The sequence below is a fragment of the Ovis aries genome, chromosome 1, assembly GCF_016772045.2.
Source record: "Ovis aries strain OAR_USU_Benz2616 breed Rambouillet chromosome 1, ARS-UI_Ramb_v3.0, whole genome shotgun sequence".
NCBI lineage: Eukaryota > Metazoa > Chordata > Mammalia > Artiodactyla > Bovidae > Ovis > Ovis aries.
Genome location: NC_056054.1, coordinates 66,135,163 through 66,271,297, shown reverse-complemented (window position 1 = coordinate 66,271,297; position 136,135 = coordinate 66,135,163). Strand labels below are relative to the sequence as shown.

General features: G+C 39.6%; 2 protein-coding genes and 1 long non-coding RNA gene across 14 annotated transcripts; 2 read left to right on the top strand and 1 right to left on the bottom strand.

Moving 5' to 3' along the window:
* Window positions 1-18,866: 18,866 nt before the first annotated feature.
* On the top strand, window positions 18,867-33,377 carry LOC101119517 (guanylate-binding protein 1-like). Of its 3 annotated transcripts, none has more exons than XM_060411528.1 (12): window positions 18,867-19,027; window positions 22,261-22,392; window positions 22,762-22,961; window positions 25,551-25,678; window positions 26,596-26,705; window positions 26,976-27,172; window positions 27,795-28,037; window positions 28,888-29,168; window positions 29,816-30,028; window positions 30,587-30,689; window positions 30,928-31,121; window positions 32,212-33,377. In XM_060411528.1, exons 3-12 carry the CDS (start codon window positions 22,772-22,774, stop codon window positions 32,326-32,328), a joined length of 1,776 nt encoding a protein of 591 aa, XP_060267511.1. In that variant the 5' UTR covers window positions 18,867-19,027; window positions 22,261-22,392; window positions 22,762-22,771; the 3' UTR covers window positions 32,329-33,377. The 3 variants fall into 3 exon arrangements, with proteins under 3 accessions (XP_060267511.1, XP_060267506.1, XP_027827576.1); XM_060411523.1 differs by having other exon boundaries at window positions 22,258-22,392; XM_027971775.2 differs by lacking the exon at window positions 22,261-22,392.
* LOC121817854 (uncharacterized) lies at window positions 27,701-51,471 on the bottom strand. Its single transcript, XR_006057924.2, has 2 exons — window positions 51,334-51,471; window positions 27,701-28,787 (listed from the first exon to the last, which is right to left on the bottom strand). It is a non-coding gene; the product is annotated as an uncharacterized LOC121817854 (long non-coding RNA).
* Window positions 51,472-51,607: 136 nt separating this feature from the next.
* KYAT3 (kynurenine aminotransferase 3) lies at window positions 51,608-130,050 on the top strand. 10 transcript variants are annotated; one of them, XM_060411539.1, is made up of 15 exons: window positions 51,608-51,641; window positions 55,920-56,019; window positions 64,107-64,141; window positions 80,861-80,919; window positions 81,586-81,730; window positions 83,711-83,860; window positions 91,145-91,231; window positions 92,270-92,395; window positions 92,491-92,611; window positions 98,167-98,243; window positions 102,110-102,199; window positions 104,735-104,921; window positions 109,943-110,019; window positions 110,423-110,509; window positions 115,751-117,376. In XM_060411539.1, exons 3-15 carry the CDS (start codon window positions 64,139-64,141, stop codon window positions 115,886-115,888), a joined length of 1,347 nt encoding a protein of 448 aa, XP_060267522.1. In that variant the 5' UTR covers window positions 51,608-51,641; window positions 55,920-56,019; window positions 64,107-64,138; the 3' UTR covers window positions 115,889-117,376. The 10 variants fall into 10 exon arrangements, 7 of the variants coding, with proteins under 7 accessions (XP_060267522.1, XP_060267528.1, XP_042096146.1 ...); XM_060411545.1 differs by lacking the exons at window positions 64,107-64,141; window positions 115,751-117,376 and adding an exon at window positions 128,850-130,050; XM_042240212.1 differs by lacking the exons at window positions 64,107-64,141; window positions 115,751-117,376 and adding an exon at window positions 117,412-117,712.
* Window positions 130,051-136,135: the final 6,085 nt, after the last annotated feature.

Here is a 136,135-nt window from a genome sequence, read left to right as displayed (position 1 = left end):
TTCAAATGGACACCAGCACTTTATAGTCACAAAAAAAGGTGGGGTGGATGTTAGGCCTCATCATGTACCAAACCTTAACCACAGGTCTTGTAGGTCAAGTGAATAAATAGCAGGTTTCTCAGAAGCAGTCTTATTTCAAGTAACCCTGCCTTATTTTCATTTTCCATCTCACTTTTATAACCACAAATGAGATTTCAAACTTTGTCACCAGCAGTTTAGAATTTTGTTATCAGTACTTTCAAATTGACACCAGCACTTTATATTCACAAAGAAAGGTGTCAGATGGACTTTAGACCTTATCATGTACAAATCATTAACCAGACAAAACAAAAAAGGAAAGGCAAGGGGAAAGACAGGCAGAATTTGTGCATCGTTGCCCAGTTTTTCTCAGATGAGAGTCAAATATAGTCTTAAACACATCAACACAGTGATTTTGTCATTTGAGGATCTGACACTATTTTCTTGACAGCTTTGGTAAGAAATTAACTTTAGGTCAAGGTGATACTGTCTAGTGATTCTGCAAAAGAGTCTACATTCTTGACCTGACTGTGACATAGAAAAACAAGCAGTTCAGGGATGTTTTAATTGTCCTCTGTTTTTGATAAAAAAACACTGATAATTGGAGGCCTCAACTGACCTTTTTCTTAGTGTTAAAAACTTCTTTCAAAAGATTAAACATTGTAAATTAACATGTGACAAAAGAACACAAAAATGCTCAGTTCAAAAGTGTATAATAGGTGAAATATTACAAAATGAACACATGCCAGTAATTATTTCTGAGGTCAAAAATAAGAACACTCCCAAACCCAGATGTTTTCTTGTACCTCTTTTAAACATTAACCTGACCCCCACCACTCCAATGCATAGCTACTAGGTTGGTGCAAAAGTAATGGTGGTTTGGCATTGTAGAAATTTGCCATTTAATATTGGAATACATCCTCAAATAAATGTACTTATATTATACATAATTTTAATGTGCATTCTTGCTTTATGTGTTTTTACTAATGACCTATTACTTGCTGCTTATTTTATATTTATTTTAGACTATGACATATTGTTAGATGAAAAGAAAATTTGAGCAATTTTCTTATTTGAGTTCAAAATGGGTTGTAAATCAGCAGAGATAACTTGCAATATCAACAACACATTTGGCTGAGGAACTGCTAGTGAAAGTACAGTAACAGTGGTGGTTCAAGAAGTTTTGCAAAGGAGACTAGAGCCTGAAGATGAGGAGTGTTTCAGCTGGTCATTGAAAGTTGACAATGACCAACTGAAAGCAATCATTGAAGTCGATCCTCTTACAACTACATAAGAAGTTGTTGAACTCAATGTTGACCATTCAATGGTTGTTCAGCCTTTGAAGCAAATTGGAAAGGTGAAAAAGCTTGATAAGTGGGTGCCTGGTAAGCTGATCGCAAATCAAAAAAAGTCATCATCTTGAAATGTCTTATCTTATTGCATGCAACAACAACCAACCAGTTCTCAACTGGATTGTGACATGTGATGAAAAGTGGCTTTTATACAACAGCCAGTGGTTGGACCGAGAAGAAGCTCCAGAGCACTTTGCAAAGCAAAACTTGCATCAAAAAAAGGTCATGACCTTTTGGTGGTCTGCTGCTGGTCTGATCCACTACAGCTTTCTGAATCCTGGCAAAACCGTTACATCTGAGAAGTATGCTCAGCAAATTGATGAGGTGCGCTGAAAACTGCAGTGCCTGCAGTCACCATTGGTCAGTAGAAAAGGTCCAGTTCTGCTCCATGACAGTGCCTGACCTGCCTGACCACACAAGGTTGCATAACGAGTGCTTTGAAAATTGAGCAAATTGGGCTATGAACTTTTGCCTCATCTGCCATATTGCCAACTGACCACTTCTTCAAGTATCTTGACACCTTTTTGCAGTGAAACTGCTTCCACAACCAGCAGGGGGCAGAAAATGCTTTCCAACAGTTCATTGAATCCTACAGCACAGATTTTTATGCTATAGGAATAAGCAAACTTATTTCTTGTTGGTAAAAATGTGTTGATTGTTATGGTTCCTATATTGATTAATAAAGATGTGTTTGAGCCTAGTTATAATGATTTAAAATTCACAGTCCAAAACCACAATTACATTTGTACCAATCTAAAACTAAGATCATGGCATCAAGTCTCATCTCTTCATGGGAAATAGATGGGGAAACAGTGGAAACAGTGTCAGACTTTATTTTGGGGGGGCACCAAAATCACTGCAGATGGTGATTGCAGCCATGAAATTAAAAGACACTTACTCCTTGGAAGGAAAGTTATGACCAACCTAGATAGCATATTCAAAAGCAGACATTACTTTGCCAACAAAGGTCCGTCTAGTCAAGGCTATTGTTTTTCCAGTAGTCATGTATGGATGTGAGAGTTGGACTGTGAAGAAAGCTAAGCACTGAAGAATTGATGCTTTTGAACTGTGGTGTTGGAGAAGACTCTTGAGAGTCCCTTGGACTGCAAGGAGATCCAACCAGTCCATTCTAAAGGAGATCAGTCCTGGGTGTTCTTTGGAAGGAATGATGCTAAAGCTGAAACTCCAGTACTTTGGCCACCTCATGCGAAGAGTTGACTCATTGGAAAAGACTCTGATGCTGGGAGGGATTGGGGGCAGGAGAAGAAGGGGACGACAGAGGATAAGATGGCAGGATGGCATCACCGACTCAATGGATGTGAGTTTGAGTGAACTCCAGGAGCTGGTGATGGACAGGGAGGCCTGGCGTGCTGCAATTCATGGGGTTGCAAAGAGTCGGACACAACTGAGCAACTGAACTGAACTGAACTGAATAGCTACTACCTGACTTTTAACACTGAGATTAGATCTGCTTGCATGCCAACTTTACATAGATGGAATCAAACAATATGGATTCTACTGTGTCTGGCTCCTTTCATTCAACATTACCACTAAGAGATTCATCCATGTTGTTAGATTTAACTGTAATTTTGTCATTCTCAAGCTTTAAGTCTTTTCATAGTAATTATTAGAAGTTATGTTATACAGTGCAAATATACTACAAGGTACTTATCTATTTACTGTTTGTGAACAATTTGGCTATTTTCACTGCTGAAGTATTACAGATATTGCTGCTATGATCGTTATATGTATTTCCTTGGTGTGCATGTGCATACATTTCTGATAGCAATATATTTAAGAGTGAAATGCCCAAGTCCTTGGGTGTTTATGTTAAACTTTAGTATATAACGCCAAAGAGCTTTACCAACTGGTGAACTCTATTGTCTGTTGCTACATAAGAAACACCACAAACCTATTGAATAAAAGCAAAAATTATTTTATCTCTCACAATATGAGAAATATTATGAGAGTTGAGTGGGTAGTTCTTTTCCTGGACTCACCTGGTCTCAGTTACATGGCTGTATTCTATGTGTGAAACTTTAGGAGGTGGACGACTTTGCACTGCCTCATCCACAAGTCTGGCCTGAGTAGGATGGCCAGAAGACTTGGACCTCTCTCTTCACGTGGACTTTCATCATCAAGTTGTCTACCCTTCACTGAGTCAGCCACTGATTGATTTCCATTTTATCATGTTATGCTTATGCTATAAAGTTGAACAGGCTATCACCATATCCAACAAATCTTGTAGGCCTGTTGTAAGAGAAAATGGGTCCTGATCATAGAAAAAAATGTGTGTGTGTGTGTGTGTGTGTGTGTGTGTTTTAACCATTTTCCTCTGCACAGGTGGCAAACTAAATAGGGCACAGGATTCACCTCCTATTAGAAATAAGCCCTCAGTGTGAGCAGGTCAGAAACAATCAACTCTACAGTGGAAGCAAATCATTCTTCATTGCAGGATAAGACTGAAAACGAGGGGGTTATACTCTATATTTATTTGTATCTCAAAGAACTAACAAATGTTAGGTCAAGATCACCTCAAGTTGTCAAGATTGAGACATTGAAATTAAAAAGACACAGAAAAGACTACTAACAGAAGGCTTTCACTGCTTTTAACTCAACAAAATTATCAAATCATCCAGGCCTAGTTAAAGAGGCCATGCCTACAATTGTATAAATAAATACTCTATGTAGAGTAGAATTCAGAGGAAAAAACAAGCCATGATTCATCAAAGACTGCTTCATAATGGTAGCTTCATTACCTGAATGAATTTTAAGCAATATGCAAGCTAATACCTATGGAAGTGATAAAGAATAAATTAAAAATAAAATTTGAAAAAACAGAGTTCAAAATCTGAAAACTGAATTGAGTAAACAACCGACAGAGTAAGAGTCACATTGAGGTATCAGGCCTGGTGAGAAACATGTGAATGCAGACGCGAAGATTAAGAACCAGTGAATGGAAGACAAGACGGGCCCTGGCAGCTCCAGGGGCCATGCTGCACAGTAAGAGGAGGAAGCCACTGGGGAGTCTGAATCACTCCATCTGACCCAGGCTCTGCTCAGAGACAGACTTAAGAGAAATCAGGACCAAGGCTAGATGAGGACAGTGTCTGTGTTTCAAAGTACAGAGGTATATTTGACACATTTCTCTAGATGTAAGCTATGTACTATAGATATTATACACCTGACCTGAGAAAGCTCAGCTTTCTTCAACCCAGTGACCTAAATTTAAGAAGTGGAGCTTCCAAAGCAAATTTTGTGATGAAGTCAAGAGATGAGATACCAAGGGAAAAGTTCATTTCTTGGAGAATAAAATGAAAAAAAAAAAAGAAGAAGAAGAAGAGGAAGAAAAGGAGGGGGTGAGAATATAATGTAGCATACCCTTCTGGAGAGGACTTTGTCCACATTTAACAAAACCATATGCTCTTACCTTTGACTCCACAATCTCACGTCTAATAATCTATCCTGAAGAAATAGCAAAAATATATATATACATATATATATATATATATATATATATATGAAAAGAAAAAATATTAACAAGTGGTGCTGGGAAAACTGGTCAACTACTTGTAAAACAATGAAACTAGAACTCTTTCTAACACCGTACACAAAAATAAACTCAAAATGGATTAAAGATCTAAATGTAAGAGCAGAAATTATAAAACTTTCAGAGGAGAACATAGGCAAAACACTCTCAGACATAAACCACAGCAGGATTCTCTATGACCCACCTCCCAGAATATTGGAAATAAAAGCAAAAATAAACAAATGAGACCTAATTAAACTTAAAAGCTTCTGCACAACAAAGGAAACTACAAGCAAGGTGAAAAGACAGCCTTCAGAATGGGAGAAAATAATAGCAAATGAAGCAACTGACAAACAACTAATCTCAAAAATATACAAGCAACTTATGCAGCTCAATTCCAGAAAAATAAATAACCCAATCAAAGAATGGGCCCAAGAACTAAACAGACATTTCTGCAAAGAAGACACACAGATGGATAAGAAACACATGAAAAAATGCTCAACATCACTCATTATCAGAGAAATGCAAATGAAAGCCACAATGAGGTACCATTTCACACCAGTCAGAATGGCTGCTATCCAAAAGTCTACAAGCAATAAATGCTGGAGACGGTGTGGAGAAAAGGGAACCCTCTTACACTGTTGGTGGGAATGCAAACTAGTACAGCCACTATGGAGAACAGTGTGGAGATTCCTTAAAGAACTGGAAATAGAGCTGCCTTATGACCCAGCAATCCCACTGCTGGGCATACACACCGAGGAAACCAGAATTGAAAGAGACACGTGTACCCCAGTGTTCATCGCAGCACTGTTTATAATAGCCAGGACATGGAAACAACCTAGATGTCCATCAGCAGATGAATGGATGAGAAAGCTGTGGTACATATACACAATGGAGTATTACTCAGCCATTAAAAAGAATACATTTGAATCAATTCTAATGAGGTGGATGAAACTGGAGCCGATTATACAGAGAGAAGTAAGCCAGAAAGAAAAACACCAATACAGTATACTAACGCATACATATGGTATTTAGAAAGAAGGTAACAATAACCCTGTATGCGAGACAGCAAAAGAGATACAGATGTAGTAAACAGTCTTTTGGACTCTCTGGGAGAGGGAGAAGGTGGGATGATTTGGGAGAATGGCATTGAAACATGTCTAATAGCATATATGAAATGAATTGCCAGTCCAGGTTCAATGCATGATACAGGTGCTTGAGGCTGGTGCACTGGGATGACCCAGAGGGATGGTACAGGGAGGGAGGAGGGAGGGGGGTTCAAGATGGGCAACACGTGTATACCTGTGGTGGATTCATGTTGATGTTTGGCAAAACCAATACAATATTTTAAAGTAATTAGCCTCCAATTAAAATAAATAAATTTATATTAAAAAAGAAAAAATATGAGAAGGTTTGTAGATCTGTTCATTTCAGCATTGTTTGTAATTGCAAAATATCAAAAGCAATCTAAATGGCCATACATATAAAAGTGGTTAAACTCTGGCATATTGCACCATTACACAAGAACCAGTTTGAAGAAGCTCTAAATGAGCAAATATAGTACATATTCAGCAAAAAAAAAAAAAAATAGTGATAATATGGCATCACCAACTCAATGGACATGAGTTTGAGAAAAACTCCAGGAGATGGTGAAGAACAGGAAGCAGGAAGCATGGTGAAGTGTTGCAGTCCACAAGGTCACAAAGAATAGGACACAATTTAGCCACTGAACAATTTAACCTCATTATCCAACATATGAGTTTACAATTCGCAAGAATATGTCACAAAAGTTGAATTAAGACAACAAATTAAAAGACCAGGGAAAAATTTTTCCTATGCTCCTCATTGTCCAAGCTCTGTGCACAGAGGAACCAGTGTTTGTAGAAGACAGGACATAACACATTTAGATGACCTTGGATTCAGATCACAGTGTGGATCTCAGGTGGAAACCAGCAAGGGAAGAGAAGTTCACAAAATACAGTGAGTGACAGCAGGTTGTCCAGGTTGCCCAGAACCTAAAGTGGTTAAACCTGCAAGAAATTAAGGGCCCAACAGGAAGAGATATTATTTTCATTTCAACAGACAATCCAAACTTTATACATATAAAATACTGTCTCAAGAAACATTCTCTGTCCGTTATTTACCAAATATCTTTATAAGCTAAATTCCATATGTTATAGAATTGATGCAACTTCTATTAATCTATATATTTTTATCAGACTCCCAAGAGAAAAAGTATGCATTCATACATAGAATTTGTGAGAAGGCTGAGATGAGAGCTCTACATTCCTATTCACGAACATGTAGCACTTCCTTTTCTTACTTCTGTCCATGTGAAGAGGAGGAAAATGAAACGGAGAAGACATCACCATAGGGATCATACCATCATTGAGCTGTCACCTGAGTTAAATTCTGAAAAAGATTCCCAGTACCAGAGTAGAGAGGACTGAGTCTTGAAACATAGTTTCTGAATCCATAATGAGACCTTGAATGCCCAGAGAAGTAGGCAGGGTTTGTTAGACAAGAAAGTTATTTATGTTTTAATGATGCCCATATGAGGCATGAGAGGAGCTCCCCCATGTTCTAGGAAGACCTACAAGACCTTTTAGAACCAACACCCAAAAAAGATGTCCTTTTCATTAGAGGGGACCGGAATGCAAAAGTAGGAAGTCAAGAAATGCCTGGGGTAACAGGCAAATTTGGCCTTGGAGTACAGAATGAAGCAGGGCAAAGGCTAATAGAGTTTTGCCAAGAGAACACACTGGTCATAGCAACACCCTCTTCCAACAACACAAGAGAAGACTCTACACGTGAACATCACCAGATAGTCAACACCTAAATCAGACGGATTATATTCTTTGCAGCCAAAGATGGAGAAGCTCTATACAGTCAGGAAAAACAAGACTGGGAGGTGACTGTGGCTCAGATCATGAACTCTTTGTTGCCAAATTCAGACTTAAATTGAAGAAAGTAGGAAAAACCACTACACCATTCAGGTATGACCAAAAGAAAATCCCTGTGAAAAGAAGAGAAGTGAAAAGCAAAGAAGAAAAGGAAAGATATTCCCATTTGAATGCAGAGTTCCAAAGAATAGCAAGGAGACATAAGAAAGCCTTCTTCAGCGATCAATGCAAAGAAATAGAGGAAAACAGTAGAATTCTCTTCAAGAATATTGGAGATACCAAGGGAAAATTTCATGCAAAGATGGGCTCAATAAAGAACAGAAATGGTATGGACCTAACAGAAGCAGAAGATATTAAGAAGAGGTGGCAAGAATGCACAGAAGAGGTGTACAAAAAAGATCTTCATGACCCAGATAATCATGATGGTGTGATCACTCGCCTAGAGCCAGAATCCTGGAATGTGAAGTCAAGCGGGCCTTAGAAAGCATCACTACGAACAAAGATTGTGGAGGTGATGGGATTCCAGTTGAGCTGTTTCAAATCCTGAAAGATGATGCTGTGAAAGTGCTGCACTCAATATGCCAGCACATTTGGAACACTCAGCAGCGGCCACAGGACTGGAAACGGTCAGTTTTCATTCCAATCCCAAAGAAAGTCAATGCCAAAGAATGCTCAAACTCCTGCACAATTGCACTCATCTCACATGCTAGTAAAGTAATGCTCAAAATTCTCCAAGCCAGGCTTCAGCAATACGTGAACCATGAACTTCCAGATATTCAAGCTGGTTTTTGAAAAGGCAGAGGAACCAGAGATCAAATTGCCAACATCTGCTGGATCATGGAAAAAGCAAGAGAATTCTAGAAAAACATCTATTTCTGCTTTATTGACTATGCCAAAGCCTTTGACTGTGTGGATCACAATAAACTGTGGGGAATTCTGAAAGAGATGGGAATACCAGAACACCTGACCTGCTTCTTCAGAAACCTGTAAGCAGGTCAGGAAGCAATGGTTAGAACTGGACATGGAACAACAGGCTGGTTCCAAATAGGAAAAGGAGTACATCAAGGCTGTATATTGTCACCCTGCTTATTTCACTTATATGCAGAGTACATCATGAGAAACGCTGGACGGGAAGAAACACAAGCTGGAATCAAGATTGGCGGGAGAAATATCAATAATGTCAGATATGCAGATGACACGACCCTTATGGCAGAAAGTGAAGAGGAGCTAAAAAGCCTCTTGATGAAAGTGAAAGAGGAGAGCAAAAAAGTTGGCTTAAAGCTCAACATTCAGAAAACGAAGATCATGGCATCCAGTCCCATCACTTCATGGGAAATAGATGGGGAAACAGTGGAGACAGTGTCAGACTTTATATTTTGGGGCTCCAGAATCACTCCAGATGGTGACTGCAGCCATGAAATTTAAAGACGCTTACTCCTTGGAAGAACTCTTATGACCAACCTAGGTAGCATATTCAAAAGCAGAGACATTACTTTGCCGACTAAGGTCCCTCTAGTCAAGGCTATGGTTTTTCCAGTGGTCATGTATGGATGTGAGAGTTAGCCTATAAAGAAAGCTGAGCACTGAAGAATTGATGCCTTTGCACTCTGTGTTGGAGAAGACTCTTGAGAGTCCTTTGGACTGCAAAGACATCCAAACAGTCCATCCTAAATGAAATCAGTCCTGAGTGTTCATTGGAAGGACTGATCCTGAAGCTGAAACTCCAATACTTTGGTCACCTGATGTGAAGAACTGACTCATTGGAAGAGACCGTGATGCTGGAAAGATTGAAGGTGGGAGGAGAAGGGGACAAGAGAGGATGAGATAGTTGGATGGCATCACTGACTCAATGGACATGAGTTGAGTAAACTCCGGGAGTTCATGATGGACAGGGAGGTCTGGCATGCTACGATTTATGGGGTGTAAGGCTCGGAGAACCACACTCTGAAAAGGACACTCAGGGACAACCTCTAGTGGACTGACAAAGTTTATTATCCAATTGTGTAGTTTTATGATTTTTAGGGAATAGAGCATAAGGCTGACTTGCACGTAGTCATTCCAGATAAACATTAAAGCATTCAAGCATAAAATACAGTTCCTATCGCCCAAGCCATAACATAGCTTTGGCGAAACTCTAAAGGGATTCTTATCATGAAACAACAGTCCTTGCTCTCAGATACAGGTGGTCAGAAGGAAACCTTCGAACGCCTCAAGGCCGGGCGTATTGACCCTTCATCATCTGTTCCCAGCCTTGGGCACTCAGTGAACGCTTATAACCCTTTGCTACGCTGGTCCTAGCTTCCAACCTTCATCATGAGTGGAGCAAATACATTTTCAGTATTTGCTTAAAGCCTTCCAGCTCCTCCACAATGGGGTAACAGTCGGACATGACTGAGTGACTGAACTGAACTGAACTGATTTTCATCTCAATGAGTGGGACATTTCATGACATCAGGAGACAGAAAGCAAAGAGTTTGATGCTCTTTTATTTTAAGACAGTGCTATGCAGCATTCATATATTCCCACATCTCTTCCAGTCTTTTGCCTAAGGTGGGGTAACTTTTATTGTTTTTCAGTTGCTCAGTCATGTCTGACTCTTTACAACCCCATGGACTGCCGCTCACCTGGCTTCCCTTTCCATCACCAACTGCTGGAGCCTACTCAAACTCATGTCCATCATGTCAGTGATTCCATTCAACCATCTCATCCTCTGCCTTCCCCTTGTCATCCTGACTTCAATCTTCCCCAGTATCAGTGTCTTTTCAAATGAGTCAACTCTTTGCATCAGGTGGCCAAGGTTTGGAGCTTCAGCCTCAGCATCTGTCCTTCCAATGAATATTCAGAATTGATTTCCATTAGTATTGACTGGTTTGATGTCCTTGCAGTCGTTGGACTCTCGAGAGTCTTCTCCAACATTACAGTTCAAAAGCATCAATTATTCAGTGCTCAGGCTCCTTTTTGGTCCAACTCTCACATCCATACAAGAATACTGGATTAACCATAGCTTTGACTATATGGACCTTTGTTGGCTTTCAGTTCAGTTCAGTTCGTCACTCAGTCGTGTCCGACTCTTTGCGACCCCATGAATTGCAGAACGCCAGGCCTCCCTGTCCATCACCAACTCCCAGAGTTCACTCAGACTCACATCCATCAAGTCAGTGATGCCATCCAGCCATCTCATCCTCTGTCGTCCCCTTCTCCTCCTTCCCCAATCCCTCCCAGCATCAGAGTCTTTTCCAATGAGTCAACTCTTCGCATGAGGTGGCCAAAGTACTGGAGTTTCAACTTTAGCATCATTCCCGCCAAGGAAATCCCAGGGCTGATCTCCTTTAGAATGGACCGGTTGGATCTCCTTGCCGTCCAAGGGACTCTCAAGAGTCTTCTCCAACACCACAGTTCAAAAGCATCAATTCTTCGGCGCTCAGCCTTCTTCACAGTCCAACTCTCACATCCATACATGACCACTGGTAAAACCATAGCCTTGACTAGACGGACCTTAGTCGGCAAAGTAACGTCTCTGCTTTTGAATATGCTATCTAGGTTGGTCATAACTTTTCTTCCAAGGAGTAAGCGTCTTTTAATTTCATGGCTGCAGTCACCATAGTAATGTAAAAAGTAATGTCTCTGTTTTTAATATGCTGTCTAGGTTTGTCATGGCTTTAGACAGTAATTCAGGCCATCCTGGAGCCCATGTCAGAGGAGCTCTCTTGTCCAAAGGTGCCCCATGGGAAGATCTATTTATATTTATAAAACTATGATTTTATAGTTCAAAATAGTCACTGTCACTTAGAGACTTATTTTCCATTTTTTTTCCCTGGGATGAATGCAGATTTGGGGGACCAGGATTTGTGTATTTGGGGAGTTCACTTTCGGTGAAGCATAAATAAAGACTCAAACTGAATCATGTCACTGTACAGTAGAAATTAACACACTGTAAATCAACCCTACTTTAATATCTTATTTTTTAAAAATAAAATAACTTAAAAGTGAATAGTCAAGTTTTTGAAATCTGTCAAATCTTCTAACATTTTTCCTCTCAGCTTTCAGTTTTTCTTCTTCTGATAATCATTGAATGTTAGCGTGAGCAATAATTTTGGCGTAACTAAAACTATAGTAACGTAAGACACTCCTCTGTGTTGAACTAGTGAACTAGAATTGCACAATCCAGTTACTCTTTTATGACATCTGTTGTCTTCTGGATGGATACAGATAGGAACTGTGTCATGGAATCTCTGTGCACTTTGGATCATCAACCACTTTGCCCAGAATATTCTGAGTGAATGACAAGACATTAAAAGTGTTAATTCCATTTTCAGCAGTATCTTGGTATAAAGTTGACTCTTTGACAATGCCATAATATAAACTAACACTTAAATATTTGAGATTCATTTTTTATAAAACTGTCAAAAATAGAGTCTTAAAATGACAGATGAATCAAGAAAGATTTTGACCTATGGCCAATTCATATTGATGTTTGGCAGAAACCTACAACATTTCTGTAAAGCAATTATCCTTCAATTAAAAAATAAAGGAATAAAAAAATCTTGACATGGAGAAAATTCCGGAAATAAATTTCTAATTTAAAAAATTAAATATACCCATTTCCTTTGGCATGTGATGACAGGCAACCAACTACATTTTTTATGGAAAATCTGTGTCTTAATATGAGTTCATATCTTCTCCTTCCTAATTTGAAGTATTAAAAAATATTCTTTTAAGATATCATGGTGAGATTAGAGGATCCGTTTTTTAAGCAGTCCATATTTGAGGGCATTCAAGGTGGGACATGCCATGGCTTTCCTGAAACATTGGGGTATGTTTTACTGGGATCTGTAAACCAAGGGAGTAGGAGAGGAATAAGCAAACAGACAGAGGTGGGATTCTAGGGATCAGCCCAAATCCGCTATAGTAGCAGCTTGTGGAGAAAGAGTTTGAAAGATGTGTTGGGACATGAGTCATGGATTTCAAGACAGGTAGAGTCTTGAAGGTTATTATTAGGCTTGCCCAGAGCTGTGTTAGAGGACCATCTCTCTGATGGCAAGAGGAGAGAATAAAGTGGATATTGGAGATAGAGATCAAAGGCTGTTGCTATGGGTTAGCAAGCATGATTGATACAGTTCTAACACTGAAGGCTTATGTGAAAGGGTCATTCAGGAATTCAATTTTCTTTCAGTTTGATGTTCTATACCCACTAAGATATTTTGCTTACCTACAAGGTCAGAACTTGACTACTGTGAAATCTGTAATTCAGACAATAAGAAGGGAAACACAGGTTGGCCAAGTATAGGCCCAGCATTCTACAGCTCCATTCCACAGAGACACACAGGTGCTTCTGCTCATATTTCACTTTCAAACTTAATCATGTGTCCAGACTTAGCTGTGAAGTGCTGGAAAAATATAATCTCTGCCATTTTTCCATTAGCTCACTTGTAGAACAGAATCACACAATATTTAGAGCTGAAAGGTATACAACAATGCATGTGTGTGCTCAGTTGCTCAGTTGTGTCCAGCTCTTGGCCACCCCATGGACTGTAGCTCACCAGGTTCCTCCATCCTTGGAATTTTCCAGGCAAGAATTCTGGAGTAGGGTGCTGTTTCCTCCTCCAGGGGATCTTGTCAACCCAGGCATCAAACCTGCGTCTCTTGCATCTCCTCTGTTGGCAGTCAGATTCCTTACTACTAGCACCACCTGGGAAGCCCCATTTATGAGCATGGCCACTATTAAAAAATAGGAAATAACAAATATTGATGATCATATGAAGAAATTGGAGCTCTTGTGAATTGTGAGTGGAAATGAAAAATTATACAACTCCTATGGAAAACTGTACAGTGAGTCCTCAAACAAAGTAGAGTTATCATAAGAGCCAGAAATTGCTCTACTGGGTACATGTCCAGAAGAATTAAAAGCAGTATCTCAAAGAGAAGTATTCACACTGAGCATTTTTCACAATAGTCAAGAGATAAAAATAAACCATATGCCTGTATCAACAGATGAATGTATAAAAAAATGCTGTAGATACACACAAGGAAAATATTAGCTTTAAGAAAGAAAAATCTTGCCACATGCTATAACATGGGTTAACCATGAAACCATTATTTTAATTAAAATAGCCTGGCTACAAAAGTGAGCAATACTTTCTGATTCTACTTACATAAAATATGTAAGGTAGTTCAAACTCATATAAACAGAAGGTGGGATGGTGGTTGTGAAGGGCTAGGGTAAGAGGGTAATGAGAAATTGTTCAGTAGGTATAGAGTTTTGGTTTTGCAGGATAAATAAGCTCTGGAGATCTGTTCCACAATGATGTGAATATAATTAACACTTAAATATATTTAATTTGTACACTTAAAATAGTGTCGAATTTGTTATTTGTTTTTTAATTACAAATAAACAGGAAAAATAATAAGGCAAATTCAAATATGACTTTGAAAAGAATTATAGAAAACTACACAATACTGAAAGACTAAAAAATGGTTTTAAATAAAGTAGCAATCCATACTCAAATATAAAAACAATTAACTAAAAATAGTATCTATAAGTCATTTGTATTTTCCTGTTATATGTGACATAATCCCAATTATGGAGGAATTTCACAAAATGATCCTAATTGTCACTAAGAATTTGTGGGTAAGAAGAACCAAAACATATATTCCAAAGAATTCACTAAATTATTGAAACAACATATAAATGATAGTTATTTGAAGTGTTTTACTGAGTTTACTAGGATGAACAGACAGGACAGAATACATGGTCGAGAAATAAAGTTAAATATTAATTAGAACAGTCAGGCTATTTTAAAAAATACTTAAAATTCAATCTATTTCCTATAACTAACATAAATTCCTCATGGGGTAAAGCTTTAAATGTTCTAATCTGAGATCTTGAGACTACTATGTGGATAACAGTGCTCCTCCCTCCTATCCTTTCCATTCCTTTCTTTTTATTACTTGAGTACAAATCAATCTCACCCACTAGATTAAGCTGTATTTAGGGCTACGACTATGTCCAATTGATCTTTACACACCCTTCTGCACCTAGCACAGGTGCACACAAGTACATATGTTTCCTATACATACACATATATTGCAGATTATTTTCTCATGTGCTGTCTTGATTCCTGTCTATATGAGACTTAGTGCCTCCAGCTGAATAACGTCCCTGGTATTGAGTACACTAGAACAGGCTGCATGAAGTTTTTCACATGTCAAGCCATTTAATATAAAAACATTCCAAACCTAAAATTCAGAGTCTGTTCTATGGAAACTAAAATTTGGACAGCATTTGAAAACATTAAGCATTTATACACATACAAAGGTTTAATGCAATAATACTAACCTGCAAACTAACTTGATCTGTGGCTATTTTTAGAATAATGTAAATGTTCTAGAGACTGCAACTCCACATATACAGGAAAGTGAGGAATTACAGCTTCCTCCTAGCCAGGATTTAGAAAAGAATGTCCCTAGGAAATATTTCAAGCAGCTTGAGAGACACACATGCGCACACACACACAAACAAACAAAAAAAACCCACAAAACTGCACATAACCCATTGTACTAATCAGGAAGGAGCTGGTTTCCTAACAGCTAGTCCATTTCTGAGAAACTAAGCTTGCTTTCGCTTTTGACTGGCATGTGTTCAATAGAACAGTTGCAAGCTGTCCTTAATTGACAGAACAAAGTGCTGTCTCATAAGAAAAAGTAGAGGAGAGTCAGAGACTATTTACTTTGCAACATGACTAATTGGAATGTCAGTTAGTATAGTAAGGCCACAGCACCACAGTGTTTCAGTACACTTTTGCAAATACAGAGCCATGGCAGGCAAAAGGGTGAAGGGGATTGAGTTACAAACCTCCGTTTATATAATGCATAAACCACAGTAATGTAATATACTGAATAAGCTATATGGTCAATGATACTTTAATAACTTTGCAAGGGCACTGATGGTTACAGATTTATTGTGATGATAGTTCCATAATGTAGCATATAAGTCATTATGTAGTACACTTGAAACTAATGTAATATTGTAAATCAACTATATTTCAATAAAGAAGTTATTGTATAAAATGTAAGAACAATATATCAGCATTCAGTTCAGCTGAGTCACTTAGTTGTGTCCGACTCTTTGCGACCCCATTGACTACAGCTTTCCTGGTCTCCCTGTTCATCACCAACTCCCGGAGTTTACTCAAACTCATGTCCGCTGAGTTGGTGATGTCATCTAACTGTCTCATCCTCTCTCGTCCCCTTTTCCTCCTGCCTTCAATCTTTCCCAGCGTCAGGGTCTTTTCCAGTGAGTCAGTTCTTTGCATCAGGTGGCTAAAGTATTGGAGTTTCAGCTTCAGAATCAGTCCTTCCAATGAATATTCAGAATTGATTTCCTTTAGGATGGACTGGTTGGATCTCCTTGCAGTCCAAGGGACTCTCAAGAGTCTTCTCCAACACCCCAGTTCAAAAGCATCAATTCTTCAGCGCTGAGCTTTCTTTAGAGTCCAACTCTCACATCCATACATGACTACTGGAAAGACCATAGCCTTGGCTAGACGGACCTTTGTCAGCAAAGTAATGTCTCTGTTTTTTAATATGCTGTCTAGGTTGGTCATAACTTTTCTTCCAAGGAGCAAGCGTCTTTTAATTTCATGGCTGCAGTCACCACCTGCAGTGATTTTGGAGCCCCAAAAAGTAGTCTGTCACTGTTTCCACTGTTTTCCCATCTATTTGCCATGAAGTGATGGGACCAGATGCCATGATCTTAGTTTTCTGAATGTTGAGCTTTAAACCAACTTTTTCACTCTCCTCTTTCACTTTCATCAAGAGGCTCTTTACTTCTTTGCTTCTGCCATAATGTTGGTGACATCTGCATATCTGAGGTTATTGATATTTCTCCTGGCAATCTTGATTCCAGCTTGTGCTTCATCCAGCCCAGCATTTCTCATGATGTACTCTGCATAGAAGTTAAATAAGCAGGGTGACAATATACAACCTTGATGTACTCCTTTCCCTATTTGGAACCAATTCATTGTTCCATGTTCAATTCTAACTGTTGCTTCCTGACCAGCATATGGATTTCTCAGGAGGCAGGTCAGGTGGTCTGGTATTCCCATCTCTTGAAGAATTTCCCATAGTTTGTTGTGATCTACACAAAGGCTTTGGCATAGTCAATGAAGCAGAAGTAGATTTACATATATATAAAACATAAAATATATAATTTTAAAATGTAAGTAAATTAACAAATAAATTAAATGCTTTACATAAGCATTTTAATATTTCTTCTATACTTCAAGTTAGCAAATCGTGTTGTTACTCTCATATTTGAAGTTGTTTTATATTTAGTCACATATAATACCCATTGAGCTTATACTCTCAGTCAAACTGTGTTTTAAGCGCTGGAGATACGTTAGTTTGACACAAGGAATCAATGCTTTTATGAACTTGAATTTCAGGTAGTCATAGGGAAAAGTAAACAAAACAAAACAAAATAGGATGATAGGATGGAGATTACCAATCATGGAAGACCTCAATGAGAAGATACTATTTAGCTGAGACCAACAGAACAAGAAGGAACCAGTCTTGCCAAGACCTGGCATAAGACAGGTTCACATGAAGCAAATTGTTATACACAGATTGCTAAGACAAGAGGAACCTGAGTGTGTTCCAACAAGTGAAAGTGCAAGTGTTAGTCACTCAGTTGTGTCTGACTCTTTGTGACTCCATGAACTGTAGCCCACCAGGCTCCTCTGTCCATGGGATTCTCCAGGCAAGAATACTGGAGTGGGTAGCCATTCTCTTCTCCAGGGGATCTTCCAGACTCAGGGATCAAACCAAGATCTCCCACATTGCAGGCAGTTTCTTTACCATCTGAACCACCAGGGAAGCCCTTCCAGCAAATGGAAGACCCAGATAAATCATATTTTTCAAAGCAAGTTGAAGTACTTCTTACCCAGAGACACTTTAAAAGATAATAACAAAGAAGAAAAGAAAATAATTTAACAAATGGAATTATTTGTTAAATAATAACAAAACAAAATAAAATAATTAAAACAATTCCATTTGTTAAACTTCAGACACTGGCTTCCAGGTGGGGAGAAATTTACCATGAGATCAGAAGAACTTCTTATAAATATTTCCCTTCCTCCTTGAATACCTCCCTTCCTCCTCACTTTCCTATTCCCTCCTTCAGAAGCCCTGTTGAAGAGGAGAAAAAGAAGAGTTTAATGGCAAATATAGTTTCAAACTCACATCCCACCTTTATGACATGCTTAGTGAATTTGACCAGGCATATTATTTACCCTCCCTCAAGGCTTCTTGTTTTTTCACTGTAAGATGGAGACAAGACCACTTATTTTGCATGATTTTACTCAGGATTGAATTAGACTTGTAAAATGTGTGCTCCTTAGAACAATCAAGAAAAATAAAGCTGTTACTTCTACTGCTATTCACTGAACAGACAAGGAAAGGCAGTATATTGGAGAGGTTAAACAGGAAGGTTTGGAAACAAGAATGATTTCGTTCAGATTATTTACAGTGCTGTAATATGAGACAAGATATTAAGTCTTCCTGTGTCTCAGTTTCTATAAAATGGTGGGAAAATGTCTGTTATGAGATATCAATATTTAACCCACATAGAACCATCAGCACAATGCGTGGAACATGTGTGCAACACACAGAACTCCTTTCTGCCTGGGCAGTTGGTGTTAAGTTCCAGGGGCTGTGTGTTCATAAATGTGTAAGATGTGTCTTTTTCCTCACTTATGGCATGCATAAATGAGGAGCCAGGTCCACTGTGTGTCCATTATTTAAGGAAATTAAACCTAAAAATTAATATGCTTCCTCTTCTAGGCTTCCTAAACTGATCCCCAATTCTGAGACACATTCTATTACACTTAAGTACCTAGTAGACACTTTTCAAAATATTAAATGATCTCTAAGATATCTTTCAAAAAAATTAATGTGAAGGTTCTAGTTGAGAAATTGTGTGAAACCCATCTTCCCTCATACTAGGACAGCTTCCAAAAATTCCTTTTATGGTTGAGTCATTGCTTTGCTCTCAGTGCTTTCAGTTTCATATTACTCTAAAGCTGTTAAAGAGGTTGCTTTACTTCCATCTGGTTGCTGAAGGAAAGCAAGCAAGACCTAGGATACGAGTGGGTGAAACAGAAGTCTAAACATCTAGTGAGAGACAGAGAAGTTGCAGAACCACTCCACCTAAGCTGGGAAGAAAACAGGTAAGAACTCCATTTTCTCCTCAGAGCATTTTTCCCTCCAGTGCTAAAGGAGCCCTGCTCTGGGAGAAGGAGACCATGATAAGATTAGTGCAGGGGTGGGAAGGGGTCTGCAAGTGTTCATTAGTTTTCTAAAAAATGATCAGCATTGTATGATGGAGGGAACCCAAAACTGGTGCTCTATGAGGACCTAGAGGGTTTGGATGGGGAGGTAGGTGGGAGGACAACTTGGCAGCAGGGGATATGTATACTTACGGCTGATTCATGCTTATGTATGGCAGAACCCATCACAATATTGTAGAGTAATTTTCCTCTAATTAAAAATAAAATAAAAAAAATTTTTTAAATGACCAGCATCAGGACAGGCTGCTGCTCATCCTGACATGAGACACAGGTTGGATGACATCCTGGTGTTATCAAGTGGCAGCATGTCCTGGGTCATGACTGTGCTTGTGTGGAATTATTGGGCTAATATGCAGTGGGAACAAAACCAAGAATCTACACTGGTCTGCTTGCTGATGGACCTGGCCACGTGCTCAGGCCAGCTCTGTGTGTGAAACCAGGTGAAAAGCCCGGTGCCCCAGGGCCCCACAGAAGACGTGGGCTGCCTCGCTTTTCTGAGTCTAAAACTGGGATGACGACCTAGGGCTTTTGGTGACAGAGTGTGCGGCTCTAAAGCACATGTTCCAGCTTTCTTACGTGTTTAGCTTATGCTTTGTGAGTGCATTGCTATTTACCCCATGAAATCATGTGCACAACACTCTGCTTTGTAACTGGACTTGTATTATCTCTTTTTTCTGTCACCACCCGTTTCATGTTAGCTGCATGGTTAGTCAGCTTATCATTAAATTAACTCTGAATCACTTTAGTGGCCTGTGAAGCGGCCTGTGAGGTAACTAGTCCATTTTGTGGTCTTTTGACACACTGTTTTTATAATTTGCATCATTGGCTAATTAGTTGATATTTAAAATTCTTTGACGATTTCTCTGTGGTTTCATGCTTGATTTCTTTCTGAATATTTGTAAAAGAACAGTTCTGTATGTTTTCCTTGCTGTTGGAGTTCTCAGACGGTGGGTCTGCTTTCATCATTGGTTTTGATTTCCTGTCTCATCCTGTTGTCTGCTTAGTCGTCATCAATCCAGACCCACCCCGCCACCCCTCATCCTCGAGGCTGTAGTTTACCCATCCATCTCCCCTCCCCCATCCCCTCACTTGCTCTGGTCATAGCTGTGCTTTGGTCCAGAGCGTGTGTCCCCTTAGTTGGGTTTGTGCTTTGTCTTCATGTCTCATTAAATGGTGTTTTTCCCCCATAGCAGTAAGTTGAATTGGTGTATCACTAAGCAGTTACAGGAGAAGGCAATGGCACCCCACTCCAGTACTCTTGCCTGGAAAATCCCATGGACGGAGGAGCCTGGTAGGCTGCAGTCCACGGGGTCGCACAGAGTCGGACACGACTGAAGCGACTTAGCAGTAGCAGCTGATAGCTTGAAATGAATGAGTATTGCCCTTCTCTTTGCTGATGTTGTCTGTGTTGACTGGGGCACAGTTATATTACCAATGTCTTTATTATATTTGTTCAATACTGATTTGACTGCAGCTAAGAAACTGACAGGGTGACAAATATGTTATTTTCATGAGAAGGAAATCATACTAAATGAGATGTAGTGGTAACAGCCACCTGACTCTCTGAAGACAGAGAAAAACCTGAAAACCAAAGTGAAAGATACAGATTCATGAAGACACCTAAAGGGTTAATGCGGCCACAATAGGGAAAGTGGAGATGTGCTGCTTGCAAACAAGATGTTCTGTCAAGGAAACGGACACAGCCTTGAGATTGATGGTCCCTTGCAAATAAGGGAACATTCCCTTCTTGTGATAAGGGCTCTGGACAGACTCTGCAGAAGGCCGGAATTTCACTCCCCTTTGCTGTACGATAACATGTATGCACCTGCACTGTACTGAAAAGGCTTATTCATACAGTCTGGAATTCTGCCGAGGGGGCTTTATAATAATAAACGGCAATTAGTTTGCCCAGTTGTTCCTCTGGCCAGAGTGGTGTCCTGTCTGTCTCTTGTGTGTCTCGTATGTCTCATGTATTTTGTGTCATTTCACTCATAATCACCAGTAATCTACAACACCATACTCTTCAGCCCTACTTGTGAACTTTGTTTCAAAGTGGACTTCTTACTTTGGAAATACCACAGGTTTCACTACATTCAATTTCTTGGTGCCAACTCGAGGATGTCTTACGCCTTAGGAGTGGAATTCAACCCCACTACTTTACTAAACACCTTCCTCTTTAAAGACTCTACCATGGTGCAATGCTAAAGGCACCATCATTGTTTACTTTGCCCTTTGCCTTCTAGCAATTCTTCCGCTGACTTCCTTGGCTTGGCACTAGCTCCCTTTATCACCTACCCTCTGACAGCTCTCTCTCCTTTTCAGCTTCTCCCCTCCCTTTTTGCCTCCCCATCCCTCTCTCCTTATTTCTACCCCTCTTCCTTCTCTTCCTGTTTCACTTCTCTTCTACAACATGGGGAAAAAGAACAAAACAGAAAACTTAGAATTGTATGGCTGGAAATATAGCTATTTCCTTTCAACCACTTTCTTCTCTAGCTCTCCTGATATGCTTCCTGATCTTTTAATCTTTATTTCATTGTCCTTTTTTCCCTTACAAACACACACATATATGTATATACAAACAATTTTCAGCGACATGCATATTTTCAGTTGTGAGGTTTATCCCCACCTTGTTGTAGGCTATTTATTCTGAAGGTAATAAATTTTAACTTTTAGATCCCTTGCTTCCACAAGCCAAGGTTTTGGAAGAGTCTTGAGCCATGTGTTTCACAAGGTTACATATTTTTTATAAAATTTGCTAAAGTAAGTTCTGCTTCTAGCATAGCAGTGTGAGAAGTTCTGGTGGACACTTATTACAGTAGAAATAAGGATAACTAATGAGAAAAACATGCATTTCAAATCATTAGAAATTGTTCAGAGATATATATATCAAGCAATGAACATTTATTCATGAAATTCCTTATTCATGGTAAGAATTAGTGAATAAATAAATAGCAAATCTCTCAAGAGGAGGCAATGGCAACCCACTCCAGTGCTCTAGCCTGGAAAATCCCATGGACGGAGGAGCCTGGTAGGCTGCAGTCCATGGGGTCGCTAAGAGTCGGACATGACTGAGCGACTTCACTTTCACTTTTCACTTTCATGCATTGGAGAAGGAAATGGCAACCCGCTCCAGTGTTCTTGCCTGGAGAATCCCTGGGACGGGGGAGCCTGGTGGGCTGCCCTCTATGGGGTCGCACAGAGTCAGACATGACTGAAGCGACTTAGCAGCAGCAGCAGCATACATAGTAAGTACAACAAATCTCTCTGAATCCTATTCTATTTTACACTTAATGTCTAGTATAAATTTTTAAATGAGAATCCAAAAGGAAAGATTTACATGTAAACTAAAAGGAAGATTTTGTGCATGAGGGTGGCTGAATGTTGGCTGATAAGTCACTGTCAAATCAATATTTTTAATGAACTACTCTGATTGTACTTCTGTAACTTTCTAAAAGGAGGCAGATCTTTCCCTCATCTCTCTCACTGTTGACAAACAACTTTTGGCCATGTTGGGGGATTCTATGATTCCTCCTTCTGAATGCAAAATAACCTCATGAAAGTTCTTGATCTGTTTAGACTGGAAATTCTAATTTATCCCGTATCTTCCCTTGCAGACAAAGGGACATGGCCTCAGAGATCCACATGACAGGCCCAGAGTGCCTCATTGAGAACACTAATAGGAGACTGCTGGTTAATCCAAAAGCCCTGAAGATCCTGTCTGCCGTCAGGCAGCCTGTTGTGGTGGTGGCTATTGTGGGGCTCTACCGCACAGGCAAATCCTACCTGATGAACAAGCTGGCTGGGAAGAACAAGGGTGAGTGGCCCCAGCAGAGCCCAGCCAAGTCTCTCTGTCCATCCACACCCCCAGCATGTAGTGATGTGAAGAGAGGATGTGAGAGACCTGGGAGGGATACTGAAAGCTAACTTTCAGTCCACAGTTATGTTATTATCGTCACTACGACCTGAAAGAATCAGCTCACACTCTTTGCACTTTGCCTTAGTTTCTTTTTTAAAAGCATAAGTTGTTCCTTTCCCAGAAAGACTAATGTGGTAATAAAAAATAGGTAATGTATATATCAGTAAACTACAAGACTCTTACAAAGATATTCATGTAGTAAGAACATTTTCCACTGATCTTTAAGATTTAAAAAAATGTTTAAATTTGTATTGGCTATTCTTTTCTTCAACTGTTGTAAGATATACATAAAACTTACCACAAAATTTATCACTGTAACTGTTTTTAAAAATTCTGTGGTATTAAGTTAATTCACACTGTTGTGTAAACTTCACCAACATGCATCTCCATAAACTTCCTCCAACAGGAACTCTGTACCCCTATAAACAATAATGCCCCAGCCACCTTGACAACCACCCTTCTATATTGTATATAAATTTGACTGGTCTCTTACAAGAGGAATTAGACATGAGTGTCCTTTAACGATTGGCTTATTTCACTGAGGATAATATCTTCAAGGTCCAACAATGTTGTAGCATGTATCAAATTCTCTTCCTTTTAAAGGCTGAATAATTGTATGTGATACTAATTTGTTTATCCAGTCATCTAGGTGATGGACATTTGGACTGTTTCCTTGTTTTGGCTACTATGAATAATGTTACTAAGAACATGGGTTCATAAACATCTGTTCACGTCCTCACTTTCACTTCCATTATACACCAAGAAGTGGAACTGCTGGATCATATGACAATACTGTGCTCATTTTTTAAAGAAATGGCCATACTGCTTTCCACAGAAAAGTGAAAGTGTAAGTCATTTAGCCACGTCCAACTCTTTGGGACCCCATGGACTGTAGCCTGCCAGGCTCCTCTGTCCATGGAATTCTCCAGGCAAGAATATTGGAGTGGGTAGCTGTTCCCTTCTCCAGCAAATCTTCCCAACCCAAAAATCAAACCCAGGTCTCCAGCATTGCAGGCAGATTCTCTAACAGCTGAGCTACAAGGGAAGTCCCATTCTGGTGCTTACATTCAGATGGAAATGTAAAACTATACCATTATAATTTCTCACCAGAAACACACAATGGTTTGAATTTCTCCATGTTCTCATCAACACTTGTTATATTCTGGATTTTTCATAGTGGCCATCCTAAAGGGCATAAAATAGTATTTCATTGTGGGTTTTTTTTTTAATAAAAATTATTTAATATTGTCAAATTCATTCAATGTTAAATTTTCCAACTTTCTTATAAATATTAGTCAACTTTCAGGATTCACTAAGATCTACACTAGTGCTTTAAGTACAGTTGATTTACAATATTGTGTTAATGTCAGGTGTATAGTAAAGTGACTCAGTTATATCTATACATGTTTCCAATTACTTTCCAATATTGGTTGTTACAAGACAGTGTGGTTTTGTTTTGTACATCTCTAACAACTAGGAATGTTGAGCATGTTTTCATATGTTTATTGATCACTTGAATAATTTCTTTGGAGAAATGTATATTCAATTCCTCTGCTCATTCTTTTATTTGGGATGATCTTTAGTTTGCTTATTTGTGTTGCATTGTAGGACTTCTTTATATATTCTGGATATCAATCCCTTATCAGATTCATAACTAGCAAATATTTTCTTCCATTCTGAGTTACATACCTAAATCTGTAAAAAATGTCCTTTGATACACAAAAATTTTAATTTTGATCAAATCCAACTTATGTATTTTTATTTTGCTATTTGTGTTTTGGGTATCATATCCAAGAAATCATTGCCAAATCCAACATCGTGAAGTTCTTCTGTATGTTTTAGCTCTAACATCTAGGTCTTTAAGGGCTTCCCTGGTGTCTCAGAGGGTAAAGCACCTGCCTGTAGTGCGGGAGACCTGGGTTCAGTCCCTGGGTCAGGAATGTGGGAGACGTGGGTTCAATCCCTGGGTTGGGAAGATCCCCTGCAGAAGGAAATGGCAACCCACTCCAGTACTCTTGCCTGGAAAATCCCATGGTTGGAGGAGCCTGGTGGGCTACAGTTCATGGGGTCGCAAAGAATTGGACACTACTGAGCAACTTCACTTTCACTTTCATTTTCTTGTAGGTCTTTGGTTCATTTTGGTTAATTTTTGTGGAAGGAATGATTTCTGTCTTTCACCATTCAGTATAATGTTGGCTGTATCTTTTTTTAATACAATCATTATTATTATTTACTATGTTGAGATCATTACCTATTATTTCTAGCTTGTTGATTGCTTTTATCATGAAAGGTATTTAATCTTTTCATGTATTCAATATTCTAATTGCCCTGTTTCTCTGATTGTAAGTAAGATTAATACTTCTTGTGGTTTCAGTTCTCCTAAACTTGATTTAAGAGATGTTTTAGGACTTGTTAACTGTCATCTCAACTTCCAGAACCACCTAATATTAAAACTCTACCCTCTCTTTTCCCCATGCCCCCTTGCAGGCTTCTCTCTGGGCTCCACAGTGCAGTCTCACACGAAGGGCATCTGGATGTGGTGTGTGCCTCATCCCGAGAAGCCAAACCGTACTCTAGTTCTGCTTGATACTGAGGGTCTGGGGGATGTGGAGAAGGTAAGGAATGAGGATTCCAATTTGGACTAAGCCCCTCATGTCTGTGTATTCTCTACACTATTTAATTTTCCTTTAAATAAGACCTTTACTTAACCATGTTTTTTTCATTTCTGTTTACATGCCATGAAACCAAGTTTAGCAACCAGGGGTCAGGAGAACATTCATAAGGCAGAATCCTAGAAGAAGAGCATAGTGGTCTGTAGACAGTGTTCTAATTAATAAAAAGCTATAACCTAAGCCATATAACCCAGATGCATAATGGTAGAACAAACAAATTCAACGTAATGAATAAAAATCCAATGCAGTGAAAAAATAAATTCAACCTAATCTTATCCTGCAAAGAACTTTAGTTAAGGATTTAGCTTCTGAAGTGCCATACTCATGGATTTAAAGTCTATCAGTACCTCAATGACCTTAGCAAGTTATTCTGATCTATAAAACAGATGTAATAGATCTACACTTGCCTCTGATATTGTTTGAATATTTAGAAGATAAGAAGTGGAAACTGTTAGGTGAACAACAATTGTGTAATGGGATAAATACAACTATTATTGCCCCCATATGAAGACAATTGTTCTGTAAAAATAAAGAGAAAAAATTAAATTTGAATTATATTTAAGCCCTTAGAATGTCCACCTGCAATGACTATTTGTTTTGCAACTACCTTCCAATGATCATAAGAGTCCAGTGAGAATCAGGGTAAACCAAAAACACTAATTACAAAACTATTCAAATTTCAAGTCCTATTAACAGTCATTTTTGCTGGGATTTAGTTTCATCTTATAGGTCATTTGTCTCAAAGAAAAAAAAAACCAAACAAACCACTCTAGTTACATGAGCATCCTTGTACTACTGCTGATCAGGAAAGTGCCATAAGAATGAAACACAGTCCTGGTAAAATATGTTCTGATTTCCAGGGTGACAACCAGAATGACTCCTGGATCTTTGCCCTAGCAATACTCTTGAGCAGCACTTTTGTGTACAATAGTATGGGAACTATCAACCAGCAGGCCATGGACCAACTGCAGTATCCTTTTGGGATCCAAACCACATCAAAGTCAGAGGGGAGACCAAACTTTAAAAAACAGCTGACTAACCATGAATCCTGGTGAAACAAACATGAGAAATATAAAAAAGAATTCAATGGCAAGGGGAAAATCCTATAACCTACCGAAGAATTGATACTTGGGATACTTGGGTTAAGAACAAAGGAGAAACAAGGCTTTGTATGTGGAACTAATATAGGATGAGGGGGGTACTCTTCATTCATGCCAGTTTTCCTTATTTTGCTACTCAGCTATGTGACAGAGCTGACAGATAGGATCAGGGCAAGATCCTCACCTGATGTGGATGAGGTTGAGGATTCAGCTGACTTTGTGAGCTTCTTTCCAGACTTCGTATGGACACTGAGGGATTTCTCCCTAAACTTGGAAGCAGATGGACAGTCCATCACAGCAGACGAGTACCTGGAGAATTCACTCAAGCTTAGGAAAGGTAAAGGGGACTTAGAATTGGTAAACAGATGACAAAACACTAAAACTACTACTCCTTAGTTTTCTGTCAACAGTCGTCTTCTACTTATAGTTTCTATTTCTTCTCAAGGGGTGATTACTAAGAAGTAATGCTTGTTACTAAGAAGTTACTAAGAAGTAATGCTGAATTAATAGATTTGGCTTTAGATTATTTTTCTCCCTGTTCTAAGAATAAATTTCTTTTTCTTTCACCTTGCCCTGTGCTGTGATTAGATGGATATCTCCATGCTTAGGGCTTGTGGTGCTGTAATTAGCCAAAGAGTAGGAGTAGAATGGTCATTTATTTGAAGAAAAGAAATGCAGGCATGCACCATCCACAGTTCAGGGCTGGCAAAGGATTGCCACAGGCAAATATTGTCCAATCTAGCCTGCCAGTTGGTATTATAAATAAGATTTTATTGGAATAATGTTGTACCCATTCATTTATAGTTTCTCTATGACTGCTTTTAGGCTACAATAGGAGACTTAAGTACTCAGAAAAGAGACCATCTGGCTTGCAAAGTCTAAAATATTTATTGTTTGACCATTTACAGGAAGTGTTTGCAAGACCCTACATTAGGCAAATTCCTTTTTTCTTCCTCCAGGTACCAGCCCAAAAGATAAAACTTTTAATATGCCTCGACTCTGTATCCGAAAGTTCTTCCCAAAGAAGAAATGCTTCATCTTTGATCGGCCCACTGATAGGAAGAAATTGGGCCAGCTTGAGGAACTGTGTGACGATCAGCTGGATCCCGAATTTGTGCAACAAGCTGCAGTCTTCTGTTCTTACATCTTTAGCAATTCCAAAACTAAAACTCTCTCAGGAGGCATCAAGGTGGATGGCCCTCGTGAGTCCTCTTCCCAGTCTTCACTCTCACTGTTAAGACTAGAGGATGGTGTGATAACATCCATGTAGCTTCAACTTTGAAAAGTGCACATCTACTGCTATTATCGTGATAAATTCTAGGTGGCACCAACACTTCTGTTGGGTTTTATTAGTCAGACTTCATAGTTGAGAAAAGACACAAAAGGCAAAGAATAAAAGCTCTGAGAGCGGACAATTGTCCTAGTAAACTGGCCTGCCCTGTCCAACATGGTTTTCACTAGACAAGTGTGCCTATCTAAATTTAAATGTAGCTAATAAAAAATATAGAAATTTAACATGCTGATCACATAGCTATGTCTCAAGAGCTCACACTACCTGAAGCTAGTGGCTCCCACCCTGGAGAGCACACACAGAGTACTTCCAACATCACAGAGAGGTCTCCTATAATGCTCTGCTAGAATAAGCAAAATGGAGGGCTCATTTTGATTTGCTCCACAAATTTTAATCAAATGTTTCCCATGGACTTACAAGGGCTGATGATGCAGACATAAATGAGAGAAATATGGTTTCTGGCCTAACAATGCCTGCTGCTAAAGTGAATGCACTGAATGAATGCAGGACTTTGCTATCTAGAACAGAGGTTCTCAACCTTTGATATATTTATGCCACTTGAGGATCTTGCCAAAGAGGAGGGTCTAAGTCAGTCAAACTGGGACAGAGGCTGGGAGTCTGCATTTTTAGCAGGTTTTCAGATGCTGCTGAGGCATTGATGCTGTAAGACAAGTGGTTGGTAATAGACATTAGAATTACACAGAAGAGAAAGTTTCCTCACTCCACATAAAATAAACATCATCATTTGTTCTCTATTGTAGGTCTAGGGACCCTGGTGCAGACCTATGTCAATGCCATCAACAGTGGGGATCTGCCCTGCATGGAGAATGCAGTCCTGGCCTTGGCTGAGATTGAGAACTCGGCCGCAGTACAAAAGGCCATTGCCCACTATGACCAGCAGATGGGCCAGAAGCTGCAGCTGCCCACAGAAACCCTCCAGGAGCTACTGGAGCTGCACAGGGCCACTGAGAAAGAGACCATTGAAGTCTTCATGAGGAGTTCCTTCAAAGATACAGACCAATTATTTCAAAAAGAATTAGCGGTAATTTTTTTCTCAAGTTTATATAGCTTAGGTTCTTAGAAAGTAAAATAATAGAAGAAAATGAGATGGGTGCTTATTTTGAGAAAAGTAATTCTCACTAAATATTTAAGTGGTGAAAACCAATCTGTGTTATCATAAGAAGAACCACTTTTTTATGATATATATTATTATGAACTGAAACATTTTTCTTTCATGAATAAACAAATATTCTTCCCTATAGTTTCATTACATGCATATATAAGTAGCAGAGCTTCTAATCAAATTACATGCTCATTGTCATCAGACTCACTGGATATTTTGGCAATAAAGAAAATGTTAGTTTTAGTTATCACAAGCAGACTTACATTGAGCCACATTAATTTCATATGCAGTCACTGATCCAATGTGAAAAGCCGGAGTTTATCTCCAAAGGTGTACCATATAGCTAGTAATCACTGCTCTGAAGGTTACCCCATGGTGAAAGGGCTTTAGTAAAAGTCAGAATCTGGAGGAAGGATATGGTCCTGTTGAGTGTCTATAAGTCTGTCTAGGGGTCAGAGACCTTTTTAACTTTTATTTTTTGAGAAGCTTTTCCAGAAATTTCAACATCAAGCTAACATCTTTTCACTCCTCTGTTTATTAACATTTCCTATTGTTTTGCATTAAAGGCCCAGCTAGACAAAAAACGAGACGACTTTTGTAATCAGAATCGTAAAGCATCATCAGATCGTTGCTCTGCTTTACTGAAGGATATTTTCAGTCCTCTAGAAGAAGATGTGAAACAGGGGATTTATTCGAAATCAGGGGGCTATCGCCTCTTCATTGAGAAGATGCAAGAGTTGAAGAAGAAGTATCTTCAGGAGCCCAGGAAGGGCACACAGGTAAGCAAGGTTGATACACTCTCATTCAATAAACACCGCAAGGAGCCTATTACACCAGGTATAACCTATGTGCTCATCCAAGAATCTGCACTCAATTAACAATTGAGTTATAAACTGGATTACCAGATGTATCCAAAATTTCAAATAATGTCATCATTTATCACTCTGACTGTGGCTCCCTTCAACTCCACACTTTCCTCCCTCCCATTTTCCCTCTACCCCCTTTATTCAGATCCCCTTTCTCCATGATGCCTTCATTCTCGAACAAGCTCACGCCATATGGGACCATAGCACCAACAGCTCCAAAATCAGAGCTTTCAGTCAAAAGAACAGAGGATTACTATTTACATATATATCAACCTCTTATAAAGGATTCTGCTTGGGAGGGCACCTTGCTTGGCCAGTCTGGAGCATGTGCTCAGCCCAGTGATAGGGAATCTGACCACCAGGCACACCAGGGCCAAGAGGAACAGTTCCTAGAGGGAAAAGTGGTGGGCAAACAGGAATAAGTGCTTACAGCCATTTCCTACTACTAACCCCATTTTTTCCGGGACCCAGGCTGACGAGATTCTTCAGGAATACTTGAAGTCCAAGGAGTCTGTGACTGATGCAATTCTACAAACAGACCAGACACTTTCAGAGAAGGAAAAGTTGATTGAAGGTGAGGAGCCAGTCAAGAGACTAGACAGCCCTGAAAGCTCTTAAAAGTTCTAACTAACTCTGCTGGGTAAACCTAGGAGCCTCACACTGTAGCAACAGGATAAAAGATGTTTCTTACTTGGTAAAGTCATTTCTGAGTAGGGCATATGAAGTCAGTAGCAACAGTGATAGGTAATTTTAGATGGAAGAAGCAACTTGGTCTCCACATACATTTTTCTTTTTCCTCTTCCTCCTGACAGTGGAACGCATGAAAGCTGAATGTGCACAGGCTGCAGCAAAAATGCTGGAGGAAATGCAAATAAGGAACCAGCAGATGATGGAGCAGAAAGAAAAGAGCTATCAGGAACATGTGAAACAACTGACTGAGAAGATGGAGAGGGAGCGGGCCCAGTTACTGGAAGAGCAGGAGAGAACTCTTGCTCTCAAACTGCAGGTATTTAAGTGCAACACTGTGTGGTTCCTATTATTCTGTTTTCCTGCCACACTCCCTGTTCACATGCGTGGCACAGCAGTGAGAACATGAAGCCCAGAAGAAAGACCTTGCTTGCTCACTTGTACTTTTCAATCTTTTTTGCCTGCCTGAACTGGCCCCTATAATATCTCGTTGTTAAAAGATTTTATTGCAGCTGTGTCATACCCAGTCCTTTTTCACTGTATCTGTCAATCAGGAATAGCTATTATCTGCCAAGCATTATTTTTTTTAATGGTCTTATCCGTATCTCTTACTTAGTACTATACGAAGCAAGAACTGTTATGTCCCTATTACTTTGGAAATTAAACAGAGGTTCAGATAAGACTAAATAGTTTTATTAGGTCACGATGCTTGGAAAGATACATGAACTGTCTTTGCTACTTAGAGGAATGTATGATTTTTTTCCTGTCACACCTGGGATGAATTTTAGCTCTAAGGAAACCTTCATAAGTAGAAGGATTCCTTAAATCTTACACCACTGTATCCATCTGTTACTCCTACTTTTTTCTGTTCCCTGCTTCTAGTGTGTGTTAAGTTGGGAATATTATGTGGAGAAATTCAGTATGGTCAAGTCTGGTACCCTGATACTCCCTCACCTATATTTTGCTCCCACCGCCACCAAGTTGTGGAAGCTTAGATCAAATTTCCTGATCTAAGATTCAGACTGCATCAGATTTTGAAAATTATTTTTTAATTTCTCTATTATATGTGTATGTGTGTGTATTTAAAAATCAAAATGCATAGGGAAACATTTCATTAAGATTGCCCGCAAAGCTTGATACAATTAATGGGAGAAAAAATTTGAAGGATAATTGAGATTCACCACCATATCAGGAGATAAGAGTCAAAAATATTTATTAATTCAAGACGACTCAGGAAAAGTAATCACAGAGCTAGAAGCCTCAAGAGCAATAATAATGAAAATTAATGATGGAGAAAATTTCAAGAAGACATTAAATATTTTTTTAATCTATGAAATGTGGAAACTAGACAGAAGTTAGAGATTTTCTTAATGATACACGTTATTCAGTCCCCATTTGTATTTTTTTAGGAACAGTCCCGACTACTACAGGAAGGATTCCAAGAGGAGCAAAGACGACTTCAAAATGAAATACAGAATCTCCAGAAGATTATGAATAAGCCAAGCCCCTCATGTGTCCTAAGCTAAAGAATTAAAGAATAGAGCTTTCCTGGTAACTCTTATCAAAGGCATCACTCAAGAAGTTTAAAACTAAGAAAAGTGTCACCATGTTTGATAATATTTAGGTTTTGTATTTTTATTACACTAAAATGTGCAAAGACATGCAGCACTATAATTGAAATCACGTGTATCATCCTCACAATATTGTCAACTGTGTAACAAGATGCATTTCACCTCTGTGCCAGCACAGGAGACATCATAAACTAATACCATCAGGAGCTGCTTCTTCCAGATGACCACTAGTTAGACAAGTGGATACTGAGCAAAGTCTTAGGTCCAAGTCTTGGGACATAGTTGGTCATGACTTTCACCAAGTACACAAGAGGTTCCAATATCAGGGACAACCATTCCAGCGTCTTAGTGAAGATAGTATATGGTGTCCCATTGTTTCCAGACTGCACAGACTGTCAGCAGTGATGTGATTCCTGGGCCTGGGAGTGGGCAATGCTTAGTGGTGAATTTCAAGCTAAAGTAAATCACCTTACACAGTGATCTAGAATCTCTACAGAGTTTTCACAGGAAGATGGAAGAAGCCTTTAGTATGATTATAACTTGAATCAGAAATAAATGGGCTAGAGAAGGAAACTTTTCCTTCTTGCTCAGTTCACTCAGATTATAATTTAATGGGACTCTTTAGAACTTTAGGTGACGCTAAACAAAGTAACAGGATGACAACTATACATTGTGTATTTGTAGCAATTTATAACTTGCGAAGATGAACTTAAAATGATGACAGACAATGTGTTAGAAAACTGAGCTAAATTAATTATTAGATTGTTTATAACCTTAAACCTTAGGCAATCTTTTCCCAATTCTTAACAGTCATACTTGAAATCCTGCTTATTTTTCCCCAAGAGAATATGAGTTGTTTTTTACGTCTTTTGACCAGTAAAATAATACTCTTGGTATTACTTAGGACTTTATCACAATTGTCAAAACTCCTAAGGACGTGGTTGAAGTTTCTTAAAGCGATGAAGAATTATTTTCAAACTGGAAATAAATTATACTTCACTGAATTTTGCATTTCTGATTTTTAAAATTATTTCACCAAGAAAATAATGTTTTGCTTTATATAGCCATATATTGGCTAACTTTATTGTACAAGATGCGATAGTAACTATTTATGACTTTGTGAGCCATATGGTCTCTGACTCAACTGCTCAACTCTGCCATAAAGCAGCCACCGATGATACACAAATGGATGGCATGGCTATGTTTCAAGAAAATACTGTTTTCAAAAACAGCTGGTACCCACGAGCCATAGTTTGCAGACCCTTGCTTTATGTAATAGAAATACTAGTCAAAATTCTATGTACCTGCCTTATGTTTCTTGCATTTGTAAGGAACATGTGAATTAGATTGTAGATGTGAGCATTGTGAAAAGATCATGCAGTGCTTCAAAATATTACATGATAAGAGAAAAGCAGGGACGCAGCTAATGCCACTGAATCTACATGAATAAACCTGCTTGTTTTGGGACTTTTACTCACTGAATCCCCTTCGCTCCCATCAGGATTAAGAATGCCTCCTTCCATAATTGGGTTAGTGCTGATAAGCAGTACTTCCTTACTCAAATTGCACGTTTATAGGAAACCATATGAGACCCAAAGCATACTAGAAGCAGTATTTATGTAGATAATTCTTTGTACTTTCCAAGCTGTGCTGCAACAAAGGAGTAAGTTAAATACATTTTTATCAGTTGAAGAGACTTCATGATAGAAAAGAATAACTGTTCCTTCAAGATCAAATAGTGCTTTCTTTACTAATCATTTAAAAATCAGAAAAAAAAATCAGAAATTTAGTTTACAGCTAAACTAAATTAGGTAACTTCTTCTCTAAAATGGTAGCAAGAGTTTCTTTAACAGGTTCCAAATCATCTAACCTCTGGTTTAACACTTTTTCTATATTATCTCCAGGAACAAAATCCAGCTGTCTTCCCAAGGAGGCATGTTACTTTCACCAGTGGTCCTTAATCTAGCTAGACATTAAAATAAATGTATTAAATATAAGGATTCTCAGGCCCCTACGCTTCCCCTGACTTTGTGACATAGTAGATCGGATATGGGTCATTGAGAAGTATAATGACAAAAGCACAATTCAAGGTGATACACTTTCAATCTGCCAAAGATACCATATGTTAGAGCCCATATTTGTTGATCCTTATGGGGTTTCAGTGTCAAAATTCTTTTTAGCCTAGAGAAGTATATTTTCTCTAAGTGACACATGATTAGTTTTCCTTCTATGAGTTTATATAGGAAATATAAGTTCCACTGATCTAGAGGAAGGGAACACACCATAAAGTGATACTGGCAAAGTGTTAACAGCAGAAGTCCCTGCCCTACTTTGTCCAGGGTCAATAATCTATTAGGCCAATGAAAATGTATTTACTAAAACACACAAATATAAAGATTTAAGAAATATTTTGAATATTTGATACATAAACAGATAAATTAAAAAACATTACCACAATGAATGCATAATTTCAACAACTTAGTTCAGTCCAGTTCAGTTCATTTTGGTCGCTGTCATGTCTGGCTCTGCAACCCCATGGACTGCAGCACACCTGGCTTCCCTGTCCATCACCAACTCCCAGAGCCTACTCAAACTCATGTCCATCGTGTTGGTGATGCCATCCAACCATCTCATCCTCTGTTGTCCCCTTCTCCTCCCGCCTTCAATCTTTCCAAGCATCAGGGTCTTTTCCAATGAGTCAGTTCTTTGCATCAGGTGGCCAACGTATTGGAGTTTCAGCTTCAACATCAGTCCTTCCAATGAATATTCAGGACTGATTTCTTTAGGACTGACAGGTTGGATCTCCTTGCAGTCCAAGGGACTCTCAAGAGTCTTCTCCAACACCACAGTTCAAAAGCATCAATTCTTCAGTGCTCAGCTTTCTTTAGAGTTCAAGTCTCACATCCACACATGACTACTAGAAAAACCATAGCTTTGACTAGATGGACCTTTGTTGGTAAAGTAATATCTCTGCTTTTTAATATGCTGTCTAGATTGGTCATAGCTTCTCTTCCAAGGAGGAAAGACTTAGTGAAACAGACTCATTTCTCAAAAAGCACCAACTACCAAAACCCACCTAAGTTAAAGTAGTTGACCTGAATAATCCTATAGCTTCTAAAGAAGTTTATTTTTATAGTAAAAATTTTAAAATTCTGATGTGATATCAGTAACATAGTGAAATAGGAGATCCCAGTCCTTGCTGGGAACATTAAAAAAATGCTATTAGGGCCAAAATACCTTTCTGAGACCGCCAATCAAGAATAATATGCTCCAGAATCCAGTTAAAAATTTGCAACAGCTCAGATGAGCACAGGAGATTCCCAGGTTGTGCTAATGGTAAAGAATCCACCTGCCAATGCAAGAGTCCTAAGAGATAAGGGTTTGATCCCTGGTTTGGGAAGATCCCCTGGGGAAGGGCATGGCAACCCACTCCAGTTGATTGGCTGAGTGGATTTTTCTAGGTGCGGAGCTATTCTGGCTTAGCGGGGAGGCTGATGTTATTAAAGGAAAACTGCTCCTGTTAACTATTTCGGAGAGACTTCTCAGTTTGTGTTCATCTGCATGCTAAGGCGGTTCAATTGTGTCTTTTTGCAATCCCATCGACAGAGGAAACTGGTAGTCTACAGTCCATGGAGTTGCAAAGAGTTGGACACAACTGAAGTGACTTAGCACGCAGATGAGCACCAACTGAGAAATCTCTCTGAAATGGGTAAGAGGAGCAGTTTTTCTTCAATAACATCAGCCTCTCCCCTAAGCCAGAACGGCTCAGCACCTAGAAAAATCCATTCAGCCCACAATTTTCCCCTTGGGGGTAAAGAACAAGTGAAGCATGCAGCCAACTTTCCTAGACTTTGCCAGTGCTGTTCAGGAAACCTATTCTTGTCTCACCTCCCTCAGAATTCTGGAGTAACCAAGTTGGTTTCAACTCCTGGGGGAAGCTAAGAACAAAGAAACGGGGGGCAGGAACTCTCAGCAGCCTGCATGGCTCTGCAGGACTGAAGAAGGTACACAATTCTGAGACTTGTCTTTCAAGACAGAGGAAAAGAAGTAGAGCTTGACCCAACCTCCTGCCATTTCCATAAATGCTGTCATAGAAAAAAAGAAATCAGTGGCTCTCAACAGCTGCAATGGCTCTGTAGATAAGGAAAAGACACATAATCCAGAATCTTCTCCATCAGGTAGGAGGGAAAGAAGTAAAATTTGCACCCAAAGATTCAGCATTTTATTACAATACCCTGGGGAAAAGAAGCAGGAGATTATGGTGGGCTGCACAGCTCTGTGGAATTGGGAGAAGGTGTACAACCCTGCAGTTTCTCCCCCAGGAAAGAGGGAGAGGACAGAAGTGGGTGGTGTCTAACACAACAGTCCATCAGAGCTCTGCTCCAGGGGAAAGGGAAGTCAGCTTACAGGCGTTGGCTGGAAAACAAGGATCTATGAAATAGGAGTGTATATAAAGTTGAAACCGATAGCTTTCAGTGAACAGTGTTGGATTCATGATCTCTGAAGAAGAGGTTCGGTTCAGTTCAGTTCAGATCAATCACTCAGTCGAGTCCAACTCTGCAACCCCATGGACTGCAGCACGCCAGGCTTCCCTGTCCATCACCAACTCCCGAGGCTTGCTCAAACTCATGTCCACTGAGTAGGTGATGCCATCCAATAATCTCATCCTCTCTCATCCCCTTCTCCTCCTGCCTTCAATCTTTCCCAGCATCAGGGTCTTTTCCAATGAGTCAGCTCTTCACATCAGGTGGCCAAAGTATTGGAGTTTCAGCTTCAACATCAGTCCTTCCAAGGAATATTCAACTGATTTCCTTTAGGATGGACTGGTTGGATCTCCTTGCTGTCCAAGGGACTCTTAAGAGTCTTATGGTGTCTCAAGCTGACGGTGAGTGGTGTCGGATTTGTGATCTCGGAAGAAGAGATGTGGAGGAGTTTATGAGAGGTGTTGGAAATATCAACTGTCTTGATTGTAGTGATGGTATCATCAGTATTTGTATATGCACAAACTCATCAAGATTTACACATTAAACGTATGCAGCTCTCTGTAGGTCCATTATACCTCAATAAAACCATTTAAAAACTTCTGGGAAACAATTCTATAGGTCCAGATGGTCCCTTAAGAATAGTGAGTTTTATCAAGAATTTAAAGAAAAAAATAACACCAATTTAAAATGGAAGAGGAAAGATTTCCGAATTCGTTTTACAAAGCAGCATTATTCTGGTACCATGATCAGACCAAAACAGCTCAAAAAAAACACACACACAAAAAAAAACAAAAAACAACTACTGACCATTAACCTCATTAAAATATATGCAAAAATCCTCAACAAAATATTAGCAAGTCAAATCCAGCAATATATAAACATAAGGAAACTCAATCAAGTGGGGTTTATAATGTGAATGCAAGAGTGGTTCAAAAATAAATTAACGTAACTCACCATATAACAGTACGAAAAAAGAAAACCACTTAATTATATAAATTGATGCAGAAAAACCTTGAAAAAACACCTATCATGACACAACTCCCAGCAACCTAGGAGTAAAAATCAACTTCTTCAAGCTGATCGACGACATCTACAAAAAACTTATTGCTAACATCAGTTTAATGATGAAAAAACTGAGTGCTTGGCCCCTACTAAAGGATAAAGCAAGGGTGTCAGTGTCTGCTCTCACTACTCTGGATCAATGTTACCCTGAAATTCTTAGCATAATATGGCAAGAAAAGGCATTTAGATCAGAAAGAATAAAATAAAATGTCCTTATTCTTACCCAAGATCATCCATATAGAGAGTCTCAGGAAATTGACCTCTTAGAACTAACAAGTGAGTTTAACAAGGTTGTAACATACAAGATCAACACACAAAAATCTATCTTCAAAAAAAAAAAAAGTCTGTCTTCAACTGTATTTCTATATACAAGCTATGAACACAGGAGACCAAAACTGAAAAATTAATGCCATTTATAATAGTTACCAAAAAATGAAATACTTAAGGTATGAATCTAACAAAACCTGTACATGTTCTCTAAACTGAAAACCAATTTAATACCAAGAGATTACAGGATAGAGTCCATCTCCCTAGGAGTTTTTACAGTACAATGACCCTTCCACTCACTGCACAGTAGAAGGTTTAAGACCCTTTTCTAGAGTCAGCCCTGACAAAAGCATGTGCCTAACATGGGCTAAATTCCAAGGAGAACTAAAAATATGTCCATTGTTGTGTTGGGATTTTATCCAAATTAAAAGAGGAAAAAATTTGGGTTAGAACTCAAAATGCCAAATCATTTGCCTGCCATATACAAACACACATATCTCACTCTTCCCATCCCACTGGGAGATCCTTGACAGAGAGCCAGTCACAGAACACAAAGATAGGCAAACTCACCCAATTTTTATTATGGAGATTTTTTCCAACCTAACTCTAAAACAATCCCTCTAGAAAGTTAGATTTATGGCCTAACTTTGTTTTCTTGGGCTCCAAAATCACTGAACCTGGTGACTGCAGCTATGAAATTAAAAGATGCTTACTCCTTGGAAGAAAAGCTATGATAAACCTAGACAACATATTAAAAAGCAGAGACATCACTTTGCTGAGAAAGGTCCGTATAGTCAAAGCTATGGTTTTTCCAGTAGTCATGTATGGATGTGAGAGGTGAACTCTAAAGGCTGAGCAACGAAGAATCAATGCTTTTGAACTGTGGTGTTGGAGAAGACTCTTGAGAGTCCCTTGGACTTCAAGGACGTCAAACCAGTCAACCCTAAAGGAAATCAATCTCGACTATTCATTAGAAGAACTGATGCTGAAGCTGAAACTCCAATACTTTGTCCACCTGATGTGAAGAACTGACTCACTAGAAAAGACTCTGATACTGGGAAAGATTGAAGGCAGGAGGAGAAGGGGATTACAGAGTACAAGATGGTTCAATGGCATCACCTACTCAATGGACATGAGTTTGAGCAAGTTCCAGGAGATGGTGAAGGACAGGGAAGCCTAGCATGCTGCAGTCCATATGGTCACAAAGAGTCCGAAACAACTGAGTGACTGAACGACAACAAGAAAAGTTAGATGAGACTATGTGGAAAACAGGAATTGCTCAGACTAAACGGATTCATCCATTCAAAATATCTGTTGAGGACCTACCAGGTACACTGCCAAGGACGGCAAAACACAGCTGAAGTTTCTCTCTTTAGGAGCTAACAGTCTAATGGTGAATACAGGTATTAAATAAATAAATAAATACAGGAAATTAAATACCCAGGAAATTGAAGGGAGGGTATTTCTATAATTTGGAAGGAGTTGATCTAATCACCTACACCAAGATATCTCAGATGATGCCATAATATCAACCAGCTAATAGGAAAAAATCAAAATTGGGAGGGAGAAACAGCAAGAGAAACCAACTTAGGAAACAAAGGGTCTATCACAGGGCCCCAAAACATAACACAGTGTGTCATGTACTCAGCTTCTCTTATTTTTTTTGAGCCAATTGGTGAAAGAAATGAAAACAGCAATGAACCCCATCTAGTGGCCAGTATTTTAAATTTTCTTCATCATATTTTATCACTCCTGAAACCTCTTAACTTTGTTTGTACATATTTATTGCCTAACTTCCTCAGTAAAATATAAGCTCCAGGTGGGCAGAAACTTTCTCTTATTTGTTTATTATGGAATCAGCAGGATCTAGAAGGCTGTCAAATACATAGTAAACCCTCCCATACAGTAAGAATTTTTAAACACATGAACGAATATTTTATACACAGCATTTATCATCCCAACTGCATTCCTGATGTTTTTCCCTGAAAGTTTACCAGTTGATTATTTAGCATCATATTGAATGTTTCCAGACTTTGATAGCCATTTGTATCCTTGTGCCATTTAGGAGTGAATCTTCTTTCTCTCCACAAAAGATTTCTTCTTATCCCTTCTTTGGAGACCTAGAGAACTAGGTGTCAGTTTATGTCCTGGCATTGCTCTGGGGAACTAACTGGCATAAAGCATGAAGTACTGACTCTGGACCAGCAGCATTGCCGAAAGGACAGTGCACACCAGGACAAATTGAGGAGAAAGGGCAGTAGCCAGAGAAACGCTCCAGGAGCTGAGAACCTGCTTAGAGCCCTTAAGAGGGGGGCCTCCGAAGGCTGAAAAGCTCCAATGTGATCCAGGAATTCCAGAGGCAAAGTCAGATTGAGAAAGGAAGAAAAACACCATACTGAGAAGAGCAATTTCTACCAGGGTCTAACACAGTGATACTTGGTAGCAGCATTTTCTAATACCATTAGCCGGAAGCCACACACCTAACCCATGTCTTGAAGGGCACAATGTCTCTACCAGCACAATTTTTATTGTTACACCTTACACATGGTCCCCATGTTCTGAATGAATTTTTTAAAAAATATTTATTTCTGCCTGTGCTGGGCCTTCATTGCTGTGCACAGGCTTTCTCTAGCTGTGGTGTGCAGTCTTCTCCTTGCAGTGGCTTCCGTTGTTGCAGAGCACAGGCTCCAGGTGCACAGGCTTCAGTAGTTTCACATTTAGGCTCAGCAGCTGTGTCACACAGGCTTAGATGCCCTGTGGCACGTGTAATCTTCCCCACCTAGGGATCAAACCTGTGTCCTCTGCATTGGCAGGCGGATTCTTTACCACTGGACCACCACGGAAATCCTGAATGAATTTTTATTACCCAACTGATTTGTAAAGTCACAATTCATTTTTGTTTTATAAAAATTGTCCACAACTGTGAAGACGTTCTCATCCTCAGTAACCAACATTAATAGTTGAATTGCCATTCAGTTCAGTTCAGTTCAGTCACTCAGTCGTGTCCGACTATTTGTGACCCCAAGAATCACAGCACGCCAGGCCTCCCTGTCCATCACCAACTCCCGGAGTTTACTCAAACTCATGTCCATTGAGTTGGTGATGCCATCCAGCCATCTCATCCTCTGTTGTCCCCTTCTCCTCCTGCCCCCAATCCCTCCCAGCATCAGGGTCTTTTCCAATGAGTCAACTCTTCCCATGAGGTGGGCAAAGTATTGGAGTTTCAGCTTCAGCATCAGTCCAAATTGCTATAAATCCTGCCAAATGTGTATTTGAGAAGGTACACAGGTGGACAAACAAATAGAAAAAATAGATACATAGTTATGCTGGCCAATCTTTCTACTATAATTTTTGAAATGTTTAAGCTAATGTTTGTACAGCTATCATAATCTGGCAAAAAAACACACTAATTTACTGTAATAATATATATGTACACACAAAGTAATCCATTTAAAATAGCTGCATGAGACTGAAAACTAAACGTAACTTTTTTGGCATAGTTGTATACATTTAAAGCAGACAACATGGTGATTCCATATACATATACACTGTAGAATGATTAAGGAGACCAAGGTAATTAACACATACATCTCTCTCACATAGTTAACATAGTTAATTCTTATCTGTGTGTGTGTGTGTGTGTGTGTGTGTGTGTTGAAAATGCTTAAGATTTACTCTCAGCAACTTTTAAGAACATAACTCTTTAGAGCAGGAATGTAAGATGGAAAAGGTTCTAGACACTTGCAAACTTAGACTCAGTTGTCATTTTCTCCTGGATCAGGTCCTTCTTAGCAGTGCTCTAGGATTATGAGTAAAGGAAGAGGTTGGTTCTGCCTGCCTGACTGTTAGTACCTACAAGGGACAAATGCCACTTGAGAAGCATTTCCAGATAATAAGGCATTGCTAATATCTTTCACTTTGTTCTCCCCTCTGCCACTCTATGGTCATCTGGAAGGTCCATGTAAAGTGAAGTGCCTTTGGTCAGCAAACAAGAGGGGTCAATAAACCATCACAGCAGTACTATGGCTGCATATCAGGAAACCTATATGAAAGAGTTCAACAAAATTGAGGTTGATTTCTCTCTTACATCAATATAGGAGGCCCAGAGCTAGAATGGTGGCTTCATGATATTAAGGCTCAGGCTCCTTCTCTCCCACCCATTGTTCTACCATCTTCACCTTGAAGATTCCACCTGGGGGTTCAAATAGCCAACATGTCTGCACTCAAACTGTCAGAGAAACCACTAACCTAGGAATCAATAGGGATGTAGAATTCCTCAAGACAGTTCCTAGAAACAGCACAGATCGTTTCCACTTATATCCTATGGCCCATCAGCTACAAAAGAGACTGGGAATGCAGTCTTTAACCAAGCATCCAAATACTCTGCTGAAATTTGGGAGTTGTGCTGCTATAGAAGAAAAGAACACTAAATATTTGGGCATAACTAGCAGCCCCATCCTAAAGACTCTCTTTCCCTTTATCTTAAGGAACAATTGTACAGAACCTAGGAAGAAGTGACATTTCTAAGCATTTTTTTTTTTTAGGTCTATGGAGTCATTCAATCCTCAAAATAGCACTATAAGTAAAGGTTCTATAATCTACATCCTACATATAAGGAAACTGAAGCACAGAGATATGAAGTAACTCGCCCAAGGTTACACAGCTAGAAAACTGCACAGTTGAGATCTGATCCACACAGTTTGGCTTGCCAAGTAGGCTATATTTGTAGTCTTCTCTATGAGGCAATGGAAAAGGCTTTATCTCCATAAAAGAGATGAAATGACATGAAGTGAATGTTGCTCAGTCGTATCTAACTCTTTGCGACCCCATGGATTATACAGTTCATGGAATTCTCCAGACAAGAATACTGGAACGGGTAGCCTTTCCCTTCTCCAGAGAATCTTCCCAAAATAGGGATAGAACCCAGGTCTCCTGCATTGTAGGTGGATTCTTTACCAGCTGAGCCACAAGGGAAGCCCTTGGGAGATACTGCCTTTTTATTCAGAAAACAAATGAGCATAAGATATAAGTATACTCATTAGCTATTAGTTCAAAGGAGTCACTTACATTGCTCTTTCAAAAGCCAACATGACTATAAAGACTAATACACGGCTTAACATATCACAAATATTTGAATGCCCAGCATTTGGTCTTTCAATCACTTAATGAACCTACATAAAAACCAGCAACAACAAATCAAACATACTTATGTTCCCTCTCTCTACTTAGTCACTTCAGTCACTCAGTCCTGTCTGACTCTTTGTGACCCTATGGACTGCAGCATGCCAAGCATGCCAGGCTTCCCTATCCTTCACCATCTCCTGGAACATACTCAAACTCATGTCCATCAAATTGGTGATGCCATCCAACCATATCATCCAATGTCGTCCCCTTCTCTTCCTGCCTTCAATCTTTCCCAGCGTCAAGGTCTTTTCAAATGAGTCAGTTCTTCACATCAGGTGGCCAAAGTATTGGAGTTAAGCTTCAGGATCAGTCCTACCAATGAATATTCAGGACTGATTTCCTTTAGGATGGACTGGTTGGATCTCCTTGCAGTCCAAGGGACTCTCAAGAGTCTTCTCCAACACCACAGTTCAAAAGCATCAATTCTTTGGTGCTCAGCCTTCTTTATGGTCCAACTCTCATATCCATACATGACTACCAGAAAAACTATAGCTTTGACTAGACAGAACTTTGTCTGTAAAGTAATGTCTCTGCTCTTTAATATGCTGTCTAGGTTTGTCATAGATTTTCCTTTAAGGAGCAAGAGTCTTTTAATTGTATAGTTACAGTCACCATCTGCAGTGATTTTAGCGACCAAGAAAAATAAAGTCTCTCACTGTTTCCATTGTTTCCCCATCTATTTTTCATGAAGTGATGGGATTGGATCCCATGGTCTTAGTTTTTTGAAAGCTGAATTCTAAACCAGTTTTTCACTCTCCTCTTTCACTTTCATCAAGAGGCTCTTTAGTTTCTCTTCACTCTCTGCCATAAGGGTGGTGTCATCTGCATATCCAAGGTTATTGATATTTCTCCTAGCAGTTTTCATTCCAGTTTGTGCTTCATCCAGCCCAGCATTTCACATGATGTACTCTGCATATAAGTTAAATAAGCAAGGTGATAACATACAACCTTGACATACTCCTTTCCCAACTTGGAACCTGTCCCTTGCTCTGTGTCCAGTTCTAACTGTTGCTTCTAGACCTGCATACAGATTTCTCAGGAGGCAGGTCAGGATGTCCGGGATTCCCATCTCTTTAAGAATTTTCCAGGTTGTTGTGATCCACACAGTCAAAGGCTTTGCCATAATCAATGAAGCAGAAGTAGATGTTTTTCTGGAGTTCGCTTGTTTTTTCTATGATCCAACGGATGTTGGCAATTTGATCTCTGGTCCCTCTGCCTTTCTAAAGCCAGACAACATCTGGAAGTTCATGGTTTACATACTGTTAAAGCCTGGCTTGGAGAAATTTGAGCATTACTTTACTAGTGTGTGAGATGAGTGCAATTGTATGGTAGTTTGAACATTCTTTGGCCTTGGAATGAAAACTGACCTTTTCCAGGCCCGTTGAGAGGGTAACAGGCAGGAAGGGCAGGGGTCTCCAAATGGAGGAAATAGCCTGCAAGTGTGAGACATTTTTATCTCCCTTAAGCGGCAGGAAGAAACAAACTAGCGATATTTTTTTTCCTTCTCTATACAAATTTAAAAGGAGGTTTCTCTTAAAATTCTGTGTTGCCATGACACCTGGTTTCACCTGAAGTTAACCAATGCCCTTTCCTTATGGAAATGTTTATCTTAAACTATGCTAAGGTACTATGCATTTACCCCCAAACTCTGTCTTCCATTCCTCCTTTTGGCTCAGAACCTACTTGATAAACCAGTATGTTATACTCCGATATTGTTCCTCTAATATACGTAAATAACACTGTTTGTATGGTGCTCTGCCCTTCTTCAAGATTCAAGTTAATCCTTTTATGGCCCAAGATGAACCATTTGGAGCCAAGATTATCCCAAAATACATCTTATGGGTGAGGTGCCGTTCTAAGTTTTGAGACATTCCTTTCTTGCATTGAGACTGCTGATGACTATGTAACATCCAGCTAAAGACTAGCAGGGGGGTACTCTTTCTGCCCCCTTCTGATGCCTATGTCAGAAGCTTTCTCTATCTCCTTTATACGTTAATAAAACGTTGTTACACAAAAGCTCTGAGTAATCAAGCCTCATCTCTGGCCCCGGATTGAATTCTTCTCCTCCGGGGGCCAAGAATCCCGGCATCGTAATTCAACAACAATCTTTCACCGTGGCCACTGCTGAGTTTTCCAAATTTGCTGGCATATTGATTGCAACACTTTCACAGCATCATCTTTTAGGATTTGAAATTGCTCAACTGGAATTCCATCACCTCCACTAGCTTTGTTCATAGTGTTGCTTCCTAAGGCCCACTTGACTTCACATTCCAGAATATTTGGCTCCAGGTGAGTGATCACACCATCATGGTTATCTGGTCATGAAGATCTTTTTTGCATAGTTCTTCTGTGTATTTTTGCTATCTCTTCTTAATATCTTCTATCTTAATATCTTAAGACAGATATTAAGATATCTATTATATATAACAGATATACATTAAGATAACATCTTAATATCTGTTAGGGCCATAACATTTCTGTTCTTTATCATACCTATCTTTGCATCTTTCCACAAGCCTCATATCCATCAGAGGGCAGAAAGAATGGAAACTAAATTACAGAAAACAAACCAAACTGATCACTTGGATCACAGCCTTGTCTAACTCAATGAAACTATGAGCCATGCCATGTAAAACCATCCAAAATGGACAGGTCATGGTGGAGAGTTCTGACAAAATATGGTTCACTGGAAAAGGGAATGGCAAACCACTTCAGCCCTCTTGCCTTGATAATCTTATGAACAGTATGAAAAGGCAAAAGATAAGACACTGAAAGATGAACTCCTTATAGCCCAATATGCTACTGGAGAAGAATGAAGAAATAGCCCCAGAAAGAATGAAGGGCCTGAGTCAAAGCAAAAACAACACCCAGTTGTGGATGTGACTGGTGATGGCAGTAAAGTCCTATGCTATAAAGAACAATATTGCATAGGAACCTAGAATGTTAGGTCCATGAATCAAGGTAAATTGGAAGTGATCAAGTAGAAGATGGCAAGAGTTCAGTTCAGTTCAGTTCAGTCACTCAGTCGTGTCCGACTATTTGCGACCCCATGAATTGCAGCACCCAGGCCACCCTGTCCATCACCATCTCCGGGAGTTCACTCAGACTCATGTCCATTGAGTCCATGATGCCATCCAGCCATCTCATCCTCGGTCGTCCCCTTCTCCTCCTGCCCCCAATCCCTCCCAGCATCAGAGTCTTTTCCAGTGAGTCAACTCTTCACATGAGGTGGCTAAAAGTACTGGAGCTTCAGCTTTAGCATCATTCCTTCCAAAGAAATCCCAGGGCTGATCTCCTTCAGAATGGACTGGTTGGATCTCCTTGCAGTCCAAGGGGCTCACAAGAGTCTTCTCCAACACCACAGTTCAAAAGCATCAATTCTTCGGTGCTCAGCCTTCTTCACAGCCCAACTCTCACATCCATACATGACCACAGGAAAAACCATAGCCTTGACTAGACGGACCTTAGTTGGCAAAGTAATGTCTCTGCTTTTGAATATACTATCTAGGTTGGTTATCACTTTTCTTCCAAGGAGTAAGCATCTTTTAATTTAATGGCTGCAGTCACCATCTGCAGTGATTGTGGAGCCCCCCAAAATAAAGTCTGATACTGTTTCTACTGTTTTCCCATCTATTTCCCATGAAGTGATGGGACCAGATTGAACACAGACATTTCAGGAATCAGTGAACTAAAATGGACTGGAATGGGTGAATTTAACTCAGATGACCATTATATCTACTACTGTGGGCAAGAATCCCTTAGAAGAAATGGAGTAGCCCTCATAGTCAACAAAAGAGTCCAAAATGCAGTATCTGGATGCAATCTCAAACTCAATAGAATGACCTCTTTTCCTGTCTAAGGCAAACCATTCAACATCACAGTAATCCAAGTCTGTGCCCCGATCAGTAATGCTGAAGAAGCTGAAGTTGAACGGTTCTATGAAGACCTATAAGACCTTCTAGAACTAACACACACACACACACACACACACACACAAAAGATCTCCTTTTCATCATAGAAGACTGGGATGCAAAAGTAGGAAGTTCAGAGATACCTGGAGTAACAGGCAAGTTTGGCCTTGGAGTACAAAGTGAAGCAGGGCAAAGACAAACAGAATTTTGCCAAGAGAATGTACTGGTCATAGCAAACACTCTCTTCCAACAACACAAGAGACGATTCTACACATGGACATCACCAGATGGTCAATAGTGAAATCAGATTGATTATATTCTTCACAGCCTAAGATGAAGAAGCTCTATACACTCATCAAAAACAAGACCGGGAGCTGACTGTGGCTCAGATCATGAACTCCTTATTTCCAAATTCAGACTTAAACTGAAGAAAGTAGGGAAAACCACTAGACTATTCAGGTATGACCTAAATCAAATCCCTTACGACTATCCAGTGGAAGTGACAAAATTTTCAAGAGATTAGATCTGATGGACTGCCTGAAGAACTATGGACGGAGATTCATAACATTGTACAGGAGTCAGTGATCAAAACCATCCCCAAGAAGAAGAAATGCAAAAAGTCAAAATGGTTGTCTGAGGAGGCCTTATAAAGAGTTGAGAAAAGACGAGAAGTGAAAGGCAAAGGAGAAAAGGAAAGCTATATCTATCTCAATGCAGAGTTCCAAAGAATAGCAAGGAGAGATAAGAAAGCCTTCCTTAAATGATCAATGCAAAGAAATAGAGGAAAACAATAGAATGGGAAAGACTAGAGATCTCTCTACTTAAATCCCACTGAAATAACAATGAGGCAGTTCTGTTAAGCCATAACCTTGTAAGAGCCAAAACAAGGGGAATACAGTGACATGACAGCAAAACTAAAGATGGTAGACAGCAAATAGGCAGGTAGACATTTAGAGCAGATTAAAAAACTTGAATCCCAAAGCAGTCATAAAGAAAGTCAAGAAAGCAACTACACCTACCCCCACAGAACTCTCCAAAGATTCAGGACTAAACACAGGAGGGTTATCTAAAGTCCTTTCTAACAAAGAACTAGATCCCCAGATCCCCATAGCAAGTTCATGCACCCCCAATAACTGATTCTCCTTCACTTCAGCAAGAGATTGGCAGTTTATCCTCTGAAGAGTGTAAACAGAGAAGATCCAAGTCAGGAGAAACTAGGCAGAGGTGACTGTAGTGGGAATTCCTAAATGTACTTTCACAGCCTTGGGAAATTCCACTGAAATAGCACCTGGAAAAACAGCATATATTAAGAAACTATGTTAATGATTATCTTTCATGTTTTTCTTAAGAATAATCTCCTTGTTACAAACCCCAAGGCCAGACCCAGAAGGGAGTGTGACTGGGATCATGAAAGCATAGACCTTGAAACACGGGGTCAGCGTCAGGCATGACTGCTGCCTACCCACTTGCTGATCGTTCCCGAGACTAGCCCAAAAGGGAACGGCCTGGGGTAAAAACAAAGAGATCTGGACTATGTCAGTGTAGTGTCTTGGGAAAGATAAGATTTTTAAAAAAGTCTTGCAGTCTGCAATTAGGAATAAAAGCTGGACTCAGAGTGGACTCTGCACCTCAGTCCAATAGAGGCTGCATGTCCCCTGACCCATTGTACCAGATTTCGTGTTCTGTCTTCATTCTCATCGCTCGCTCCTGGACCGTTAGGGCCATAGGTGACTGTGGAGGGTAGAGCTGACATTAGAGGAGTAAGTTGCTGTCAGCAGAACAAACATTGTGACCCTTAGCGCTTTCTCCCTCCTTTGCCACCACCTGAGCCCGGAAAATATCATCTCTCCCTCTAATAACCTCCACAGATCTTTCTGCTTCTGCTCTGGGTCCAATGACAAGTCTCTTCTCCAAAGGAACTGGAGTGTTTATTTTAAATGTGACTAAGATTACTTTATCCCTCTGCTTAAGGTTTTCCAATGGCTATGTCAATATAAAGTAAAAACTTTCTGTGGTCTTCCTCTCCATCCTAATCTGGAATCACTTTCCCCTGGATTACTGTGTTTTAGACACACTGGCCTCTCTCCTGTTCCTCACTTGCCAAGTTTCCTTATATATCAGAGCCTTTTCAACTGCTATTTTCCTTTTCAGAATTACTTTTGGCAAGGCTGCCTCTTTATCATTCAGTCTGGTGCAAATGTTACCTTCCCAAAAAAGACGACTTCCTGACTATCATATTTAAACCATCTGCAGTCTCCAACCCTCATTGTTTTTTTCAGAGCACTTATCACCATCTGAAGTCAATGTATGTATTTATTTGATTATTGTCTGTTTCTTCCTCTTTAAGGTCTGAGACACTTTCTGTGCCCCATTACCCCCAGAAGGCTTGGCATCTATGCTGTCAATTCATGTATTTGTTAAATCTGAGAAAAACAGAAAACCAGTATCTGGTATGAGGGACTGAACTGAAACTTACCCTTAAGGTTTCAGTGTTGTTAGGAACTAGCCCAGGTGTTTCCCGGTAAAATATAGCAATTTGACAGAATACTAACATCAGACAGTCACTCTCCAATTATGACAAAGTGACACAACAGAGAAGCTCAAGCAATAACTGCACCTAAACTCAGATAAAACAAGGTCACTGCCAACTACCAAAACAGCAAACAACTGACTAGCAAAAACACTGCTTTTTATCAATTACAAAATTAGCTTTGCAATTTTCCTCCCTTCTTCTACAGGAGGTATATTATGATACCCAATCTAATGATTGCCTCCACTTCCTGACAGCACCCCAAACAGCATAAATCTCTATCTCCTTGGACCCTCCCCCCAAATCACTCAATATAAGCCCAAATCCTCTAGGTCTCATCTACCACTTTGTTATTGAAACAACCCACAGTTCCCCAAGATGTAAGCTCTCCCTCTTTGCAAGGAGTAATAAACCCAGCCTTTTAACTACAGGTGTGTTCCTTGTGGCCTCTTAGTGGAGAGTACTGACAAACCAATGTGCCTCACAGTAGCTCACGGTTTGGGGTAGATTCCCTACTGTACACAGTAATTTCTCCACCCACCTAATCAACTTCAGAATCTCCCGGTACCTAGTTACAGAGTAGATTCCCTCAACCAAAGATTATCTTTGTTCTCTCCTCTGTAGTTGAATAACAAGCTACTGCCCTTCCCAATGGAGAAGGCAATGGCAAGCAACTCCATTACTCTTGCCTGGAGAATCCCATGGACGGAGGAGCCTGGTAGGCTGCAGTCCATGGGGTCGCCAAGAGTCGGACACGACTGAGCGACTTCACTTTCACTTTTCACTTTCATACACTGGAGAAGGAAATGGCAACCCACTCAAGCGTTCTTGCCTGGAGAATCCCTGGGACGGGGGAGCCTGGTGGGCTGCCGTCTATGGGGTCGCACAGAGTCGGACACGACTGAAGCAACTTAGAAGCAGCAGCAGCCCTTCCCACTCCCTCTATCCACTCGTTTTCTTAAATTAGGAAAGGAAGAAAAATCTAGTTATGAAACTCAATTCTTACCAGAACCTCTCCTTTCACTAAACACCACCTCAATAGATGAGTAATTCATGCTGTTCCTTTTTCTCTTAGCGGATTTTTCTCCTTCACCGTTAAAAGTGTCATTTTCCTTCTCAGTTTCACATCACATAACATTTTCAATTCTCTAATAGAACTCGTTTTCCTGTTCAGGAAGGTAAAGTTCCTTTGTGCTTTTTTGATCAAACTCCAACCCCTACCACCACCACCACAGGTGATAAATACACCTACAAACCCTTTTGCACACTCTCTTTAGCCTTGCCTTCTCTGGCACCTTCTAATACCATTCTAACTAGAGCCCTCCCCTCATCTAAGTCCTGTGGCCCCACCTCTCGCCCTTTCTTCCAAATCAACCCTTCCCTAGAATCCGCCCCAAACCAATCGGTCACATACATCCAATTAGAGCTGTGGACCTAAATTACATACCCAATCCTGGCCTTAGACAACACCCCGCCCCATCCCACCCCTTAACCAGATCCGCCTCTATTCAGCAGCTCAGACCTGGCTTCGCGTCTCCACCTGCCTGGTCCCGTCCCCAATCCTGGCTGTCCGCATAGCAAATCGCGTCCGAATCCAAGCCCCACAGACAATCCAGATCACATCGCAGCGAAGCTCCATCTTGCCGGCTTAGTCTCCTCTGACGTTTCGCCGCCCACTTCTTCACCCCCGCCCCTACTCAATTGCATCCAGTCCGCGACTCCAGTCAATCTCCGTTCAGGCTCCGCCCCTAAGCCCGAATCCCGCCCCATCAGGCTCTCGAGCCCTCGCGGGACTTGAGATCCGGGAAGCGAGGTGTTCGCGCGAGGAAGGTCAGTGTGGCGCTAGAAGGGTACTCAGTGGGTGATGGTTGCCGTTTTGGCTCAGAGCCACGGGGAGCGAGATGAGGCAGGAGACCGGTTAGGGTGCGCTGCCGGGCCGCGCGACTGGCGAGGTTGGAGGAAGAGCAGGGGTTGGATTTCCTTCAGGATTCGGACTCGCCTTCCCGAGCTGGGGCGAGAGCTCGGAGTTGGGCCTCTTGACTCCAGGCTTCGGTGGACTGCGGGCCTGGTAGCAAAGGGTCAGCGCTGGAGTTTCAGAGTTCGCTACGGAGAGGGAATGGCACCGAAGTGCTGGCCTTCTAGAGTGGGACCCCGGGACTCCGGTCCTCGTCTGCCCTTTTTGCGCTTGATTTTGCAATTTGGATGTTTTGTAAACGGTTTAGGAAGCTGATACCGACTCCAGTTGATCCGTAACCGAGATTCTCAATAAAAAAGGAAACACAGGCTGCTAGCTTACCACGTATGACTCTACTGGAACCCATAGTTTTTAGATAAGATAAAAGCGGTCCAATCTGGTGCTTTTGGAGCCCCCCGCCGAGTACGGTCTTGCCGGCGCGCGTCTCCTCCACCTCTACCTGAGCCGGGCAGCAGGCTCCTACCATACTCGGCTACACACCCACCGTTACTAACTCACGTGGGCCTAGAACCGAACTCCTGCCAGCTTAAACCAAGCACCATATTACTGCCCTCTGCAGAAGTTTATAATTACTAGAATTCCGTTTTCACAAAACAGCTTTTCAACAATTTCAGGCTCATGTCTCCTGTCTTATACCTGCTCTGTATGGCTGATTTTTCCATTCTTGGTTCAGGCTTTGAGGTTTATTATTCCCACTATGCTTTCGCGGCCAGTACCTTATTCACTCACCTCCTGCTTTCCCTCTGTTGTATCAGTAAGCCTTAGAAACATTCTAGAAGTGGACTAACAGGCAGAGCAAGAAGTGGAAATAAACTTTTGATCAGACTCTTAACCTCTTTTGTACATTAATTAGCACTAGCTCTTTTGGCAGGCATACATTAATCTTCCTTGAGCTTGCAGTTAACCTGAACATTCTGGACTTGTGAAATTCGCTGCATCTCTTCCTGTCTCTTCTCCCCAGTATGTAAAATGGTTACAAGTTCATCATTTGGATTTTAAGCCCAGAGCTTCAAACTTTTTACCATTCATTTGGATTGCTTTACTCACCTTTTGGCTCTGGATTCTGTAACAATTCATCAGCCTTCTCAACTTCAGGTCACTTCCAGATGCACCGCACATACCTTCAGTATCTTCATTTTAAACAGTCTACACCAAAGATAATAAATAATTAAAATTTCTATTGATCATGCCTACATTACAGTGGAATTTATCTTATGTATAATAGGCCATACTCATGTTTACTAGATGACACTGATTCACAATTTCCTGATTTTCTTCACAGAGCATCGTTTTTATGTATAAGTGAGAAAAAAAAAACAGTGAAATGTTTAAAATTAAAAGCCATATGGCTTTTAATTTTTTATTTTTAAATAAAAATAACCTTTTTATTTTTTCCAACTTTTCAGTGATACCTCAGGTGTTTTTATTAGTGACTATGCATAGGGAAAGTTAATTGCTTTAAAGTGGTGCTCAAAAAGTGTTTGTTTAAAGTACGAAAGAAATAAATCTTAGAGATTCTGACTATGTCTCTGTTAGCCTGCTTAGATTTCTTTGGAGCCAATTTTTCACCGATGCTCCCATGATTCCTTCTACAATGAAATTACCTAGTGAGAGTAATGAATGAGAAGAAAATCAGGCCTGTATCTGGGCACTGAGGAATTTCGTCATTGACGGAGGAAAATGAGAGATTGTAGTGTGTCAAAAGCCAAGGGAACATGATGCTTCTGGGAGGAGACAGGGCTTAACCAGCAGATATAAAGCTGCAGAGAACTCAATAAAAGTAAGAATTTCGCAATGTCCACTGAATTTAACAATATGAAGGTCAAAATTCACTTGGGCCAGAGCTGCCTCTGTGGAGTAATCAGTACAAACATTAGATTGCCCTGGGCTAAGAAGTATAGATTCGGGGAAAGGGACAGTCAATAAAATTATATCTTTTTAACCAGGAAAGACGAATATATAGAAGAGAATGGTAATAATCAATGGAGCAAGGGAGAGAAATAGCATCCAAGTCATGGGAGGAGAGACTGTTCTTTTGTAGCAGGATCACTTTATTATCATAGGAAGAAAAAAGGAATTTTTTCAATTTAGTTTTTTTAGAGGTGGGCAAGTTGAAAAAATTCCCATCCTATGGCTTCTGTTTTCTCTCTGATAGAAAACATGGTCATCTGCTTAGACTAAAGAGGGTTATCTGTTAGAGGAGTGTTGGGAAAAATTAAAATAATCATTTTGTACTATGGGAGAGAAATATTGCCTATTCTCTTAATGGCTTTTGACTGAGGCCGAGAATTAAATTGACATAAGACAGATTAACAGGAGAAAAGCACACATTTAGTTTAAGTTCCATGTGACACAGACACTTCTGTGAGAAAAGGAAGACCCAAAGAAGTGGCAAAACCAAATGCTTTCAAGGCAGGTTGAACAAAGAGAGACCATTGTGGGAAAGTAACCAAAAAATATGGAGCAATTTAAAGGAAGATAAGAATTATTTTAGCTAGGTCTGTTTATACAGAATTCTCTCAGCTTTAACTCTCTAAGAATGTCTCTCTCCCCACCACCCCCACCCCCACCCCTACCCCTATTAATGACCCAAGAATAGGCATTTCTTGATTTAAGAAAACTTTGACTTGAAAGATTTCCCTGGTGGCTCAGACGGTAAAGCGTCTTCCTACAATGTGGGAGACCCGGGTTTGATCCCTGGGTCAGCAAAGTTCCCCTGAGAAGGAAATGGCAGCCCACTCCAGTACTCTTGCCTGGAAAATCCCATGGATGGAGGAGCCTGGTAGGCTACAGTTCATGGAATGCTAAAGAATTGGACACGACTGAGCGACTTCACTTTTCTTTCTTTTTTGACTTGAAAGAAACATAATAAGTTGTTATTTACAAAGGAATCACTATTTTATAAAAGGACTCATTATAACTAGTTCACTTAAATCATTAATCTATAAGGTGATTTTATGTATTTATTCATTTGACACATTTATTTATAATACGCCTCCTGTGTACCAGAGAAGTGAACTAAACACACCAGGCCCCTACTCAGGGCACTTATATTAAATTACCAAATGAGTAAGTTGTCAGCCAAACAGAGTGCTTTGCAGAGTTAACCTAGGCTCATGTGGTGTAGAATGGCTAAGAGGCTGTCATTTAAGCTGAGATTTTGTTGACAAGGTCAGGATTTTCTATTTTACTTTTTTAGAAACATCAAATATGTTAATTTTCACATCTAAAGCTTTCTGTAGCCTTCAAAGTTTGGTAAATTATGGATATTCATAATTAGTTTCAGTAGTCGGTTTGAATCCATTAAGTATGTCTTTAAAAAAAAAAAAAAAAGCTTGATTATTAGATATAAAGGAAATACCCTCCACTGATAGAACATTGTTGGAGTAAAACCTTATGGGAAGTTTCTACTGCCCTGAATTCTTTCACTTGTAAGTGGCAGTATGATAAGAGAAGTCCATTTTGCTTTGATCACCTTCTATTGACCCATGGTGATAATAATTTCCTTATAGGTAGAGAAATAATTCAGAATCGGGTAGAGAAGTAATTCAGAATGCATGCCTGCTAGGTAGCTGGAATCTCTTAATGGGGCTTGCTAATTATAGAATTGTTGAGGGAAGTACCATCTGAATAAATAAGGGAAGATTCATATAATCTTTTTATTTCTCAAGGATCTACTATAGTCCTTTTCAAACAGCTTTCTAAATAACCTGCTTTTAACAACATTAATTTACTGTTATGAATTGTACTTTTACTAGTGACTTCTCCAGATAATTCTGAGTTTCAGTAGTTCTTAGATTGAAACATTCTGGATTTTAATGGCTGCTAGAAATGGAACTTTTACTTCCTGGAGTTTAATGCTCTAGACTAAAGTAGGAGTTTATTTTTAAAATTCATCATATCCTTACAGATCTAGTTTAAAATGACACGTGTATAAATTTGTATAAGGAAATGTTCTATTGGAATAATTAGAACATTTCTCGTGATGAGAGATTATATCATAGAAAGAAAACTCAGCTATAGAAAAAGTTAATTTCTGTTTTATACCAGGTTGTGGTCTGTTGGGTAGCTGTGTTTAATAGTGGTATAAGTATACATTTACTCCCTTTAAATTTTTGTCTTTTGTTCTGTAGCATGTTTTTGGCCTGGGGGAGACTCTGCACCCGTAGCTGTAGACCTAAATTCCTGAAGACAGTTGGGGCTTCAAAAATCCTTGGACTCTCTACTTCTGCTGTAGGTATTGCTTAATCACTTATAGAAATAAAATTGCACATACTCTGCAGTATTTGAAAAAGACAATTTTTCATGGCTATTTTGTAATTATTTTATTAAAATGAGTATTTATGTTATATAAGCTGAAATGATCTCTTGTTATTAGCCAGAACTGACTTTCACTGCTTGCCTGTCTATATGTCAGGCATCAGTTCAGTTTAGTCGCTCAGTCGTGTCCAACTCTTTGCGACTCCGTGGACTGCAGCATGCCAGGCTTCCCTGTCCATCACCGACTCCCAGAGTTTACCCAAACTCAGGTTGGTGATGCCATCCAACCATCTCATCCTCTGTTGTCCCCTTCTCCTCCTGCCTTCAATCTTTCCCAGCATCAGGGTCTTTTCCAGTGAGTCAGCTGTTCGCATCAGGTGGCCAAAGTATTGGAGTTTCAGCTTCAACATCAGTCCTTCCAATGAACACCCAGGACTGATCTCCTTTAGGATGGACTGGTTGGATCTCCTTGCTGTCCAAGGGACTCTCAAGAGTCTTCCCCACCACCACAGTTCAAGAGCATCAATCTTCACCACTCAGCTTTCTTTACAGTCTAACTCTCACATCTATACATGACTACTGAAAAAACCATAGCCTTGTCAGGCATAGTGCAGGGCATTTTATTCATTATCTCAATTTATTTATTTATTTATTTCAATTGAAGTATAGTTGATTTACAGTATTGTGTTAGTTTCAGGTATACAGCATAGTGATTCAGTTTTTTTTTTTAAACAGGTTTTATTCCATTATAGATTATTATGAGATAATTGGGTATAATCCCCTGTGCTATACAGCAAATCCTTATTGCTTAGCTATTTTCTGTATAGTGGTTTCTGTCTGTTAATTACTCAGTCCTCATTTCACCCCACCTGCTTTGATAACCACGTTTGTTTTTAGATTAATTAGTTTTTAGATTCCCCATATAAGTGCTATCATATAGTATTTGTTTCCTCTGTCTGATTTACTTTACTAAGCATAATATTCTTTAGGTCCATCCACATTGCTGCAAATGTTGGTATTTCATTCTTTTTTATAGAGAGTTATATTCCTCTGTATATATACCACATCTTCTTAAGCCAGTCATCTGTTGATGGTGCTTGGTTGCCATCCATGTCTTGGCTGTTATAAATAGTGATACTATGAACATTGAGGAGCATGCATCCTTTTGAATTAGAGGTGTTTTCCGCTCCCCCACCCCCCACCCCCCCCACACACACCCAGGTATATACCCAGGAGTGGAATTGCTGGATCATATAGTAGTTTTATTTTTGATTTTTAAGGAACCTCCACACTGTTTTCCATACTGGCTGTACCTATTTACATTTCTACCAGCAGGGTATAAAGATTCCTTTTTCTACACATTTATTATTTATTGACTTTTTTGATAATAGCCCTTCTGATCACTATGAGTTGATAGCTCATTGTGCTTTTGTTTTACACTTTTCTGTTAGCTAGTGATGTTGAGCATCTCTTTATGTGCCTAGTAGCCATCTCTCTATATATCTTTTTTGGAAAAATATCTATTCAGATCTTTTGCCCATTTTTTGATTAGGTTTTTGTTTCTTTGATACTGAGTTGTGTGAGCTGGTTGTATATTTTGGGTGTTAACTCCTTGTTGGTTGCATCATTTGCAACTGTTTTTTCCCATTCTGTAGGTTGTCTTTTCATTTCATTAATGGTTTCTGTTGCTGTGCAGAAACTTAATTTTGACTAGGTCCCATTTGTTAATTTTTTCCTTTATTTCTTTTGCCTTGGGAGACTAAGAAAATATTGCTCTGACTTATGTCAAAGACTGTTTTACGTATGTTCTCTTCTGAGTATATTATGGTATCATGTCTTCATTTAGGTCTTTAAGCCATTTTGAGTTTGTTTTGTATATGATATGAGAGAATGTTCTAATCTCATTATTTTACATGTGGCTGTCCAGTTTTCCCAGCACCACTTATTGAAGAGATTGTCTTTTCTCCATGTATGATGTGGTCTCCTTTATGTAGATTAGCTGACCAAAGCTGAGTGGGTTATTTCTGGACTCTCTAGTTTCTTCCTTTAACCTGTGTATCTGTTTTTGTATCAAAACCACACTGTTTTGCTTACTGTAGCTTTCTAGTACACTCTGAAGTTAGCAGGGTTATACCCTGCAGGTTTTTTCCTCTAGATTGTGTTGTCAATTTTGGATCTTTTGTAGTCTCATGTAAATTTAAGATTATTTATTCTAGTTCTATGAAAAATGTCATGTGTATTTTAATAGAAATTCTGTAGATTGCTTTGGGTACTATGGCCACTTTAAGAATATTAATTATTCCATTCTAAGAGGTCAAGATATCTTTTCATTTAATTAAATCATCTTCAATTTCAAGTCTCCACCTCCTTGGTAAGTTTCTTATTAGTCTTTATGTTTTTGATGTGATTTTTAATGGGAGTTTCTTTACTTTTGCTTTCTGATATTTCATTATTAGTAGTACATTTCTGTGTATTAATCTTGTATGCTGCAACTTCGCTGAATTCACTTATTACTTCTACTAGGTTTTGTGTGGAGACTTTAAGGTTCTCTATTATAGAGTATCATGTCATCTACAACTATTGACAAATTGACCTCTTCCCTTCCAATTTTTTATTTTATTTTTCTTGTCTGACTGCTGTGTCTATGACTTTCAATACTATGTTAAATAAAAGCAGTGAGAGTGGGCATCCTTGTCTTGTTCCTGAATTTAGCAGGAATGCTTTCAGCTAGTCAGTGTTGAATATTACATTGGTTTGACATAAATGACCTGTATTATGTTGAGATATGTACCCTTTATACCCACTTTAAGAAGAGTGTTTATCATGAATGCATGTTGTGTTTTGTCAAATGCTTTTTCTGCAGCTATTGAGAATACATGGGGTTTCTGTGTTTCCTTTTGTTGAAATGATGTATCACATTGATTTGTATGTGTTGAATTATCCATGTAACACTGGAATAAATCCAACTTGATCATGGTGTGTGATCCTTTTTATGTATTATTGGATTCTGTTTGCTAGTATTTTGTTGAGGATTTTTGCCTCTGTATTCATCAAGGATACTGGCCTGTAATAATTCTCTTGTTTTGTTAGTGACTGTCTGGTTTTGGTATCAGAGTGGCATTGTAGAGTAAACTTGGGAGTTTTCCCTCTTCCTTCCTTTTTTTTTTTTGAATACTTTGAAAAGAGTAAGTTCTTTATTTGATTGGTAGAATTTTCCCCTGAAGCCATCAGTTCCTAGACTTGTTTGAGGGGAGTTCTTTTTCCTTTTTAATGTAATGTATTTTTGGCTGTGCTGGGTCTTTATGGCTACATGCAGTTTTGCTCTCGTTGCAGTGAGCAGGGGCTACCTTCTAGTTGTGATTCAATGGCTTCTCATTGTGGTGGCTTCTCTTATTTCAGAGCATAGACTCTAGAGCACCTGGACTTCAGTAGTTGTGGTTCCTGAACTCTGGAACACAGGCTCAGTAGTTGTGGCACATGGACTTAGTTGTTCTGCAGCATGGGGATCTTCCCAGAACAGAGATCAAATCCTTGTATCCTGCATTGACAGGTGGATTCTCTATCACTGGGCCACCGAGGAACAAAGGGAATTTTGTTTATTACAGATTCTATTTCACTTCTAGTGATTGGTCTGGTTAAATTCTTTTTGACTCAGTCTTGGCAAGCCATATGGGTCTAGAAATTGGTCCATTTTTTCTAAGTTGTCCAATTTGTTGGCATATAACCATTCATAGTATTCTCTTTTGATTTTTTTTTTAATATCTATGGTATTGAGATTTCCTATCTTTGATTTTGTGTTTTATTTGGGTCCTCTGCCTGTTGATGGACATGAGTTTGAGCAAGCTCTGGTAATTGGTGATGGACAGGGAAGCCTGGCATGCTACAGTCCACGGGGTTGCAAAGAGTCGGACACAACTGAGCGACTGAACTGAACTACCTGTTGATAATCTTATAGGTGTTCCCTTGTACATGATTGTTTTTCCCTTGCTGCCTTTTGATTCTCTCTTTCGCTTTTGCCATTTTAATTATCTGTCTTACTGTGTGTCTGTCTAGGTTCAACTTGGTGGGGACTCTCTGTGCTTCCTGTACCTGGATATGTTTCCTTCTTTAGGGTTGGAAATTTTTCTGCCATACTTCCTTATAATACATTTTGATCCCCTTCTGTCTTTCTTCACCTTCTAGAACTCCTGTTATACAAAGGTTGGCACACTTTATATTTTATTAATCTTGTATGTTGCTTTCTTTTTTTTATTTTTTATTTTTCTGTTTGTTGTTTGATTGGGTGATTTATTCTATCTTCCAGATCATTTCTTCTATGTAATTTAAGACAGCCATTCATTGCTTCTAGAGTGCTTTTTATCTCAGAAATTCAATTACCTATTTTTGATTGGGTCTTCTTTATAGGTTCTATTGTTCTTTGTTGAAATAATCTATGTTTAGACCAATTCTCTTTCTTAATTCAGTTAGCATTCTTATTATTAACTCGTTGAATTCAGTGTCTGGTAGACCAACTATCAGGCTTCCCAGATGGCCCAGTGATAAAGACTCTGCCTGTCAATGCCAGAGATACAAGAGACACAGGTTTGATTGCCATGGGGCAAAGATCTCCAGGATAGGAACTGGCAACTGAAAATTCTGTGGACAGAGGCACTGGTGAGCTACAGTCCATGGGATTGCAAAGAGTCAGACGTGACTAATCGACTGAGAACACACACACAATTATCTGTTTCATTATTTATTCATTCAAGGAATTCTCTTCCTCTTTTAACTGGGAGAATTTCCTCCACCTTTTCATTTTACTGAACTTTCCCTCTCTGTGAACTGAAACGGTTATCTGTTGGTCCTGTAGGGGTGTTTTCATGTTGGAGCAACCCTGTGTAGACTGTCTTTGGTGCAGGGGCTGGTTTTGATATGGATATCAGGTCTCTCCTCCAGGTGTGCTGGCCTCTATCTCCTTGTTAGGGATTGTGGTTGATGTTGGATCTAAAGCCTGTGCAGTGTGTGACACAGGACTTCCTGTTGCTCTGCAGCTTTGCCACCCTGTCAGGGGCAGGGTCTGCTCCCTAGTTGTTGGAGTAGAAGCCCTGAGGTTTGGGCTCAGTCAGACTCCATTCCCCGGAGTATGTGCCCCGCCCTAAAGGAGGGGATTGCTGGAGAAAGTGAGGCCTTCTGTGGACTCAGAGAAGTCTGGCGGGCCTCCTGCATAGGTATCTGCGGCTCCAGTGTCCATTCCGCCTTGTGATCATCACTGATCTAGTGCAAGGCTGTGGCATGGAGTGGGCAAGCCAGGCACTTACTTGACTGGGACTGGGGTCAAGGCATTGTGGCTGTAGGAAATGAAGTGACGATGCTGCCACCAGAGACCTGGGCTGCCTCTGTGGCAGTCTTCTCCTGGGACCTGTCTCCCCCCCATCCAGTGCTGAGTTCTGGTATGGTGGGCAGGGCTGGTATGCTCACGTGGCTAGGAAAGGGACCCCAGCATGCTGGTCACATAGATTCCCAGGTGCTGCAGGAGTAAATGCTGACAAGGGCCACCATTCCAGTCGGATCATACCCCAGGCCCTTACACCATCTATGTCCCTAAGTAAAGTCTTCTCCCAGGACCTATCTGTCCCATATCCAGTGCTAAGCTCTGATGTGGAGTGGATGGGGCTGAGGTCTTCTTCCTGCTTGGTTTAGCAAATGTTGGGAGCCAGCAGCCACCAGTGCAGAAGTCTCTTTGCCCTGCTTATTGGCAGGTCGCCACCATATACTCTTCATGGGTAGAGTCTAGGCTTCTCCAGCCCTTCTGTCTGTTTCAACAATTCTCCCTGTAGGCAGGGGGCTTGTCTCCTCCATGTAAGATCCTGAGACTGGGACACCCAGCCTGTGACTCAACATGCTTGCTCCGCTGGGTAAAAGTTCTCTCAGATTGTTCAGATCCCTCACTGTCGCAGAGCTCCCAACCCTAAGCTTTTTTTCCATCCTACCCCATTAGATGGAAATCTTTCTTACAGCTTTGGCTGTATAGGAGTTGGTTGTTTTGTCAGTTTCCAGTTAGTCTTCCATGAGAATGTCCCACGTTTGGATGTATTTTTGATGTATTTGTTAGGGGAGTTGAGCTTCATGTCATCTTGATCCAGTCCCTTTATTATTTCACTTTATATTTACAAAATTCTTCATGTTATGATTTGCTATAATCTTTTTTACATATGGAAGCTTAAATAAGTTTAGTATCTTGCCCAAGGTCAAAATACCACATTTACCCCTTTCTAGCTCTATGCATTCTAAACGTCTGGCTCCGTCTGCTCAAGAAAGGATGTAACTAGTGACTGTAAGTGCAGGCACCATGACTTCCAATTGTAGGAAATACAGTGGATTGAGGACCAGATTATATGACGAATTGGAAAAGCAAACAAACCCAAGATGTGGGTCGTATCCACAGGTTTGATTCCTAACTTGGTTTCTTCGACAAGTCAGTAGCATGGGGAAAGTGGGGGTGGGTAGTATTTCAGAGGGACTGCTCTGAGATGCGGAGAAGGCAATGGCACCCCACTCCAGTACTCTTGCCTCAAAAATCCCATGGACGGAGGAGCCTGGTGGGCTGCAGTCCATGGGGTCGCTAAGAGTCGGACATGACTGAGCGACTTCACTTTCACTTTTCACTTTCATGCATTGGAGAAGGAAATGGCAACCCACTCCAGTGTTCTTGCCTAGAGAATCCCAGGGACGGCAGAGCCTGGTGGGCTGCTGTATACGGGGTTGCACAGAGTTGTACAAGACTGAAGTGACTTAGCAGCAGCAGCAGCAGCTCTGAGATGAAAAGAACGTTGAAAAGCACAACCACCAGAATGATGTATGGACCTTGTTTAGGGACTTGATCCAATCAACAGAAATGTAAAGAGATATTTTTAAAGACATTTAGAGAAATATGATGGTGGATTGGGTATTAGATGATATTAAGGAATTACTGTTAGTGTGATGGTGACATTGAAGTTATACAAGAGAATATCAATATTTTGTATAGATATATGCCAAAGGAAAGTAAAAGGAGGAAAAACTTTGTTTTTCCGTTACAGGAACATTCTGTTATTTTCCTATGCCATCTAGTGGCAAAATAATGTAGTTTGTCTGCTTCTTTAAATTGAGAGCCGTATCTTATAAAACGTTTAATATCTGTGAGATAATTCTGTTAGTGTCTGCTTACTTAGGCAGCATTTTGTCCAAAGGGACAAACTGTATGTTTTAGAGCATTATAGTGAAGTGAGTGAAAGTTGCTCAGTCATGTCTGACTCTTTGCAACCCCATGGACTATATAGTCCATGGAATTCTCCCGGCCAGCATACTAGAGTAGGTAGCCGTTCCCTTTTCCAGGGGATCTTCCCAACCCAGGGATCGAACCCATGTCTCCCACATTGCAGGTGGATTCTTTATCAGCTGAGCCACCAGGGAAGCCTTTAGAGCTTCAGATCAAAATTGAGCAGTACAGAGTTCCCGTGTATCCCCTGGCTGGACACATGCATAGCCTCCTCTATATCAACATCCCTCACCTGAGTGGTGTATTAGCTACAAACATTGAAACTACCTTGATACATTATGTTCACCCAAAGTCCGTAATTTACATTAGGGTTCACTCTTGGCGTTGTGCCTTCTGTGTGCTTTGACAAATGTATAATTACATGAATCCATTTTTACTGTATGACACAGAGCAGTTTCACTGCCCTAAAAATCCTCTGTCTTCTACCTGTTTGTCCCTCCTTCCCTCTTAAGTTCTGTAAACCACTAATCCTTTTGCTGTCTGATTTTGCCTTTTCCAAAATGTATACATTTGTGATCATAACACATGTGGCTTTTTCAAATTGGCTCCTTTCACTTAGCAATATGCATTTTCCTCATTGTCTTTTTCTTTGCATGATGACTCATTTCTTTTTTGCATGGAAGAGTATTCCATTATTTGGGTGTACCACAACTGGTCCATTCATGTATCCTGGTTGCTTCCAAGTTTTAGAAATTATGAATAAAGATGCTATAAACATCAGTGTTTAAGATTTTATATGGACTTAATTTTTCAACTCCTTTAGGTAAATACCAAGGAGAGTGATTGCTAGATTGTATGGTAAGAGTATCTTTAGTTTTCTAAGAAACTGCCCTGTCAGCTTTCTAAAATCAGCTTTATAATTGCACAGTAAACCATAGAGTATGCTGCTGCTGCTGCTGCTAAGTCGCTTCAGTCGTGTCCGACTCTGTGCGACCCCATAGATGGCAGCCCACCAGGCTCCACCGTCCCTGGGATTCTCCAGGCAAGATCACTGGAGTGGGTTGCCATTTCCTTCTCCAGTGCATGAAAGTGAAAAGTGAAAGTGAAGTCGCTCAGTCGTGCCCGACTCTTAGCGACCCCAGGGACTGCAGCCCATCAGGCTCCTCAGTCCACGGGACTTTCCAGGCAAGAGTACTGGAGTAGGTTGCCACTGCCTTCTCCGACCATAGAGTATACAACTCAACAATTATTTTTAAATGTATATACCATAAAACCACTGCCACATCAGCATATAGAATATTTCCATCACCTCTGAAAGATGCTTCATGTTCCTTCACAGTTCATTTGTCACTGCTAATTTGTTCTTTTTCACCATAGATTATTTTGCTTTTTTAAAATTGTTATTTTATCTAAGTGGATCATGTATTATATACTCATTTGTATATGGGTTCTTTCACATGCATAATGATTTTAAAGTGACCCATGTTGTTTTTTGAGCTCGTTCTTTTTTATTGCTGAAAAGAATCCTATTGTATGGATGTATTGTTTGTTTAACCATTCATTCACTTGTTGATGGACTTTTGTATTATTTCCAGGTTTTAGCTATTTTGAGTAAAGTTATTGTAACATTGAGTACATGTGACTGTGTGGACATAGGTTTTCATTACTCTTGTTTAAATACCTAACAGTAGAATCACTGGGGTGTGTGGTAGATTTATGTTTGTTTTTAAAGTAAGTGTTAAGCAGTTTTCCAAAGTGGTTGTATCATTTCACATTTCTTCCAGGGTTGTACAAGAGTTCTAGCTGCCTCACATCCTTGTCAATATACAGTATCTATAATTTTAGCCATTTTGTTGGGTATCTAGTGGAAGCTCATTGTGGTTTTAATTTGCATTTCCCTCATGACTGATGATGTTGAGCATCTTTGTATGTGCCTTTTGGCCTTTCATATGCCTTTTGTGAAGTGACTATCAGAATTTTTGCCCTTTCTCAGCTGAATTGTTTGATTTCTTATTGAATTATGTATTCTTAATGTGTATTTATGTACTCTAAATAAAAGTCTTCTGTAAAATAACATGTTGCAAACACTTTAATTTTATGACTTACCTGGCAACTATTTAAGAGGTATTTGAGCCTACTGAAAGATATTATAGGGGAGGGGAAAAATCAACTTTTTCCTCTATCCTAGGTTTTCTGACTGAGGCCCTAAGAGTTAGACTGAAAAGAAAGATTAAAACAAGAGTAAAACAAAAACTGTTCATCATGCATGTTGTGTATACACACAGGAGAACTCAAGTGAGATTAGTACCTCAGATGAGTCATTAGAAATTGAACTTATAAATAACATCTTAACAAAGAATAGTAGATTTGTAGAGAAGGGACTTAACAAAGGAAAAAGAGTGTAGACATGAAAACAGGGGTTGTATTAACGAGGTTTGTCTTGTAGAGTCTGGTGCTGTCTCAGCTGATGAGTCTGCAATTATCTCTGGTGATTAAGAATTGTCCTGTTCACCCAGGTGGAAGGGGGAGGGCAAATGTGTTCTTCTGTGTGCATGCTCAGTTACTTCAGACTCTTTGTGGCCCTTTGGACTGTAACCCTCGAGGCTCCTCTCTTCACGGGATTTCCTAGGCAAGTCAAGCAATAATAATAAACATTTTAAGTGATCACCATATGCTTTACGTGATATCTCATTTAATCCTTGTAACAACTGTATATTGTTAGCACTGTTTTGTTTTCTCCAATTTAACTGGTAAGAATATGCAGCCTTGGAGGGTTTGGTAATTTTCTTTAGTCACACTGTCAGTGTCTTCGATCATTGTACTGTATATTCCCAAGCAAAATTATTGATAACTCAATAAATATATTTTACTGAGAATCTAAGATTTGAATATAAATATATAGCTACATATACAGATATACGTGTACTTTTTTCTTTCTTCTTCTTCACTCGCTCAGTAGTGTCCGACTCTTTGCAACCCCGTGGACTGTAGCCTGCCAGGCTCATATGTCCATGGGATTCTCCAGGCAGGAATACTGGAGTGGGTTGCCATTTCCTTCTCCAGGGGATCTTCCTGACCCAGGGATTGAACCCAGGTCTCCCATATTGCAGGCAGACGCTTTAACCTCTAAGCCACCAGGGAAGTCCCTGGGCAACCTGAAAGATAACACATGAGACACAGTTCAGGTTCTAAAAGAAAACCTGAGAACAGATGTTACACATGTGCCATAGAAATTGTGATGAGGAGAGAGGTCAGAGGGAGAATAGAGGAAGGAAAGGTTACTTAGAATCTGAGAACATTGCTTAGATGTTCAACCTTAGGTATGTCTCGTCAGGTATAACAATTACCGCAAACTTGATTGTATTACAGTGACAGTTACTCTCACAGTTCTAGGCTCCAGAATCCAAGATCAGGATCCACTGAGCCAAGATTAAGCTACCACCAGGACTACAGTCCCCCAAACCCCTAGAGAGAGTCCATTCCTAGCCTCTTCCAGCTTCTGATACCTGCTGTAACTCCTTGTCTTATGGCCACATCACCCTAATCTTCATGGCCGGCATCTCCAAATAAGTCTCTGATCATCTTTACATGGCCTTCTCTGTGTGTGTATAATCTACCTCTGCCTCCTTTTATAAGGACACCTGTGATTAAATTTAGGGCCCACCTGGATAATCCAAAATTGTCTCCCCATCTCAAGATGCTTAATTGAATCACATCTGCAAGGATATAAGGATGTATCACCTTATAAGGTACCATTCACAGATTTCAAGGATTAGGATGCAGCTGTCTTTGGGAAGGTCGTTTTTGAGCCAAGCATAGTGGGGATTATGGAGTAGATCATCTCCAACAGAGGAAAGAACTTGATTGAAAGCAAGTGAAAAGAAACACAGTGAAGATAATTAGATAGTGACATCAGGTCCTGTTCTCTTGCATCACTGTATGAAACAGCAGGGCAGGGGGAGAGAAGGCTGGAAGGGATTCAGTTCAGTTCAGTTCAGTTCAGTCGCTCAGTCGTGTCTGATTCTTTGCGACCCCATGAATTGCAGCACGCCAGGCTTCCCTGTCCATCACCAACACCCGGAGTTCATTCAGACTCACGTCCATCGAGTCAGTGATGCCATCCAGCCATCTCATCCTCTGTCGTCCCCTTCTCCTCCTGCCCCCAACTCCTCCCATCATCAGAGTCTTTTCCAATGAGTCAACTCTTCGCATGAGGTGGCCAAAGTACTGGAGTTTCAGCTTTAGCATCATTCCTTCCAAAGAAATCCCAGGGCTGATCTCCTTCAGAATGGACTGGTTGGATCTCCTTGCAGTCCAAGGGACTCTCAAGAGTCTTCTCCAACACCACAGTTCAAAAGCATCAGTTCTTTGGCACTCAGCCTTCTTCACAGTCCAACTCTCATATCCATCCATGACCACAGGAAAAACCATAGCCCTGACTAGACGGACCTTAGCCGGCAAAGTAATGTCTCTGCTTTTTAATATGCCATCTAGGTTGGTCAGAACTTTTCTTCCAAGGAGTAAGCATCTTTTAATTTCATGGCTGCAATCACCATCTGCAGTGATTTTGGAGCCCCCCAAAAATAAAATCTGACACTGTTTCCACTGTTTCCCCATCTATTTGCCATGAAGTGATGGGACCAGATGCCATGATCTTCATTTTCTGAATGTTGAGCTTTAAGCCCACTTTTTCACTCTCCACTTTCACTTTCATCAAGAGGCTTTTTAGTTCCTCCTCACTTTCCGCCATAAGGGTGTTGTCATCTGCATATCTGAGGCTATTGCTATTTCTCCCAGCAGTCTTGATTCCAGCTTGTATTTCTTCCAGTCCAGCATTTCTCATGATGTACTCTGCATATAGGGTCTTGAATTCCAGGTTGGAATGTGAGGTACGTTCCGTGGACTGAGGAGAGTCTCTGAAGATTTTATAACAAGCTAGTGGCATCCCCCCCTTGGAGAAGGTGATGGCACCCCACTTCAGTACTCTTGCCTGGAAAATCCCATGGACAGAGGAGCCTGGTAGGCTGCTGTCCATGAGGTCGCGAAGAGTCGGACATGACTGAGCGACATCCCTTTCACTTTTCACTTTCATGCATTGGAGAAGGAAATGGCAACCCACTCCAGTGTTCTTGCCTGGAGAATCCCAGGGATGGGGGAGCCTGGTGGGCTGCCGTCTGTGGGGTCACACACAGTCGGACACGACTGAAGTGACTTAGCAGCAGCAGCAGTAGCAGCAGCAGTGGCATCCCCCAGTCTGTGCTGTAAGATTGTTAAAAAAAAACAGCATTATCTTTTGACTGCATCCCCATTTCTGTCATGATCTTCCTCCCCACTGCTCTCTCTCTCATCTTTTCATCATTGTATTGACAGGCATTTTATTATAGTACTTTTTAAATGGGAGGGAGGCAGGGGAAAATGCCGTGATTCATTAGCCAAAGGTAAGCCACTCAGTGCTTTTCCCTAGGATTTTTGAGACTGGCACCAGAGAAAGCTCTCAGTTGCTCTACAGTGGTGAAATTGGGAAGTCTAAATGTGTATTGTTTCATGTGGAGAAAAGTGGGCTGAAATTGTGTGGGAAAGTGGTAAAGCGGAACCATGATGAAGGTTAATTTTCTGGTTTCAATGTTACCCTTGAGTCTGGCTGCACCAATTACCTTCTCATGGTGACATGAGCCTTCTAAGAAATTTCGCTTTTCTCATAAAGTGTTCAGATTGAGTTTTTGTCTCTGCAACTAAGAGATCTGATTTGTATAGTTTTGGGGCATCTCTGTATTTGTTTGCTTCTCATTTTCTGAGCTAGGAAAAAGCATAACATAGTATTTTATTTATTGTTGTTGTTGGGTTTTGTTTTATTTTTTTAAGTCAGATTGGGGAACAACCAAATTTCTAGTGGACTATCAGACTGGTACTGTGTCAATAAATTAACCTTTCCAAAGGGAAAGACAGTTTCTTTTAAAAACAGATCTGTATTTAAACAAAGGACACTGAGGAAGTTGTATAAGTGCTAAGAAATGAAGGCAAATGATACTGTGTCATCACCACATGACTGATGACGTAGTTGTTGTTTAGTTGCTAAGTTGTGTCTAACTCCTGTGACCCCCCATAGACTGCAGCATGCCAGGCTTACCTGTCCTTCGTTATCTCCTGGGGTTTGCTCAAACTCACGTCCATTGAGTTGGTGATGCCATCCAGTCATCTCACCCTCGGTCACCCTGTTCTCCTTTTGCCCTCAATCTTTCCCACATCAGGGTTTTTCCAGTTAGTCAGCTCTTCGAATCAAGTATTGGAGCTTCAGCTTCAGCATCAGTCCTTCCAGTGAGTATTCAGGGTTGATTTCCTTTAGAATTGACTGGTTTGATCTCCTTGCAGTCCAAGGGACTCTCAAGAGGCTTCTTCAGCATCATGGTTCAAAAGCATCAGTTTTTCAGTGTTCAGCCTTCTTATGGTCCAACTGTCACATCTGTACGTGACTAACTAACCCATAGATCTTAAAGATAATAGATGTTTAGGATACCCCAGCAACCTGGCATCACGGTAAGCGGTATGCATTACATGGGTGCTTCCTTTCTGGTCCAGCCTAGTCTTAAAATACTTGAATCCATCTGCTTCTCATGCCTGGTTATTGTCTTCACCTCTCCATCCATTAACTCTGTTATTTCTGTTTCTGGCTTTTTCTTGTATTCTTTCTGTTTTACACTTGACTACCCTGTGAGTCATAGTTATCAGCCACCTTGATTTCACACTTTGAGCTCACCTTTTTTTTTTTCTACATTTGTCCTATCCCATCTAAATGCGTCGGATCTTACAGTCAGGGCCCTCAAATAGTATACAGTTGACCTGAGCATCTTTGAGTCTTAGGATAATGGGTTAAGTTTTTTTTCTTCTTTCCAAACTTTCCTATTCCAGTACCACTGCAGTAGACTTTTTTTTTAAGTTGAGCTGTATTTGACATACACTATTGTGTTAGTTTCAAGTATATTACATTATGATTTGACATGTATACATTGCAAAATGGTCGCAACAACATATAGTAACCATCTGTCCCCATACAACATTATTACAGTGTTACTGATCATATTCCTTATGTTGTACATGACATCCTGATGATTTATTTACTGGATTACTGCAGGTTTGTTCCTATTCATCCCCTTCGCCTATCCTCTTCTCCCTTCTGGGAGTTCTTTGTATCTGTGGAACTTTTTATTTTGTTCATTTTTTTTTTTTTTAGATTCCACATACAGGTGGGGTATTTGTCTTTCTCAGTCTGATCCCATGGACTCTGTCTGTGGAATTTTCCAGGCTAGAATACTGGAAGGGATTGCCATTCCCTTCTCCAAGAGATCTTCCTGACCCAGGAATCAAACCCAGATCTCCTGCCTGGTAGGCATATTTTTTACCATCTGAGCCACCAGGGAAAACCCTCATTTAGTATAATGCCCTCTAGATCCACTCATGTTGTTATAAATGACACGATTTTATTTTTTTATTGCTGAGTATATTCTACTATGTGTGTGTGTGTGTGTGTGTGTATTCACACATACCACATCTTATTTTTCCATTTATCTATCAGTTCAGTTCAGTTCAGTCGTGCCTGACTCTTTGCAACCCCATGGACTACAGCACGCCAGGCCTCCCTGTCTATCACCAACTCCCAGAGTTTACTCAAACTCATGTCCATTGAGTCCATGATGCCATCCAACCGTCTCATCATCCTCTGTCGTCCCCTTCCCCTCCTGACTTCAGTCTTTCCCAGCATCAGGGTCTTTTCAGATGAGTCAATTCTTTGCATCACGTGGCCAAAGTATTGGAGTTTCAGCTTCAAAATCAGTCCTTCCAATGAATTCAGGATTGATTTCCTTTAGGATGGACTGGTTGGATCTCCTTGCTGTCCAAGGGACTCTCAAGAGTCTTCTCCAACACCATAGTTCAAAAGCATCAGTTCTCTGGCACTCAGTTTTTTTTATAGTCCAACTCTCACATCCATACATGACTACTGGAAAAACCATAGCCTTGATTAGACGGACCTTTGTTGGCAAAGTAATGTCTCTGCTTTTTAATATGCTATCTAGGTTGGTCATAACTTTTCTTCCAAGGAGCAAGCGTCTTTTAATTTCATGGCTTCAGTCACCATCTGCAGTGATTTTTGGAGCCCCCCAAAATAAAGTCTGACACTGTTTCCACTGTTTCCCCATCTATTTGCCATGAAGTGATGGGACCAGATGCCATGACCTTAGTTTTCTGAATGTTGAGCTTTAAGCCAACTTTTTCACTCTCCTCTTTCACTTTCATCAAGAGGCTCTTTAGTTCTTCTTCACTTTCTGCCATAAGGGTGGTGTCATCTGCATATATGAGGTTTATCTATCAGTGGACACTTATCTTGGCCATTGGTAAATAATGATGCAGTGAACATTGGAGTACATATATCTTTTCAAATTAGTGCTTTTGTTTATTTCAGGTAAATACTCATAGGTGAAATTGCTTGACAGTAACAATACCCACTACTTTGACTTGCAGCTTCAGTTTTGGGGCTTCCCAGGTGGCTCAGTGATAGGAGATGCAGGTTTGATCCCTCTTGGGAAAATCTCCTGGAGGAGGAAATGGCAGCTCACTCCAGTATTCTTGCCTGGGAAATCCCATGGAGAGAGGAGCCTGGCAGGCTAGTCCATGGGGTCCCAAAGAGTCAGACACACTTTGGGGACTAAGCATGCACACATATGTGAATATGGTATGGAAGTCCTATTTTTCATTTTTAAAAGAACCTCCTAACGTTTTCCATGGTGACTGTGCTAATTTACAATCCCACCAGTAGTGCACCAGGGTTCCTGGTGAGAGCTGTTCTGACAGGTAACAGTAAACATTTTATAGACGAACCTTTTTCTCATCTCTGCCAAGAGTGGCACCTAGTGGTGATTCTATAGAACTACAATTTTTCAGCTTTACATTGACAGCAAAAGATACTGCTTTTACCAGCAATTTTGCATTTATTACATAACATTTCTGTATATGTATACCAGGTATTCATCTACCTGAGAACAGAAGTCACTTCATGAAGTTAGCTGTCCAGAAATGATACAGGCCCTATAGATGTTCCATTGTACAACGGGGGCTCCTGTTTAATCCCTGATAGTATTTCAGGTTTATTTTATTTTCCTAATATTGGACCTAATCTGGACAATAACTCTCAGACAGTGAGAGTTTCCCTCACTGCTGAATCTTGACATCTCTGGGCATTGTTGGGTATCTTTTACATTTTCCCTACTATAATTGTTTCCTCAGGCTACCTTAACAAATTAGCACAAACTAAGTAGCTTAAACAACAAAAATGTATTAATGGTTAAGGACACTAGAAGTCCAGGATAAAGGTGTTGGCAAGGTTGGTTTCTTCTGAGGGCTCTGAGGAAGAATCTGTCCTGTGCTTGTCTCCCAGCTTCTGGTGATTTGCTGACAGTCTTTGGTGTTTCTTGACTCACAGAAGCACCACCCTGACCTCTGCCTTCACCTTCAGGTGCCATTCTTCCTGTGTACTACTCTGTCTCCACATTTACCCTTTTCATTTGGATGCCATTGGTGTTGGATTAGGGCCCACCCTAATACCCCCCAGAGATGCTCAGCAGGCTCAAATATACCTTGTGCATACCAGGACACAGAGACCCCATAGAGATTGAGACAGAATGGTATTTGGGTGTCTCCTGAGGAGGTACGGGTCAGCAGTGGACTGCTGCAGGGGCAGGGGCTCTCGGTGCATAGACCTGGGTGTGGCATAAGCCCTCTTGGAGGAGGTGGCCATTAAACCCCACCATAGAGCTGCTAGAACTTACACAGGACTGGGGCAACAGACTCTTGGAGGGAACAAACAGAAATTTGTGTGCACCAGGACCCAGGAGAAAGGAGCAGTGATCCCACAAGAAACTGACCCAGACTTGCCTGTGAGTGTCAAAGAATCTCGGCTGGAGGCGTGGGTCGGTGGTGGCCTGTTGCAGGGTTGGGGGCACTGAGTGTAGCAGTGCATGTATGGGACCTTTTGAAGGTCGCCATTATCTTCATTACCCCCACCATAGTTTGGCCTCAGGTCAAATAACAGGGAGGGAACACAACCCCGCCCATCAACAGAAAACTGGATTAAAGATTTGCTGAGCATGGCCCAGCCCATCAAAAAAAGAGCCAGTTTCCCTCTCAGGCAGTCTCTCCCATCAGGAAGCTTCTATAGGTCTCTTACCTTCTCCATCACAGGGCAGACAGAATGAAAACCACAATCCCAATCTAATCACATGGACCACAGCCATGGCTAACTCAATGAAACTATGAGCCATGCCATGTAGGGCCCCCCAAGACAGATGGGTCATGGTGGACAGTTCTGACAAAACGTGGTCCACTAGAGAAAGAAATCGCAAACCACTTCAGTATTCTTGTCTTGAGAACCCCATGAACAGTATGAAAAGGCAAAAGATAGGACACTGAAAGATAAACTCCCCAGCTTGGTAGGTGCCCAACATGCTACTGGCGATCAGTGGAGAAATAACTCCAGAAAGAATGAAGAGATGGAGTCAAAGCAAAAACAACACCCAGTTGTTGATGTGACTGTTGATGACAGTAAAGTCTGATGCTGTAAAGAGCAATAATGCATAGAAACCTGGAATGTTAGGTCCATGAATCAAGGCAAATTGGAAGTGGTCAAACAGGAGATGGCAAGAGTGAACATCAACATTTTAGGAATCAGTGAACTAAAATGCACTGGAATGGTGAATTTAACTCAGAGGACCATTTTATCTACCACTGTGGGCAAGAATCCCTTAGAAGAAGTGGAATAGCCATCATAGTCAACAAGAGAGTCCAAAATGCAGTACTTGGATGAAATCTCAAAAACAACAGAATGATCTCTGTTTTCAAGGCAAACCATTCAATATCATGGTAATCCAAGTCTATGCCCCAACCACTAATGCTGAAGAAGCTGAAGTTGAATGGTTCTATGAAGACTTACAAGACCTTCTAGAACTAACAACCAAAAAAGATGTCCTTTTCATTATAAGGGACTGGAATGCAAAAGTAGGAAGTCAAGAGATACCTGGAGTAACAGGCAAATTTGGCCTTGCAGTACAGAACGAAGCAGGACAAAGGCTAATAGAGTTTTGCCAAGAGAACGTACTGGTCACAGCAAACACTTTCTTCCAGCAACACAAGAGCAGACTCTACACATGGACATCACCAGATGGTCAACACCATAATCAGATCGATTATATTCTTTGCAGCCAAAGATGGAGAAGCTCTATACAGTCAGCAAAAACAAGACTGGGAGCTGACTGTGGCTCATATCATAAATTCTTTATTGCCAAATTCAGACTTAAATTGAAGAAAGTAGGAGAATCCACTAGACCATTCAGGTATGACCTAAATCAAATCCCTTACAATTATACAGTGGAGTGAGAAATAGATTCAAGGGATTAGATCTGATAGACAGAGTGCCTGAAGAACTATGGATGGAGGAGTTTCATGACTTTATACAGGTGCAGTGATCAAGACCATCCCCAAGAAAAGAAAGGTAAAAAGGCAAATGGTTGTCCGAGGAGACCTTAGAAATAGCTGTGAAAAGAAGCAAAAAGCAAAGGAGAAAAGGAAAGATATACCCATTTGAATGCAGAGTTCCAAAGAATAGCATGGAGAGATACGAAAGCCTTCCTCAGTGATTAGTGCAAAGAAATAGAGGAAACAATAGAATGGGAAAGACTAGAAATCTCTTCGAGAAAATCAGAGAAACCAAGGGAACATTTCATGCAAAGATGGGCTCAATAAAGGACAGAAATGGTATGGACCTAACAGAATCAGATGATATTAAGAAGAGGTGGCAAGAATAGACAGAAGAACTATGCAAAAGAGATCTTCACAATCCAGATAATCATGATGGTGTGATCACTCACCTAAAGCCAGACATCCTGGAATGTCAAGTCAGGTGGGCCTTAGGAAGCATCACTACGAACAAAGCTAGTGGAGGTGATGGAATTCCAGTTGAGCTATTTCAAATCCTAAAAGAGGATGCTGTGAAAGTGCTGCACTCAGTATGCCAGCAAATTGGGAAAACTCAGCAGTGGCCACAGGACTGGAAAAGGTCAGTTTTCATTCCAATCCCAAAGAAAAGCAATGTCAAAGAATGCTCAAACTACCACACAATTGCACTCATCTCACATGCTAACAAAGTAATGCTCAAAATTCTCCAAACCAGGCTTCAGCAGTATGTGAACCGAGAACTTCCAGGTGTTCAAGCTGGATTTAGAAAAGGCAGAGGAACCACAGATCAAATTGCCAACATCCATTGGATCATAGAAAAAGCAAGAGAATTCCAGAAAAACATCTACTTCTGCTTTATTGACTATGGGAAGGCCTTTGACTGTGTGGATCACAACAAACTGTGGAAAATTCCTCAAGAAATAGGAATACCAGACCACCTGACCTGCCTCCTAAGAAATCTGTATGCAGGTCAGAAAGCAACAGTTAGAACTGGACATAGACAACAGAATGCTTCCAAATTGGGAAAGGAGTACGTCAAAGCTGCTTATTGTCACCCTGCTTATTTAACTTATATGAAAAGTACATCATGAGAAATGCTGGGCTGGAAGAAGCACAAGCTGGAATCAAGATTGCCGGGAGAAATATCAGCAACCTTAGATACGCAGACGATACCACCCTTAGCCTGAAAGCAAAGAAGAACTAAAGAGCCTGTTGATCAAAGAGAAAGAGGAGAGTGAAAAAGTTGGCTTAAAGCTCAGCCTTCTGAAAACTAAGATCATGACATCCAGTCCCATCACTTCATGGCAAATAGATGGGGAAACAGTGGAAACAGTGACAGACTTTATTTTTCTGGGTTCCAAAATCATTGCAGATGGTGTGTAGCCGTGAAATTAAGACGCTTGCTTCTTGGAAGAAAAGCTATGACCAACCTAGACAGCATATTAAAAAGCAGAGATATTACTTTTCCAACAAAGGTCCATCTAGTCAAAGCTACGGTTTTTCCAGTAGTCATGTATGGATGTGAGAGTTGGACTATAAAGAAAGCTGAGCACCAAACAATTGATGCTTTTGAACTGCGGTGTTGGAGAAGACTCTTGAGAGTCCCTTGGACAGCAAGGAGATCCAACCAGTCCCTCCTAAAGGAAATCAGTCCTGAATAATCATTGGAAGGACTGATACTGAAGCTGAAACTCCAATACTTTAGCCGCCTGATGCAAAGAACTGACTGACTCATTAGAAAAGACACCGATGCTGGGAAAGATTGACAGTGGGAGGAGAAGGGGCTGACTGAGGATGAGATGGTTGGATGGCGTCACTGACCCAATGGACATGAGTTTGAGTAAACTCGGGGAGTTGGTGAGGGACATGGAGGCCTGGTGTACTGCAGTCCATGGGGTTGCAAAGAGTCGGACGCAAGTGAGCAACTGAACTGAACTCATTAATTATAGCTGCAGTGAGAAAATGAAAGTGTTAGTTGCTCAGTCCTGTCTCTCTGTGACCCCATGGATCATAGCCCACCAGGCTGTTCTGTCCATGGAATTCTCTAGGCAAGGATGCTGGATTGGGTTGCCTTACTCTCCTCCATGGGATCTTCCCAACTCAGGGATTGAAACCAGGTCTCCCACATTGCAGGTGGATTCTTTTCTGTCTGAGCCACCAGGGAAGTCCACATCTGCAGTGAGCCTATTTCTAAATAAGATCAATTTCTGAGGTGTTCTCAACATAACAAGTAAGGGAAGGAGACAAGTAGCATATTTCAACCCATCATAACCTCCTGTTTCATTTTTTATCCGGATTTTATTTTTGCCATATAGTCAGGCCTAGAATGAATCTGCCTGCAATGCAGGAGACCCGGGTTTGATCGTTAGGTCCGGAAAATCCTCTGGAAGAGGGAATGGCTACCCACCCAGTATTCTTGCTGGGAAAATTCCATGGACAGAGAAGCCTGGGGGGCTACAGTCACTAGACTCACAAATGTTGGAGACGACTAAGTAACTAACACTTTCACTTTAAGCTCTGAAATTGCTTTATCCAATAAAATGTGAGGAGAAGTGATGTGTATACACCTAAGGAGAAAATTTTAAGAATTTTTTCCGTTTGCTGTGAATCTGGCAGTACTGCAGAAAGAATCTGTTTCATTGTCTTATGTCTCAGAGTCACAGTGACATGGAACAGAGTAGCACGTGACTTCCAGTGGATGTGTAGCAGGAAAAAGAAATAAACCTTTCATTATTTTAAGCAATGGAGACTTTGGGGTCTTGTGTTACTGAAGTGTTAACTTAAGGAAACTGATACCACAAGTTCACTCCTAATGTGTGGGATTTTCTCATCCGTTCATGAGATATTTATAAAAGCTTGTTCTGGCTAGTTAAAACTATGGTTTTTCCAGTAGCCATGTATGGATGTGAGAGTTGGACCATAAAGAAGGCTGAATGCTGAGAAATTGATGCTTTCCAATTGTGGTGCTGGAAAGGACTCTTGAGAGTCCCTTGGACAGCAAGGAGAACAAACCAGTCAGTCCTAAAGGAAATCAACCCTGAATGTTCATTGGAAGGACTGATGCTGAAGCTGAAGCTCCAGTACTTTGGCCACCTGATATGAAGAGCCGACTCAGCAGAAGTGGACTGCAGAGGATGAGATGGTTGGATGGCATCACTGACATCCAATGGACATGAATTTGAGCAAACTCCAGGAGATAATGAGGGACAGGGTAGCCTTGTGTGCTGCAGTCCATGGGGTCACAAAGAGTCAGACACAACTGAGCAACTGAATAACAAATGTGCTTGGCATAGTACTATGTGTTGGATACTGTGATGATTAATTTTATCTGTTAACTTGGCTAGGCCACACTACCCAGATATTTGGTCAAACACCAGCCTGGATGTCTCTATGAAAGTATTTTTCAGTTGAGAGTAATATTTCAATCACTACAGTTTAAGTAAAATGAATTATTAACACTCTCTGTGATGTGCATAGCCTTGATTCAGTCAGTTAAAAGATGTAGAGAAAAAGACTGACGATCCCCAAAGAAGGGGGAATTCTGTCTGTAGCTGTCTTTGGACTTTAGCTGCAACACTAGCTCTTCCTTGGCTGGAGCTCTACAGGGCTTGAACTTCCTGGCTCCCACAATCTTGAGAGCCAGTTCTTTAAAATAAATCTCTGTATATATGTACATCCTATTGGTTCTGTCTCTATAGAAAAATCCAGTTAATATATACATCAGTGCAAACAAGCTATAAGTAATCCTTGTGAGGATTTAACAGTCTAAAGGAGCAAAAACAGAAATGCAAACAGATAAAAAAGACAATGTTTTGTAGTAAATGCTGGATACTCCGTCTCATGGGAGCACAGAGGAGGAGCATCTGACCTTGACTTGGGGAATCAGAGAAGGTCTCTGGAGGAAACAGAGTCTAACTTGAGAACTGAAGGTGGCAGATGGAATAGGAATTAGTGAAGTGAAGGGACAAGGTTGTGGAGACCAGGGATTAGATTAAATGTAGAGCATGCGTTCTTAACAGGGGCATTATTGCCCCCAAGGGGGAGAAACTGCTGCTTGGCAGGTGAAAGCAATCTTGGTTATTGCAATGTTTTCTGATCATCCAAAGCTCAACTCTGTCTGACAAAATCTTATTCCTTTACATTTAATGAGAGAAATGGGGAGGCATGTTCAGCAAAAATATCTAAAAAGTCTCCATGGTTGGAAAGTGGTGACTAGAAGAAAAAAAAGGATGGAGAAACATTTGTGTAGAAAGACCAGTTGTATGGAGGAAGAATCACATATGAACCTTGTGAGAGAAGACTATAGAATATTTGATAGATCAGAATGTTCTAGACACAAATTTTAAAGAAAATTAAATCTGAAATGCATTTTGACTTTAAATAATTTAGGTAAAATTGGACTTTTTAGTCTAAATTATCTACTATAGACTCTGCTTACTTTTATGTATGAATCTTTATTTTATAGGCACATGCTGAATAAATCATTTAGATTTAAAAATTTCTTAGAGGGATCTCCTTGGTGGTCCAGTGGCCAAGATACATCCAATGCACCCGGCCTGGGTTTGATCCCTGGTTAGGGAACTAGACCCCACATACCGCAACTTAGAGTTCATGTGCTGGAACTAAACATCCCCAGTATCGCAAAGAAGATGGAAGACCTGGCGCAGGCTAAATAAGTAAATCAATACTAAAAAATTTTTTTTTTCTTAGAGATGGCAAAAGACAATTATTGAGATATCTTTTTCTGGGACTTTCCTGGCAGTCCAGTGGTTAAGACTCTGCCTTCCCAATGCAGGGCACAGATTCAAACCCTGGCTGGGGAACTAAGATCCCACCTGCCATGCAGCACAGCAAAGTTAGTCCTTTTCTGTTTATCTTTCTGGGCGTTTTTAGTTTTATAATTCTCTAAAATAGCATCCTCGTCAGGTGGGCACTTAATCATAATGCCATTCTGGAAGGCACATTAACCTCTGGAGAATCTGCATGTGATTTACTTCAATGGAGTTTCAAAGATTAAAAAATATATATATATGAGAAAAACAAAAAGGTATATTTCTTGGTTTCATTATTGGAATAGAATGAGAACAATGGTCTATTTAATAACCATTATCACTATCTTCCTTCTAGATTGAATTTACTTTACTATTCTATTAAGAAAATCTTTGCAAAAATGCTGCCAATCATTTTTTTTTAATTTCAGCAGCTTATTAACAATGAAATCAAAGATGCTCCATGCTTCTGAGAGATAATGTAAACTTCCTTTTAGAATCTTAAAGAACTAAAAAATTGAATGCTTTGCTGTAATTTTAGCTTTTAATATGTCAAGCTTGCTTAATGTGAGTAGACCTGACCTGAATGTCTGATACGCTTTTTTTTTTAAAGGCAGCATTCTAGTAGTCTCTTTTAGAATGTCTTCTTCTGCAAAAGGCAGTATGTGTTCTGAAGTCAGACTATCTGGGTTCAGATCTTGAGTTGAATCTGTTTAGGTTTAAATGCTACTTGCTTTCGTGAACTTGGGCAGATGTAAAGTTACATGATCTTATCCTCTCTGTACCTCACTTTCCTCATGTGTAAATTATGGCTAGTGATAGAACCATAATGTGGGGTTGTTGTAAATATTAATGGAGTTAATTATTTAAGACCCTTAGAACAGTGCCTGGTACACACTCAATAATGTTACCTATTATTACTATTATTTAGAACTCCTTATTGAGTAGTCTTGAAACCATCTGTTTTGGTGCTTCCTATATGCCATATAAGGAACTTACTTGGGAAAGTGTTGATCCCCCTGACCTAAAATGATCTTCAGAGCATGACTCAAGATATTGTTTTAACTGACTTATTTTTAGTACCATCATTGTTCTCTTTAGTACATTTCAGGCCTTTAAACTGATTTATTTGGAACAGTAGATGGGAGATGAATTCCTCTTGGGGATTTTTTAATGGCATCTAACATTTTCTCTATGGTACTGCTTTTTCTGTGGTGCCAGTAGGGAAAAGAAATAGTTGCCCATGATTTTCTGGCATTATTGTTTGATGAAAAAAAATTTAAAACCCCTTCAATTTTATATATTTCAGAAAATGTCTTTGAAATTCAAAAATGCAAAACGAATTGAAGGCCTTGATAGCAATGTGTGGTGAGTACCTTTACAGTGAACAGTAATAATTGGGTAAAGTTTTTTTGCATCCATTCATTGGAAATGGAAGTAATGATTCATACAGTTATTTATTCTCTTAGCCAATGTGCCAGTCCCTGTACTAGGCACTGGAAGTAGACAGAGAAGGGGACAAACTGGGTGATGACCTTGTGAAACTTAACCTTCTTAATCTGTGAACTTTTCCTGTTAGCTCTAGTCTCTAATGAGAGAACCTAGCAGCAGATGGTTGAGGAAAAAAAAAAAAAAAAGTGATTAAAATATGGGCATCATGGAACTGAGATTTGTAAGAAACATTAATTTTATCAGTTCAACCATCATTTTTCTATCCAAAGTCATTTTGTAGATGGTAAAATTGTCTTACTGGCTTCCCTGGTGGCTTGGAAGTGTTAGTCACTCACTCATGCCCAACTCTTTGCTACCCCCATGGACTGCAGCCCACCAGGCTCCTCTGTCCATGAGATTTTCCAGGCAAGGATACTGGAGTGGGTTGTTATTTCCTTCTCCACGGCAATTGTCTTGAACTCATTAATTTTATTTTGATCTATAAGACTAAACAATCTATTTTTTAGTTTTATAAAACTATGAGGTATAAAAAGCTAACTTTGTACTCATAGTTCTTACTAATACTCGTCTTTTTTATCTCAGGATTGAATTTACCAAACTGGCTGCAGACCCTTCTGTTGTGAATCTTGGCCAAGGCCTTCCAGATATATCCCCTCCTGTATATGTAAAGGAAGAATTATCCAAGATTTCAGCAATTGATAATTTGAATCAGTACACACGGGGCTTTGTAAGTATATGAGCACCGTGTGTGGTGTGAGCGTGTATTTTGTATCATGTTGTGTATGAATGTACTTCTGTCACTTCTCTGTAATTGGCTTTCTGTAACCAACTATCCTAACCTGATGGACAAAGGGACCCCCACCCTTGCCCTTATATCCGAGGATAAGCTGTCCCCTAATTCCAGCTTCTCCACAGTCCTGTCTTGGCCCCTCCTTTACTACTATTCCAGGATGGGGTTCCCATGGCAACAAAGGAAGGAGACTATTCACTTGAGACATGTTTTCTCTCCTTTCATACTTAAGCAGCCTCATCACTGGTCTCTTCATTAATATCATCTATTTCCAACTAGTTACTTTCTCTCTGCCTCAGCCCAACTTCATCCTTCTTGCTACAATGCCTGCTATAGCCAGAGAGTTCCCAGGTTCTACCAAAAAAAAAGTACCACAACTTACTAAATGAATTGAGCAGAGCTTTGGGACACAAGGCCAATGTACAAAAATCAGTTGTATTTCTGTTGTACTAAAAGTGAAGTTAAAAAGTAAAATTATTTAAAATGCCATTTACAATAGTATCCAAACACACTGAAATTTAGAACTGATTTTTTAAAAGATGTATATACAACGTCTGTTCACTGAAAACTACGTCACTTTGCTGAGAAATATTAAATGATACCTAAATAAATGGAGTGATATATGATGTTCATAGATTGGGAGACTAAGTATGGTAAGGTGTCAGTTCTCCCTAAATTGATCCATGACAAAGAGTGGCAAGCGATGGTCCATGGGCCAAGTCCAACCAATCCCTGACTTTGTAAGTAAGGTTTTATTGGAACAAACCTATACCCATTATTCATAGATTTTCCAGCTTTTGTGAATATATATGAGTGTATGTACGTGTGTGTGTTTATATTGGTGTAGCAGTGGGGACGGGGTTGCAGTGTCAGCAGGCTGTGGACGTTGGTCACCTCAGGGGACAGGAAGTAAGAGATTTTGAGGAAAGATAATTTTTCTTTATGTATCTGTTGCCTAGTTTTACTGATTGTATGAATCATGAGTCACTTTGTAATTAAAAAATTTAAACACAAATCCTTATTACTGTAAGGACAGATGTATAGTATTTATAATTGCTTTCATATCACCCTTTGCTAGAATTTGTTAAACTTGATATTAAAATGAATTCGAAGAGAATTTTGGATTTCTGGGAGGGGTGACAACTGTCTCTTGCTTCTCTTTCAACAATTTGTGTATATTTTTTTACCTTCTATTACTAATTACAACCAGCTTCTCTCATACTATAATACTTCCTAATTTCAAAATATGAAAAATGTGCTCTGGCTTCACTTTTATTGGTTTTAACCAGGTAAGGCTCTGGGACATACATGCCACTGTTCCAAAAGAAATAAAAAGATGACAAGTAAATACATCCTTAACAAAAAAATTCCTCCTTCTCTTTATATGAACTGGCATGGACAACTTAGAGGGAGCCATACTCTTTTACCTCACCAACCTAGGATATATCTAAGCAATCTCCCTCTTCTCCTGCATCCTGACCCAGTTTATTACTCCAGAGCCGGGTGCTTTCCTAACAAAGTCACAAGACCTGCACTTGGACACTTACTAATATTTTCTGCAAATGACTGAAAATCAAGGTGGTTACTGAAAGCAAAAAGAGGATGCAGACGCTGGACAGAAAAAAAACAAATATCAAGATATCAGATAACAAAGCTGATACCTTGAAATTTTGTATTCAAAAATCAGTCATTTAATAGGGAAGTTTTTAATCATTAGCAAATCATCATAACCATTCATTCAGGAACCCTCTGAAAATAAGGGGAATAATTTTTTTTAATTTGTTGCCATAAAAATACACATTAGAGAATTGTAAAACCTAAATGTTAAAAATTTTTAACATTTCAGAGCCAAACTATCTCAAAGAAGTAGGTCTCATAATTAAGTTCAAGGTTTTGTTCTTCCTTTTCGCTCAACAGGGTCATCCATCGCTTGTGAAAGCTCTGTCCTGCCTATATGAAAAGTTTTATCACAATCAAATCAACCCAAATGAAGAAATCCTCGTGACAGTCGGAGCATATGGGTCTCTTTTTAACGCCATTCAAGGACTGATTGATGAGGGGGATGAAGTGAGTGCATTAACGTTATCGTGCTGCCTTTATTAATCACTATCGTTTGTCTTGCTTTTATTTTCACTTTTTTTATGCTCTTTTAAGTGTTTTGCAAATATAGTACGTATTCAGTCAAATTCACAAAAAACTGTTAAGTACAACTTAGTAAATGTTTACATGTATGTGTGTATATGTTTGTCTGCCTGTAACCGCAAACCAGAGAAAGATACAGTACATTTCCAGCAACCTGGAAGGCTCCCTTTTGCCCCTTCCCAGTCTGTATTCTTCCAGAGGTAACAGTCTTCTGTGTTCTGTCACCAGAGATTCACTTTACTAGCTCTTTAACCTGAGGTAATAGAATCATACGGTATATACTCTTGAGTCTGACGTCTCTCATTTATCATTTTGTCTGTGAGATTCATTCACTTCTGTTGCATGTTGTTTGTTCTTCTGTTTACAGCCCATTTACATAAGGGCAGGTAAAAGAGGCTAGCAGTAGTACGGGAAGATGAATCTTAGTTTTCGCTGCTAAAATAACTTTTAAAACTCAGTCAACAAGTATTTGGTCAGTATCTTTTTGTGCCCTGTATTGTTAGCAGCACCATGTGAGGGATATATAACAAGACAACTGAGTGACTTTTTAATTTAGTGAAGTGATATAAAACCTGCTTCAGCACTGACCTCAGTAGCTCTGCTCCTGCTTCCCCATTATCAGTCCAGGACCCTTGCTTTCATATTTAGTCACCTCTTCCATTTATTCAAAATTTATTGAGGATATGCTACACAATGTGGGTGGGAATAAAAGCTATATATGACAAACCCACAGCAAACATTATCCTCAATGGTGAAAAATTGAAAGCATTTCCCCTAAAGTCAGGAACAAGACAAGGGTGCCCACTTTCACCACTACTATTCAACATAGTTCTGAAAGTTTTGGCCACAGCTATCAGAGCAGAAAAAAAAATAAAAGGAATCCAAACTGGAAAAGAGGAAGTAAAACTCTCACTGTTTGCAGATGACATGATCCTCTACATAGAAAACCCTAAAGACTCCACCAGAAAATTACTAGAGCTAATCAATGAATATAGTAAAGTTGCAGGATATGAAATCAACACACAGAAATCCCTTGCATTCTGATACACCAATAATGAGAAAGTAGAAAAAGAAATTAAGGAAACAATTCCATTCACCATTGCAACGAAAATAATAAAATACTTAGGAATATATCTACCTAAAGAAACTAAAGACCACCTATATAAAGAACACTATAAAACACTGGTGAAACAAATCAGAGGACACTAATAGATGGAGAAACATACCATGTTCATGGATCAGAAGAATCAATATAGTGAAAATGAGTATACTACCCAAAGCAATCTACAGATTCAATGCAATCCCTATCAAGCTACCAGCGGTATTTTTCACAGAGCTAGAACAAATAATTTCACAATTTGTATGGAAATACAAAATACCTCAAATAGCCAAAGCAATCTTGAGAAAGAAGAATGGAACTGGAGGAATCAACTTGCCTGACTTCAGGCTCTACTACAAAGCCACAGTCATCAAGACAGTATGGTACTGGCACAAAGACGGAAATATAGATCAATGGAACAAAATAGAAAGCCTAGAGATAAATCCACACACCTATGGACACCTTTATCTTTGACAAAGGAGGCAAGAATATACAATGGAGAAAAGACAATCTCTTTAACAAGTGGTACTGGGTAAACTGGTCAACCACTTGTAAAAGAATGAAACCAGAACACTTTCTAACACCATACACAAAAATAAACTCAAAATGGATTAAAGATCTAAACGTAAGACCAGAAACTATAAAACTCCTAAAGCAAAACATAGGCAAAACACTCTCCGACATAAATCACAGCAGGATCCTCTATGACCCACCTCCCAGAATACTGGAAATAAAAGCAAAAATAAACAAATGGGACCTAATTAAAATTAAAAGCTTCTGCACAACAAAGGAAACTATAAGCAAGGTGAAAAGACAGCCTTCGGAATGGGAAAAAATAATAGCAAATGAAGCAACTGACAAAGAACTAATCTCAAAAATATACAAACAACTCCTGCAGCTCAATTCCAGAAAGATAAACAACCCAATCAAAAAATGGGCCAAAGAACTAAATAGACATTTCTCCAAAGAAGACATACAGATGGCTAACAAACACATGAAAAGATGCTCAACATCACTCATTATCAGAGAAATGCAAAACAAAACCACAATGAGGTACCATTCACCCCAGTCAGAATGGCTGCGATCCAAAGTCTACAAGCAATAAATGCTGGAGAGGGTGTGAAGGAAAGGAAACCCTCTTACACTCTTGGTGGGAATGCAAACTAGTACAGCCACTATGGAGAATGGTGTGGAGAGTCCTTAAAAAATTGGAAATAGAACTGCGATATGACCCAGCAATCCCACCGCTGGGCATACACACTGAGGAAACCAGAATTGAAAGAGACACATGTACCCCAGTTTTCATCTCAGCACTGTCTATAATAGCCAGGACATGGAAACAACCTAGATGTCCATCAGCAGGTGAATGGATAAGAAAGCTGTGGTACATATACACAGTGGAGTATTACTCAGCCATTAAAAAGAATACATTTGAATCAGTTCTAATGAGGTGGATGAAACTGGAGCCTATTACATGGTTACAAGAGGAAGAAGTGATGAACTCTGCTAATATAGGTCCAGAAAGCTCCAGAGAGGTGTTGGGTAAGCCAAGTCTGAGGAATGAATATTTGCCGTGATCTGTATTGTTGATTCCCTTCTTTGAACTCCCCCAGCACTTTTGTGTGTGTTTGTGTGTGTGTGGCTGCACTGGGTCTTCGTTGCTCACTGCAGGCTTTCTTTAGCTGTGGTGAGCAGGGGCTAGTCTTCGTTGTGGTGTGTGGGCTTCTCATTGCGATGGCTTCTCTTACTGCAGAGCAGGGGCTTCAGTAGTTGTGGCGCAGGAGCTTCATTGCTCCAGGGCACATGGGATCTTCCTGGACCAGGGATCAAGCCTGTGTCCCCTTGCATTGGCAGGCAGATTCTTAATCAGTGAGCCATCAGGGAAGTCCCGAACCACCACCACCCTCCCAGTACTTTATCTGTACCTCCTTTACGAAAGATACCTCTGTGACTTTGTGTTACCTTTTCTTTTATATCTCTATTCCCTCTGCTCTGCCAAACAATGAGTTACTTAAGGAATCATGGTAAGGAAGTATAGTCATACTCTCATATATATAATTTCCTTTATTCCTATAAAATAGCTAAAAGTTTCAGCTCAGGCTTTGATTGTGTTACTCCTTTGCTGCTTCCTCCTTCTCTGCTTCCTCCTTCTCTGCACTCTGTTGGTTGTCCCAAGGCTCAGCCCTTTGCTGTCTTTTCTCTATTCTTCTTCACTGATCAACTTATCTAATATTTTGAAACCACAAACATTACTTTGCATCATATAGGCCTGTTATTTTCCTTATAATGTTTATTACTATCTGAAATTATCTAATTTACTTCCTTGTTTCTTATTTATTATGTCTCTCTCTGTAGAATATAAGTTCCAGGAAAATTAGTTTACTGTTGAGGAGCCAGCACTTGAGTGCTTGGTAAATATTCTTCAAAGAGAGAGGGGAATCATTTCCATTGTAAAAATAAGGAAATTTCAGGGAAGAGTATCAGGTATATTCTCATTTCCACCTCGCTGCCTCCCCCGTTTCCTTTCCTTCATCGAGCTCTCACTTCATACCAGGCACTGTGTCTCATCAGGGCTGCAAAGACGGGTCATCTTAGTCCCTAAGAATTTCACAGTCTAATGAACTTGAGGAAAACATCCATTCTGGCTCATGTCTTGTCCTCTGCGATACCCAAAACCTAACATAGCACGTTGTGTAGAAAATATTCAGTGTGAATTAGATGACTAGTACAAACAAAGGGACTTTAGAATGTAAGGGCCTCCTATAACTCCAGTGAGACAAGTCTTGAACAGGAAATATAAATAGTAAAAAGTAGAAATTTAGGATGATAATTAGGTGCCATGAATTTAATCAACACAAACTTAAAGGCAGTTTAATGTTCAGTTCAGTTACTCAGTTGTGTCCGTCTTTGCAACCCCATGGATGGAGCACGTCAGGCCTCCCTGTCCATTGCCAATTCCTGGAGTATACTCAAAACTCATTTCCAGTGAGTCAGTGATGCCATCCAACCATCTCATCCTCTGTCATCCCCTTCTCCCACCTTCAATCTTTCCCAGCATCATGGTCTTTTCAAATGAGTCACCTCTTCGCGTCGGGCGGCCAAAGTATTTGAGTTTCAGTTTCAGCATAAGTCCTTCCAATGAATATTCAAGACTGATTTCCTTTAGGATGAATTGGTTGTATCTCCTTGTAGTCCAAGGGGCTCTCAAGAGTTTTCTTCAACACCACAGTTCAAAAGCATCAATTCTTTGGCGCTCAGCTTTCTTTATAGTCCAATTCTCACATCCATACATGACTACTGGAAAAACCATATCCTTGACTAGACTTTGCTGGCAAAGTAATGTCTCTGCTTTTGAATATGCTGCCTAGGTTGGTCATAACTTTCCTTCCAAGGAGTAAACATCTTTTAATTTCATAGTTACAGTCACCATCTGCAGTGATTTTGGAGCCCAAAAAAATAAAGTCTGTCATTGTTTCCACATCTGTTTGCCATGAAGTGAAGGGACTGGATGCCATGATCTTAGTTTTCTGAATGCTGAGCTTTAAGCCAACTTTCACTCTCCTCTTTCCATCAAGAGGCTTTTTAGTTCTTCTTCACTTTCTGCCATAAGGGTGTTATCATCTGCATATCTGAAATTATTGATATTTCTCCCGGCAATCTTAATTCCAGTTTGTGCTTTATCCAGCCCAACGTTTCTCGTGATGTACTCTGCATAGAAGTTAAATAAGCAGGGTGACAATATACAGCCTTGACGTACTCCTTTTCCTATTTGGAATCAGTTTGTCATTCCATGTCCAGTTCTAACTGTTGCTTTCTAAACCTGAATACAGGTTTCTCAGGAGGCAGGTCAGGTGGTCCAGTATTACCATCTCTTTCAGAATTTTCCACAGTTTTTTATGATCCACACAGTCAAAAGCTTTGGCATAGTCAATAAAGCAGAAGTAGATGTTTTTCTGAAACTCTTTTGCTCTTTTGATGATCCAGTGGATGTTGTTACTTTGATCTCTGATTCCTCTGCCTTTTCTAAAACCAGCTTGAACTTCTGGTAGTTCATGGTTCATCTATTGTGAAGCTTGGCTTGGAGAATTTTGAGGATTACTTTACTAGCATGTGAGATGAGTGCAGTTGTGCCATAGTTTGAGCATTCTTTGGCATTGCCTTTCTTTGGGATTGGAATGAAAACTACCTTTTCCAGTCCTGTGGTCACTGCTGAGTTTTCCAAATTTGCTGGCATATGGAATGCAGCACTTTCACAGCATTCTCTTTTAGGATTTGAAATAGCTCAGCTTGAATTCCATCACCTCCACTAGCTTTGTTCGTAGTGATGCTTCCCAAGGCCCACTTGACTTCACATTCCAGGATGTCTGGCTCTAGGAGAGTGATCACACCATTGTGATTACCTGGGTTTTGAAGATCTTTTTTGTACAGTTCTTCTGTGTATTCATGTAGCCTCTTCTTAATATCTTCTGCTTCTGTTAGGTCCATACCATTTCTGTCCTTTATTGAGCCCATCTTTGCATCAAATGTTCCCTTGGTATCTCTAATTTTCTTGAAGGGATCTCTAGTCTTTCCCATTCTATTGCTTTCCTCTATTTCTTTGCATTAATCACTGAGGAAGGCTTTCTTGTCTCTCCTTGCTATTCTTTTGGAACTCTGCATTCAAATGGGTGTATCTTTCATTTTCTCCTTTGCTTTTCACATCTTTTCTTTTCACACTATTTGTAAGACCCCCTCAGACAGCCATTTTGCTTTTTTGCATTTCTTTTTCTTGGAGGTAGTCTTGATCTCTGTCTCCTGTACAATGTCACAATCCTCCATCCATAGTTCATCAGGTACTCTGTCTATCAGATCTAGTCCCTTAAATCTCTTTCTCACTTCCACTGTAAGGGATTTGATTTAGGTCAGAACCTAAGTGGTCTAGTAGTTTTCCCTACTTTCTTCAGTTTAAGTATAGACTTGTAAAATTATACATTGTTGCCAGATTTTTCATAAGCAGTTTGAATATATATATACACACACACACACACATATATATAAGGTACCGTAAAAGATGTTTGTACTCTTTAGTAGTAACAAGCACTAAAATGGAGAAACTATGTAGTCACTAATTCACATTGTACTGTTATTTATACAAACTATAACAAAATTATCCTAGAATTCAGTAGACTCTCAAATAGCCATTAAAACAATGCATTAAAACTAAATAATATTAAATGTTTTTGTGAAGTATTGCTACATGTAAAAAAGACAGAAAAACTCAGTGTCGACAATGGATATATATCGTGTTTAAACGCGTTATAGAAAAGCAGAAAGTCAGGGATACTAGATCCAGACTGGCATATTGCAGACAAGATACCAAATGGACAGGTTAGTCTGGCCCACTGACCTGAGATACAGGCCATGAGTAGATTGAGAGAGCCTGTAGTACCTACAGGACCTTGTAGGGGAAAAGGAGCTAGGAAAAAAGAATCCAGATATGTCACCTGGAAGGAAATTGTGGGTATCAGACATTAACAGTAGCATCCTGTCTTCTTGCATTCTCTGTTTGGGGATGTTTTTGAAAAAGAAACATCTTTGTTGTTGTTCAGTCGCGCAATCGTGTCCAACTCTTTGTGACCCTATGTGCTGTTGCACATCAGGCTTCCCAGTTCTTCTCTCAGTATAATACTTAGAAATTACTACTCCGCCATAACAGAGAGCATCCCTGCAGTGCTCTCTTCCCTTCTGGTCTTGCTGTGCTGCTGATTGTTTATATTCTAATTTGAAATTTAAACTCACTGTTTTTGGCTAGATCATCCCTTTGAGAATGTAATGAGAGCTATGGACTCTTTTCCCATAAAAATAAACCTATGCATGTAGAAAATTTTGCATACAGTTTGAAGGGTCCCACTGCAAGCCTATCCACAGAGCTCCCTAGGAAATCAAGGGGTCCAATTAAGGCTCCTGATGAGTTTGTTCCCAAGGTCTTTTCACTCAGGTGTGTGAAGACAGAGCCTGCTTTCTTCGCTGCTGTATCTTAGCATGTTGTATGCTGCTTCACACATTGTACATACACAGTATTTGTTAAATGGATTAATTATTGATAGATTCGTTATTTGGTTTGATTCCAGGTCATAGTGATAGTGCCTTTCTATGACTGCTATGAGCCCATGGTGAGAATGGCTGGAGCAACACCCGTTTTTGTTCCCCTGAGATGTGTAAGTCTGCCCCTATGATTTACGTTTTTTAAAAAGTTTTGAAAATGCCAATTACTTTGTTGCCAGTAAAGTTTCTACTTTGATTACGTTTCGGGATTTACTGTATATCTCTACCATGACTGAAGGTAACAGCTATTTAAGGGGGGATTTTTACTACTTCATCATATGTTTGCCATGTATCTAGCAGCTTCTACCTTGTATGTAATACTATTTTTTGTGGTTATGTATCTCCCCTACTGACTGAGCACCACCAGGTCAGAGACCATTTCTGACTCACTGTTATCGCTCTAGTCCCCAGTGACTAACAGTGCAGGGTATGTGCTGGTAATCATTAAGTCGTGGCTGACTCTGTGACCCCACAGATCGTAGCCCTCCAGGTTCCTCTCTCTATGGGATTTTTCAGGCAAGAGTAGTGGAGTGGGTTGCCATTTCCTCCTCCAGGGGATTTTCCTGACTCAGGGATTGAACTCGGGTTTGCTGCTTAGCAGGTTGATTGTTTACCATTAAACCCCCTGGGAATCCCAGGGTGTGTGCTGAGTGTTCAATAAATACTTACTCAATTCTGAATGAAATGTTTTGTAGTTTTCACTCTACTTTTATCTTTAGGAATATAATATAGTTTCATTGTCTTTTTAAAAAGTCTTATTAAAACAAGTAACACACTAAGGTGAATCACAGAATCTTCTATTAGCCTTATAGAATCAGATGTGTTAACCATAGCTCTTAACCATAATCAGACGTGTTAACCATAACCATATAGCTGGCTTCTCTGAAGGATTTTAGGCACTTTTACAACTGTTAATGTTGACAGAGTTCATGTCTCCATTTAACAGGTATGAGCATGGGACTCAAGTCCTGTTGGGCTCTTAAGGCAGAAGTAAATCTTAGTTATTTTTGTTTCTTTTCTTTGTTAGTTATCTATTAAGTTACCTTTGCCATGCCTTTCTCTACTTTTTTTTTCCTTATCAGGTTATTTATTTATAATACAGCAAACATGAATTAACTGAATTAAATCACATCTTCATTCTTCATGCTTAGAAACCTGTTGATGGGAAAACATGCTCTAGTTCTGACTGGACCTTAGATCCTCAAGAACTGGCAAGCAAATTTAATTCCAAAACCAAAGCTATAATACTAAACACTCCGCATAACCCCCTTGGCAAGGTGAGTCTTTGATCTCTTTATGCATCTTCTGATCCGCCATTCTCTCACACGTTGAATAATTGGCTCTGCTCTTTTGTTTCCTTTCATGTGTGTAGGTGTATACCAAAGAGGAACTCCAAGTAATTGCCGACCTTTGCATCAAATATGACACACTCTGCATCAGTGATGAGGTTTATGAATGGCTTGTATATACTGGAAACAAGCATTTTAAAATAGGTACCAATTATTACATAGAGTCACAGATCTAATCGTGTTTGGACACATGTGGAATATCTGATTGGAAAGGATCCCAGAACAGCTTTAGAATAGTCTTTGTAATGGGTAGATGTCTGTGAGCACTTAAAAACGGAACTTGAATGAATGATGTTTGAGTGGATTTATGAACAGGTTGAAGGACAAACAGTACAAACTTAAGAGACGAGATTTTAGATCACAGTATACAACTAGGAAACCAGAGAAGTAGTACTTTTGCCTTTATTCTTAGCTTTTTTTTTTTTTCCCCCAATAATCTAACTATTACTTTGTATATAAGACATAGGGAACTTTCTCATTCCTGAACTGGTCTGTCTCTACTAAGGGAAATGCTGAAATGCCAGATGAACAGGAAAGAAATTGCTGTGACAGTAAGGTATTGCTGCAATGGATTTCACCGTTACTTCTCCATCTTGGGCTTCCCCAGTGTCTCAGTGGTAAAGAATCTGCCTGCAATGCAGGAGACGTGGGTTCAATCCCTGGGTCAGGAAGATCCCCTGGAGGAGGGCATGGCAGCCCACTCCAGTATTCTTGCCTGGAGAATCTTGTGGACAGAGGAACCTGGTGGGCTATAGTCTATAGGGTCATAAAGAGTTGGACATGACTGAAGTGACTGAGCGTACACACACACATACCCCACCCCCGGCCATCTCACAGATACCATGGTGTCTTCTGGGGTGATCCAAACTTATATCAACTATCGGGTTATAACTGTGCTTCAGTCTTTGGGTCTTTGTACCCCTTCCTATACTTGGAAACACTTTTCCCTCAGATATCCAAACGACTCAGTGTCACCTCCCTGGGGGTCTTTATTCAGTTTTCTTATTTTATGACCACAACATTTAAGGTTTAAACCTCTCTGTATTTTCTTTGTCCTTTTTCTGTTCTTTTGTTTTATTTTTTTGGCTGTGATGTGTCTTTGTTGCTGCACTCAGGCTTTCTCTAGTTACAGTGAGTCAGGGCTACTCTTCATTGCGGTGTTCAGACTTCTCATTGCAGTGGCTTCTTTTGTTGCAGAACAAGGCTGTAGAATGCAGACTCAGTAGTTGTGGCACATGGGCTTAGTTGCACTGAGGCATGTGGGATCTTCCTGGACCTGGGATCGAACCCATGTCCCCTGCATTGCAAGGAGGATTTTTAACTACTGGACCACCAGGAAAACCCTTCTGTCCTGTGTTTTCCTGTATAACAAATATCAGGATCTATATATTTTTACTTCTAACCTGCAAGGAGGTAGGAATTTTTAAATGTTTTGAGCTCTTCTGAATCCTCAGTTCCCAGAATAGGGTCTTGTGCATGGTAGACAATCAGAAAATAATTGTTGAATAAAATGAATAGGAAGTATGAAAGGATGAGGGAAGAATAACTAATATCACTGGCAGGAACCAATAAATTTTAAAATTAGTGTACTTATGCATAAATAGTTGTTGAACACATCATAATTATCCGTGGTAAATTGCAAACTGCTGTGGAGACACAGAGGAGATCAACAAAGTGGGCAAAGATGGAATTAGTCAGAGAAGTAGAAAGAAAATTCTTCTCAGATAAACTTGTGTACTAAGGTGAGACAACATGAAAGATCAAGATATACTTAACTGGCTTATAAGAGTGTGTTGTAACTGGCACAGATGAGAATGGAAAAGTAGGGTGATTCTGAAGGACTTTATATATGAGTAAAAAGAATTTAAATTTCATTGAGGGGGGGCCAATGGTTCTTAAACTTTTATTATATATTAGTGATAGAGTATCATGAAGTCACAATGTTCACATGATGAATTAGTGACCATATATATTGTATTTCATCATGAAGCTAGAGGTAATTTTCCTAACAGAAATTCAATAATTAGAAGTCAATATAAAAATCACAAATCTGTGTGTATTTGCCTGTAACAAAGTGTTATTGAAATAAATACATCTGAGTTTTTCTGATTTTTGCCATTATTGTTCATTTCCTGATGCTTATTTGTTTCACTATTGGTAGCATTCACCATCAGATAACCAGTTATTGTTTTAGTTACTAAGTCATGTCCAACTCTCTTTTTGTGACCCCATGTGCTGTAGCCCACCAGAATCTTCTGTCCATGGGATTTTCCAGGGAAGAATGCTGGAGTGGGTTGCCATTTCCTTCTCCAGGGGATCTTCCCAAACCAGGGATCAAACCCATGTCTCCTGCCTTGGCAGGCTGGTTCTTTACCACTGAGATAGCCAGTAGCAGTTTGAAGTGGTAAAGAAAAATTTGTGGAAAACTTAAAGTCGATTTTTTCAAGCTCTATTAAAAAAACTCAATAATTAATTTGATCATTAGGGTACCAGTGAGCGTACTTTGAGAACAGCTGCAACAGGCAATGACGAGGTGTGATAAGACAAGGTAATTGGTTCTGTATTGGATTTGTTTTATAAAGGTAAGAACCAGCTGCAGGTGAGGATTTTAAGTCAGCTCCCCTGGCAGTGGAGATCATATGCTGGGGTTGTTTAGAAGTATAAACTGTAGGGCGCAGAATATAGCATTTGAAGGTGGGAAGGCAAGCAAGTATGATTCTGAGATCTCTAGCCTGGACTACTCAGCAGTGATGAGGCCTTAACCAGGGATGGAAATGGAAGGAGACAGGCCTGTGGGAAGAGCTGAGCAAAGGAAATTCCTGCTTCTCATGCTAAGTTTCAGTGTCTTTGAGACATAGAGGAGGAGATGTCTACAGATAAGTAGAATTATAGGCCTGATTGTCAGGATCAAATTGTGAAGGGATTCATTTTTGACAGTCATCAAAATTTTGTTGATAGTGGAACACATGGAAGACAATGTATCTTCTAAGGGAGAATATATAAACAAAGAACAGGGCCAGAAATTTATAAGGTATAGTGTCTTAGCACAGCCCCTTTTGTTATTTGTCAAAATTGCATCAGAGTTGACCTTTCCATATCTTGTTGATCTCTATCTCAGGTCATTAACTACTCCCCAGTTGAAAATCAAACCAACATGGACAATTACATTTTTTGATAATTTTTTTAAGATTAAGTAGAAAGAGAAAGAGGCATCTATCTAATGAATAAATATAATTTTATGCTTAACATTTTGTACATTTTACAAATGTTCATGTCTATGGAATAACTCAAAGCTTTTACATTTTATTTAACTCAGTTTAGCAATATTCTTTTCAAAACATTGCTTTAAGTGATCTTGAAACTTATTGTTTAAACCTTATTTTATAAATACTTCATGGTAAAAGTGTAAATGGTATTATTTGCTAAAGATATCAAGGCATATATTTTTAGCTCAGATTTTTTAGTTATAACAACTCAGGATGTTCAAACAAGAAAAAAATGAATTCATTATTCATTTCTGTTTCATTATCATTATTATTCATTTCATTATTCATTCTATTTCATTATTTAGAGAGTGCAAACATGTGAAAATGTATTCTGTTAAATATGATGGCCTTTGTTACATGAAAGTTATGAAATGGCTATTCCATCAATTTGCAGAGTGCAATAGTAGCTCTTTAATACAATGAGATTCTGCCCACACATCATGAAATTAGCATCACCTTCATGTCACAGAGACAGTTTTCCTAGGTGTAGCTTGCACTCTTCATCATGTCTCTAATCTTTATCTGACTTCTATTGAAGCCTAAGTCGCCTGTGAATAACTGTTATAGCTGCTGTGGTTGATTTAAGGAGGATGGGTCATACATGAGAAGTGCAAAGACCAGTTGCCTTTCATCTGTAACTGCAGGCTAAACTTACCAGTACTGGAACTAGATACGGTTTTTCTAAATCATCAGATCTGTAAAGACTTTTTTTTCTTTGTTGCTATGTGCACATGCAGTGTTGTGGTCATCTACTCTGTTTAACTTCTGTAGCTCCCCAGATCTCTGAGACGGAGAGGACGTGATTATCTAGATGTTCTTAAATTACTTGTGCTTCTGTGTGTTTAGTCACTAAGTTATGTCTGACTCTTGCAACCCCATAGACTGTAGCCCGCCAGGCTCTTCTGTCCCTGGGATTGTCCAGGCAAGAATACTGGAGTGGGTTGCCATTTCATTCTCCAGGTTTTAAATTACTTAGGACTCTTAATTGGAACTGTAGAATTTGTTCATACTGGGTCACATTCTTGACTCAAATGGTGTCTCCAGTTTTCAGTAAAATGACATTACATTCAACAAAAGAAACCTCTGTTCTGGAAGAGATTATACTAATACATTGGTATTTATATACTAATCCCTTGATATTTGGAAAATTAATATAGAATTCCTCATAAATTATTTAGCTGATCATCTTACTCCTTGAAAGAAAAAAAAAAAAGATTCTCTTTTATATGGCCAAAATAGCCATCATCAAGAAAATATTTAGCTTTTAAATACTTTAATTAGTTTTGATATTTTGTGAATGTAACCTACATTTGATGTGTACATAGTTTTTATTTACTTCATGTTTAACTTATTGTTAAAACTTGCTAGGCTTGTATTAGTTTGGGTAATTCTTATTTTCAAAGAATTTATTTCTAAGTGTTAATAACAGATGTTCCTGATTTGGAATATATATTATTACTTTAAAGGGAGTGATATTCTGCCTTATACATAGTTTAGATATTTCTGTGGTCAAATAGGAAAGTAAGACATCCATGTCCTTTGGAATATTTTGGAAGACTAGAAATGTCTCAAAACTTGAGAGGATATATCTTAGAATATTCTGTCTTCGAATGGACCCTCTAAATGTTTTTTTAATTTGTCCTTTTGGGATTTCTTTTTGGGTTTCACAGAGAATACAGTGGTAACTCTTCCAATTTATATGGCTTTCCTACCTTTATAAATATTGATGGATATTTCATGATAGGCTGAAATTGCATATGTTTACATTTTGGAACTTTCTTTAGCTACCTGATATCTTAGTAGACACTTTACTTGCTATGAGAAGATGACTTCAAGATATGTCATGGATTTACATCTTAGTGTGCTATTTCTAAAATACATACCCTCACTCTTGCACATGCCTGCAAACTGTGGGGCCTTCCCCAGAGTTTCTGAGGATCCAAGAATTTGCCTTTTTTATGACTTCCCCAGTGATACTGATATTGCTAGGTGGGAAATATATTTTAAGAACCACTGCCCTAGGAATCCTGTAGAAATAGACTCAGAAAATGGACAGAGTAGAGGTGAGCTAAACACTACCAGAACCACAACCAAAACTGGGCCACAGAACGATCGTGCTGGCCGCCAGCTGCCACTAACACTGAGGGCCGGATGCTGTTGCTCCCATGACCACTGCACTGAGCCGGCCCGGAGCGCTGCTGGCTGCGGCTTCTCACCATTCCTGCCCTAGGAGATGATTTTGCCACTTAAATGTTTTCAAGCTTGGTAACGTTTTCAGCTGAGTTTTGGTTATAGCTAAATTATCTCTTAAAAACCTATTGAAATAATTCTACTGCCTATATTATAAGGCATTTTTGTTTTTAGATTATACTGAGTATAGACTGATCATAAAGCAATTAACTAACCTTTTCCCCCCTTTTTTTTGCTATTCAGCCACTTTTCCAGGTATGTGGGAGAGAACAATAACCATAGGAAGTGCTGGAAAGACTTTCAGTGTAACTGGCTGGAAGGTAAGATGAAGAATTTAATTGTTTGAAAACAGGCACGTACCTTATTTCTTGTAGAGTTTTTTGCATGTTGCAAATGCATAAATACTCAGTTTATACAGGTTTTTATACTTACTGATCTGCTATCTTATTCAGTTTTCATGTTTTTATCCTTTTTGAGACATAATCATTCTTTTGAAAGTAAGAGAAATAGGGTAATTTTCTTATTTATAAGTAACCAACTGATGATACTCTTTTTTTTTAAAAATAATGTTTGGATTACTGTATATTAATTAAAAGGAGAAAAAATAATAGCTAATGGGAAGAACTGAACAAAAAAGATCTTCATGACACAGTTAATCACCATGGTATGATCACTCACGTAGAGCCAGACATCCTGGAATGTGAAGTCAAGTGGGCCTTAGGAAGCATCACTACAAACAAAGCTAGTGGAAGTGATGGAATCCCAGTTTAGCTCAGTAGCTCAGTCGTGTCCGACTCCTTGTGACCCCATGAACCGCAGCATGCCAGGCCTCGCTGTCCATTACCAACTCCCAGAGTCCACCCAAACCCATGTTCATTGAGTCAGTGATGCCATCTAACCATCTCATCCTCTGTCATCCCCTTCTTCTCCTGCCCTCAATCTTTCCCAGCATCAGGGTCTTTTAAAATGACTCAACTCTTCTCATCAGGTGGCCAAAGTATTGGAGTTTCAGCTTCAACGTCAGTCCTTCCAGTGAACACCCAGCACTGATTGCTTTAGGATGGGCTGGCTGGATTCCTTGCAGTCCAAGGGACTCTCAAGAGTCTTCTCCATCGCCACAGTACAAAAACATCAGTTCTTCTGCGCTCAGCTTTCTTTATAGTCCAACTCTCACATACAGACATGACCACTGGAAAAATCATAGCATTGACTAGATGGACCCTTGTTGACAAAGTAATGTGTCTGCTTTTAAATATGTTGTCTAGGTTGGTCATAACTTTCCTTCCAAGGAGTAAGCGTCTTTTAATTTCATGGCTACAATCAACATCTGCAGTGATTTTGGAGTCCCAAAAATAAAGTCAGCCACTGTTTCCACTCTTTCCCCATCTATTTCCCATGAAATGATGGGACCAGATGCCGTGATCTTAGTTTTCTGAATGTTGAGCTTTAAGCCAACTTTTTCACTCTCCTCTTTCACTTTCATCAAGAGGCTCTTTAGTTCTTCTTCACTTTCTGCCATAAGGGTGGTGTCATCTGCATATCTGAGGTTATTGATATTTCTCCTGGAAATCTTGATTCCACCTCATGCTTCTTCCAGTGCAGCGTTTCTCATGATATACTCTGCATATAAGTTAAATAAGCAGGGTGAAAATATACAGCCTTGATGTGCTCCTTTTCCTATTTGGAACCAGTCTATTGTTCCATGTCCAGTTCTAACTGTTGCTTCCTGACCTGCATACAGGTTTCACAAGAGGCAGGTCAGTTTTCACAAGAGACAGGAATCCCAGTTGAGCTATTTCAAATCCTGAAAGATGATGCTGTGAAAGTGCTGCACTCAGTATGTCAGCAAATTTGGAAAACTCAGCAATAGCCACAGAACTGGTAAAGGTCAGTTTTCATTCTAATCCCAAAGAAAGGCAATGCCAAAGAATGCTCAAAGTGAAGTCGCTCAGTCGTGTCCGACTCTTTGCAACCCTGTGGACTGTAGCCCACCAGGCTCCTCTGTCCATGAAGCAGATCAGTTTTCGCAAGAGGCAGGAATCCCAGTTGATCTATTTCAAATCCTGAAAGATGTTCTGTGAAAGTGCTGCACTCAATATGTCAGCAAATTTGGAAAACTTAGCAGTGGCCACAGGACTGGTAAGGGTCAGTTTTCATTCTAATCCCAAAGAAAGGCAGTGCCAAAGAATGCTCAAACTACCGTACAATTGCACTCATCTCACACGCTAGTAAAGTAATGCTCAAAATTCTCCAAGCCAGACTACAGCAATACGTGAACCCTGAATTTCCAGATGTTCAAGGTGATTTTAGAAAAGGTAGAGGAACCAGAGATCAAATTGCCAACATCCACTGGATCATTGAAAAAGCAAGAGAGTTCCAGAAAACATCTATTTCTGCTTTATTGACTATGCCAAAGCCTTTGACTGTGTGGATGACAATAAACTGTGGAAAATTCTGAAAGAGATGGGAATACCAGACCACCTGACCTGCCTCTTGAGAAACCTGTATGCAGGTCAGGAAGCAACAATTAGAACTGGACATGGAACAACAGACTGGTTCCAAATAGGAAAAGGAGTACGTCAAGGCTGTATATTGTCATCCTGCTTATTTAACTTCTATGCAGAGTACTTCATGAGAAACGCTGGGCTGGATGAAGCACAAGCTGGAATCAAGCTTTCCGGAAGAAATATCAATAACCTCAGATATACAGATAAGACCACCCCTAAGGCAGAAAGTGAAGAACTAAAGAGTTTCTTGAAAGTGAAAAAGGAGAGTGAAAAAGTTGGCTTAAAGATCAACATTCAGAAAACAAAGATCATGGCATCTGGTCCCATCACTTCATGAGAAATAGATCGGGAAACAGTGGAAACAGTGACAGACTTTATTTTTCTGGGCTCCAAAATCACTGCAGATTGTGATTGCAGCTATGAAATTAAAAGATGCTTACTCCTTGGAAGGAAATTTATGACCAACCTAGACAGCATATTAAAAAGCGGAGACATCACTTTACCAACAAAGGTCCATCTAGTCAAGGCTATGGTTTTTCCAGTAGACATGTATGGATGTGAGAGTTGAACTATAAAGAAAGCTGAGCACTAAAGAATTGATGCTTTTGAACTGTGTTGTTGGAGAAGACTCTTGAGAGTCCCTTGGACTGCAAGGAGATCCAACCAGTCCATCCTAAAGCAGATCAGTGCTGGATGTTCATTGGAAGGACTGATGCTGAAGCTGAAACTCCAATACTTTGGCCACCTGATGCAAAGAGCTGACTCATTCGAAAAGACCCTGGTGCTGGGAAGGATTGAGGGCAGGAGGAAAAGTGAACGACAGAGGATGAGATGGTTGGATGGCATCACCAACTCAATGGACATGAGGTTGAGTAAACTCCGGGTGTTGGTAATGGACAGGGAGGCCTGGTGTGCTGTGGTTCATGGGGTCGCAAAGAGTAGGACATGACTGAGCGACTGAACTGAACTGAACTGAGTATTTTGACGCTTACTATGTGCCGGATTCTAGAGATTTACACATACTAATTCCTTTCATTCTCATAACCACGTTATGAGATGGGCATAATTTATTATTCCCATTTTACAGACAATAAAACTAAAGTACAGAGACTCTAAGTAACTTGCCTAAGGTTTCATTGATAATAAATTCGAATTCCAGCCAGGGCAGGAAATCTAGGTTTAGAATCCATGCACTTAACCACTGTACTATGTAATACAATTGCAATTGATCCAATTGAAACTTGATTATCTTCCAGTTTCACTTCTCCTGAACTTGGCTAAGAAGTAGGGAGTATCAAAAATGAGCCTGGAGAACGATATTGTAGAAGAGTCCCTTAAGCCCCTCATTGAAAGTTACTTTTGTCTATATCTGATTCAAACAAGCTTTGTTATCAGATATTAGACTTTCAGAATATCAAAAATAGAAAATTCAAAGAGAAGGGTAGATAATAGTGATTGCAAGCACTGTTTGCCTTCTGAAGGCAGAATTTAGTGACTTCAGTTGGAAACTATTCCACAAAAAGATCAAGGTTGAAATATTTCTAACTACTAAGACTACACAGCTTTCATAGTGTGAACATTTTAGAAATGCATATATTTAATAATTGCATTAAGCTTAGCTACTCTATCAGATCTGGTACGTACAATTAGATTCATTTTTAAATATTTTCCTTTTGCAGCTTGGCTGGTCCATTGGTCCTAAACATTTGATAAAACATTTACAGACAGTTCAGCAAAACACCGTTTATACTTGTGCAACCCCCTTACAGGTAGGTGTTACAGTAATTTAGGGCTGCTGCATGGGCTTTGGGCAGAGGTGTTATTTTTATGTTGTGTACTTCAGTAGGCTCAGTTCCTTCATGTCCTTCCAGTATAATTTGGAAATTTAGAAGCAAACACATATTCATTGCTATCAAGAATGGCTTTGGTTTTAACACATAAAATTTTAACTTTAATCACTCATACATTGCTAGTGGGGACTGCAAAATGCTGCAAACTCTCTGGAGGATATGACAGCCCCAAGCAAAATTTCAGATATGTGTGCTCTGTGAAGAAGCAGTGTATCCTTTGAGCACTTACCTTATAGTTGTTCTCTGCAGATTTAGGAAGCTCTATATGTACGTGGTCATTCATTGCAGAAGATGGGGAATAGTTCATCTACAGATAATGGATTAAATAAACTATGGTCTATCTAAACATTTTTATGTTACATGACTGTGTTAGTTTCCTAGTTCTCTGTACCAAATTACCACCCTGATGGCTCAGATGGTAAAGAATCTACCCGTAGTCTGGGAGACCTGGGTTCGATCCCTGGGTTGGGAAAATTCCCTGGAGTAGGAAATGGCAGCCCACTCAGTATTCTTGACTGGAGAATTCCATGCACAGAGGCTATAGTCCATTGGGTCACAAAGAGTTGGACATGATTGAGCAACTAACACTTGCATACACTTAGTGGCTGAAAACAACACAAGTATTTTATCTTACATTCTGGAAGTCAGAAGTCCCTAAGGGTCTTTCAGGGCTAAAAGCAAGTGTCGACCCTGCTACATTTCCCCTGGAGGCTCCAAGGCAGAATCTGCTCCTTGTCTTTTCCAGCTTCTGGGGGTACTCGCATTCCTGTGGTCACTTTACTGCCACCTCTGCCTCTATCAACACAGAGCCCTCGTAACACTGACTCTGTTGCCACTTTCTTTCTCTTAGAAGAATCCTTATGATTACATTAGGCCCACAGATCCAAGATAATCTCTCCATCTCCAAGGTCTTTAACTTAAATCACATTTGCAATGTTAATTTTACCATGCAATATAACATACTTACAGGTTCCAGGCATTAAGATGTGGACTTCTTTAGGGGCCATTACTCTATCACGATGGCTGTTTAAAAGTGGAAAGAAAGGAAAGGGGAAGGAAAAACAAAAAAGAATGAGAAAACTCTATATTTACTGATATGGAAAGATATCCAGGATATATTGTAAAAATAAAAGCAAGATACAGAGCAGTATATATCATTATTTATGTTATATTCTGTATAAGAAAGGGAGAAAACTATTTGTTTATACTTTCTTAAAGAATCTAGGAAGAACCATATGAAACTAGTTAAAGTGCCTATCTGAGGGGTAAAGGGAACAGATGAAACTAGTATAGATAGGGTCTGGGATGGGTTTTAAGACTTTTTAATGTATATTTTTTATATTGTTTCTAGTTTTTTAATATCTATAAAACACGGATCTATGTACTATCATTCTGTGAATAATCAGAATACTGAAAACTATTTGTTGGGAAGCAGTTAAAAAGCCAAAACTGGAACATATGTTGGCTACAATAAACTTTTTTGTTTCCTATCAAAAATACCTACTGAATAAGAAAAAAACTAATAAATTTTTTTTTCAAATGACTATAGAGTGATATCGTGATAAAAGCTAGTTGGACATTGATTTTATTGTATTCAACTCTTTTCATTCTCAAAATAAATCTATTCACTTATTAAACAAATACTGAGTGTCAGAGATAAAGCAGTCAAGAATTCCTGCCCTTTTGGAGCTTATAGCCTGTTGGGGGAGCACAGATAATAAACAAGTAAATGTTTTAACAGCATAATATGTCAGATGTTGATAAAAGCAGTGGAGGAAAAATGTGAATGATTAGTACAGGGATTCATATACTTATGAAGAGTGACACAGTAGATCGATCAGCTTTCATTTATACTATCTTGTCCTGAAAGGTAATGGGGAAGCACTGGCTAGTTTATCATTTCTCTGATTGTCTTTCAGGCTTAGATCTAGCAAATCACTCTAAAGCTAACCTTAGTAGAAAACACCGTTGTCTTTTTCATTTCCAAGTAAGGCATCTTTATATATCTGTATAATACATCTTTATATAACCTCCCTGTCCACAGGTTCTGCATCCGTTGATTCAACTAAAGATTGTGGATTCAGGGTTGGTTGAATTCACAGATGCAGAGCCCATGGATGCATTTCATATAAAAGACTTGAACATCCTTGGATTTTGGTATTTGTAGGGGCCCTGGAACCAGTCACCTGTGTGAATACTAAGGGAGAACTGTACCTCTATTTCAATTTGAATGTTTGTGGTTCATCCTCAGTTCTTCACATTAGATTTAATCATTTCCATGTAGCTTATTCTTCCATTAATCTGTAGAATCTCACATAGGTTCAACTGTAATTCCCTGAATGACTTTCTTGTCAGTAATATTACTCAGACAGTCTTTATTTTTTATACCAATAAACTTGGCAGTACATAACATTGCCATATTTCCTTTCCATATTTTTCGATCTTAATATACAGGAAGCCTTGGCTCAAGCTTTCTGGATTGACATCAAGCGCATGGATGACCCAGAATGTTACTTCAATTCTTTGCCAAAAGAGTTAGAAGTAAAAAGAGATCGGATGGTACATTTACTTGAAAGCGTTGGCCTAAAACCCATAGTTCCTGATGGGGGATACTTCATCATTGCTGACGTGTCTTTGCTAGGTTTGTAAAGGTTTTTATTATTCAAATATACAGAAACCTAGGTGGGGAATTATATCAAATTTATGAAGAAAAGATTGGTACCAAAGCCAATATCAGCCTTTCATTTATGGGAAAATGGATTTCCACAGTGTCAGTGTTCTGCAATCATCTTGATGATTAGGCCATTGACCTTGAATATGACTATTATGGAGTTACTTGTTCTAGGTATTCTAATAAACATAGAATTTGCTGTTACCTTGTTCTGGTATGTAATTTAAAACAGATACATGAAAAAGTGTATGTCCCTTGTGTTCCTTCCAGTAAAATTTTTTAGTTTCCTTTTTACTCAAGAAAAATATTTCTAAAATATTGATGCTATTGGAGAATACTTGTCACTTTAGAGTATACAGAAATGAAGTCAAGGAGGAAAGTAATATTTATTGAGGGTCTACTGCATGCTGATACTTCAAATACTCTTTTTTAAAAAAGCATTGTTATCTCTGTTTTTTAAGACGTGGAGACTTAGAGAATAACTTGCCTGAAGTCATACAGCTAGATTCCAAATAGTTTTGTCTCCAAAAAAACGATGACCTTTATATTACCTGAAGCTACGACATGGAATTCTGACATGCCGTACAAATCTAAAGTTAGAAGCATAATAATATTTTATGTATAACATATTTCTTCCCCAGAACTGTTGTATTAATCACAGTAAATTTAAGAGCATAATTTATTTAGACAGAAATTACAGCAATTGTGCAGTTTTAAATGTTTTATACAGTGAAGTGATATGCCAGTGAGCTTAAAAATTCTTTTATATATACTAAATTTTATGAAGCTAGAAACTTTCAACTTTATAACAAAGCAGTGATTATTATTTACTCATTTGTTGTAAGAAAAGCAGAGTGACCAGGGGTTCTTGGCTCTGCTGTTGCCAGAGCGCTATATTTGTCAGGCTCCTAAGATCTCTTCTTATATAAAAACCCTTATGATGTTCCATATGCTAAGGTTTAGAAATCACTTTTTCTGTATTGGGCTTAAATGTGCAGCTCATTTCATGAAATGATAAAAAGAAATAGCACAGTTTTCATCTATTTAGAAGAAGATTATTTTACTTTTATCTGCTTCCAATAAAACTTTGAGCTAATTCATAGTTAAAGTCTTCTATGCAATAATATGTAAGTAGAAATATTCATATGTTAATGTAACATGGAGTAGGGGAAGCAAATATTTTAGTCACCTGGGTTCATATGTAGTTGACCCTAGAATAATGCAGGGGTTGCAAGATGGCAACTCTGTTCAGCTGCAAATCCATGTATAATTTATAGTTGGCCCTCCATATCTGAGGTCCTTCTGTGTATGTAGTCCCTGCTTATCTAAGGTTCCACAGAAGTGGATACAACCAACCATGGATTGTATGTACCATGGTGTTTGCTATTGAAAAAAAATCTGTATATAAGTGTACTTAAGCAGTTCAAACCTGTATTGTTCAAGGGTCAGCTGTATTGTAATTAGCCTTAACTTGGTTCCAAGCTTCATGGCAACAAAGACAAATAGACAAATGGAATTAGTTCCATGATTCTTATAAAATTAAACTTAACAGCTTTTTAGATAAGAGTAAGTCTTTCCTGGAGCCAAACTTTTCCAGATAGTAAATTCTAAAAGAAATTTATCACATTTTGACATTAAACATCAAAAAGATAGTAATGCAACTTTTGTTTGCATTAAGCTCTTACATAGTTTCCCATTTTATCCTCAGTTGATCCCAGCCTGCATGCAGTGTTGGTTTAGGTCCTAGATCTTGAACTAGAATGGTTGTAATAGGAAAAGAAAGGATTGGGGCTAGGAAACAACTTTTATGATGATGGGGAATAAGATCTGTGTTCTTTATGGTCCTTCACCTGTGTGAGAAAGAATGTTAATGTCTATAAGACCCTTCTACATATGAAGACAAGTTTATTTTTCTCTTCCATCTAATTATTTTGAATATAGAAATTCTTTCATATACTGGAGGTTGGTCCCACCTTTTTCAAAAGACAGAAACAAGAAACAAAACTCTCATTTGATGGTAGCTTAAAGATAAAAATGAACCATAAAATTCATGGACATAGTCATTCTCTTTGTAGCTCATAGCAGTGACTAACTGGTTAATTTTTTTGCGCATTTATGATACAGTAGTTTGCTTTATAAACATCAAAATCTCACCAAAGCCCATAAGATTGGTGCTGTTATATCCCCATTGATAGTTGAGAAAGATGTCATTAAAAGTCAAGGAATTTACTGAAGTTAATCAATTAATAAGTAGCAGAGGTGGACTCTGAATGCAGAGATGCATGTACTAACCGGTAAACTTATATATTTTCTGCTGTACTTAGTATTGGAGAAGGAAATGGCAACCCACTCCAATGTTCTTGCCTGGAGAATCCCAGGGATGGGGGAGCCTGGTGGGCTGCTATCTATGGGGTCGCACAGAGTCGGACACCGCTGAAGTGACTTAGCAACTTAGCAGCATACTTAGCAACTTCCCTGACCAGTGAGCATCATCCTAGAACTAAAAAGGGAAACATTTAATCAGAAGACAAAATTACAAATAGGAAGATAGTAAGATAAGGTGTGAAATTAGGGAGGAAATAGTGGAAATACAACAACAGATTTTTGTTTTCATAGGTTCAAACTCCTACCTCCAGTAAACAAATATTTTCTTTAGTTTGTTTGAACATCTCTAACTGAAGCACTGAAAAGAAATAGATTACAACTTTCTCCTAACTATAAAATATTTAGAATTGTATTTATTCCCTTCCTTTTCTTTCAGTACCATGGCAATAAATTTCTTTTCTAAGTGTTACAAGAATAAATAAGTGGTTACCATACCGAGTGAAACTTATGGTTACCAAGGGGGAAAGCTGGGTGAGGGGGATAAATGGAAGAACTGGACATATACACACTGCTGCTGCTGCTGCTAAGTCATTTCAGTCGTGTCCAACTCTGCAACCCCATAGATGGCAGCCCACTAGGCTCCTCTGTCCCATAAAATAGATAACTAATGAGGACCTACTGAGTAGCACAGGGAACTCTTCTCAGTACACAGTAATGACCTGTGTGGGAAAAGAGTCTAAGGAAGAGTGGATATATGTATGTGTATAACTGATTCACTTTGCTATACTGCAGAAACTAGCACAGCATTGTAAATCAACTATTTGTTGTTGCTGTTCAGTCGCTAGATTGTGTCCAACTCTTTGCTACCCAGTGGGCTACAGCACATCAGGCCTCCCTGTCCCTCACTATCTATGCCTCAATAAATTAAAAAAAAGAATAAATGAATAGTATGCTGCTGCTGCTACCGCTAAGTCGCTTCAGTCGTGTCCGACTCTGTGCGACCCCACAGACGGCAGCGCACTAGGCTCCCCCATCCCTGGGGTTCTCCAGGCAAGAACACGAGTGGGTTGCCATTTCCTTCTCCAGTGCAGGAGAGTGAAAAGTGAAAGTGAAACTGCTCGTCGCGTCCGACTCTTAGACAGTGTTAATTACAGTTTGTCAGTACCCTCCTGTTTTTACTTCTACTGTTGTAATCACTACTCTCCAGGTTAACTTTGAGTATGCTACTCTTATGTAATTGTCACTTGGAGTTTTCACATAATTTGCAATTAGACACTGTTTTAAGTTGTCATTTCTTTAGAGTCAAATCTGAATTAAACACACATACATACATATGACTTAATAATTTAACTTCATCTATAAAATGAGAATTGTTGTATCTCACAGAATTATAGGACAAATGAATGAGAGAATCATGTAACATGATTAACAGATAGTAATAAATGGTATAATATTATTAGCATTATTATACGGAGATTTTACATTTTTAAGTCACAGGAGAAAATTGAAATAAAATCAATAAGGAAAGCCATATTAAGTCATTTAAAAAAATAAAAGTGAACCTTTCTTTAGTGTCAAGGTTTTACACTATTAATTTGAAGAAACCCAGTATTATTTAGTGAATAAAAGAAAGAAGATAACTGCCTTGACTTATTTTGAGCAATAAAGTATGTGTGTGTTAGTTGCTTAGTCGTATCTGACTCTTTGTGACCCCATGGATTGTAGCCCACCAGTCTCCTCTGTCCAGGGGATTCTCCAGGCAAGAATGAATACTGGAGTGAGTTGTCAGTCCTTTCTCCAGAGGATCTTCCCTACCTAGGGATCAAACCTGGATCTCCTGCATTGCAGTCACATTCTTTATGAATTGAGCTACAAGGGTAGCCACAATAAAGGATAAAATAATTGATTACAGTGACCATCAGTGTTTGTTGCTTTGGGACATTCAAAAAGATCTTGAGTACAAGTCAGTACAGTTGAAACAATATGAAATGTAGGTTGCTGAATCCCAATGCCAGAGAAATATCTTGTCCAGACCTTAAAGCAAGATTAGAACAAGAGATAAATATAGGAATGTGTATTTGAAGTTTTTCACCAAATTTTTAAGAAATTAAGCAAAATATTTGGAAGAGGGAAACAATAAATACATCACTTGGGAGAACTATGTAGATATTTTCCCTTCATAAATAGTGAATTATATTAATTTACTCATTCCACAAACATGCTTTTCAGTACTTACAGTCTAGATACTGACCTAGGAGATGGGGATAGTGATAAACTGCAATATCCCTGTGGAGCTCACAATCTAATAATGAATTACTATTTGGAAATAAAATTCTTACAGATGAACACCTTGAAAATTGAGGTTATTTCCTTAATAATGATCATAGAGGCATATATTATTTCTAAATAAAAAGGTAACACTCCTCTTTGTCCTGCCTCTTCCTCCAGTGCTAAAAGCTGTATACACAAACATGATCAACCAGATGTATATGTGAGTAGTGCCTTAGAGCATCATATCTGTAAAGCTTCTCTGAGAATTCCTTACTTTCCACTATACCATGCAGTATGAATCCAGCATGAGGAAATTTTGAATCCTAGTAGACAAATAAAATACACTTTGCCTCAGATATAATACATAGCCCGTCCAATTTTTATTATTGTTTTAGATGTAGACCTCTTCGATATGAAGGACAGCAAGGAACCTTATGACTATAAATTCGTGAAATGGATGATTAAAAATAAGGTAATGTTTACTGGCTTTTGCAATATTGTGCTGTATATTATAGTCAATTTATGAAGGAAGCCTGTTGACATGCTTTGGAAAATATGAGCTGTAGTTTTATTCCCTGATATTCTACTCACAGTTATTTGGAAGATTTTATTTATTTATTTTTATTTTTTGGCCACACTATGCAGTTTACAGGATCTTAGTTCTATGACCAAGGGTTGAACCTAGGCCCTAGGTAGTGAAAGCAGAGAATCCTAACCATTGGTTCACCAGAGAATTCTCTGGAGGATTTTAAAAATACATTTCTTTTGCAAATTATTGTGGAGATTTGGAAGTATCTATTTGCTTTTAATTTTTGTGCTCTAAAAATTAATATTTAAAGTATAAGTAGTTTTCATATTTTTCTTTTTGTTTTCAGAAACTGTCAGCCATCCCAGTTTCAGCATTCTGTAATGCAGAAACCAAATCACAGTTTGAGAAATTTGTGCGATTTTGCTTCATTAAAGTAAGTTCCCTGTTCTACACATTTATAATGTCCTTCCTTCTGGTTTATAAAGCACCGTTATTTTTCTCTTGCTAGGCATGATGTGCTCATATGCAGTTTTTAAGTTTTGGCTTGCTACCATAAAATAATCAAAACAAAACTCAGCACTTTTTGAAGCTGAGTTTATTGGATTACAACATAATTAGACTCCTTACCTGTAACATTAAAATATCCAGACACATTTGAAGACACAAGAAAATACAACCTTTAATGAAAAAGAAAAAAATGTGACTTCTATACAGTCAATAGAAACAGATCTTAAGGTTTAGTCATATGTAGGAATTAGTAGACAAGGACTGTAAAACAGATATTATAAATGTGTTCAGGAAAATATGGTCATAATGGGCAACTAGATTAAAGCAATTAAAAAGAGAACCAAATGGAACTTAAAGAATTTTAAAATGTAATACTTGGTATGAAAAATATACCTTAACATACAGAAGATTGAGGATGTGAGGGGAAAAAAAGTGTCCACCTTAATACAGATCCATAGAAATCATCCAGTCTGAAAAAAAGAGGGAAAAGAGAATGTGGCAGAAAAAATATTTTAAAAAAGGACTAAATTTCCCTATATTTGGTGAATAGCAGTTTAGAGATCTAAAAATTCAGTGAACCACACAGGATACAAATAAATTCACAACTTGACACATCATAATTAAACTGCTGAAAGCTATAGATAATGATAAGATCTTGAAAGCAGCCAGAGAAAAACTACACTTCACATGCATGGGAGCAAAGATACCAATGTTGACTAATTTCTTATCAGAAACAGTAGAGACCAGATTACAATGAAGTGGCACCTTTAAAGTGTTGACATAAAAAATATGTCAGCCAGAATTCTATATTCAGAAAGATGTCCTTTTACACAGAAAACAAAATATACATCCCTGATAAATGAAAGCTAAGAGAATTCAGCACCATCAGATCTGTGCTAAAAAAATAATCTGAATGTATTGTTGCTATTTTTAAGATGTTATCACTACTAAAAACAGTCTTATCAAAATTAAGGCACTCTCTATACCAACACACTCATCTATAAGTCTGGTCAGAATGATGTAAACACTGTTTTCAACTTTTAGAGACACCATATAGACAAACTATGGGAGACTTATTTAGAACAGAATATAAATTTTAACAATCTAACAATGTCAACATTTAATTATCTGAAATGTAAAAGAAAGGATAAGGTCATTAATACTTGCATCTTATAGTAGATTTATAGAGGAATAAATATATATTATTTGAAGTTATAAGCAGAACTAATAGAATAAAAAAGTAACATAAGACTTCGAGTTTTAGAAATGGTCAGAAGGCCTTCTCCCATTCTCTTCTTGGAAATTATTTTTTAAAAAGAACAGCTAGGAAAATGGAAAACAAATTCCAAATCCCCCAGGAAATGAGGAAGAGTTGCCAACTATAGTGAAGGAAATGGTAGAGGGAAGACGTGGAGAAAGGCTCCTGCTTCTACAGCCTAATAGGCAGAGCCAATAGGTAGCCTGCTCATTATCCAGAACAGTAGGAACAGTGAGTGCACTGTGAGTGGAAACTTCTCCAGACCCATTTGGCAGCACGGACAAGGCAGAGTAGAAACATACGGTCACGTCATCTACTACCTATGCGAACAAAGTGCAAAGGGCTATAGATTTACTCTTTCCTCTCATTTTTGCTAAAGCTGTGTTGAGGCAAGGTGGACGCATTAAATTGGAGGGAAACAGTTAAATTAGTTAGAAAGAAATAAAGTTTAAAAGAGTTCCCCTTCACTGAACTCACTCCATCAGTCATGTTTAACTTTACTGTGAGCCAAAGATAATTTCTACTCCCTTCTAGGTCTTTCCTGTCTCCTCTTTTATACAGATCTGCAAATACATGTACAAATCATAGAGCCAGCAAGTAGCTTAGTCATTACCCAGAACAATAGGAACCGTAATTGTGCTGGCTATGGGAGCTCACAAAGAGAATTCAACCAAAAATGAGCAATAAAAAGGAACCAGCTATGAATCTGCAAAGATGCTATTAAGGAGAAGGAGAAAGATATAATGAAAAATAAGTATCAGAGAATATTCAGCAACAACAAAAAACAAAAACCAAAAAAGAACTGTTGCCACAGAGCAAGAAAAAAGTGTTATATTTCAAATTCAAAACATTTAAAACAAGAGTTAACAGCAGAAGTTTTTTAAAATTCAGGGAAGCTAGAGTAAGATAATGTAAGAAGATGAAATGGTAGCTGTCAGAGATCAGATAAGAAATTGAAGGGGAAAAAAAATTGGTAACTGTAGTGACATTGGAAGCAGCATAGAGAACACTAAATTCTTCTGTAAGCACACTGAAGATTGAGAAAAGTGGGTGAAAAGAAGTGAAGGGAACAAAGAATTTCTTTCTATTTTTTGTTTTTTTGGCTATACCATACAGCTTGTAGGATCTTAGTTCCCTGACCAGGAATTGAACTTGGGCCCTCAGCAGTGAAAGCGTGGAGTCCTAAGGACTGGGCTGCCAGGGAATTCCCAGGAACAAAGAGTTTTTAAATGTTAGAAAAAGTATAAATGTGGAAGACAAATGATATACCTAGAGTTCCTGGAGGAGTTGGGGGTAGAGGTGAGGGGGGCAGGGCAAATAGAATTGGGAAAGAATTTTATAGCTTTGAGAATCCTTTCCATTTCAAACAAGGAAGGAAATGGCTTGCCTCAGGAATGTCACAGAATGTCACAGAAAAATGCTGAGATGTACCTTGTGTATTATATTGGTCTTTATAAATGATCCTTTGGTACCTACACAAGGTGATCGAGGCCTCCATGGAGACAGGAGAGGAGGAAGATCAGTATAGACTCACCTCCTTTGCATCAGCATTCACTATTGGAAGACAGTGGAGCAACATCAAGCCCCTAGGGAAAGCTGACACACCTAACCCAACTGCTTGGAAAAGCAAAAAATAAAAGGATGGCAAAACATGCTGAGAAAGTGGAAGCTGAAAGAAACCAGGTCAAATTTTAGGACAAAACAAACCAAAGGCAGCACTTTACGGTGGTTATTAGTAAAATCCTCAGTAGCTGTCAAATATATAAAAGGATACATCTCAATAGTAAGAGAAATGAAAAATAAAACTGCCATGAAATTTTATATTATCTGTTAGATTGGAAATAACCAAAACAACTAGAAAGTTTCTTAAGATACTCTGATGCATTGATTGAGAGTACAAGTGTAATTTGTAAAATCTCTACAGTGGTTAGTTTGAAAATTATCTAAACGTAGATGTACATGTCTTTGGCCCACCAGTTCTGCTTGTATGATTTTTCCCTGTGGATTTACTTGCATATTGAAGATCTGTATTCAAGGATTTTCAGTGAAGCATTGTTTGTGATATCAGAGTTATAATAGACAACCACAATACTCACCAGTGCAGACTGCTTAAATAAATTATGGTACATTCACATACCTAAACAAGTGAAGCAGCTCTGTGGAATGCTAAAGAACAAGTGAAAAGCAAGGAGCAGACTAGTTTGTGAGGAATGATATCATTTACATAAAAAGGAAAAGAAGGAAGGAAAAGAGAGGAAGCTTTTAAATGCCTCAACTGTCTCTCTGGAAGGATACACAATAAAATCCATTGTTGCTTCTGGGGAGGAAAACTGAATGGCTGAGAGAGATGGGTGGGAGGCTGGATTACCTAAAGAAATATATGTTTAAATAGTCTCGGTAAATAAGTTTTGAAACCTGTTTTTCCAAACAATTGTAGAGCAAGTTCCTAACTTAATTGTTGATGCCTCTGTTACCGCCAAATACCTTATTATATATTCTCCATTATACAACATTCTTCTACAGTATAATCATCAACATCATGAACTTAAGAGTGCTATATTATTCTGTCTAATCCTCAGATCTAATTCAGGTTTCACTGATTGTCCCAATAATGTCCTTTTTTATAAGCAAATAAATAAATAAATCCTGGCCACAGTTGTGTCAGTCAGCCAGTCATCAGTCAGTCAGTCCAAGCCAGAATCGTGCATTGCATTAAGTTGTCATGTCTTCTTCAAGCTGGGAAGTTTCCTCAGATTTCCTTGATTTTCATAATGTTGATACTTTTGAAAATTGTTGACCAATTATTTTGAAGAAAGTCCCTTAACATTTGTTTGTCATTTACTCATGGATAGATTCAGGTTGTGCACTTTTGGTAGAAACCAAAGAAGTGATATTTTGTTCATTGTTTTGCATCCTATCAGATAGCGCATGATTTTAGTTTTATCTACAACTGGTGATGTTAAGTTTAATCATTTTATTGAGGTGGTGTCTGCCAGGCTTCTCTACTGTAAAGTTTCACTTCTTCCTTGATGAATAATGAATGTTTTGTGGTGAAGTACTTTGAAACCATGAAAATATTCCATATCACATCAAATAATTTATTCATTTAACTATTCATATATGTAAGGACTCATAGATTCTTGTTTTATTCAGTGGGTTAAAATTTACTATTATTACTTATTTCGATGCTCACATTTTCCAAAATTTGGCCATTAAGAGCCCCGTTAAGCTGGCCTCTGTTTTCTTTGACACGTCTCCCATCATTTTTTGAGCATTTTCTTACTTTCTGGCATTTCAAGATGCAGTAGGTTCACTTTGTCATTGTCCAGCTCAACCTGAAATCCCCTTTTACTGGAGAATGGTATTAAGAAACCAAGCTCTGGGCATGACGAGTGCTCATTGGGGTATTAGTATTCCCAGGCCCTCCCAGAAGACAGAGATAGGGAACATGTAAGTGTATGTCCATACTTTCTATGTCTGTATCTATCCTACTTATTCCTATGTCTGTCTAAATACATTGAAACCACCTCCAAGTTTATTCTGGCTTTCTCCCTGTACATGTGAGTCACAACCTTCCTTGACAGTATTGACAGTAAAAACACTTTGCTCATCATTTATCCGATTCTTTAATCAGTACCTCTGCGTGTGGCCGTCTCTTGTTAGTGCTACTGCCCCTCCACCCACCACCCCGACAGACACCCTGCACCCTACGCAGGCTTTGACATTTTTCCCAGTCTGCCGCCCCTGTTCCCTGTATGGTCACCACCCTCACCTCACCTGAGCTTCAGCACCATGTGCTGACCTGCTTCCATCACCTTCCTGCAGAGATACCCTCCTCTGAGTCTCCAGCACCACACACAAAGCCACCACTGTCACCCAGGGCATAGAAGCGCTCGTCTTCCCTTGCAGGCTCTGACACTCCATACCCGTCTGCACTGGCAGATGCCTGCCTCATCCCCTCCAGGCTCCATGCTGCCTGCAAGCACCCTGCCATACAGATGCCTTGCTTACTTACCCCCTCGATTCGGACGCCCTGATCCAGGTTAGTGCCACTAGTGCCATCGCCACCACCTCATGCCAACCCTGGTGGAAGGTCTTCTTACTTCACTCTGCCTGTAGCATCCTGCACCGGGCTGCTGAGGCTCTCCCACCCCCATACATGATCTGTTTCCCTCCTGATGGCTTTGGAGTAAGTCACTCTGTAGAGATGGAAGAGAAAGGAAAAGAGTAGAGAAAGCAAGAGGAAGTTTGTCCATCAATTTAATTTTATACCATATGTACATATTACCTATTCAAAAAATAAATTATATCTTTACAGTTGGCCCTCTAACTGTGGCGTTAGGAGCTTATAACTGTGAGACTTCAATAGGAGGGAGCAGAGTAGTGGCAAAAGAACCAATTTTTCCTCATTCAGAGCAGAGAATGGTAAACATTGTCTGAAGTTGATAAATTAAAAATCTAGGAGCATACATTATTTAGATTTTGATGGTAATCACTAGAACTAAAATCAAAATTGCCATAAGAAGTTGATTTAGAGGATGGTGGGAGTAGTAGGAAGGCATGAGAAGGGAAGAAACAGATGATTATTTTTCAGTGTAAATTCTTCTGTATTCTTTGACTTTTTTCTGTAATTGTATATTAATTTATTATTGTAGTCTCACTCTGCCTGGTATCCTCTTTGTTGGGAGCTAAGGGAGGGGTTTCCTTTTGTTGTCTACAAGGCTCTTTGAAAGAAGTCTGTGATTTTGCGCTCTTCCTACCCAAACGAACTAAACAGTAAATATGGCTCTCGTCAGTACATCCTTCAGGCTCTCCTGCATCCTCCAGGCTCTCCTGCATCAGTGTCATTTATAAGTCTGAGTCTTTGGCAGTGAACGCATCCTCATTGACAGACATGGTTTTGGCTGGGATTAGGTTAAGCTCTTTCCAGACTGAGCTGTATATACAGATTGTTGATCATTTTCTTGGTAATGTTGCTTGGCCCCATATTAGTTAATTTGCAGAGTTCTTTTGGTGTCAGGATAGTAGTAATAAAGTGCTCTGAACTGGCAGCCAGCATCACAAAACAGTATAATGTAATGATTGCTGTTGACACTTCTATAGCTCCCCTAACATTGAATTCTTGTGAGGCTCATTCACTTTTCTAGCCTGACAGCAATGGGATAATAGCATTATAAATATTCGGCCTGTTTGATTTGCTGCTAGGCTCCTTAAAGAGCTTGTGACTTGTATATTTGGCCACCAAGGCAAAGGATGATGCTGTAGATACCATTTCCCAGTGTCTGTGTTCCTGCTGAGGTTAAGTGGTTTAAAATGGGGTAGAGCTTCCAGTGACACCACTCAAGGTATCCCCCACCCCCATGCCATGTTCCTGGACTTTGTCTTAGCTGCAGAGGCCAAGGACCAGCTATGCCTGGCTCAAGTTATCAGGGGTTGAGGATCACTCAGTTCCCAAACCACCACATGACTCTTACAGATGGACTGACTTTGGTGTACTTTTTGTATTTAAATTTTTACTTTATCTTGAATTTATTTTGATTTGTAATGATGACTATTTCATTAATTTACAGAAAGACAGTACACTGGATGCGGCTGAAGAAATCATCAAAGCATGGAGTAGACAGAACTCTTGATACATGCAGAGTGTGTTGTTTCTATTAAATGACCTAATATAAAATTACTTGGTGCTGCCACTTGCTGGATATTGGGGAAAAAAAATCTTTCAGTACAAATAAAATTTAAAGGAATATTTCCATTGGTAACCTCACCCCTAACAATATTCTGGGGATCTTTTTTTTTTTTTTTTGCTGAACTGTATTAAAACAGCTTCTGTTTCCTCATAACAGTGGAATAAAAATAGCACCTACTTTATTTATATGACTTCCCTGGTGGCTCAGATGGTAAAGTGTCTGCCTACAATGTGGGAGACCTGGGTTCAATCCCTGGGTCGGGAAGATCCCCTGGAGAAGGAAATGACAACCCACTCCAGTACCCTTGCCTGGAAAATCCTTTGGATGGAGGAGCCTGGTAGGCTACAGTTCACGGGGACGCAAAGAGTCAGACACGACTGAGCGACTTCACTTTCGCTTTCACTTTATATGAAGTTTGTGAGTTGTTGTTTGTGAGAGTGAAATGGACTGATGTATGTAAAGCCTGCCAGACAATAAGGGCTCACCTACTATTGGCCAGTTTCACTTTTCTGCCATTGCATAAAAACTCTTGGCCAATTACAGGTCCTTCAACTTCATATTTTTGCTTGGTCTCTACCCAGCTGCAGTTCCCTCCCCTCATTTACTAATGGTTTTGAACTTTGTTCATAGTTTAGCCTGTCACTTACAAGTACTGCCATCATCTGGGGCAGCTTTAGGGTCCACATAGATTATTACCTAGACTTTTGGCACTCCCCTCTGGTGATATTTATTTCTACTTCACTCTCCACTTCAGCCACCCACTCCCTTGGGCATACTTTAAACCTTTCATCATTCCAGGCTGTTCCATCTTTGAGATAATAAATTAGTCATCTCACACTGTAACCACCTATTCCTGCAGTAAATATCACCACTCCCCCACTATTTCCCTCTCTCTTTCTCTCAGCTTCTTTCAAAATAGCACTTTAAACTATCATTTCAAATCCACTACTACTCAAAAATTGGTCCATGGCCCTCTTACATCAGAATCAACTAGGATCTTTGTTGAAAATGAATTTTGGTCTTCACCCTGACCTACTGAATAATTCAGAATCTGCCCCTTTCAGGTGATTCTTACACCGCTAAAGTTTGACAATCACTGCTGTAGGTCGTGGAACCTTTTAATTCCTCTCAGCCTCTTTATGTCTTCACTCCCTTCCTTATCCAACTTAGATTTATTTATTTAATGCCATAAATTTTTTATTAGGCAAAAATTAACTGGGCTTCCCTGGTGGCTCAGAGGTTAAAGCATCTGCCTGCAATGAGGGAGACCTGAATTTGATCCCTGGGTCGGGAAGATTCCCCTGGAGAAGGAAATGGCAACCCACTCCAGTATTCTTGCCTGGAGAATCCCATGGGTGGAGGAACCTGGTGGGCTACAGTCCACGGGGTCGCAGAGTCAGACACGACTGAGCGATTTCACTTTCACTTTACTTTCATCTAATATATATATTATGCATATTATATATATATGTATACAAAAGTTTTTCTACTACACTTGATAAAGGCTTGAGGAAGAACAATAACAAAAAAAGAGAGATGGAGGAATTGGGAAACATAAACTAAATGAAATGGGAACACTGAATATGAAATGGAAAAAGGGAAACAGACTAGATAAAAATAAAAGATTATCATAGGGTCCAGTTGTTTTTAAACATGATTGCTCCCTAGAAACATACCTGGAGCTTCGGAGAAAAAACCCAATATCTGGGCATTTGTATTTTTCAAAAATTCCCAAGATAATTCTGATATGCATCTGAATTTTTAAAAGTGATTACAGGGTTTTCTACTAAATGACCATTTTGGTGATATAGAGTTCTATTATTTTTCTGTGACCAATCATGATACAATGGTATTAAGTGAATAATAGTTATATAGTCACAATAATAAAAGATGTTTATCAGTTTTCACAATCAATAGCCAGACAAAAAGTAAAAGAGAATGACAATTGCAAGCCATAATGGGAACATGATTAGCCTAACTGTAAAATAATTACATACAGTTTGGGGGATCAAACAGTGATGTGGTAAGTGGAAGCACATATATAGCACATGCTTTCATCAGTGTCTTTTGCTTGGTGCATTTAATCCATTTACTTTTAGGGTAATTGCTGATGTGTTTGATCCTATTACCATTTTCTTAATTGTTTCAGGTTTATTTTCTGTAGGTCTTTTCCTTGTCTTGTTTCCTGCCTAGTGTTCCTTTAGAATTTGTTGTAAAGCTGGTTTGGTGGTGTTGAATTCTTTTAACTTTTGCTTGTCTGGAAAACTTTTGATTTCTCCATCAAATCAGAATGAGAGTCTTGCTGGGTATTCTTGGTTGTAGGTTCTTCTCTTTCATCACTTAAACATATCATGCCATTCTCTTCTGGCTTGTAGAGTTTCTGTTGAGAAATCAGCTGATAACCTGATAGAAGTTCCCTTGTATCTTATTTGTCATTTTTCTCTTGTTGCTTTTAATATTTTATCTTTGTCATAAACATAATGAAATTCATTGTATGTTAAACTTATATGTGTTATTTGTGTGAAGAAAAGAAGTAAGGCAGGGTAGAGGGGAATGAGAGTATCAGGGAAGCAAATTGGAATTTTAAATAGTGTGGCCAGGTGAGTTTTGTGGAGGTGCCGTAGGAACAGACTTAGAAGAGGAGAGGGAGAGAGCCTTGTGAAGATTGTAGGGAGGAACACTCCAGGAACAAGGAATAGCCAGTGCAAAGGGTCTACAACAGGAAGGTGTCTTACGTTTGATGAGTACCAAGTAACCAAGGGACAGAGTAGTAGGTATTAGGGCAGAGTAGCAGCATAGGACCTCAAGGACTAGAGGAAGGATAATGGTTTGATATCATCCCATCCATACTTTTTTTTTTAGAACGTGTAAAATAATGTTTATTAGAGCATGGTTTCTAATTATTCCAAATTGACAACCACCACAAAGACATGAGACTGGATAAGAGCACCAAATAGGTCAGTGTTAGAAACTAAAGGGGGCTGTGACTTAGCTCTGGACTTTTGAAAAGTGTGACTGCAAAGTGGAATAACTAGAAAAAGTTCTTCTCGTTTGATGATTCTACTTTCTCACATACAACACACACAAACACACACTCCTCACTTACCCTCAACCTGCTATAATCTAGATTGTACCCATTATTGTTCAAAATTTGCTAATGACCTCCGTGTTCTTAGATTTAAAGGAACCTTCCCAGTTCCATCCAACTTTACCTCTTACTTCCCACGTTGTAGTAGTGGTAAAGAATCCACCTGTCAATACAGGAGACACAAAAGATATGAGTTCCATTCCTGGGTCTAGAAGATCCCCTGGAGTAGAAATGGCAACCCCTTATGGTACTCTTGCCTGGAAAATTCCATAGACAGAGGAGCCTGGTGGGCTATAGTCCATGTGGTCGCAGAGAGTTGAACAAAACAGCATTTGCCACTCTGGCCTTCCTAAACCTGTTTTTTTTTTTTTTTTGGCTCCTGTGATGCTGCAAATTCGTGAATTACCTTCTCTCTGTTCCTTCTTCATCTCCTTCGCCTTTTTTAAAATATTGATATTCCATCTTTCTCACTAAACTTCATTTACTCTGAATACACTGCTGCTGCTGCTGCTGCTAAGTCGCTTCAGTCATGTCTGACTCTGTGCGATCCCATAGACGGCAGCCCACCAGGCTCCCCCGTCCCCGGGTTCTCCGGGCAAGAACACCGGAGTGGGTTGCCATTTCCTTCTCCAATGCATGAGAGTAAAAAGTGAAAGTGAAGTCGTTCAGTCGTGTCTGACTCTTCGCGACCCCATGAACCGCAGCCTACCAGGCTCCTCTGTCCATGGGATTTTCCAGGCAAGAGTGCTGGAGTGGGATGCCATTGCCTTCTCCACTGAATACACTAGTGACTCTTAAATCTGTAACAGCCTAGTCCTCTCTTTTGAATTTCAGACCCATATATTCAGTACCCCATTTGTCATCTCACACAGACATTTTATAGGCAAACTTTATCCAATCTGGATTGGATAAGCAATACCTAGTATTGTTTGGCAAACAGTATCCAATCTCCTTACCTCAGTGAATGGTGCCCCCAATCCACTAACTCAAGTCAGAAAGCCTATTGACACAAGTCATTTTTAACTTTTCTCTCCACATCCAAATCCTCTAACTAGCCTGAAAGTGAAAGTGAAGTTGCTCAGTCGTGTCCGACTCTTTGCTACCCATGGACTGTAGCCCACTAAGCTCCTCCGTCCATGGGATTCTCCAGGCAAGAATACGAAATATCCCTTAAATCTATCACTTTTCTGTGCTCCAATTGCCCCCATCCCTGCCCCCACCATCCATACCATTTCTCAACCAGATTACTGTTCAACTCTTAACAGTTCTCCCTGCCTTCTTGCTTACGATGTATCCCTGTAGCCCAAACAAGCTTTATAAAATGTAAATGTGATCATGTTACATATATCAGTTAAGAATATTCGTGTTGCAAGTGACAGCCTAACCCATATGGGTTTAAATCAAATGAAAAAGAATTGTCTGTCTCAATTGAGCATTTTAGGAGTAGTCTAGTTTTGTTAAAGCTTGATCCGAGACTGTGTTTGAGTGTCTCCTGTGGAGGTATGGGTCAGCAGTGGTCTGCCTCAGGGACAAGGGTTCTGGGTATGGGTATGGCATAAGTCCGTGGAGGAGGTCACCATTAACCCCACTACAGACTTGCCAGAACTTACATAGGACTGGGAAATAGACTCTTGGAGGGCACAAGAGAACCTTTTACACCAGGACCCAAGAGAAAGGAACAGTGACACCACAGAAGACGTGCTTGTGGGTGTGTGGGTGTCTCCGACGAAGGTGTGGGTGAGTGGTGGCCAGCTTCAGGGTTGGGGGCATGAACTGTGGCAGTACATGCATGGGATCTTCTGAGGGAGGTCACCATTGTCTTCATTACCTTCACCATAGATTAGTTCAATTCAGTTTAGTTCAGTCGCTCAATCGTGTCTGACTCTTTGAGACCCCATGAATTGCAGCACGTCAGGCCTCCCCGTCCATCACCAACTCCCGGAGTTCACTCAGACTCATGTCCATCGAGTCAGTGATGCCATCCAACCATCTCATCCTCTGTCATCCCCTTCTCCTCCTGCCCCCCAACCCTCCCAGCATCAAGGTCTTTTCCAATGAGTCAGCTCTTTGCATGAGGTGGCCAAAGTATTGGAGTTTCAGCTTTAACATCAGTCCTTCCAATGAATACCCAGGACTGATCTCCTTTACGATGGACTGGCTGGACTTCCTTGCAGCCCATGGGACTCTCAAGAGTCTTCTCCAACACCACAGTTCAAGAAACATCAATTCTTTGACGCTCAGCTTTCTTCACGGTACAACTCTCACATCCATACATGACAACTGGAAAAACCATAGGCTTGACTAGACGGACCTTAGTCGGCAAAGTAATGTCTCTGCTTTTTAATATGCTGTCTAGTTTGGTCACAACTTTCCTTCCAAGGAGGAAGCATCTTTTAATTTCATGGCTGCAGTCACCATCTACAGGGATTTTGGAGCCCAGAAAAATAAAGTCAGCCCCTGTATCCATTATTTCCCCATCTATTTGCCATGAAGTGATGGGACCGGATGCCATGATCTTCGTTTTCTGAATGTTGAGCTTTAAGCCATCATTTTCACTCTCCTCTTTCACTTTCATCAAGAGGCTTTTTAGTTCCTCTTCACTTTCTGCCATAAGGCTGGTGTCATCTGCATATCTGAGGTTGTTGATATTTTTCCCAGAAATCTTGATTCCAGCTTGTGCTTCCTCCAGCCCAGCATTTCTCATGATGTACTCTGCATATAAGTTAAATAAGCAGGGTGACAATATACAGCCTTGATGAACTCCTTTTCCTATTTGGAACCAGTCTGTTGTTCCATGTCCAGTTCTAACTGTTGCTTCCTGACCTACATACAGGTTTGTCAGAGGCAGGTCAGGTGGTATGGTATTCCCATCTCTTTCAAATTTTTCCACAGTTTATTGCAATCCACACAGAGGCTTTGGCATAGTCATTAAGCAGAAATAGATGTTTTTCTGGAACTCTCTTCCTTTTTCGATGATCCAGTGGATGTTGGCAATTTAATCTCTGGTTCCTCTGCCTAGTCTAAAACCAGCTTGAACATCTGGAAGTTCACGTTCACATATTGCTGAAGCCTGGCTTGGAGAATTTTGAGCATTACTTTGCTAGCGTGTGAGATGGGTGCAATTGTGTGGTAGTTTGAGCATTCTTTGGCATTGCCTTTCTTTGGGATTGGAATGAAAACCGACTTTTTCCAGTCCTATGGAAAACTGCTGACTATTCCAAATTTTCTGGCATATTGAGTGCAGCACTTTCAGATCATGAACTCCTTATTGCCAAATTCAGACTGAAATTGAAGAAAGTGGAGACCATTCAGGTATGACCTAAATGAAATCCCTTATGATTATACTGTGGAAGTGAGAAATAGATTTAAGGGACTAGATCTGATAGACAGAGTGCCTGATGAACTATGGATGGAGGTTCGTGACATTGTACAGGAGACAGGAGTCAAGACCTTCCCCAAGAAAAAGAAATTTTAAAAAGCAAAATGACTGTCTAAGGAGCCCTTACAAATAGCTGTGAAAAGAAGGGAAGCAAAAAGCAAAGGAGAAAAGGAAAGACATACCAATTTGAATATAGAGTTCAAAGAATAGCAAGGAGAGATAAGAAAGCCTTCATCAGTGATCAATGCAAAAAACATAGAAGAAAACAACAGAATAGGAAAGACTGGATATCTCTTGAAGAAAATTAGAGATACCAAAGGAACATTTCATACAAAGATGGGCTCAATAAAGGACAAAAATGGTAGGGACCTAACAGAACCACAAGATATAAGAAGAGGTGGCAAGAATACACAGAAGAACTGTACAAAAAAGATCTCCCTGACCCAGATAATCACGATGGTGTGATCACTCACCTAGAGCCAGACATTCTGGAATGTGAAGTCAAGGGGGCCTTAGGAAGCATGACTATGAACAAAGCTAGTGGAGGTGATGGAATTCCAATTGACGTATTTGAAATCCCCAAGAAAGCGAAATGCAAAGAAGCAAAATGACTGTCTGAGAAGGCCTTACAAATAGCTGTGAAAAGAAGAGAAGCAAAAAACAAAGGAGAAAAGGAAAGATATACCTATTTGAATGCAGAATTCCAAAGAATAGCAAGGAGAGATAAGAAAGCCTTCCTCACTAATCAATGTGAAGAAATAGAGGAAAACAATAGAATGGGGGAAGACTATAGATCTCTTCAAGAAAATTAGAGCTACCAAGGGAACGTTTCATGCAAAGATGGGCTCAGGGAAGGACAGAAATGGTATAGACCTAACAGAATCAGATGATATTAAGGAAAGGTATGACCTTGGCAAGAATACACAGAAGAACTGTGCAAAAAAGGTCATCACAACCCAGATAACCACGATGATGTGGTCACTCACCTAGAGCCAGACATCCTGGAATGTGAAGTCAAGTGGGCCTTAGGAAACATCACTATGAACAAACCTAGTGGAGGTCATGGAATTCCAGTAGAGCTATTTCAAATCCTAAAAAAGGATGCTGCGAAAGTGCTACACTCAGTAAGCCAGCAAATTTGGAAAAGTCAGCAGTGGCCACAGGACTGCAAAAGGTCAGTTTTCCTTTCAATCCCAAAGAAAGATATTGCCAGAGAATCTTCAAATTACCGCACAATTGCACTCATCTCACAAGCTAGCAAAGTAATGCTCAAAATTCTCCAAGCCAGTCTTAAACAATACATGAACCGTGAACTTCCAGATGTTCAAGCTGGATATAGAAAAGGCAGAGGAACCAGAAATCAAATTGCCAACATCCGCTAGATCATCGAAAAAGCAAGAGAGTTCCAGAAAAACATCTATTTTTGCTTTATTGACTATGCCAAAGCCTTTGACTATGTGGATCGCAATAAACTGTGGAAAATTTTGAAAGAGATGGGAATACCATACCACCTGACCTGCCTCTTGAGAAACCTGTATGTAGGTCAGGAAGCAACAGTTAGAACTGGAGGAACAACAGACTGGTTCCAAATAGGAAAAGGAGTGCGTCAAGGCTGTATATTGTCACCCTCCTTATTTAACTTATATACCGAGTACATCATGAGAAATGCTGGGCTGGAAGAAGCACAAGCTGGAATCAAGATTGCTGGGAGAAATATCAATAACCTCAGATATGCAGATGACACCACCCTTATGGCAGAAAGTGAAGAACTAAAGAGCCTTCTGATGAAAGTGAAAGAGGAGAATGAAAAAGTTGGCTTAAAGCTCAACATTCAGAAAACTAAGATCATGGCATTGGTCCCATCACTTCATGGGAAATAGATGGGGAAACAGTGAAAACAGTGCTGACTTTATTTTTTGGGCTCCAAAATCACTGCAGATGGTGACTGCAGCCATGAAATTAAAAGACGCTTACTCCTTGGAAGGAAAGTTGTCCAATCTAGACAGCATATTAAAAAGCAGAGACATTACTTTGCCAACAAAGGTCCGTCTAGTCGAAGCTATCATTTTTCCAGTGGTCATGTATGGATTTGAGTGTTGGAATATAAAGAAAGCTGAGCACCAAAGAATTGATGTTTTTGAACTGTAATGTTGGAGAAGACTCTTGAGAGTCCCTTGGACAGGAAGGAGGTCCAACCAGTCCATCCTAAAGGAAATCAGTCCTGAGTGTTCATTGGAAACACTGATGTTGAAGCTGAAACTCCAATCCTTTGCCACCTGATGAGAAGAGCTGACTCATTAGAAAAGACGCTGATGCTGGCAAAGATTGAGGGCAGGAAGAGAAGAGGACGACAGAGGATGAGATGGTTGGATGGCATTACCAACTCATGGACGTGAGTTTGAGTAAACTCTGGGTGTTGTTGATGGACAGGGAGGCCTGTCATGCTGCAGTCCATAGAGTCGCAAAGAGTCAGACACAACTGAGTGACTGAACTGAACTGAACTGATCCAAGACTCAGACTGTGTTATGTAACCAAGCTCTTCATCTTGTAGTTCTGTCTTCTCTGTGTCAGCTTTATCTCCAGCTGGTACCTCTTGGATAGATACATGGCTGCAGCAGTTTATGAGTATCACATGGTGACACTAAAATATCCAGCAAAAGGGGACACTTTCTTGGAAACTCAGCAAATGGTTTATTGTGTCTTATTGACTCATTCCTGAGCTACTTGCTGAGGCCGTGGGAATGGACATGCTAAATAACTTAGGCCAATCCAAGGTCAACTCTACATGAACTACATTCAATGTCCCACTGAAAGAAGGGGCAGAATGAAAAAGGGAGGAAACGGATGTGAAAATGTCTTAAGTGACTTAAAACTTGTCACTCCCCATTGCTCTTGACATAATTAGTCTTGTTGCTGTTGCTTTGCGATATTGTTTTGTTTTGTTGGTGTCTGGGGGTTTTAGAAGATCATTCTCTGATGCAAACACTTCTTGACTGAAGAAAGAATGTGCTCATTACTTAGTCAGGTAAGGGAATCTCCCCTGGAGGTCATTTCTCCTCAGTTACTCAGACTCTCCTCATCAGGGCTTACAGTGCCCTGTATTTCCCTTTTCCTCCCCCAGTCTCATCTTTCTCATCTTTTCCTACTCAAATGTCCTGTCTTACTGAACTCATGTCAGTTTCTAAGTGAGCCCTTTGTTCTCTGCCTTTTAGAAAATGTCATTTCCTAACGTTCGGGCATGTTTAATGTAGGCAATCTATTGTGTACTTGGATTTGTGTACTTGTGTTAGTCACTCAGTCATGTCTGACTCTTTGGGACCCTGGGACTGTAGCCCTCCAGGCTCCTCTTGCCATGGAATTCTCCAGGCCAGAATACTGGAGTGGGTAGCTATTCTCTCCTCCCTGGATTGTCCCAACCCAGGAATCAAACCCAGGTCTCCTGTACTGATGGTGGATTCTTCACCGTCTGAGCCACCTGGGAAGCCCTAAGGTATCTACAAATTCCCAGGTATGTAAGAACTCACTTTGTGACATTATATTGTTTAATAATAAGAGATATGGACTTCACACAGTAGCCAATAATGAATTTTTAAGGATTCTTTCTGGAAGATAAGTTTGCCTATCCAAAAGCCGATAATAATCTACTTTATCCTTTGACTGTGTATACTACTGACGCTAAAAGCCAAAGTATCCAATTCTTCAGCTTCCCTGGAACTAGTCATAAGTGCCTGAAAAGAGCTTCTCTTTGTGAAAAAAGAGGCAAAGTTATCCCGAATTTCTTGTCCTCTTCATCCTTCTACCTTTTTCCTAACTTTCTAGAAGTGAGGTCTGGAGGTACAACAGCCATCTTGCATTCAGGCATAAATGGCATCATAGTGAAGGCCTACATAATAAGAACTATAGAGCAGAAACATAGAAGAGACAGACCCTGGAAGCAATTCAGAGTTACTACATTCCCAGAATTTGTAATGTATGAGACAAATGGACCCCTATTTTTTATCCACCAGAATAGCATTTTTTTTTTGTTATTTAGAGATGAATGAATTTTACCACCTGAATGAATGAAAATTACTACATGATATAGAATATATGATACACAGACCAAATTTTTCTTCTAGAATATAAATTGACCTGATGAAAAGGCCTGGAGGTAGTGAGAGAGAACAATCAGAAGGGTCTTACAGGAAGGAAATAGTGAGGGCCTGAAGGATTTTGTATGAGAGAAAGATATATCATCACAAATATTTGTCAAATTCATACAATTTTCCCTATCATTCTTATTATAAAAAGCAATTACATAACCACACAATTAACAAATATTTTAAATCAAAAATTGTTCCCAAATAAAACAAGTCTTGTTTCAGTTGGATAAACCTGGGTAAAACAAAACAAAAACCTCAACCACGTCCCTGAGACATAAGAATTTCATTTTATTGCTGCTCTGAGAATATATCTAAGTACTCAATCATGCCAATTAAATAGGAACTTCCACCTGCTGACAAACAGCTATCTTGGGATAGATCAGCATAAATTGTAGAAATAATTGGATTTTCTAATCAATATTAACGTTATATTTTACAGCTGCTACTTTCTTTTATATTTAATACAGCATCTTTTTCTTATAATGTGTAAAACTTGTCATTTGTAGCAAAATCTCATAGTAAAAAAGATTAATAATTTTGTCCTTTTGTCAATGAGAGTGGTTATCCTTTTAAAATCTACCCCTCTCATTATCCATTGGAAGTATAAACATCATATATTAGCTTAAAACTTAGATCTATAACTTCTAACAACATAACCTCATTTTCTATGTAAATTACTGAGACAACTTCTGTTTTTTCTTTTTTCAGCTGTGCTGTGTGACATGTGGGATCTTAGTTTCCTGACCAGGGATTGAACCCATACCCTTAGCAGTGAAAGCACCAAGTCCTAACCACTTGACTGCCAGGGAATTTCCCCCAATGACTTATAACACTACTTTTATAATTATTCTTAAAGCATTCTGCTGACCTATATGTATGTATGTATGTATGTATGTATATATATATATATATATATATATATATGTATATATATATGGAAGAGTGCTAACCTCATGAAAACCATTCCGTTTTCTGAAGTTTTTTTTGCCTCTGAAACTCCCTGGTGAAATGCTGGCCTGCCTGCTCTACCCTGGGAAGTGAACATTTCTGAAGGAAAGTCTGCACATGACACTTTGCTGATGGAAGCCCTTCAACGCCACTCGGTCTCACTCAGAATAAAAGCCAAAATCCTCACTCTGGCCTTGGAGCCCTGTAAGACCTGACCCTGCTCTTCTCTAACCTCACCTCCTACCACTCCACCCTCCCCTCCATGCACTCCTTGCTCATCCCTGAACACAGGGCCTGCTCCTACTTGGGTCCTCTGTACCCAAGATTCCCTCTGCCTGCATACTTTTTGCCCAGTGTCCACTTGGCTTCTTCCAGTCTTTACTCAAATGTCATCTCAGGAGAATTTATCTGATCTCCATTTAAGATCATAAATCATGGTTTTTCTCATCCCTTTTCCTTGCCTTATTTTTCTCCTTAGCATTTACTACTTTTGAACTTAAAATGTTTCTCTCAATCTATTTATCATTTTTGTCCCCTCCTAATTTACATTCCATGAGGCCAAGAATTTTTATTTTTTTGTTCAAGGCTGTATCCACAGCACCTAAAGCAGACTCCAGCAAAAAGTAGCACTGAATAAATGAGTATCTGCAATTGAAATTGGCTCTCAGAATACCACTGTTTTATTTTATTTTTTTTAATATTGATTTGTTTTTAACCTTGGGTCTTACTTTGGCCCTTGTCTTTTATTTAATATTAGTTTTCTAAAGTGCTAAAGATTGTTCCTAAAACTACAGATATGATTAGCCAGGCTTCTGAATCAGCTGTGCTGAAGGCCTCAGCGAATCAATTATGTGGGACTCTCTATCTGACCTCTGGAAGCCCAATCGCAGAATACAGGACTCAAGGTTGCACTTGGTTCCTGGCTCCAAGACAATTAAATTGAATAGATAGTGTTCTGTAAGCATCTTTATGTCAGTGAGTACATATGGACACCTGCATATGCACACACATGTACGTGCACACACCTGTACACTTTCACACAAATTTGTGTGCACACACATGTATGCAAGTTTGGAATTACATCTGTCTTCCTTTGGTCTGGCAAATAAATATTTCTAATCAGGGCTTAGAAATAAAACCCCATATCCACCAGAGATTCTCGGAGGGCTCAAACAAACCTTGTTTTGAGCCACAGAGACCCAGAGACCCCATAGAGACTGAGACAGAACTGTGTTTGAGTGTCTCCTGCAGAGGTACAGGTCAGCAGTGGACTGCTGCAGGGGCAGGGGCTCTGGGTGCAGCAGACCTGGGTATGGCATAAGCCCTCTTGGAGGAGGTGTCCATTAACCCCACCATAGGGCCACCAGAACTTACAGAGGACTGGGGAAACAGACTTGGAGAGCACGAACAAAACCTTGTGTACACCAGGACTCAGGAGAAAAGAGCAGTGACCTCACACGAGATTGACTCAGGCTTGCCCCTGAGTGTCCAGGAGTCTCAGGTGGAGGCATGGGCTGGTGATGGTCTGCTGCAGAGTTGGGGGGCCTGAGAGAAGCAGTGTATGCATGGGACCTTTTAAAGGAGGTCGCAATTATCTTCATTAACTCCATCATAGTTTGGCCTCAGGTCAAAAAGCAGGGAGGGAACACAGCCCGATTAAAGATTTACTGAGCATGGCCATCATTTCAGTTCAGTTCAGTTCAGTTGCTCAGTCCTGTCCGACTCTTTGCCACTCCATGGACTGCAGCATACCAGGCCTCCTTGTCCATCATAAATCCTGGCGTTTACCAAACTCTTGTCCATTGAGTCGGTGATGCCATCCAACCATCTCATCCTCTGTCGTACCATTCTCCTCCTGCCCTCAATCTTTCCCAGCATCAGGGTCTTTTCAATGAGTCAGCTCTTCACATCAGGTGGCCAAAGTATTGGAGTTTCAGCTTCAACATCAGTCCCTCCAATGAACACCCAGCACTGACTTCCTTCAGGATGGACTGGTTGGATCTCCTTGCAGTCCAAGGGACTCTCAAGAATCTCCTCCAACACCACAGTTCAAATGCATAAATTTTTCTGCTCTCAGCTTTCTTTACAGTCCAACCCTCACATCCATACATGACCACTGGAAAAACCATAGCCTTGACTAGAAGGACCTTTGTTGGCAAAGTAATGTCTCTGCTTTTTAATATGCTGTCTAGGTTAATCATAACTTTCCTTCCAAGGAGTAAGCATCTTTTAATTTCATGGCTGCGATCACCATCTGCAGTGATTTGGGATCCACCAAAAATAAAGTCAGCCACTGTTTCCACTGTTTCCTCATCAATTTACCATGAAGTGATGGGACCAGATGCCATGATCTTAGTTTTCTGGATGTTGAGCTTTAAGCCAACTTTTTCACTTTCTTTTTTCAGTTTCATCAAGAGGCTCCTTAGTTCCTCTTCACTTTCTACCATAAGGGTGATGTCATCTGCATATCTGAGGTTATTGATATTTCTCTGGCAATCTTGATTCCAGCTTGCACTTCATCCAGCCCAGTGTTTCTCATGATGTACACTGCATATAAGTTAAATAAGCAGGATGACAATATACAGCCTTGATGTACTCCATTTCCTATTTGGAACAGGTCTGTTGTTCCATGTCCAGTTCTAACTGTTGCTTCCTGATCTGCATACAGATTTCTCAAGAGGCAGGTCAGGTGAGAAATCAGAACAAGACCCAGTTTCCCCCTCAGTCAGTCTCTCCCATCAGGAACTTTCCATAAGCCTCTTATCCTTCTCTATCAGAAGGCAGACAGAATGAAAACCACCATCACAGAAAACTAACCAATCTGATCGCATTGACCACAGCCTTCATGAGACATGCCGCGTAGGGTCACCCAAGATGGACATGTCATGGTGCAGGGTTCTGGCAAAATGTGGTCCACTAGAGAAAGAAATGGCAAACCACTTCAGTATTCTTGTCTTGAGAACCCCATGAACAGTATGAAAAGGCAAAAAGATAGGACACTGAAAGATAATCTACCCAGGTTGGTAGGTGCCCAACATGCTACTGGAGATCAGTGGAGAAATAACTCCAGAAAGAATGAAGAGATGGAGCCAAAGCAAAAACAACACCCAGTTGTAGATGCGACTGGTAATAGAAGTAAAGTTTGATGCTGTAAAGAGCAATAATGCATAGGAACTGGAATGTCTATGAATCAAGGCAAATTGGAAGTGGTCAAACAGGAGATGGCCAGAGTGAACATCAACATTTTAGGAATCAGTAAACTAAAATGGACTGGAATGGGTGAATTTAACTCAAATGACCATTATATCTACTATTGTAGGCAAGAATCCCTTAGAAGAAATGGAGTAGCCATCATAGTCAACAAAACAATTTGAAATGCAGTACTTGGATGCAATCTCAAAAATGACAGAATAATCTATTTGTTTCCAAGGCAAACCATTCAATATCACAGTAATCCAAGTCCCGACCAGTAATGCTGAAGAAGCTGAAGTTGAACAGTTCTATGAAGACCTACAAGACCTTCTAGAACTAACACCCAAAAAGAATGTCCTTTTCATTATAGGGGACTGGAATGCAAAAGTAGGGAGTCAAGAGATACTTGGAATAACAGGTAAATTTGGCCTTGCAGAACAAAACAAAGCAGGTCAAAGGCTAACAGAGTTTTGACAAGAGAATTCACTGGTCATAGCAAACACCCTATTCCAACAACACAAGAGAAGACTACATGGACATCACCAGATGGTCAATACTGAAATCACATTGATTATGTTCTTTGCAGCAAAAGATGGAGAAGCTCTAGTTAGTCAGTAAAAACAAGACTGGAAGCTGACAGTGGCTCAGATCATGAACTCTTCATTGCCAAATTCAGATTTAATGAAGAATGTAGGGAAAACCACTAGACCGTGCAGGTCTGACCTAAATAAAAAAACCAGTAGACCATGCAGGTCTGACCTAAATCAAGTCCCTTGTGATTATACAGTAGAAGTGAGAAATAGATTCAAGGGATTAGATCTGATAGACAGAGTGCCTGAAGAACTATAGACCCAGGTTTGTGACATTGTACAGGTACAGTGATCAAGACCATCCCCACAAAAAAGAAATGCAAAAAGGGAAAATGGTTGTCTGAGGAGGCCTTACAAAGAGCTGAGAAAAGACACTAAAAGCAAAGGAGAAAAGGAAATATATACCAATTTGAATGCAGAGTTCCAAAGAGTAGCAAGGAGAGATAAGAAAGCCTTCGTTAGTGATCAGTGCAAAGAAATAGAGGAAAACAATAGAATGGGAAGGACTGGAGATGTCTTCGAGAAAATTAGAGCTACCAAGGGAACACTTCATGCAAAGATAAGCACAATAAAGGACAGAAATAATATGTACCTAATAGAATCAGAAGATATTAAGAAGAGGTGGCAAGAATAGGCAGAACTATACAAAAAAGATAATCATGACCCAGATAACCATGATGGTGTGGTCACTCACCTAGAGCCAGACATCCTGGAATGTGAAGTCAAGTGGGCCTTAGAAAGCATCATTGTGAACAAAGTTAGTGGAAGTGATGGAATTCCAGTTAAGCTATTTCAAATCCTAAAAGAGGATGCTGTGAAAGTGCTGCACTCATTATGCCAGCAAATTTGGAAAACTCAGCAGTGGCCACAAGACTGGAAAATGTCAGTTTTCATTCCAATCCCAAAGAAAGCCAATGCCAGAGAATGTTCAAACCACCGCACAATTCCACTGTGTAATGCTAGCAAAATAATGCTCAAAATTCTCCAAGCCAGGCTTCAACAGTATGTTAACCATGAACTTCCAGATGTTCAAGTTGGATTTAGAAAAGGCAGAGGATCCAGAGATCAAATTGCCAACATCTGATGGATCACTTAAAAGCAAGAGAGTTCCAGAAAAACATTTATTTCTGCTTTACTGACTATGCCAAAACCTTTGACTGTGTGGATCACATCAAACTGTGGAAAATTCTGAAAGAGATGGGAAGACCAGACCACCTGACCTGCCTGAGAAATCTGTATGCAGGTCAAGAAGCAAGAGTTAGACTGGACATAGAACAACCAACTGGTTTTAAATTGGAAAAGGAGTACATCAAGGCTGTATATTTTCACCCTGCTTATTTAACTTATATGCAGAGTACATCTTGAGAAATGCCAGGTTGATTGAAGCACAAACTGGAATCAAGATTTCCGGGAGAACTATCAATAACCTCAGATATGCAGTTGACACCACCCTTATGGCAGAAAGCAGAGAAGAACTAAAGAGCCTCTTGATGAAAGTGAAAGAGGAGAATGAAAAGTTGGCTTAAAACTCAACATTTAGAAAATTAAGATCATGGCATCCGGTCCCATCACTCCATGGCAAATAGATGGGGAAACAGTGGAAATAGTAACAGACTTTATTTTGGAGTGCTCCAAAATCACTGCAGATGGTGACTGCAGCCATGAAATTAAAAGATGCTTGCTCCTTGGAAGAAATGTTATGACCAACCTAGACAGCATATTAAAAAGCAGAGACATTACTTTGCCAACAAAGGTCCGTCTAGTCAAAGCTATGGTTTTTCCAGTGGTCATGTATGGATGTCAGAGTTGGACTGTGAAGAAAGCTGAGCACTGAAGACTTGATGCTTTTGAACGGTGGTGTTGGAGAAGATTCTTGAAAGTCCCCTGGACTGCAAGTAGATCCAACCAGTCCATCCTAAAGGAAATCAGTCCTGAATACTCATTGGAAGGACTGATGCTAAAGCTGAACCTCTAGTACTCTGGCCACCAGATGTGAAGAACTGACTCATTTGAAAAGACCTTGATGCTAGGAAAGATTGAAGGCAGGAAGAGAAGCGGTCAACAGAGGATGAGATGGTTGGATGGCATCACTGACTTGACGGGCACGCGTTTGAGTAAGCTCCGGGAGTTGGTGTTGGACAGGGAAGCCTGGCGTGCTGCAGTCCATTGGGTTGCAAAGAGTCGGACGTGACTAAGCAACTTAACTGAACTGAAATAAATCAGGGCTTGGTTCTCAGTCTGAAATGATGCTGATAATGCTATCTCATCTTCTTCTGAACATGGGGAAATGGACCCTTGAAATGGTGCATCATCTCTGGAGGGCAATTCCACAGTATCTATCAAAATATTGTAAAGCATGTTCTTTGATACCCTGATTCTATTGTTAGGTATTTACACTTTGAACATGTAAACTGTCACTCACGATTATGAACAAGGATGTTCATGACAGCATTACCTATAATACCACAAAACTGGAAATAACTAATTCCTCCATTATTGGCAAAATCGTTAGGTTATGATATCTAGTAAGAATACAGTTCATCTCCATTACTTGAAAAAAATGAAGACACTATTGAGTATGACCTGTTTGTGCAAAGAAAATAAAAATATATTAATAGATGATTATGCCCAGGCAGGATATGTATGCCTTTTACATGAATTTGAATTATGCAAATTAGTTATTGGACCATATCAAAATAGTAATAAAATCTTTCTTATGCTCAGAATTTAGTTTTCATTTCCTCAAATAAAATATTTGAAAAAATACATAATTTCAAGACTGTCAGGCCGTTGCTTATACAATTTCAACATGGCAGTATGACTTGAGCTGTAAAGAGTGACATCTTTTGGCCCAGATGCTGAGGTTAAAGGAGCTTGGGAAGTCAGAGGAACTGAGTGACTTACAGAGTGATGTCACATCCCCATGCACAGCGTTTTGTTCAGGAAATAGGAATAGCTGTCTACCGTGCTCAACAAATGATCTTAAGTTACATATCTATCTCTATTTCATAATCAATTAAGTGGAAAAGTATATTGCCATATTAATAGATCCAAATACTTTTGAGTAAAAGAAATAAATCTATCACAGAGTATGTAGCTATCTGGAAGCAAGTTATAACTAAATTCTTATTAACTCAAAGTGTAGCTTGTATCATTTTACTCTGGAACAATTTTATGAAAATTCAAAAGACTCAAGCAAGTTTAGTTAGTTGCGACCATTTAGTTTAGTGGGAAATTCTTAGGATCTCTATTGTAAAATCAAAC

Coding starts and splice junctions, on each gene's coding strand:
- LOC101119517 (XM_027971775.2), top strand. CDS start 22,772: ATGGCCTCAGAGATCCACATGACAGGCCCAGAGTGCCTCATTGAGAAC. Junction 29,169..29,815: donor TATTTCAAAAAGAATTAGCG/GTAATTTTTTTC, acceptor TTTGCATTAAAG/GCCCAGCTAGACAAAAAACG. Junction 30,029..30,586: donor AGCCCAGGAAGGGCACACAG/GTAAGCAAGGTT, acceptor TCCGGGACCCAG/GCTGACGAGATTCTTCAGGA.
- KYAT3 (XM_042240209.2), top strand. CDS start 55,921: ATGTTTTTGGCCTGGGGGAGACTCTGCACCCGTAGCTGTAGACCTAAA. Junction 56,020..80,860: donor TTGGACTCTCTACTTCTGCT/GTAGGTATTGCT, acceptor TATATATTTCAG/AAAATGTCTTTGAAATTCAA. Junction 98,244..102,109: donor TCAGTGTAACTGGCTGGAAG/GTAAGATGAAGA, acceptor TTCCTTTTGCAG/CTTGGCTGGTCCATTGGTCC.